A 127498-nucleotide genomic window follows, 5' to 3' on the forward strand; every position below is an offset into this window, starting at 1 on the left:
CCTTGAAAATGGATAGTCTCAGATCTAACAGTAGCCAACTTGTGCACATATACCAATCAGGATATCAAATATACCCGTGGCATAAGATAACTGGACAGAATCAAAGATGACAATGCTGATTTATAAATTGAATGATCAGTTATAGTTGTTTTAATATATCGGGGGCTCTTTCATGAGGGACTGAATAGAGTGAATAGATTGCAAGTTCTGCACATTCCCGTAAAATGTTGTATGTTGCCTAGATTGAAGAATGATCTGAATTATTGAATTTAGGTGCATGCTGAATGTTTAGCAATATTCACTGCTGTTCTCTGCCTATTTAGCCTAATGCTAATGAGGTAGTTATGAGGTGAACTTTCACACACATAATATGGAGAATATTTAATTCTGATTAAGAAGATGATTGTTGTGGAACAATGTGAAAGTATTCTTGCCTAAAGAAACGTAATTAAAAGATTTAAACAAAACATTAGATCATGAAGCAGTCTCCAGACAGGAGTTGAGAATAATAATCCACTTACAGTTGTGGTTGGTGTTTCTTCAGGCATTCTTTTTGTCAGATGCATAATCAGCTCTTATGCCTCCTCAAGTTAACGTGTTTTACGTACTTCATGTACCTCTGTGATCTGCTTCTATCAAAAGAGATGCAAACGGGATGCAGATGGGTAGCTGTGGACATGAACCATTGGAGAGACCTACCACTTCCACCTCAACTCCTGATTTATATTCAGTTTGCTCAACAAATTGTAGTGTCTGGTTGAAATGGACAATTTACTTACCTTGAGTAATGTCTTTTGTGGTAGAAGTTCTATCTAGCTGCATATTGCTCATCTTTTGAATTTCCTCAAATGACAGACTGGATCTGGAGATTTGTCTTTTTTGAGTGGATGGCCTCCTGGTCGCCACGATTACATCAACCACCTAAGGATGGAAATCAAAACCATCAACTGTTGACGCTCAATCTCCACGCATGGAAGTGTAAGTTTTGCAGGCTCAAATTCAAGACTTGGTCCTGCTGCTGTGACAGGAGTTCCCAAGAGTCCTGAAGGGGCAACCTGGTCAATGGACAAAAGCCCATGGCCAGAAGTTCTAGATACCATACTTTCCTGCCCATTCCGGGGCAGGTAGGTGACTTGGACCCAGTCTTTCCGATCTTTTTTAGTGCCCTAGGCAGGAGTGGTAGGAGCAAATGGAATACAGGAGCCCTGAGCTCCACTTAAGACAGAAGACATCTCTGAGGGAGTACTGCCTTGTGAACTCCAATGCGCAAAGGTATGGACACTGAGCTATCTCTGTGGCAGCTAATGGGTCATGCTAGGGTTCTCTCCATTGCTAGAAGAATCCCTGCATCATTTTCAAACATAGCTGCCATTTGTGATCCGCTAGACAACTACAGCTGAGTTCATCTTCCCTGGCATTTAAAAATCCTGCCAGTAGCTAGATGGTCAGGGGAATGCCCTGAGCCTCTAAAGCACTCCCAGAGACGGAGAGACTCCTGGATCAGGACCAAAACCCCATTCTGCCCTATCTGTTGCAAATACATCTGCTGACTGTGTTGTTCGTGAGAACTTGTACCCCTTGCCCCAGTGATGGTTGGAAGGAAGCCTTCAATGCAAAGTGTATTATTCACAACTCTAGCAAGGTGGATGTCTAACAAATGGCCTACCCAACTCTGTGACAATGCAGCTGTCATGACCATTAGCTCTGGGTGGGTTTGGTGGAAGGATCTGCAGCTGTTCCAATTGTGGTCGAGCAGTCACCACTGCATGTCTTTAGCAATCTCCTCTGATGCCTCGAAGGACTCTGATAAATCCCCTTGGGGGTGAGCCCACTAAGGCCTCAGATCCCACTGAGGAGCCTGCCTATGCCACCTAACCTGGCCGAGCCTGATGCAGCAGACCAAGAAGCCTCAGATTCTCTCTCACTGAGACCCGGATCAAGGGTTGAAACATAGGAATCATAGCCTGAATGTCCTGAACTCGTGGTGGTGGGTAAAGGCTCAGAAAAGCAGAGTTTCCACAATGTCTCAAATGAAGGGAAGGTATTTTGAAGGCGGCAAGTGTTACTTCGGCACATGCGTCGAAAAGCCCAGTGATATCAACAGATTGTCTGTCATGTGCAGGGGGCTTACGACTGCTTGAGTCAAGCCTGCCTTCATTAGCCAGTCATTGAGGTACGGGAAGACAGGTATTTCCAACCTTTGCAGATGACTCTGCATCCCTCCCCCTTCTCCCGTCACCTTTCTGAACACCTGAGGGGCAACGGAAAGTCCAAAGGGAGCACGGTTAAATGAATGTGCTCTTGCCCTACCTGGAACCACAAGGAGCATTTCTAGGGCTGAAGGGTCGGAATGTGGAAATGCATGTCTTGCAAATTCAATGCCACCATCCTGTCTCAAGGATCCAGGACAGACAGAACCTGGGCCAATGTGAGCATTTTTAAATTGCCCTTCCAGAGGAAGAAGTTCAAAGTAAGCAGATTGATGACAGGAAAGAGACTGCTATTCTATTTTTCGGCAGCAGAAAGTAGTTGGCATATCAGCTGGTCATGATTTCTAACACCAGCACCCCTTCTATTACTCTCTTGGACAACAAAACCTGAACTTCTCCACGGAGTTTGTACAAATGGTCCTCCAGGAGTTGTTGCTCTGCAGGGGGCGTATCCAGGGGATGGGACAGCTAGGGTAGGGAATAACTATGTTTTAAGATCTAGAGCACTCATTGGTCGGTTATGATGCTCCTTCACTTGAGGAGGTAAATGGTGATATGGCCCCCCATCGGGCAATCGTGAGCTGAAGAGGATAATCTAAAGTAGTTTTGCGGCTGCTGAAAAAGAGGTCTGTGGTCTGCGTTGAAAGTTGTCCTTGTGTATTGTTGGCTTGCTCCCTGTCTCTTTCCTGAAAGACCTGAGAGGCCTGTTGTTGTTGAGGCACTGACTGATGTTGCCTCTGCTGGTATCCCTACCAAAGCCTTGAAAGAGACAATACTGTTGGGGAGTCTATCGAACAGGTAGAGCTAGGGCCAGAGAGCAAACAGTAGCTTTCCCTCCTAATACCCTACAGCCATCGCAGGGCATGTTCTTAAGAGACTGCTGTACATCGGAGGAAAAGGCTGTGGAGCGAACCTAGGCATGGCGTCGAAACACCACGCTGGTTCTGACTACCCTACCCAGACAGTTGGTCATGTCCAAGCCTGAGCAAATTTATAATTTTGCTGCATTTTGGCAATCTGTAATTAACCATAGGTGAGTAGGCCTTATGTTATCTGGGACAGCAGGCAAGATATATGCCACCATGTCCCATAATGCATGCGTATATCTCCCCAGGAGACAAGAAGCGTTGATGGATCAGAGGGCAAGGCATTTTGAAAATGTGTCCATCCGTTTTGACTTCTAGCCAGAGGGGGTAGTGGGGAATGCATTTGGGTTCAGGCAGATTGTGGATGCGGCACTACCAAGCTCACTGGGGCTGGGTGCTGGAGTAGGAAATCAGGATCCCAAGAGCAGCTCGATGTCACCTTGCCAATTATCTACTCACTGGGGATGGAGTAAGAGCCTGTCTTTACTCAGGTGCCCATCAGTACATCAGCCTGGGCCTCATTAAAGTAGTAGAGTTTCCTGACTAGTTTGTCCAGGGTTGAGGCCTTCCATAAGGATATGAGTCTTAACTTCTATCACTGGTATAGAGAGATCCAGTACATTTTCTACCCTCTTAATAACTGTCACGAAGGAAGTGGACTATTCCACTGCAAAGGCTAGGCTTGGGGGAAGAAAGGCCAATATCTCTGCAAAATGGATAAGGCTCTGGCATCATATGGGTCATGAAAAGGGTTGCCATCATTATAAGGATCATCAGTATGTTCCTCTACATCACATTGTCATCACCATGATAAGGCTAATTTTCTGAGTCCGAAGGAGACTGTTGTGGGCTTGGTTGTGTTTCGGAGTTTGACAGAACTATGGGCTACTTTCACGGGGTTGGTGTCATCGATACTGGCACCAGTGGTTCAGACTGGTGGCATTGGTTGTGACGCTGATAGCTGTGTTGGATGTTGCACCAAGCTCGAGGATGGGACCGGCCTCGAATCAAGACAGTGGTGCAGTAAGCTGGGACAGATCCACTGGAAGTTACCTGACTAGAGGTCGACTCCGTCTGTTGGGGCTCAAATCACACTGGAGGGACCCAGTGAGGCACTGAAAATGACGTCCAAGGCTTGGTTTAGCTTGTGGAGCTGTTGAGGCATTGTTGATCCCCTGGGAAGATTGGGACAAATCAGAATCAATGCTGGAGTTGGTTCCAAAGTGATGGACCCACTTCTCTGTCTCCAGGTACCTGGAGCGTGGCATGATTCTGAGGTGTCATACCATGAAGAATCATGCTTGGACACCAATTGCTTCTTTGACTTTTTTGACTTAAACAAACTTTGTGACTTTATAATGAGTAGTCAAGGGAAAATACTCGGGAGCGGGAGTTCACTTGCACCCTAGATTTCAACCAGAATTGTTTCTTTCACTGCTAGAGGAGATTGGAGTGTTTTGCTTTTCTTTTGCGGATTGTCCTGTGATTTATTTTTGCTCTGTACTGGGACCACATCAAGTCATGTTTGTCTTCAAGACACCACAGACAAACATAATGGTTGTTGGTCACCAACATCTGTCAACCACAGCTGCAACACGGTTTAAACCTTGTAGTCTTAGTGGGAGACATGTCTGCACACTGATAAGTCTTTGATGGTAAAGTCTGTCAGAGATGACAGGATTCAAGAAGCTGTGGAAAGAAAACATCTAATTTCAGTTTGTGGAGGAGGCGCAGATATAGCTGCCGCAGAATGCCATCTATCAACACAGGAGGGAATCATCTCCGGATCCAGTCTTGCAGCTGGGGAAATTCACAAGGTAAGGAATCTTCAGTTGTGCTGTCTCCAATAACCTTATCCTGTTTCTTTTTAATTTGGACGCAATTTTTTAAAATGTAACTCATCAACAGGGGCCAATTCCCTGAGGCACTAGGGGAAAGGAAATGCGTCAAGTTAGTTTCTACTCCTTAGTCACTGCCTTCGTGCACCCCTGAGATTGCAAGATGTAAAGGAAAAAGAACACTTTAGTCGGGTAATAACAGCATTGAGGAGGTGTGTTGATTAATGGAGCTCATCAGACACTAAACCCTTCAAGACTGAAAACACAGGCAGTATATACACAAATCTCCATGGTCAAAGGTCATCTGGCTCCCCTCAACAGGAGGCCTGTTCAGACAAGATTTTTTTACAGCTTAACAGGTACGCAATATATTTTAAACAAGGCCTCCTGCAATTAGAAATTGGTCCAGCTTAAAACAAATGATAGTAAGTAAAATACTTAACAATTCAGCTTTGTACATTGATAAATGGTGAGCATTGTGCATGGATAGCAAATATCTTAAAGGAGAAACGGCTATTTTTGCATTCTTCCAGGGTCAGCTTTGCTGAAATGTGCCCTGCACAGATAGCCTTGGTGTTGAAGAGATAAGCATTGGTCAGGTAGTCATCTGCACACATTTTATTTGTGTTTTCTCATCATGGGCACTGTCATGTTTTTCATTTACCTTCCACAAAGGGCACTGTTGAACGTATGAAATGGCAAGTGGCTACCCCTGATTGATATACATGGTCAGGCCTGGAGCAGTAGTAAAGTGCATGGATCAGTCTCGATTAGAGCAGGCAAACTCCTGAGTCCCTCTCAGTCCTGCATTGCATTGGCTTGTGGAAGCAATCCAAAGGCAGTAGACGGGGCAGAAGGTCCATCCCTGCCATGCTGCTTGAACTCAAGGGTTTGTTGATGATTTTGTGCTCGGAAAGAGAATTAGTTCTTAATGCTATGTCCACTCATCACGGCCCAACCTTAACCCATGATCACCTACAAATTAAATACTAGGGCGATAGAAGGCTAAACTGATTCCTATTCAAAAGTTTTGCTTCCTCCAAAATACAGCCAACCGTACATACACAGGGACTAATTTAATGCTGCTAGCAGGAGGTTTGTGCAACAAGATTTAATTTCTCTCAATGAATTTCTCCCATTAAAGTCCAGTTTTTGTTTAAGAGTGACCATTCAGCAGAACATCTAGCGCATAAAGGAACAGCTCCTTTTTTCTTTAATTGGGTCATGCTGTATACACAACTGCATCATTATGAAGTGGTTTTCTAGCATATGGCGTCCACTTGACGCCTTTAGCATGAATAACCAGACTGGAAACTAGTTATTAGTTGCAGTCCCATCACAACAGTAGTTAAGCAACATAGTTACCTAGCTAGGAGAAGTCCTTGCTTCCCCGTTTTCTTGCTTCCTCTTGTTTCGCCGCCTCCCCTGTCTCTAGAGACCGAGGGTGGTGGGAATGGTGACCTCACCTATCTTCTCTGGCATCTCCACATACCTGACAGACATGGGTGTAACAAAGGCCCCCCGTGTAGAGAGCTATTCGGGCTCTCTCATACTATGTTGCACTTTGTCATCCTGGACGGGGAGGGGGCTCTGCCCCCAGGGTATAAATAAAAGAGCGTGCTGCTGCTCATGGCTCAAATATAGCAGCAGAGTGGTGTGCTGGTATTTATGCGGCTATTCTGCCCAGTATATGAGGCCTAACTCTCGAGGGCCTGCGCACCTCAACCAGCCACTCAACATTCACCCAAGATGCACCTGCACCTGGGGGTGCCACGCCACACCCCCTGTCTCCACAGAGGTGTGTGCGCTGTGCTGACCCTGCCTCCAGCAAGGCTGAGGTATGTTGGCGATATTGGGCCCACCCAACCTCTATGTGGCTGCATCCTCCTGAAGCACACCAACCGTGTTTCAGCACTACTCAGACCGGGCCCACCTTGTGTGGCGTCCGTGGATCAGGCAGCCCTGCCCTCAGTGCTGTGCCTCTCCTCTGTAGCAAAGTGGTGGTGAGGCGGGCGTGCCAAGTACATCACGCCTCCCCACAGCTGACACGATATGGCATGCACCCCAAGTGACTGCCTTCAGCCTCAAGGACCACAGGACTGCCCTCTGTGGTGCCTGCAAAGACAACAACCTTACCGTTTCACACACAGGTCAACGAAGATAAAGAGACTGTCATACAAGGAGAAATACAGGACACTGCCCAGGGTATAAGCACACAAGACAGCAAAGTCCACAGGAAACAGGTCAGAGCACGTGCACACCCAAGGAGAAAAAAAAAAATAAGAGAGAAAAAAGGACAAAACATTGTCAAGGAAAGGCACATAACAATGAGCTCCTTGCCTCAGCATGACAAACCACACCCGTACCCAACCCAAGGGGCCCACTCATCAATCACTGCATTACCCGCGTACAGCCAACTGGCAGACCCTGCCATAGCTGTGCCACATTGGTGCCACCACACGCTCCGCAGGCTAAGACATTACTTTTGCGCCACAAGGGAGACAGATGGCACCATCCAAAGGTCCCTCATGATGCATTTTGGGGGTGATGAGATCTACAAGCTGTTTGAGACATTGTCAAACATCGGCAATGATGATGACTTTGACGCTGCAGGGGCTGCCCTCAACCAGTACTTCGATCCCCAGCTCAACCCAGATTACGAGCAATTCCAACTCCTCCAGGCAAAGCAGAAAGAAACGGAGTCAGTTCTACGCATGGCTGCGAAACCTCGCGATCACCTGCACCGGCCTCAATCAGCATCAAGAACTTCTGGCCCAGATCATCCAGGGGTGCCGCACCAACCTGCTGCGCAAGCTCATCCTGTGGCAGCTGGGCATTTCACTGGACGAAATCCCGATCTTGGCCCAGTCGCCTGAGCTCTCCAACAGCCGCTTGGAACAGGGCCGCTGCCATAGGACAGCCCTCCTCGGTGCCAGGAACAACAAAACAGGGCATGGTGAAAGAATAACAAGTCAATGTCCTTCAGGGGCACCAGAACCCCCCACACCTGCCTCATTCAGAGAAACCAGACAACAAAGGCTGTGGGGACTGCGGCGTCAAACATAAGACACCTGGGGTCTGCCTGGCGAAAGGAAAGAACTGCTGTAGGTGTGGTAAAGTGGACCACTTTGCCAAGGTCTGTCGAGGGGGGTGACCCAGGCCCGGGGCTGCACCAGCCAGAAGGGCAGCCATAAGGCAGATGGCGTCACGCGATGGCGCCGGAGCATCAGCTGCGAAGACCTACTCCGGAGGCTCCCAGTATGAAGTCAAAGAAGAAGAAATCTTTGTCATTTCTTTTGTGGGAAGGCCAGAGCAGAAGTGACAACCGCCACCCATGTGCACCATGAACATCAATGGCGCACCGGTAACAGCGCTCATTGACACTAGCACCTCTGTGAATGTCATAGACACCGAACAGTATGTCAAGCTGTCGCCCGGACCTTCTCTCATACCCTGCAACACCAAGATCTACATGTATGGAGGCCAAGACTCATTGCCTCTCTGAGGGGGCAATCTAAGTGACCGCCCCCAGCACAAACCACTTGACGAAAACAAAGTTCCATGTTGTAGAGGGAAAGAAAGGAACTCTGCAGGGGTGCCACATTGCGGAGGACCTCAAGCTTGTGCTCTTCACATGGCAAATCCATGACTTGCACGCTAAGGCCGTGCTGGAAGAATTCCCGCAACTCTTCAAGGGACTGGGCAAACTGAAGGGGAAACAATTCCAGCTTCACGTTGACCCCACGGTGAGACAAAGGCGAGTGCTGTTTCACCTGAGACCCCTGGTGGAGCGAGAGCTACAGACCCTAGAAGAGCAGGGAGTTATCGAGAAAGTTACAGGCCTAACCTCATGGGTGTCACCCTTCGTGACTGCCCCAAAACCAAAGCAACCGAGCACCATCCGCCTGTACGCGGACATGTGACTGCCCAACAGTGCCATCAAACGGGAGCAGAACATCACCCCCACCATGGACGACATCCTCATGGACTCAACAGAGCCCAATGGTTCTCCAAGCTGGATCTAAACTCTGGTTATCATCAGCTGGAATTGGCACCAGAGAGACGCAACATCACGACGTTCTCCACGCATGTGGGGCTCCAGCGCTACAAGCGGCTCAGCTTTGGGGCCTCTTCAGCCGCCAGAGTATTCCAGAATGTGATCCGCAAAACGTTGTCATGCCTGGTGAGCGTTCTTAACCTCAGCAATGACATTCTCATCTTCTCTGAAACCCTTGAGGATCACCATTGATGCCTGCAAGAGATACTCCAACAGCTCTCTGAGGCCAGCCTCACCCTGCACAAAAAGAAATGCGCCTTCTACCACACTTCTGTTGACTTCTGCAGTTACACATTCTCTTGGGAGGGGCTGCAAGTCGATTCCAGAAAGGTGGATGCCATAAGGAGGGCACCCATCCTGCAAAACTCCACTGAGGTAAGAAGCTTTCTGGTAGTGGCAATGTACTGCGGGAGGTTCATCCCCAGGCTTGCCACCATGGCTGAACCCCTCTAGCAGCTCACACGGAACAAGTTGGAAAAGGGCCCGAGGCTGACAAAGCCTTCCATGCCATCAAAGAGGAGCTACTGGACAAAGTTGCAATGGCTTACTTCAACCCTCAGAAAAGGACCAAAGTGGTAGCCGATGCCAGCCCCATCATCCTACTCCAGGAGCAACAGACCCAGGAATGGGCACCTGTGGCTATGCGAGCAGGGCCCTCTCAGCAACAGAGAACCGGTACGCCCAGATTGACAGGGAGGCTCTCGCAATTTGATGGGCATGCCAGCATTTCCACTTGTACCTGTGTCTGAAAGAGTTCCGAGTAGTGACAGACCACAAACCTCTGGTCTCCCTCTTTGCTGGCACAGCCCGACTCGCTCCCCAAGAATCAAGCGCTGGGCTGTACTCCTCCAACCATACCAGTTCCGGGTCATCTACTGAGCTAGGGTCAATAACCCTGCTGATTACCTATTGCGACACCCCACACAGCAATCACTATGTGAGTCTGACGATGGGGGAAGAAGTGCAGTGGAGAGCTTCTTGAGCATGGTGGTCCAGGTGGCATGCCCCATGGTTTTGACAGTACCTGAGGCTGCAGAGGCCACTGGTGGGGATGCCATCATATGTAAGGCCAAGGAAACACTGGCAACCCAATAGTGGAAGTGCCTTCTGGATGGGGCCAAGTCACTTGACCCTGAGCAACACATGTCCATGCAGCTGATGTGGAGGGTGAGGAGTGAATTGATGGAAAGCAGTGCTGGCCTCCTACTGTGAAGGCAGAGGATAGTAATGCAGCAGTGTCTGTGGGACCGGGTGGTCAAGCTGGCTCACCAGGGAGCAGCAAAAACCAAGGCTGGCCTCCGGAGCAAAGTGTGGTTACCAGGGATGGATGCTCTGGTTGACAAGCGAGTGAGAAGATGTCAGTTCTGCACAATCACCACCTGAGACCAGCGCCCTGCCCCTGTGATAACTGAGCTGCCCAGCACTCGGCCCTGGTCCTGGTCCTGGCTGAGCATGGACTTTGGGAGTTTGCCTGATGCGCGGCTAACAGCAGTGATGGCTAACTCTTGCACCTGGTTCCCTGTGGTAGAACTGGTTACGTCCAAGGCGTTTGAACATGTCCAGCCAGTGCTGGAGAAAACGTTTGGCCTGGTTGGCCTCCGTGACGTGGTCCTGACTAACAACAGCCTACTCCTTCACAGGCAGAAATTTCAAGAGTACCTGACCACACTCTCCATACGACATCGCTGGATCACCCCACGTTGACCCCCAGGCACACAGGAACATTCAACGTGCTGCAGCGCCACGGAATCCTAGCTATTATTTACACTGAATAGTGGATTCTGCGCTAGAGGACGATGGATCGAAGAGACCTAGGTTTGAGGGGATGTCATCAGTGAGTAATGTGAGCATCAACAATAATCAACACAATCCCTGATATTAAAACTCACTCACTAACCACACCAGTTTATTAATAAGAATTATAAAATTAATTTCCCTAGATTAACAATGCTAATGTCACGAAAATAACTCTCAAACATAAATGAAAAGCATATAGGATCAATAGCGGTTTATTAAAGCGTCTTATGTATCTCAATTTGATTAAGACAACCAAACAAATTATCTCCAAAAGAATCACACTTGTTAATAATACAAAAACCGGTAATAATGGCAAAGTATAAATTAGTTCACCATTCAAATAATCTCAAAATATGTCATGAGCATTTCAAATTATTTCCCTCACTAATCACAAATTAGCATCAACATGTTGGGCTTCATGTGAAAAGAAATTAGTAACACAAATTTAGAAAAACTCTTTAACTCAATTAATAAACATATTATCAGTGTGCAGCGATTTAATCATTAATTACAGCTGGCACCTGAAAGGCAAAAGAGACAAGTTATACAAAACAATGACATACTTTACTAACAATAACAGCAAATAGCTTGCTTCAGCCAGGGGACACCATCAGTTATGTCATCAGAAGATTTGGGCCCAACGGCAGCTAAACCCATTCAGCCAATAAGACTCGAACCATCAGAGTCTCTAGCATGGAATCTCTGCTCCTCTCTAACATGGAACCTCTCTCTCTAACCTGGAATCTCTCCCTTCTTCTGCCCACCATCAGTTGTTATACTAAATTCTAATAAGCTTATGATTGGTCAATCTATGGGGTGGTTACGCTTCAGCCAACCAACAACTAATTTGATAACCTAAAATACAACAATTCTACAATAACTAAAACATTTTTCTTCAATAGTAGTGTTTCCTCTTCTGTCTCGTCTGTATCTCCATTGTTTCATCGCCTCTCAAACGCCTCATCCCAGGAAGAATCTTTTATTGTTTCTCTTTACTTCCATCCTCAAGGAAAGACCAAGTATTAGCAACATTCTCGAACAATGGGACATTTCAACTTATGCAATGCTTGGTTAAAACATGTCCTTGTAAGACATAATGCAGCAACCCACTAGGGGTAGCTGGGGACACATCTACTCCAAATTGGAAAACACTTTTATGTAAGCTTTGAATCATGGAAAATAACCATCAAATTTAGCTAGAGTTTTGCTCAGTTAGGAACAGAAAACAAACATTAACAATCATTTTCAAAAGTTACTTGTTTTACACGTTAATTCATTACACATCTTAGTTACGCAAATCATTAATAACATATTAGAAAATTCACACTCTCACAAATGTTTCCTGAGAACACTCAATCTCACCCTATGGATAGAAGTGGGCCAAGGAAAGGACACTGAGTGGGGTCTTCACAGGTTCCTGCAGGCATACAGGTAGACACCCCACAGCATGACAGGCTGTGCCTCCGCAGCCCTGCTATTCCAGCAGCCCCCACATGACGGCATCCTGGCTGATGAATATTGGCAGCTAGCGACCATAGACGTTGCGGTGACCCAAGAGAAAAGGCAGCAAACCAACCCTAAAGCCATTGAGAAACTGTGAGCAAGATGCCCTGACCTACAGATAAGGGATCGTGTCTTCCTGAAAGACCGCCATCCAGGGTGGAGTTTTAGGACCCCAAATGAACTGGACATCTGGAAGTAGATAGGATGGACGGAATTAAGATAACCACCCACAGGAATGGAAAATACATCACTCGCAACGTCTCTTAGTTCAAGCAAGTGGTGCTGATGGACAGTGGTGATGTTGTAGATCCCTCCAGGAAGTGGGAAGAGGACTCTGCTGGCACATGCCTTCCCCAACATGGCAGAGATGAATCCCAGTTGGAGGATGGCAGAGGTGCCCTACAGGAATCACGAATATCCGGACCCTCAGAACCACACAACGGGTACCCTGAAGAGTTGGCCAGTCAAAGTGAAAAGTACAACCTCTGCCCCAACCCGACTACCAGTCGGCGGCTGTGAGACTTTGGGCCATATGTACGAACACATTTTCCCATAGACACAGAATGGGTAAAACCCTTTGCTACATCTGGCCCTTTGTGTGTTAATTTCACAGAATGTATTATTGTGCTGGTCATTCTACTCTATCTCTCTCTCTCCTATAATTTCTCCTCCTTCGTTTGTTTACCGAAGTATGGGCTGTAATTATTTTTTTAACTAAAACAGGGGAGTGATGTAGAGAGCCGTTCGGGTTCTCCCATACAATGTTGCACTTTGCCATCCTGGAGGCTGGGCTCGGCCCCCCCCAAGTTATAAATAATAAAGCGTGCGGACGCTCCTGACTCAACAATAGCAGTGGAGTGGTGTGCTGTTATTTATGCGGCTTTCCTGTGCAGCATATGAGGCCTAACTCTCGTAGGCATGCGCACCTCGACAACCTGCAGCCCACACGATGCGGGATGGCCCCAGGCTCACCCATACTGGAGGGGGGACCCCTACTGATGTGAGCGTGGGGGCCCCCTAAAGCATATCTTGCAAGGGCGTCATCATGTTTTCTTCGACACAGACGGGAGAACGTGGGGAGTGCTCTGCCTGCACTGGTCCTCTTCTCCCGTCAACGTTTGTCTACAGAGACCCACGGGAAGAGGAAGCCAGGTGACAAGCTGGTATCTCAGAGCTGCTGACCGCATTGGACTGGTCCTCGATTCCCATTGTGAGAGTTAAGAGCATGCTTTGGTCTGGGAATGGATGGCAGTGCGCAGAGGGTGGGCGGAAGTTGATCAAATCATTTTTTTCAGTTTGAGGATGGTGAAGTTCCCAGAGGGAGGTGGGGAGTGCTGGCAAAAGGGCAAGCGTTTTTTTGTGCAAATTTGTTTGAAATGGGAAAAGAGGCAGGATTGTATATGCATCAGATGATGTGGGTGGGTGGCAAGGGGTCAAGTATTTATTTTTCAATTTGGTGGTGGTCATTTGTTTAGGGTGAATGAGGTGGATGGAAGAAGGGCATTTTTTTAACCTTTATTTTTTTTATACATGTTATATAGACGCTATATAGCCCCATTACTCTTCCCCTGGATATATATTGTAAATAGAGGCAGGTGATTTAGGGGAGTTAGCGGGAGTAACCCAACATTAAAGTACGAATACAAAAATGTGACTAACCGGGATGTTTTTCCCGTGGGTTTCTGAGTGACATCGTAGATAACTTGAGCTTTGCTCTCCTTGTCTATTTGACTGTCATCCAAAACCCCTTGTTGAATAACACCCCAGTTACATCTGTACTTCCATATGTCATTGACAGCATTTCCTGTCCCACCACTAGATGGAACACTGCTCACAAGACATAGGAGTGAACAATTCATAGTACAAAAGCCTGCAGTCTGGGAAAACGTTTAGCAACACACGTGAAACTCTTCTGTTTTATTAAGGAAATCCCAAAGTAATTTGTATACCGCTCATTTCAAAGCTGTCTTCACAAGAAATCATCTTGAACAATTCTGAAATAGCCTTTGGTTTCATAACATACCTTTAATTAGAGTTTTGAAACGATGACGCTGAGTAAACGTCACGTAACACTGGATGTCTTTATGATGTGTCACTTCTGAATGGAAAATGAAACACGTGAGAATTACAAAGGGTGACTTGCAGTATAACTGTGAAACAAACCCAGCAACATTTCTGAACTGTGACGCTGCAATTTCAATTACCAGCCTGCTGTATGCCCCAACATGTAATGATTTTCAGATCTGAAGTCTGGCTTTGATAAATACAAAAGGGTCCGTTTTGCTCATTTCATAACATAATACAGTGAATTGCCCATCATAGGCAATGTAATTTGCCCCTTTTACCCTTTACCTGGATCTCTGAAGCCAGATTTATTATGTGGCCAGGAGGACCTGTGGGTTGCTACCAGCTGGACAGAACAGGTGAGTGTCTATTCCAACCTGAAAGTCAAAAGGCTCAAGCCCAGCATTAAACCATCCAAAACCAATAAAAACGAGCACCATGAAGTTATATAACTGTGAAACCTGTGGCTATTTGTTAAATAACCAATGAAGCTGGCAGATGATCGAAGGATCAGACTAGGACGAAATAAAGTCCCGGGCTACAATATAAATGCAACACATTATCACATAGTGATTCACATTTCTACGTTGTACACTGTAGGGTAGTTCTTCAACTGCACGTTTTTAGAAACATTTATGACAAAAGGTACATTCTTAGGCACACCTGACAAGTCCAATTGGCCAGAATCAGAAAGGATTTGACAGGCAATGCTTCAATGTGGGGTTCTTCCCCCAGGACCTTTTATCGAACAGATGTGAAATATAGCATATTTTCTTAAGCACACTGGACCAGTAACAATAATTGGGATAAAATGTAAATACATCTTTATTAGGGTATTTATGGACTATTACCCACTTTTTAGGGAAACTCGTTACGAATGGTGCATTTAAAACCACACTAGTACGTTAAACCTGGTTAAAGCTGGATAGGATTTCAAGACCATTTGATAATGGTGTGTTACCAAGTGTTCTTCTAGTAACAAAGGTGGACAGTGGTTTATTGGTTAGGCTTCCTTGGACAATAACATAGGTCAAAGCTTTAAATAATTCGGGATGTAAGAATTCAAAAATGTGCATGTCCAGTTGCCGAAAATCAGAACTTTTTAGCTACGAGCACTTGCTAGAGGTTTCTCATGTTTCCTAACAAAACAGGTGTGGCCAGTTCTGATACTTCTTTGCTCTGGTTATCCTAGGCCGGCCATAAACGGTTATGGAGAAGGAAATGTCATTGTGTAGAGTGCACCCTGCCACAGAACAACAGTAGATGTCGGGGAGTGCGGCCTGGACTTTGCATACAAGTAGGAGTAAGTCAGGGTGGTTCAGGGTGGGCTGGGCAGGTGGGACACTTCTGGTGGGTGAGCAGGAAGGGCAAGCAAAGTGGACAGGGCCACTCACAGACTTTCAGCATGTTGAGAAGGTTTTTGTACCAGTGCATAGTAGGCTCAGAATTTCTGTGTAGTTGGGCGGGGGACAGGTGCTGAGTTTCACCAGTTCCCCAGGACCAACTACGCACTTTGTATAGCCATCTGTAGTTTGTAAAAAATAATATAAAGTTGCAAACCATGAGTAACTTTGTGCACTTTTATATTTGATGTAAATGAACAGGTTACTTACCTTCAGCAACACTCTGGTGGACACTGTAGCTAACAGCAGATTTATCACCATGTGAATACCCTAGGTGCCAGACTGGATCTGGTTATTTTTTCAGCATTGCTTCTGCCTGCAGGTAGGTAGTCATGTGGTTTTGCACTGGGTTCACCTTGCCCCAAGAAGTGATGCTCTAGCCACATATATGTGCCACCACTACAAGCTGAGATCAGTTTCTATCTAAACTGTGTCCATGCCTTTGGACATTGAGATTATTAACTGGGCAGATGTGATAGTGAGCAGATCTCTAAACTGGGATCTTTTAAGGGATGGTGAAAAAAGTCCATCTCACAGAACAGGGAGGAGGGAGGACGGTGAAGAATATGCTCTTAGATAAGGTATTTACCAGAAAGACTGTTACTGAAGGCAAATAACTTGTTATTCGGATGGATACATTGCAGGAAAGGACCACATCAAGGTCATCTCTGTTAAGATCTACTTCTCTTTTGCCAAGAAGCGGCCACCAGAGGGCCTGAGGACTCATTTGACCAGAGCCAAGGCTTCAACAACTGCTTTCTTTTGCAGAGTGCCTGTTTGGACATCTATCAGGCTGCAGTGTAGGAGCCACGAAGCACTACTGCTCTTGTAGCCACGTCTAGCGTGAAGGCCATTCCCCTTTAGGGTCCTGCAGGATTTTCTTGTTTGAGCCATCCCACACACCCACCACTTTGGAAGGTACTAATCTAGTGTCTGTCCACAAGGTGAGGAATCTGCGGTTAGAAGTATCCATCAGAAACAACCATAATAGTGAGATACCTACGTGCACATTAAATTTTTTTTATGAAAGATAAGATATTTAGAAGCACGTTTGGCCAAAACTTCAAAGGCATTACAATTGGGGTTAAGACGGCTGTAAAATGGAGTTAATTTTGATTAAAAAATGTTTGTAATTTAGTACATCCCAAGATCAGTGCAACTGATCATGAATATATTTGTGAGAACCCAAAAAAGACCAATCAGAGTCAACTCTTCAGTGACCACCAAAGACAGTTTCATTTATACCACTCAGTGCAACACAGTGCCAAATATTAGCACGTAGCTAGCCCATATCATTGGCACAATTGAGGTCCGAGCATCAACACATGATTTCCCAGTTATTATTAATGTTTACAGTATTTCCACCTTTGAGTGTTCACCCATTTTTAATGGGCATTCCTGATCACCCCTCTAACACACACCTAGGTTTACCCACTGGTGTTCAGTATCCAAAAACATACGTGTGTGTCTGTGTGTACTTTGCAGAGACTTGAGTGTATTATACACATGCATTTCACATACTCCTGCATGAACACACACTTTTGTAAACTCTATTTTAGAGGCTTAGGTAAGGCCCAAGATTGCAAGAAAATACGACCCCCAGTACTGTGACGGAGTCTCAAAAAGTCGCAAGAAAAGTATAAAAGACAGGCATTAAGGCATGGTTTTTGGTGGTGTGTAGTCGTTCGTAACTGTTTTGAGTACTAGATGTGTCACTTTTGCAATGGCACTTCAGATTTGCAGGTATCACTAACAGATTACGCTATTCTAAGTGTTGCACAGCGGATATTACACAACACAACCCCAGCTAATAGGAAGATTGCCATAGCACGCTCTCCTTGAATGTACAGTAATCATGTACACTTTGTTCACGGTACCCAGCTGGACCAGTTCAGGTGATTACGTGTCTTCTGACTCGCTTCAAGTTTCATAACCTCTGCGATTAATCTGAAAGGAACTAAATCTAAGTGGGAAATTCAACAATGTCATACATAGGACTAAAATGAACCTCATGGATAATTTGATCATGAAAAGTTCTTTGGAATGTATTGTTTATTCATACTCACTACAGTGATATGACTCTTTCATTTGTGCACTGTTGCGTTTGTTCTCAATTTGTTGAGAACACCACAACAAAAATAATTTGGTAAATGATGGCAGAATAAAACCTAACAGGTTTGTTGAGAAGTGGCGAGGAAGAAAATGTTACTTGCTTGTAAAAAATGGTTCCCCCATCACCTGATCTTCATCACCATTCACAGCTAGAGCTCGCCGCTGAGTCCAAGAGGAGGGTAGGAGAAATCAGGGGTTAATAAAACAGATTACTCATAACAGTCTATCCTATCAGTATCCCATGGCTTCATAATGAATACCATGATGTTTCAAAAATAAGTGCATTGACTTTCGGTGTGGTACCAGAATATCATATGCCTAAATATCGCTAACAAAAATATTGCCCTATTGGACTTACAAATAGAAAATGTAAACCTAATGGAGCAATATTTTTATGAACACAGCACTAGTTTTATGAACGATATTTAGGCCACAGTATTTTGTCAGAAGATATTTAAGCAACAATATTCTAACACGAAACTTTAAGCTTTGGGTAGTTCTATACCTGGGATATTCACTCTTGAGCATCTTAAGATCTTAAAAAGATGTGTGAGGCCTTTCGTTGCCTCGAAAGACAGCCCTGAAGTGCAGAAACAAAGCAGAGAGAAGACCTCAAAATTACCTTCTATCCACGTCTCTGATATTTCAAGCTTTTGACAACCTAAAACATAAGTGATTTTGCTGTTACGCCCCCCCCCCCCACCAAACCTACATCGTCCATCTAAGCAGTATTTGTGAGGGCGGATTTTGAGAAGTTCTTCAAGACCTGATTTGCGAAAAAGATGGCGCCCAGGAGGTAATGAGGAAATTAGTGGTAAAAAGAAAATTCCTTGTCCTCAAGAGAAGTACAGCATAACGGGTAGAGCAGTGCTTAATTTGTAAATAAAAACGTGCCGGTGCGCAAAGCCCTCCTCTTAAACATGCGGCTGTCGCAATTACATGTGAGAGCACAGAATTTTGATGCAGCGTAATCCTTAAACCATCTCGGGCCTCTTCAATCCATTTAAAGCCACTCCTTGCCCCTTCAGCTCACTCTTGCAGCTTTCTGCTTTCTCCCATCGTGACGCTTTTTCTTTTTTCTCTTCCTCCGTCTTTCCCATAAGTGTCTTTTGCTCACAGCAAATGCTTGAGGCAGAAGAATAAGCGCCGGCCCTCAAAAATAAGTGCCGGTTCTCAGCACCGAACAAGCACAAATTAAGCACTGGGGTAGAGGCAAGGGACTTGAGTTTTGGAAAGCCAGTGGTACTGTTGAATGGGTCTGAGGGGTTAGAATGCCGACCAGTCTGCGCATGTGCTCAGGCTCTCAAAACTGCTGCCCTAAAGTGGTATGAACGACTCCAACACCACGAATGACGTTCCTGGGTTAGAAGGAGGAGGTTATTGGCATAAAACACGAGGTTACCAATATTGCTCCGTGCTTCCCCCTGCAAGCGCAGGACCACTTGGGTGTAATCTACTGAGAGGCACTGAAGCAGGAGTATGCTTGTAGCTCTCTTGGGACTGATATGGCAAATGCAAGATTATTTCTACGAGGGTGGTCACCTTTTGAGCTTACAAGAAGTTGTGGGAACTCGGCTAAATAATAACAAAAAAACAGAGAGCCATCGACCCCTCGCCATCCGAGCAACAGGCAACCTAACTTTAGGATTTACTCACTCGTATCGGAAATCCTCGATTTAAAGCAGCGCTGTCCTGATTATAAAGAAACAGAACTCTGTATTCTTACAACAACTGTGTTTGGAATCTGGATCTATTTATAAACTTAAGGATCACAAATGCCTTTATTACAGTTTGTCAGGCGCGAAGGGGATGGCCCTACGTACCAACTGAAAATTGGCTGCTTGCCAGAATCTTACAGTTACAGGTTGCCAGGAAATGAATTATGAAATTTCAGTCTAGCACGCCACCCTCGGGCGCTTCCCTGATAGCAAAAAGGTAAACATTTCTTCAGAAATCGGGTATCGCGAGCCTTGGCAGCTACGACTTCTTGGCGCGCAACTGAAGTGTGTGCCTTATTTAGTTTCTGTGCCAAGTACAGTGGCGTGACAAACGCCGGTGAAGGGGGGGCGAGTTCCAGTGCACAATGCACGAGCGGCAGGCCCCTGCATGGATCCAAGGGGGAGGGGTGCTCTAAAGGTTCTCTGCAGGGGGACCCCTTTAAGTTTCGTTACGCCACTGGCCAAGGGAGGAGGAGCACCAGTTGGTGTTTCACTGGAAACTTGTATTTTAAACCGCGCCTTGTTTTCTGCGTTTGTTTCACAACTGTTCCTTGAAGTCGAACACATTAAAAATGTCATGTTTATGAGGAAGAGTCTAAATAGCGAAGAGGACTTTTGGGTCCTGCCCACAGTGAGTTGATGGCCCCGACTGGGCCGCGGCAGCAGTAATGACAGGGCACCATACTGGGGTAGATTAACCCTTGGCGCCAAGCCGCGGCCTTTTCATGTACTTGCTCCCTCCCCAGTTGGACGGTCAAAGAAGTTCACAAAAAGGACCTATAAGGCAAACAGCAAAGCAAGTGGTTTAATGGGACTCTACAGAAACCTTCGGCAGCGACACAAGAAAATATCACAAACTGAGTGTGAGGTCAGGGTACGGAGAAAGGGCAGAATGACAGGCAAATGATATAACTCGCTCAAGAACTGAGCAGCCGAAGCTCTTCAAATCATTTTCAGAGCTGGCAAACGGAATCAATTCCCAGACTTCTCCCGTGGCTGACCATACTGCTGGTTTTCCACGTAAATCTCAACTCATGTTCCATACCTCTCCAGTCTCATAACTATTTCTCTCAGTAATGTAGCAAGGATGCCATGGGCCCTGGGGCAAGCAAGGCAAAAATTCCCTTTGGCAGCTGTTGGGGGTAGTAAAATAGAGTATTGTCAGGGTTTAATGGGTCCCACCGGACTTTAGGCCCAGGCACCACTGCTCCTGCTGCACCAATGGTAGCTACGTCCCTGATTTCCCTCTGGACCTTGGGATCTTTGGAAATGGGTACCCATGGAAAAACTCACATAATATATCTTCCTCTACCCAAAGGGACTAATAAAGTCCTCAGAGTTGTGTGGCAAGGCAATAGGGAGGAAGTGAAAAATCCTCAAGGGGAGGATTGTTCGCCAGTGGGGAATACTTTGGCATAATTACCTGCACCACAGGAACTGTACTGCAGAGGTAACTTCAGTTGATGATTCTCCATCTATGAGGAATTCTCCACCGGGGCCTCTACTATTGGCTCCACAAACTGGAGGATTTTCCATTACCACCAAACTAAACTGTAAATGACGCTCTTAGTTTAGAAAAGATCGACCACTGATGAGTCTCAATCATCTGTTGGCTAAAAGATGTGCTATAAAGCAGTTTGGATCTGCCCGGTCATACAGCCCTTTTTGTGAAGTGGAGGGGTAGCAAATCAAGTCTAATCCTATGTTTGCCTTGTTGGGTATCCTTGATGACGTGTTAGAAATGGGGTTTCTGGTTTGCTGGGGTATGCATCTAAGCAAGGCAGAAGCCACCACTCTAGTCTGGGTTAGCCCCAGAGACCATGTGTAAAGCATTTGTGCAACACACTCATGCCAGTGACTCAATAAATAAATCACAAAACAGACTACAAACGAGATCAAATACAAATATGTTCTTATATTTTGTGTATATATATATATATATATATATATATATATATATATATATATATATATATCAATCACCAAAACAACATGAATCATAAATATTGTGCATATTATGCGATTAATGAATAGTACTCGTTATCTTGGCTAGGCAAGAATAAAAATGTCATACATCACAATCAGGGCATGAAAAGCAGAAGGTAGGTTATAGCAGTCATCACATGAATCACCATGTATCATTATACCAACAGTGACATACGTCATAAATCATTGGTACTTTATGTATGAACCCTTATAACATCATAAGTCCCCATAATGACGTGAAGCATAATACCTGTGCAACCATACAAGTATTTCAACCCTAATTGGTGTCCTGAACAGTGCCAGCATAAACAGACCTACAGTATCCTGTAATGCTACATGTAGTGGTCCAAAACATGAACCCCCAAAAAGGATCCTAAACATATACAAGCCAGCATCCCTATGTTTTTCCTACTGGTAGTAGGGGAATTTATGCATCCTGTGTTGGACACAGCGGAACCCACATACATGTTACTTACCCATATACTTAGTTCCCATGATGGCAACTTTCCGAGGCGGTCAGGCCACCTTTACTGGTGAAGTGCCGAGAGTGCCTCTGGGTATGCTTCCACACCCCCCCCAACCCTGGCGAGAGAGATACAAGATGTATAACTAGTGGGGAGATGCTGCTGATGCCCCCACGTGCAGCTCAGAGAGTGGGCACTGCCTGGGATCACCTGGGGCGGCTTTGACAAGTCAGAGGGAGCCACAATACATGGGGAAACTCCAGATGGCCCCGGGCGCTTCTGATGCAAAGTGCACACAGACAGGATCCCAAACATCGCGCTCTTCCTCTTGGGGTCCTGTCGCATGGTTTCTGTCCCAATCCCGTTCTGCCAAAAGTGCAATGGGCCTTGACACAAGAGAAAAGGTGGGGCGCACCAGCTTTTAAAAAACAATTCAGCAAGGCGATTCGGTTGGGTGCAGCTGGTGTGGCGATGATGTCGCTGAGGTTCGTGCTGGTCTTGGTGCCCCAGCCAATGGTAGGTAGGGGGTTGGCAGTCATCGGGGTGCTAGCACTGGCTTTTATCCATGTGAGGCTGGTGCCTGAAGTTAGAGGGTGACCCTGGGTCCCCAGGCTGCACAGAGCAGTATAACAGCCCCTGCCATGATGCTAGCACCCTTTCAAGTGTAACACATCCCCATTCAACCCAGCCCTGGCTCCAAACTTCAGGTGGGGGTATATCAGCCTAGTGTGTGAGGCAGGGGCACAGTCTATACTGATGTAAGTGCGTCCCACCCTCCTCTCTCCCATCCCAGAAAGACTATCAGTATGCAGTTGGATACAGATGCTTCTCCTGTCAAACCTAGCCTGCCTGTGCTGTGGCTGTCTGGACAGTGTTCACCAAGTGTAGCTGCCACTCTGCCCTAGACATGAATTGATGTCAGGCTGCAAAACTCTAGAGTTATAAGAACAGGGAGATGCCCATCTTCTAAAAGTGGTATTTCAAAAATAGTAATGTAAAATCCAACTACACCAGTAAGCAGGATTTTTCACTACCATTCTAAACATACCAAACATTCCCACCCTACTCCTTTCAGATCAGAAATGACCACTTTTATAAAGAAATTCACCATGCTATCCTACAAGCGGAGCAGCCATCACAGTAGTGAAAAATGAAATAGGCTGTTTGTCACTACTAGGACATGTAACACATAAAAGTATATTCTACCTTTTACATACACAGCGTCTTGCCCATAGGGTTATCTAGGGCCTACATTAGGGGTGACTTAGAGAGTTTGGCCTTGGCAATTAGTTGGAATTGCCAAGTCAATGTAGCAGCAAACTGCACACCCAGACACACTCAGGCCCTGCAGTGGAAGGCCTGAAACAAGTTTGAAAGGCTACTTCTGTGGGTGGCGCAATCAGTGCTGCAGGCCACTAGTAGCATTTAATTTACAAGCCCTGGGTATATAGTGTAACACTTTGCAAGGGACTTACAGGTAAATTAAAAATGCCAAACAGGTCTAAGCCAATCATACCAAGTTTTAGGGGAGAGAGCACATGCACTTTAGCAGTGATTAGCAGTGGTAAAGTGCCCAAAGTCCTAAAGCCAACAAAAAGAGGATAAGAAAAGTAGGAGGAGAAAGGCAAAAAGTTTTGGGATACCTGGGCGGAAAGGGCCATTTCCAACAATATGGGTGGCCCTGAGTGGAAAGGACACTAGTGGGGCTGGAGACACTCCTGGCCAAGACAGACATTGCCAAACACTTGAGGTTCCCCACTGCACTCCCTCTGGCAGCCTGGAGGAAAGGTATTGACTGGTGCGCAAAGCTGGATGAGACGCTTTATGAGGCACTTGGAAACCCCCGTGAGTATTAAAGAGCTTGGGGCAAATGATGGGCCTATCATGGGTTGGGAAAACATGGCTGAGTAGAGTACTAATGGCCACGCCGGGCACGGCAACTGGTGGTTGGGCCAGGGTGGTGGATCTGTTAAGAAGACTCTATAACTACTGTGTTGAATTGTGAGAGCAATTTTTTGGGGTAAAAGTCAATAAAATTGTTCTTAAAAAAAGATGGGCTGTACAGAGCTCTGTAAACTATGTGGCAAGGTTTAGGCTTAATCAAAAATCTAAGCTAGAACAGATTATTAGCAGATTAAAAGCATGTGGTCCCCAGCTGAACAAAATCTTCCCTGCTTCTTTGTCTAGGAAACCATTAAGAATCACGAATGAACAGCCAGGTAAAAAGGTCCTTGTGAACATCATCTGAGTTTCATCAGGGTGTTACAATTGACTCTTCTGTGTGGTTAATGCTGCCCTCAGGACAAGTGCCAAACTGGCACACAACATAAGCCAACATAGCAACTAAGGCGATTAAATTCGCTTTTCCTGGATTTCTACATTTCCTCTGCGAGAACGATTTTCCTTTTTATCACAAAAAAAACAATCACATTTGCTGGATAACACCCTCGGGTGTGGTTTGTGATGAAGCAGAAAATGAAGGTTTTGATTTATTAACGCTTAAACGTAGTGCTGAAATAATCATGTGTGACTTTAACTGAACTAATAAAGATTGTACGGGGACGAAATGTGCCCTCAGAGTAGTTTGCCAACGTTTATACGCGTGTTTTATATAACGTGGTGTATTAGGATTGCACTAATCCGACATAATCATAAACGTGTGCTATGATTTGCTTGTTTGAAATGTTTTAGCTTAACATTACTTTAGCGGAGGCTTTGGCCTAGTTGCCTGGTCTCACGGTTTAGATGCTCGTATTTTTCCACTGTGCTAATAAACGTGTATTTCTGCTTGAAGCTGTACTTTTCCACAGAAACTGTTCACATGCTTATCTTAAAGTTAGTGCCAGCCTGGCATATTTTCTCTTTAATTCAAGGTCAACTTGCAGGTGCGGACAATGGAGGCTCTGAAAGTGAGCTAATTGGGAGACAATGTTGCAACTTGCGTACCCATCTCCAAGGATAATGTATGCTTAAGTGAAAGCTTGAGAACTGTTGTTTTTGATTGGTCAATTTGAAGCTAACCTATGAACCCTCCAATGGAGACCCTACTGGATTTGAACTGTTGTCTATAAAAACCCAGGTGCACGAGAAGAAGGTAGCCATTACGCGCTATGATTGCCATTGCGCTATTATCTCTCCTTCATCGAACATCCCGCCATTTTGACTTCGTAGCTATTATGGCCCACTTTGCTGCGACGCCATTTTGAAAGAGACTTTGATGCTTTCTCTAATCGAGAGAAAGAGACTTTGACGATTCTTGCCCTAGAGACTAACTTTGATCCCTTTGCATGAAGTAGTAGTTTTACCTTGCCGCTGTGAGGCAATTGCCCCGTCCACCCCTGCCCCTTTGCCCCGTCCCATGCTGATCAAGAAACGGTACCCATGATGATCGAAGAACGGTACCTGTGAGACGAAGACTTCCTTGTATGCTGATCGTAATTGGTAAATATGAAAAGAAATTGTAAGATTGCATTGTGTTTCTTTTAGGTAACCAACTGCTGATTTTTGGTAAGATCCCTAGCTAAGAGTTTTTCTAAATTAATGTTGCTAAATTGTTTTTGCATGAAGTCCCACATGCCGATGCTAATTTGAGATTAGACGAGGATTCCATATGTCGCACGATGCAATTTGAGATCTTGCTATGCTGACTAAATGTATGCCATTAGTTCATTACAGATTATCGTATTAGTGATTTGCATTGCCATTATCGAATGCCTTGTGATTCAAATGCTTCATAGATTGCACTTGTTTCGACGTTATGGACAGCTATTAATGTTCATATATGTTTATCATTTGGTGTTGAGACACATTTATATTGTGCTAGCTTTGTTAATATAGGGGAATAAAATTCACTAACTTTGCAATAAACTGGTGTGGTTATTCCTGGCTGAGAGGTCAGGTTCGCCGAAATGTATTCTGGACTAATTGTTAAGTGTTATGTTGATCAAGGTGTTGCTTATGTTCGTTATTGATTATTGATTTTTGATGAGACCGATCGATTAAGAGTACAAAGAGTTCCCACTAAGTCAAAAGATTCATCGGCCTAAAGAGCGTCCGAACACAGGTAAATTATTACTACGGACCGCTCTATCAGTAGATGGTAGCAGAGGATGGTTTCGTCTTTTGGGACCTTGTACTCTTAAAGTACATGGTGTTGAATTAACGGTTACGCATCTTGAGACCCCATTCGAGAAGTTGAATTAGATTTTTTGGATAAAACGGATTGACAAGATGATGATGGGCTAGGTCCACCGTGACTTTCCCGGGATCTCGGAGCTTGCGAATGGAGAGAACGGAGGTGTGGAATCAGCGCTGGCGGTACTAGTGATGGTATGAGTGAAGTTAGGGTTTTGCGCTTGCACAGCTTATTGCCGCAGGGTGTGTGAAAAGGTTGCGAGGATTTTTTTTTTAGAAGATAGCGGAGGTGCGACTCCGAGTGTAGAAGTAGAGAAGTCGTCGAACTTCATAGGGATAGCGGAGGTGCGGCTCCGAGTGTGAGAGTAGGGAAGTCGTCGAACTTCATGTGCGTGTGGCGCTTTGTGCATAAAAAGGTCCACGTGGTTGTTGTTGTTGAGACGGGCCCTGCGAGGTCAAGAGACTCCGGAGTATGTTGATCCATGTTGTGGTCTGGGCGGTTTAGTAGGTTGATCGGGCGTGGTCAACAAGTCGGTACGTGTGTTAGGGAGCGAAAGAAACTTCGACTTCGGGCTTTGACAAGATTCTAAGTGCACTAGAACAGATCATTGACAAGTTGAGAGTAGGTCTGCGGGTCAGATTTGCTTGCGAATGTGGGGACTGAGAAAGACGGAATAGCGGCTGAGGCTAGTGGAAGGTCCCGAGGCTAGTGAAAGGTCCCTAAGGTCCTGAAGCGATTGTGGTACCCTTCCTGTAGTAAACCGACAGATCTGTTTTATTTTTTTGGTAGCTCGCAATATATGCAAGAAGTTGTTACGAGAGGAGGTGAGTGAAGGAAGACTAGCCGCGAGGCTTTGTCAGCCGCAGTGTGTGTGAGTGTGACGTCACTAGGAGCCGCGCTGGGATAGGTTGGTTGTAGAGAAGGGTCGCGCACGGATTGGACGCAGTCCGTGGGACTCGTGTGGAAGGGGAAAGGCAGGTGAAGAGTATTCCGGGAATTAAAGTCACCTATTGAATACAAATTTTGTGGAATTAAAGTCACCTATTGATTACAAATTTTGTGGAATTAAAGTCACCTATTGATTACAAACTTTGTGAAATAAAAGACGAGAAAATGAAATTCTTTAAAGCATTCAGGAGTGCGATGAAGGGGGAGTCTTACATTAAAGCGAGCGTAGGAGAGGAGACGCCACCCGAGGGTACACCAGCTTACATTGTAATGGAAGAGAAGGGGGTAGCTCCGTGCCTTTGGCTAAAGCAATGGCACAAACTAACAGAGAAACATGGGAGCGTAGCGTTCCCGATATATGGGACATTCAATATAAAGATTCTAGAGAATTTGAGATTCACGATGTACGACAAGAAGGTGCCTCCAAGGCCAGCACAGTTTGAGGCTCTAGCAATTTGGGAACTAATGGCCAGACAGCAACAGCAAAAGAAGTTCGAGACCAGAATGAGGAAGGTAGAAAAGACACTAGCGGACGCTAGGTGGGATAATGCACAGAAGGTGTGGAGGTCAGATGTATTGCAGGGGATAAAATTGTTCCCCGCAATTACTAAGGAAGGAGAGGAGACAGGTAAGAAAGCCACCTGTAAGACAGACAGGAAGTGTTCCAGGGACAGAGAGGACGAGGAAAAGTTGAGAAGAGGAGTTAGAGGATGAGGAGTTGATAATGCAATTGCTGAACGACCGTCCACCACCTTATGCGGAGAATGGACAAGGTCCAAGTACCAGTTCTGCCCCTCCGGCACCGGTACAGAACAGTGAAACCCAGAGTTCAGGAGCATCATCGGGATCCAAGGACCCGAGTCTGCTGTTCACCCCGCAGGTACCGCAGGTTAGGAGAATATATCCAGATGTGCCCGTGTTAAAACCAGCAGAAAATTATCAGTCGCAGGTCCCAAGGTATTACAGCAGCGATAATTGTACGGGAATGATTTTAGACCCAGCCGCAATGGGAGGACAGAATGGTTACAACCCAACAATGGCACAAGCTGAGTCAACTCAGTTTTTGATGCCTCAAAAGCAGATGCAGGGAGGAAACGCACATGCTCAAATGACGGGGAGCCAGATGGGCATGCCGGCAATGATGACCCATGGTGTGGGAATGAACATGCCTCAGAACATGGGAAATGGACAGAACCCAGATGCGATATCACTACCCATTACTGTAGGTCCACCGGTACCTCTGTATAGTCAGCCTAACTTGGGTCTGAGCAGTCAGGGATCAATGCTGCAGAATGGGACAGAAAGGAGGTGCATAGAAAACACCCCAGGGATAACTCCGATGGCGGCTCAGCCAACTGGGTCTGGGTCCTTGATGGAGTTTAGTCCTATATGTGCTCAGTCAACACTGGTGAGGTCGAGCCCCCCACTGATAATACCCCTAACATCGAACACTGAAAAGTTGCCGCAACCATCGATGGCAGTCGATGTGAACGCTACACTGATGGGGGTGAATGCGCAACAGCTGACACAGTGGTTCAACAGTCTGAATTCCACACAAAATTCAGCTAGTGGGAAAGGAGAAGACTATATGAATAGGGTCAGGTTGAACATGGAAGCACAAGAATTGGTGGAAGGGACCATGGGTGTGAACAGGTTAGAGTCCTACACGGAAGAAGAGCTGAGGTATCTATGTCCCAGGATTACGAAGGAAGTGAACAAGGTACATAAGAGTCTGCAAGAAGCAGCTGACAGAAACGGGGTTGACATAGACAAGATGAAACACTTAAGCAGAAGCTACAGGTTAGATTTTGGGACCACAGATTTTGAACACATGAGGTCAGCAGGCATGAAGACACACCTTAGAGAATTGCTGCAGAGTGCACAAGTGTGGAGGTGCTTAGACAAGTGGGAAAGCAGATGGGTAAAGAGGAAGGAAAAGAGGAGGGACAGTGCTACAGAGCACAATGAGAAAAGACCGCAGAGTAGTGATACAGTAACAATGTTACCAATGAGGGAGACAGCAGGGGGAAAATTAGTACATGTACCATGGCACAGAAGCGACATTCAGTCCTTTACGGACGATTTTCCCAAACTGAGAGAGAAGCCAATTGAATGGTACCAACAGACTGACAGGTTTGTGAAGCTTGCAAAATGTCTCTGGGAAGATCTGAACACTCTCTTTGAGATTGTGGTTCCGGCAGATTTGTGGGAGGATTGCAAAAGAGCTGTAGGTTGGCCGACAAGTGAACCAGAGAGAGACAGGGAGACAGGTGCACCATCACCTATGGTGATGAGCTTGTACTATAAGGTGATTGAGCATTTGAAGACGAAGGTACCCGCGAAGAATGTGGATTGGCAGAAGATTGATCGAACTGCCCAAGAGGCTAAAGAATCGATTCATAGTTACTATGAAAGGTTGTTGAAGGCGTTCAAGAATTACAGTGGCACGGAAACAATTGAGGCGAAGGACATGCTCCATTTTGTGTTCAGATTTGTGGAAGGGCTGAGGCCAGAGATAAGTCAGATGATAAAGTCACATTTGATTTGTTGGCAATCGAAACCGATTGATGAGGTGTTGAATTATGCGAAATACTGTAGCGACGAAATCGAGGTGAAACAGAAAAGGTTGAAAGAGAAGGTGATGATGATGCAGCTTAAAGCAGCTCAGACAGGTTTGCAGGGTTTGCAAGGGATGCAAGGGTTCCAACAGCAGGTACCGCAACCGCAGTTGCAGTTGCAGGGAAACATGGCGTTTCAGCCACAGGCCAGAGGCAGAGGTAGAGGTAGAGGAGGTTTTGTGAATAATGGTCCGGATTTGAACACTGTTGTGACGGGTGTGCAGGCAATGAAGAAGGTGATGCCGTGTCACGTGTGCGGAATTGTAGGTCATTGGAAACGCGAGTGCCCGATGGTGGTGCAGGAAGGTGCGGGTGCAGGTGCAGGTGCAGGTGTTGGTCAGCAAAACAATGATGTCAATGCATTTCAGACAATGAGGGGACCGAAAATGAGAGGTCCAAGCCCAAATTTTCAGACCGTAAATCAATTACAGGGATTGCAACCTATGCAGCCGCAGCAGATGCAGATGCCTCGTATGCAGATGACGCAAATGCAGCCAATGCAACAGCAGTTACCTATGGTACCTAATCAGCAAATGCAAATACCATTGGCACCAATGAGTCCGCAGCAAGTGATGGTTCCTCCACAGGTCTCGGGTCAGGTAATGAGCACAAATGGCACCGTACAACAGTTCCCATTACACAGTGAGAGTGGAATAAACAACGTATGGGAGAGTGAAAGTTCAGGAGAAGAAGGAGATTGTGTGCTTGCGGCATCCTTGGAAGTTGATCAAAGGGGTCCGTACGTAGAGGGAAGAGTAATGGGGCATCGTGTCTCATTCTTGGTTGACACGGGAGCCACACGTTCAACAGTTAAAAGCAGTGAAGTACCAAATTTGCCACTCTCAGGGAGGACAGTTCAAGTGGTGGGAGTAGCAAACAGACATCTGACGAACCCAATAACAGATCCGGTACCAGTCAGCATCGGTAACTATCAAGGGGTACATCAGTTTGTGGTATGTGACTCAAGCCCGATAGCACTGTTAGGGAGAGACCTATTGTGCAAATTGGGTTGCTCGATAATGTGTTCGAACGAAGGAATAACAATACAGACGAGCAGTGATGGGGAAGAAGAGGACAGTGTAGAGGGGGATGAGATGGAAACTGTAGATGAAGAGTATCCTCTGATTTGTCTTTTCCCGATGATAACTGAAGAAGATATCCCAGCCGAATTACGGGAGACAGTCGGAAAGGAAGTGTGGGACATGACAGGGAAAGAGGTGGGATTGATGAAAGGAATGGAACCAGTGAAAGTGGCTGTAAAGCCCAATGCAATCTTTCCCCAGACCCCACAATACCACATGCCACAAGATACCCTCATGAAAGTTGCTCAACTTATTGACGAATTTGTAAAACAGGGGGTACTGAAAGAAGTGTTAAGCAGTCCATGTAATTCACCAATAATGGGACTAATAAAGCCGAGTGGAAAGGTCCGACTCGTGCAGGACTTGAGGAAAATAAATGACGTCATAGTCAAGTGCTGCCCTGTCGTACCGAATCCAGCTGTGATAATGTTTCAAATTCCTTGCGATGCCGAGTGGTTCTCAGTCATCGATTTGTCACAAGCATTCTTTTCTGTGCCTCTTCATGAGGACAGCCAATTCCTCTTTTGTTTCAAATTCTTAGACAGAGTATACAGTTGGTGTCGAATTCTTCAAGGGTTTTCTGAGTCACCGTCGATATTCAATCAGATTCTAAAGAAAGATCTGGAAGCATTAGAATTGCCATTCGAGTCAACCCTAGTACAGTACATTGATGATTTACTGGTTGCATCAAAGACAGAAAGTGGCTGCACAGCCGATACCATTGCTCTGTTGAATCATTTGGGAAGGAATGGACATAAAGTGTCCCCCTCCAAGTTGCAGTTCTGTCAGAAGAAAGTGAAATACTTGGGTCACCAGATAGAGAAAGGGTCACGGAGAATAATGAAGGAAAGAATAAGAAGCGTACTACAAATGAGTCCACCAAAGACAAGGAGGGAGGTGAGGAAGTTTTTGGGAATGGTGGGATACTGTCGCCAGTGGATCCCCAACTTCTCGACTCTAGCGAAGCCTCTACTGAAACTGACCCAGAAGGATGCCTTGGATCAAATTGAACTGAAAGGAGATGAGATGGATGCTTTTGTTGAATTGAAAGAGTGCATGTGCAGGGCTCCAGCTTTAGGTATGCCTGATTACACGAAGCCTTTCACATTGTTTTGTCATGAACGTGATGCATGTTCTTTGTCTGTCTTGACTCAAGCCCATGGTGGCGTAAACAGACCAGTAGCGTATTTTTCAGCTACTTTGGATCCGGTTGCAGCAGCACTCCCAGGGTGTTTGCGCGCCGTAGCAGCAGTTGGTATCAGCCTCACTCAGAGTGAAGGAATAGTGATGGGACACCCAGTAACAGTCATGGTCCCTCACTCAGTTGAGATACTTTTGACCCGCTCCCGAACGCAGCACATGACTGGAGCAAGACTCACAAGGTATGAAACGATTATTCTGGGCTCACCGAATGTGCAGCTGAAAAGGTGCACTACGTTGAATCCAGCAACCTTGCTTCCTGGAGAAAATGCCGAAATTGAGAACGCTGAAGACGTCCAGCATGACTGCCTTCAGGTGACTGAATTTTGCACAAAACCTCGACCGGACATCAAGGATACTAAGCTTGATGAAAATGACCAAATTATTTTTGTTGATGGTTCATGTCTAAGAGACGGGATGGGGATTTTGAAAGCAGGATATGCTGTATGCACTGGAACAGGGGTCTTGGAAGCGGGATGGCTTCAAGGAGTCTATTCTGCCCAAGTAGCAGAACTTGTAGCCCTTACCAGAGCATGTCAACTGTCTGCATTGATGAAAGTCACCATTTACACAGATAGTCAATACGGGTTTGGGATTGTGCATGACTTTGGACAACTATGGTCACAGAGAGGGTTCCTGACTTCTTCTGGATCCCCAGTGAAGAACGGGGAGAGGATAAGGGAATTGTTACATGCCATTCAAGTACCAGCTGAAGTTGCAGTGGTAAAGTGTAGTGCTCATACAAAAGGACAGGACTATGTGTCTCTGGGAAATGCATATGCGGATCAAGTCGCAAGATTTTGTGCCTTGAACTGTATATTATTGAGAGACGAATGGAACTCAATAAGTGAGCCAGAACTCGAACCAGCTGAAGCATTTGCCTTGAAGGTCGTAGATACAAAAGATGAACTAAAAGCATTACAAAATAATGTCAGGGAGGATGAAAGAGATTCCTGGATTAAATCACAATGTATAAAGAGACAAGACGAGTTATGGGTTTCACATGAGGGAAAGTTTGTTTTGCCAAATAGTCTCTTATCACAGCTTGCGCGGTTCTATCATGGGCAAGCTCACCTAGGGAGAGATGCCATGATAAGATTGTTCAAAACTGATTGGTTTAACCCCAGATTTCGTCAAGCTGCAGAAGCAGTTTGCCATCGATGTGTCACTTGCCAGCAGATGAACCCAGGAAAGGGAACAGTTGTGAACGCGAGTCACATTGGTAGGGCAAGCGGGCCTTTTAGTCGAATGCAGATGGACTTCATTGAGATGCCTGTGCATGGGGGTCTGAAATATGTGTTGGTGATCGTGTGCATTTTTAGTCACTGGATTGAGGCATACCCCACACGTAGAAATGACAGCCTTACAGTTGCCAAGCTATTGTTGAGAGAGTAGATACCACGTTTCGGATTCCCGATCTCTTTAGAATCAGATAGGGGAAGTCACTTCAATAACGAGGTGATAAAGTTACTTTGCGAAGCGCTGAACATTGAGCAAAAGCTGCACTGTAGCTATCGCCCTGAAGCCTCAGGACTGGTGGAGCAGATGAATGGTACGCTGAAATCGAGAATGGCAAAAATATGTGCATCGACAAATTTGAAATGGCCTGACGCATTGCCCTTAGCGCTAATGTCAATGAGAAACACTCCTGATAGAAAGACTGGATTGTCTCCGCATGAAATTCTCATGGGCAGGGCTATGAGACTTCCTGCAGTTCCCGCAAACATGCTTTTGAATATTACAGATGATATGGTGTTAGACTACTGCAAAGGACTGGCTGACGTGGTTCGCTCTTTCTCTCACCAGGTGGAAGCGACCATCTTGCCACCGATCCAAGGTCCAGGACACGCACTGAAAGCAGGTGACTGGGTCGTGGTAAACAAGCACGTGAGAAAATCGTGTCTGGAACCCCGTTGGAAAGGCCCTTTCCAAGTGATCCTGACGACAACTACCGCTGTGAAGTGTGCGGGGGTTCCCAACTGGATTCACGCCAGTCACACAAAGAAGGTGTTGTGTCCCACAGATGAGGAAGTTGAAGCGCTGAAACTACCAGTGCCTGATAAAACAGTGCTGAGTGCTGAGACAGAACAGAACCGAACTGAAAGCGAACAGGCAGAAATTGGAGAAAAGGAGATATTCTCTGAAGACGAAGACACCAACTCACTTGGGAAAGACCAAGGAGAAAGTTCAGACAGCGACGAAGCAGAAGCTGAAGGTGACAAGGAACCTGAAGCAGCTGAGGGTAGCAAAAAGCCTGAAGCAGCGGAAGGTGACAAGGAGCCTGAAGCAGCTGAAAGTGATAAAGAGCCTGAAGAAAGTAACGGTGACGAAGGGCTCGAAAAAGGTGAAAAAGCAGGAGAGCCTGATCAGAGGAGGGCTTTCCCAGAAGCAGACGATACAGAAAAAGAAAAAGAGAACGTGATTGATTCCCCAGAAGGAGGGAACGAGGCAGAACAGAACGAAAAGGTTCAAGCTTCCACAGAAAAGATTGCAGGTCCATCAAATGGACACGGTGCAAAGAGAAGACTAAGTATCTCACCAATAAAAGAAAGGGGTAAAGAAAGGTTGGGCGACGGAGGAAGGCCAAAAGTGAAAGAGAAAAGAAAGGAAGTGATTGTCGTGGAACAATCGTCAAGTGAGGAAAAAGACTTGACAAAAGAGGAAAGTGCCAGCGAGGCAGAGTCGAAAAGAGAAGCAAAATTAAAAAGGAAAAGGATACCGAACAGAAGGTATTCCGGTCCTGAATGGGCATATGCAGTCAATGATGATTGGACTGACGAGTTTGTATCTCTAAGCATCGAGAACGAAGAAGAAGAAGAGATACCAATAGAAAAGAAAAGTTTCATAGACTCTGTCGATTGAAAGAGTAATAAATGATATTGCTCGCTACAATCTAACGTGAAAGAAACAACCAGCTGAGACATTGCTAAACCGGATGAGACACTTGCTAAACAGATAAAGACTGAGTTATTGCCGAATTGAGACAAATGCTGCTAACCGATAAGTGACTGGCCTTTTGAAGAAGACGGCGTGAACATTGCGCTCGTTCAGCTCTGTAACTGAATCGCTAAATAGTTTCTTTTATAGGTGCTTCTAGCTCTCTGATTCTATACAGATCATGACTAGGTAGGCTACGCAAAATAATAGAAAGAAATATTGTAAATATGTGTGTATAGGCTTGGTAATTACATGTGTAATAATAATAATGGCAATTGTGTTTGGAATGCATGGAAAGGGTGAAAGTGAGAATATCGAGGCTTCTACTATTGCTCCTGTTACTGCCACTGAACTAACACCATTGAAAAGACTAGCATTGGATGAGAGGCTCTTGCACGATAAGAAAGAGCTTTCGTATAACGTTTTCTATCGCTTGCTAACAGAGTATGTTGAAACTATGGATGCGAAAGATTGTTATGTGTGTACACAGATACCGACATCAGTAAAGGAAGGGGTAACTTATCACCACATGCCTCTTACATATGGGATTACATGTAGTATAGTAATGTCTAGGTTTTATGGTCAAACCAACATACAGTATTTTTACTCGAATTATGATGTTACCTTTGCTTATGTTCCTATAATAGCACAGCTAAGCCAGATTGCTAAAGATTGGGATGCTAAAATAATGAGGGAATTTTTCGAGCCAATGCAACCTTTTGAAACGGCTCATGCTCATAAGGAGAACCTTACTTGCTCAGTCTCTGCTGTAGAAATAAGCTTTTTAGATCGCACAGATGATAGAAGGGCACAAATGAAGGCGAAATTAGAAAAAGAGCTACATAAGAGGACTTCAGTAGATAATTATGATTTTGCTGCTATAAAGACACAAGGGAAAATAGCTTTAGATGCTTGGCATGTAGGGAAATTTTGTATATATCGAGGAGAATCTTATTATGACAAAATTTTTGTAGGAGCGAGTGAATGCAAACATACGTTTATTTTTAAGGCCAAATGGACATTCATGATGAACGGACTTGACCCTGTCATTCCAGGTGTATATTACATTTGTGGGTATAATGCCTATTATCGTCTTCCAAAGGGATGGTGGGGGGAGATGTTATTTGGGTATAGTGTTCCCAAAGGTTTATCAACTGGATGACGTATCGATGATTCAAAAGACATCTGGATCCCATCGTATCCAGAAGAGAGAGACCGCAGCTGCTGTGGTAGGTGATATATTTGGAGCCATGATTCCTTCATTGGGAGTTGTGTTGAATTCCATCAAAATAAGAAAGTTGTCTACTATAGTGGATAACATGCTGACAAAGTTTTCAGGTGCTATAATCCTGATAGATGCTGAACTTGCAGCGGAAAGAGCCATGACTCTTCAAAATAGGCTTGCTTTAGACATTCTTTTAGCAAAGGATGGAGGCGTTTGCAAAATGATTGGTGCCCGACACTGTTGTACCTATATACCTGATAATAGTGTGAAAATTAAAACTATGCTTGCTAATCTAACAAAAGAAAGTGCAGATTTGAAGGAATTGAAAGAACCAGGAGTGTGGGAGAAGGTTGGAAAGGGACTTCCTTCAGTGGGACATTGGATTGGGGGAATTTGGAATGGAATATTATTGAAAATAATAGAAGGAATATTAATAGTAATAATTTGTGTGTTTGGAATTTGGGGAATAAAAAGGGGAATAATAATGATTATGGAAAGAATTAAAAGAAGAAAAGAAGAGAAAATTATGAAAAGAATGGCAGAAGAATACAAAGCGCAAACTAGGGGAACTAAAAGGAAAAGGGAACTGACAGAATTTTAATGGAATAAAATTTGTGGGCATGATTTGTGTGATGACAAGTAGTCATCAGAGGAGGGATTGATGAAGCAGAAAATGAAGGTTTTGATTTATTAACGCTTAAACGTAGTGCTGAAATAATCATGTGTGACTTTAACCGAACTAATAAAGATTGTACGGGGACGAAATGTGCCCTCAGAGTAGTTTGCCAACGTTTATACGCGTGTTTTATATAACGTGGTGTATTAGGATTGCACTAATCCGACATAATCATAAACGTGTGCTATGATTTGCTTGTTTGAAATGTTTTAGCTTAACATTACTTTAGCGGAGGCTTTGGCCTAGTTGCCTGGTCTCACGGTTTAGATGCTCGTATTTTTCCACTGTGCTAATAAACGTGTATTTCTGCTTGAAGCTGTACTTTTCCACAGAAACTGTTCACATGCTTATCTTAAAGTTAGTGCCAGCCTGGCATATTTTCTCTTTAATTCAAGGTCGACTTGCAGGTGCGGACAATGGAGGCTCTGAAAGTGAGCTAATTGGGAGACAATGTTGCAACTTGCGTACCCATCTCCAAGGATAATGTATGCTTAAGTGAAAGCTTGAGAACTGTTGTTTTTGATTGGTCAATTTGAAGCTAACCTATGAACCCTCCAATGGAGACCCTACTGGATTTGAACTGTTGTCTATAAAAACCCAGGTGCACGAGAAGAAGGTAGCCATTACGCGCTATGATTGCCATTGCGCTATTATCTCTCCTTCATCGAACATCCCGCCATTTTGACTTCGTAGCTATTATGGCCCACTTTGCTGCGACGCCATTTTGAAAGAGACTTTGATGCTTTCTCTAATCGAGAGAAAGAGACTTTGATGATTCTTGCCCTAGAGACTAACTTTGATCCCTTTGCATGAAGTAGTAGTTTTACCTTGCCGCTGTGAGGCAATTGCCCCGTCCACCCCTGCCCCTTTGCCCCGTCCCATGCTGATCAAGAAACGGTACCCATGATGATCGAAGAACGGTACCTGTGAGACGAAGACTTCCTTGTATGCTGATCGTAATTGGTAAATATGAAAAGAAATTGTAAGATTGCATTGTGTTTCTTTTAGGTAACCAACTGCTGATTTTTGGTAAGATCCCTAGCTAAGAGTTTTTCTAAATTAATGTTGCTAAATTGTTTTTGCATGAAGTCCCACATGCCGATGCTAATTTGAGATTAGACGAGGATTCCATATGTCGCACGATGCAATTTGAGATCTTGCTATGCTGACTAAATGTATGCCATTAGTTCATTACAGATTATCGTATTAGTGATTTGCATTGCCATTATCGAATGCCTCGTGATTCAAATGCTTCATAGATTGCACTTGTTTCGACGTTATGGACAGCTATTAATGTTCATATATGTTTATCATTTGGTGTTGAGACACATTTATATTGTGCTAGCTTTGTTAATATAGGGGAATAAAATTCACTAACTTTGCAATAAACTGGTGTGGTTATTCCTGGCTGAGAGGTCAGGTTCGCCGAAATGTATTCTGGACTAATTGTTAAGTGTTATGTTGATCAAGGTGTTGCTTATGTTCGTTATTGATTATTGATTTTTGATTTTTGATGAGACCGATCGATTAAGAGTACAAAGAGTTCCCACTAAGTCAAAAGATTCATCGGCCTAAAGAGCGTCCGAACACAGGTAAATTATTACTACGGACCGCTCTATCATTTGCACCACATAAACGGTTGCAGAATTAAAACTAATATAGATTGCACTTTCATCAAAAGCAGGGCTTAAATATAAACACTAAGGCCAACTTAGAAGCAAGCGATTAAAAAAGCTTGAGACAGAACACTGTAAAAAACAGACTCGGAGAGGCGAGGGGGTGCTTCCAAGAGGTAGGAGGGGAGCAACGGCTGCAGCTCCTCCATTTTATAATGCCTTGTGGGCGAAGATCGTGTGACACCGCGAAATAATGAAGAGATTGAACCTATGGAATGAGAGTAAGTGACTGGGGCCATTGGTACAGTGTGCAAAAGAGTGTGAATCGTCTCTTGGCTTTAAGTGAAGAATCTGAGCATGTCCCACAGGTGAGTTTTTAATCTGTTAATTTCCAAAGTGGCTTCTCAGATGCGTCCCTTCTCGTTGCAAAGCTGTGGTGGCAGTTTCAGGCTCCAGCACTAACCAAACTGTAGGTGCTTGACACGAAATCAAATCTCATAATCAATGTGTATATAGCACCGATGCAAGGCATTCAAACAGATGTTCTCCTGGGACCAGTGGTCTTCCTGCCGAGAAAGATCTGCCATCCTCTTGGAATATCGCAGCTAGGATACTTAGGCCCATCTTTATACTTTTTTACCGCAGCATTTGCGTCATTTTTTGACTCAAAATCGGCGCAAATTTACAAAATACAATTGTATTTTGTAAGTTAGCGCCGCTTTTGCGTCAAAAATGACGCAAATGCGGCGCAAAAAAATATATAAATCAGGGCCTTAGAGTTGATTTAGAGTTGCATGTTACTGAAAACCTTTGAAACCTAAACATAACCGGGGCGACGGAAAAGTTCAAAGGGGCATAACTATGGCAGGAAAGTCAAAATCAGATGCCACCGCTATTAATCCAGCCATTCCTGACAAATTTAACGTTAGGACCGAACTATCTAATATTTGCAAACCTTTCTTCAAAAATCTGGATATTTTACTGTAGGATTTTCGACGAGTCATATCCATGCAAATAAAAGACCTTGATAAAAGAGTCCGAGCTGTATCAGACACTCAGGTAACCTTCTCTAGACTTCTTCTTAGTCTACTTCCCAAATCAAAGTGCTCCCCCGCCTGTGTTTTCAGTTTCGATTTCTAATAATGCTAGCCAGCCTACGCTTAACTCCTCAGTATGCCTAGATATCCAACAAAATACTGTAAACCTCGATCAAGTGCCTTGCACCTCAGAACACCATCAGACACCGAACAGTAAAAGCTATGAACCTGATAACAGCGGGCGACTGGACCGATTACACTTACCTCCTGAGTGTACATCTCTTTACTGTCATAGAAGGTGTTCTTCCTGTGAGCAAGGACTTATATGAAGATGGGCGAGGTCTAAAAGTTAAAGTTGCCCACTGGTGTAGGAGCAAATCAGGCTGGCCATCTGATTTATAGTAGTTAGAACTAATGCTCTATTTGTGGTACTGTGAGTGAGCAGTTAGGCTTATCAGAGGGTTGTGCAAAACATTTGTTGTACTCACAGAGGCAACAGAGGAGACACACACTCGAAGAATAAATCTGAGACAATTTAGAAAACTAACAATTCTTTTTATATATATTTCAAACCCAAGAACTTCGTAAACAGGTAAGTAGACCTTTAAGCATAAATACTTTGCAGTTTCATAAATAGACTCTTGGGACAATTTTCACAGTTCTCTCAATGTTATCTTGTGGAGGAAAACAATGTTCAGCAAACACAAGGTTAATTAGACTTACAAAGCCAATCTCAGGAAGTTAAGGTAAGTACTGGGCACTGATCAGAACCACATCAACAGGTCACTCTGGGTGGCACTGGGGCGGCCGGGTGCAGAGGTGCAGTTGTAGTAAGGCGTCAGGTGCCCAATGGTTTCCTAGCGGAGTTTGGTCTTCGTGAAGACAGGTTTCAGCCTCTGGCTAGGAAGCTAGTCAGGGACAACAAGCAGGTAGGTAGTAGACTTGGGGTGCTCGGGAGCATAGCTGCAGCCTTGGTCCTCTTCTGCTGTGCCAAGGGGCGACGGTTGCAGGGGCTTTCACATCCAGAAGCACTCACAGTCAGGAGATCCTATGTGTTGAGGCTGCAGGCGTTGTGTGGGAGTCTGGCATGGGTGGACCCAGGGTGGACTCGAGCTTTTAGGAGCCCGGGGGATGTCATTGGCACCGGTGACCCAGCTTGAATGGGGTCAGGGGTCACAGGTGCAGTGGTTGCTGTCGGATTTTCTCTCTCCACAAGCCCGTGGTAGAGGGGGCCTGCATGCCAAGGCTGCAGGTGTCTCAGGGAGAGTCCAAGATGGGTGAGACCACACTGGACTCGGTCTCTGGACATCTGGGAACCTACGTTGGTACTGACTGGCTTCATCTCTGGTCTTCAACGTCAGGTGCAGGTGTCACTTCTGGTGTTGGGTATCCGGGGTTCTAGCAGCTGCAAAGTCTTTTTGTTTTTAAGTTTTCCTGTTGCAGGGCAAGTCCGGTTCCCACGGGAGACTTGAGTCTTTGTTTGAAGGCTGGACGAGTTGGCTTCTTGTGCAGGATCCTTTGAGGTCAGAAGGCAGGCCAGAGGGTCTGGGTCCAGGTCAGTTGCCTCTTCTTTTTCTCTTCTGTGGGTGCAACTCTTCTTTGTTCGGGTCTTCTTAGGTTGTTGAAATCTGAGTTCTATGTTTCAGAGGTGCCACCTAAATACTCAATTTAGGGGCATTACAGGGAGTGCCAGGTGGTAGCCAATGAGCTGACCACCTTGATGGTGACTACACCCTTCTTATGACCACTTCCACTGGGAAGTGGGAAAACCCTAGTGGTCTAATTCCTTCTGAGCAAGATGGAGGAATTCGAAAAGTAGTGTTAACTTCAGCTTGTCCACCTTAGGAGTGGGACTGGCATGAAGGGGGCACTCCTCCTAATTCACCTAATTTACACGCCTGTGATGCCATCAAAAGTGGGGTCAGGACATGGGTGCTGGTCATCTCCACCATTTGGAGAGACCTGGGTCACATTATAAAGGCGGAAAGACCTTTAAAGTTCCCCACCCTGGAATGTCCATCCTCCTTGGGAGAGGAAATCACACCTCTGCCCAGAGCAGCCCTTTGTCTCAGGCCCTCAACAGCACTGGCTCTCACCTTGGGGGGCCAGAAACGTGTCTGTGGTAGGTAAACCGTTCAGAACCTGTCAGTCAGAACACTAGTAGCTGATAGGTTTTGAGGGGGCACCTCTAAGGTGCCCCCTGTGTGCATTTATTAATAAATCTATCACTGTAATCAGTGAAGGTTTATTATTCTGAGATGTTTGATACCAAACATCCCAGGATTCAGAGAAGCCATAATGTAGCTGGGGAATTCATAGTGACCAGTGTCCAGCACATGCATTTAAAATGGCTTCTCTGTTCACTTACTATGTCTATGAATCAACAAAGACATAGTAGGGGCATATTTGCTCAGGCATATATGGCCTCACGTGTAATATAATGCACCTTGCCTTAGGGCTGTAAGGCCTGCTAGAGGGATGACTTACATATATTGCATTCAGTTTTAGGGGACATGGCACACAGGCTGTGTGTCATGTTGTGTTTTCAATTTTGGGACCACCTTGTCACGCATCCTGCAATGGCACTCAACATAAGGTTGATGCTGGGTCTTTCAGAGTGGCACAAGTTGTGCTGCAGCTCTGAGGGGCCCTCTTCAGTACCCATGCCCTAGGTACAAGGGGTACCATTTACTAGAGACTTATAGGGGTCTGAGGAGCCAAGTCACTTGGGGATTAAGTGACCAGGTGTCTTGTTTTAGGGAAGGACCTCTGGCACTGGGGACCTGGTTAGCGGGAACCCAGTGCACTTCAGTTGAAGTTGCATCTAAAAACCAGGCAAAAAGTGTGTGTGGGGTGGGGACTGCAACCAGAACCCAGCTCCCTATAGTAGGTATTCATAAGAAGCTGGATAATGTGGATTGGCTGCAAATTGTTAAAAGTTATGTTGTATGTTGCCAAGAGACTTGGGCCCTAGAAAAATGCTATATTGACTGCATTCAATTGTTCTATGTTGCAGCTACATCTTCTATATCTGGTTGACCCAATGGGGGCTAAGGAATGCACATTTCATTGAATCTTAGTAATGTGAAAAGTTGAAGCGGTGTTGTGTACTTCTTGTTTCCAAATCTTACATCTACCACTTTATCGTTCTCCAGCTGTCCTGTTAATCGAATATTATTCTAATTTTTTCATGAGTCTATCTGCTGAAACAATCTTTGAATTAGAGTTCTTTATTTAAGTCTATACTGAAAGGAGTATCGACAGGGTGGCCATTATCTGGATGGGGGATTTCAACATCGCTAAATGCCCCCTAATGGGAAACAGTGTATGTGTGCTTACTGATTGGCAAGGGGAAAACACACCACATTTTATGCATGTTCATTATAGTGATGCATTAAACCAGCTTATTGTTAAACATAATTAGCTCTTCAACTCAGATTTCCATAAAGAGCATGTGCTGCAGCCTCCAACTCTCAAAGGCAAAGGCAGTGGTTCTCCAACACGGCCTCCTTAATTTCAGATTCGAACATACTACTTCCAGCATCAGTGATCATAACCCAGTTTCAGTCTGTCTAAACTGCCCCCTTATTAAGACCCAAAAGTCTGGCTGTACACCTAAATTGTAAGTTTGCCAAAACAATGGGATACACATTACATGGTAAAATCTAGATCACAATAAATGTTTTGAGGACTTAATTGCTGGAAAAAAGAAGAGATGATGTGGTGTTGTCTATCAGATGAGGCTAAGCCATGAGAAATTTTAGAAAGTTTTGACAGTCTCTGCAAAACGGTGTCCAGTATGATGGTTGTTAAGAACATGCACATAGAACCTACTACTTGTAGATGAGCTGCACTATTGCTTCCAACAAAAACCTTAAATTGGCTACCAAGATGTTACCTCAGAATATTTAGGCCAACAGATGAGCCAGGCAATTTATACAATGACTGTAGAAGAGAAGAGAAGTGAAATAAGAGATAAGGCCTGGGAGGATTTACAGGCAGCCTCAGTACTTACAGGGCCTTCTGGGAAGTTCTTAACCGGCCTTTTTTCTCCAAAGATAAGCATCACAAAATAGAATGTCACATGCCCTCAGAAGTTTGGGCATCCCAATATTTAAGGACTTTTGACAAAAACATTTAACTCATCCTTTCCTAGATGTATCTATCACTGCTCTGAAGAGTGCAGTTTCTTTCTAACTAGCTCAATTAATGTAAGTGACATAGCCATGGCTATCACAAAGACTCCTGCTGATAAGGCACCTGGCCCTAATGTGGTTCCTATAGATGTCTTTAGAAAGAATCCAATATTTTGGGCCCCCCTACTAACAAATGTGTTCCGAGCTGGAATCAGAAATGTAATTCCAAGTTCCTGGAAGAAATCCACTATTGTTCCAATTTTCAGTAGTAGTGATAGAAGCCAACCAACATGTTACCGCCCGATCTTTCTTTTGGATTTTTCTGTAAGGGCCTTAGGGAGGGTGATCCTTCAAAAACTGGAAGATTGGGTGAAGGAAAAAAAGTTCTTCCCTGAAATGCAATGGCTTTCGCTCAGGTGTGGATACAGCAGAATAATCCCTGAACATGCTCCTGCTAACTGGGAAGTACGTCAAAGCCAAGCAAGATTCCTTACACGTGGTATTCATGGACCTCTCCAGTGCTTTTGATTTAGTGAATAGCGGTAAGCTATTGCTTATGATGAGTGAATCATTAATTGAATTGAAAACTCCTTGATAGAACTCCTCAAACGCCCTCAAGTACTAAATGACTAAGATGTAGAATGTACCCCCTTTTTTAGTCAATTCCAGAGGTTAGACAGGGCTGTGTCCTGGTCCCTTTTTATTTTCTCATTTATATTTTATATTAATTCTCTTCACAAAGTGCTGATAGTTAGAGGGAAAGATTCCCCTATGGTTAAAAGTCAACCTGTGCCCATCCTACTTTATGTGGACTAAGTAGTGCTCATCTCCCGCACAACTAACGGGTTACAGTTATCACTTGATTCCTTTAATGAATTTACGGGGGACCTCAGATTAAACGTTAACTATCAGAAATCATATATAATCATGACTTGTGAGCCAAAAAGAACACGATCACGAATGTACAATATAGGTGAGACCCCCATTACAAAGGTTCAGAATTTCAACTATCTTGGTATTGTGTTGGAGGCTAAACTAAAGTGGGATAAACTTTTAACTCAGAGAGCTCATAAATTCAGAGGAGCAGTGGATGCAGGTTTTTTTAATTTGCCAGGAAACTTGATCATTAGCCTTTTAAAGAACTAATTTCATTGTACAAAAACCAAATGTCTTTCTTTGGGTACATATGGAACAGGTGTTTGTGGCTATACTGATTTAGGGTGTTAAAACATAGAGAACACATTTTTAAGTAGATTATTACCAACTCCTAAGAGTACTGAAAGCTTTACTGCTCATACAGAAGTTGGTCTCCCTTATATTGTAAAGATATGATAAAGACTGTGTCCCTTTATTATGGTTAAAGTAATGGCATTCCTCCAGACCGAATGCTACCCGGCAAGTTTTTGAAGACTGTTAAACTAGACCATATGGATTATATCGCCTGGTTAGTTTATGTTAAAATAACTTTTATACAGCTTGGAGTTCCTAATCTCTTTCATTTCCCAAATTAAATAGATGATAATTCAAAGGCTCAGGTAAAATACCTTTTTTATAAACATAGAAAACATATCTGAACCACCAAAATTCAGACGATGGAGATCATGACTACAGAAGGGATAGAACCCTATTTACTGTGGATACTTAACCCTGAACACAGATCTTATCTGATTCGGTTCAGGTTATGCACAGTTCATTTTTTGGCTTTTTCTCAGCAGGGCACTTGGTTTTCCACCTTGCCCTGCTGCCCCTGCGATAATTTAGCTCAGCAATCTCTTGTAGTTATTACTCTACACCTAGAATTTAATTTTAACGCCCCATATTGCACATGAATAACCTCAGATCCTTGAGATTAAGTCTTCAAGTTTTACAGCACCTTTGTTCGCAGCTTACATGCCATGCAGTCATAAGTTATGTTCAGCAAGCATTGAGGATAAGTGAAGAAATGAACATATATGCTATATTAGCTTTTCAGCCCCTAATATAGGTTTCTTTTATATTGTATTTATTGAAGATTTTAAAGTGAGTATTGCGGAAAATCATGTTTAAATTGACATTATATTTATATTATATTTTTCTGTTTTGAAATTGAGATTGAAATCTCTAAGTGAAAACCATTTTAGGCTGAATGGTCAATATTTTACGCATCTTTTGCATATTATAATGTACTTTTTTCTTATATATTTATCCTGTGTTTTATTACTGATGTGTTTGTCTTTTTTAATGATATACTGCCGAATAAAGGTATTTTTGACTGGCGGATTTAATGACCTGAATTTGGATAGTAGGTCCTATCCCATGAATTACTCCATGTGCAACACAAAGGGCTTTTAAGGATATTATCCCTGCAACTGCTAACTGGTGAAGAGCTCTGATATAAATTTGATGGGGGAAGGCCATCTGAATTATACTACTATAGATTTAACACTCCCCCCAGAAACTACAGGATCTCCAATTCCCATCCAACTCTAAATCAGGCCATAGTTTGAGAAGGACAACATTAAGATGTTCAAAAGAGAGACATTTTAGGATCAGAAAGGATGACTAATTTTAATTCCACTTTGAAATGCATTGGGTAGAACTGAAGGTTTGGAAAAGCAGAAAAAGAAAAAGATAATAAAAAGGATACTTCTGAGTTTCAAAATGTGAGTTGTCTTTGTAAATTTGCAGTCAAGAAGTACGCTTTCGTTTCATGACTGTGAATCAACTTCTTGTTTTGCCATTGCTAGAGACATACATATATTGAATATAGATAGCTCTCCCAGGCACTTTATCAGCTTAACTGAGTTTGGGCTTTAATCTGACTTCGGGATTCATAAAATCCAACATGTTTTCGATTTCTGCTGGGTATCTTTTTAGTTTGGGGCTGTTATTGTTTTTAAATTACTAGAATAGGATCTGTGGCAGAAGGTTACTCAATGTTTCACTTTTGTCGTGTTCAGGAACCTATTTTGCTGTGATCGAGGTGAGAGAGGACTCAATTTTCAAGCCTTTAAGTGGAGAAATACAGCTGCTTCTGCATAAAGCCATTTGTTTTTGTCATGGAGGCAATTCTCTTAAAAGCACATGCTCAAGTGGATGCATGTTATTCCCTTGTGATTTTTTTACTAGCACATTAAAAAATTTATATTCCTTCTATTTTATCTGATATCAACAGAATTGTGCTCGATCACCTCATTTCAACTTTTCATGAATAACTGTGGTGTAGTTTGCTAGTGGATAAATAATCTTCATGCTGATTCCTCCCCTTAAGACTATCCTTTCAAGTGGGAGACTACACTAGAAATGTTATTCTACAAGATTATCTCTCCATCGCAAGGACCCAGTTCACCCGACGTGATGATATGGGTATATAATAGATGCCAACCCGCACGCTGATTTCCACCTCTCAGTGTGGTGTGCAGAAAGGAATTTAGTGACCATCAACAGCAGTGCCAATAATAGCACATAATATGTTTGCTTATCTTGGGATCTTGTTATATGTGGTACTGACTCAATAGAAGAAGAGGGGCTGTGGTGAGGAATCTGTAGGAATATTATGAATCCAACAAAAATACCATTTTTGAAAGTAAGTAACTTTTTTCCTAATGGATACGTCTTCCTGAAGATTGCTCACTTTATGTATGAGTTCAAACGCAATAGCCACAGGGAGGTGGGAATGAGTAGTGCTGATTAACCACGAAAGTCAAGCAGCAAAGCCCTGGCAAACTATCTGTCACTGCTTGATTGGGCTGTGAGAAAATACTGTTTGACAAACTTAAACGGAGATGACAACTGGAACACCTGTACTAAGAGCAGCGGAAGCAGCCCTAGACCTACAGAAGTGGGCACACACGTCCTCTAGGGGTCTTTCTTTGACAAGGTGTAGTAGATCTTGATGTATTGAATGGCCCACTGTGAAAAGGTGCGTTTGGTCACTGTCTTGCCTTTCTTGGTCAAGAAGTGCTGACAAAGAGCCGGCCATCCACTCTGTCCTCCCGAGTGCAGTCATTGCAGTTGGAGACTGCACAGCTGGTTACCAGTCTCTGCAACCATTCCTCCTTCTTGGTGAGATGAGGATGAGGGAAGAAGGATGGCAGGATGATAGAATAAACAATATTCAACTCTCTGAGGGGAAGTCACTGCTACCAATAACACTGTCTATAACCTAAGTATTGTAACAGAACAACTACACATCAACTCGAAAAAAATGGTATTAAAAGTCAACCCAAGAACAGAGGAGCAATGAACAGAGTAGGAGGCAGCAAGTAAAGGAAAGTTTTCAAAAACGTGCCACAAATGTTAGCCTGAATAAAAATGGCTGATCGTGGAGACACACGATAGCCTGAAGGACAGCCAGGTAACCATTGATTACAGCCAGTTTTAGCCCCTGCTGTGCAAGGGGCAGGTCAAAATGCAGGACATTAGAAAGGCATGATTTAAAGTGGTTCAAACATTCTGACTCACACCACTGCACATTTTTCATCCAGGGATCTACATAAATTAATTCTGTAGCAGGTTCTCTGGCAGCCAAAATGACTCCAACTTCATCAAGGGGCAAAAGGAGAAGGGGGCAAAAGGAAAAGAGACTGTCATCAGCTCTTGCAAGTGCAGTCATTTTTCCTACCTGAACCAAAGGCTTGCATTTTTCAGATGCCAAGAGAGGCCCACAAGCCAAGAAAAGAGGTATCTGTGACCACAGTAGTCTGCGCTTGTGAATGGCTGAACGGATGACGCACCTCGACACTGGAGTGATCCATCCACTGATGCAGGTCCGAAGGGGATTGACAGGAATGTCTGCACTTGTGCTGAGAGGATCCCTTGCTGTTGGAGCTAGTGCTGTCGCAGGCACCACAGGAGGGCCCTAATCAGCTGTCTGGTGTGTGGAACCAATAGGAGGACCAACACCATGAGGCCAAGCAAGCACAAGACCCGCAGGAAGAGGAAACCTGTTTGCGGCAGACACTTAGTAATCATCCTTGGAATGTACATGATCTCCTGAGGAGGAAAGATTTGCATGGGAGTTGTATCCAGCAACACACATATGAAGGTAAACCTCAGCATTGGAGTGAGGTGGGATTTTGTACATTGATGCTAAACCTGAAATAATTTTGAAGAGCAATCGTGTACCAAGGATGTTCCTTGACCAGCGCAAGTGAACGTGCCTTCACCAGCGTAGCAAACAATTATGGATATAAACGTTCTGCAGACTGTTTCAGTGACACTCCCACAACTGCCAGCATTATTGTGAAAACAAAAGATGCAGTCATTAGCCCTAATGGCAAGACTGCAAACTGAGAGTGAAGGACTCCAGAGTGAACCTTGGGTAATGCCTGTAAGTGGTGAGAACTGAAAGACGGAACAAGGCGTACTGGGGTTCCAAGGACACCACCCAAACCCCTGCATTCAAGGCCAGTAAGACTTGGCTCAGAAACAACACCTTGAACTTGGCCTGCTGAATGAAGACATTTATAAGGTGGAGATGTAGAATGGGTCTCAGACTGTGTCCTTCTGGAACCAACAAATAAAACAAGTAGAGGACTGTGACCCTATGTTCCAGAGGCACCACATCTAAGGCACCTTTGTCCAGCAGGAAATTAACTTTTGCTTCTAGCAACAAGGTGTATTCCGGAACGCACATTCTTGCCAAAGAAGGGCAGTCAATAGAGATGTTCAGGAAGGGTAGAGCACAGGCCTTGTGGACCAGCTGGATAAACCAGCATCTGTCATGATGGTCCCCTAATTGGAGGAAATCTGGGCGACCCGGTACTCCACTGGAAGAAGATGGCATGGGTGTGAGAGGAACAGATGTTTTGAGTCGGCAAAGCCATTGGAGACTGGATATGCTGCTGTTGCTGGTGACAGCAATCATAAGATTCACTCATCCAGTGAGGTGTTGGGCTGGTATAGAGGTTTGCCTATGCATGGATTAATGACCTCTAGAATAGGCCAAGTACTGTTAGTACTGGTAATAAAATTGGCTTACTGGTGAGGCCAAATCCAGATAGCGAGCCACAGTTCTGCTATTCTTGAAGTGTTTCGGGAAGAAGTCCACTTTCTCTCTGAAAGCTGACTCACAATCAAAGGAATGTCAATTTGAGTGGATTGAACATCTCTTGAAAATATATTGAGGATATATCAAGGCATGGCAGAAAAGTCTGAAGTCAGTGTCCATGGACTGGCTAAGATACCATCGAAATACAAGGCACAGTTCAGGATCCGCTTTAAAATATTCAAGTCATCAATGACCAAATGGAAAAAAATCTTCATGTGTTCCAGTAGGCTTACAAACACTGGTATTGCCAATTCCACAAAGAATGTGCATAGCCACCTAACATGCATTACAGACATACAGAGTGAGACCGCCTGAAGCAAAACACCTTCAGTTACTTGGTATTCAGCTATATACACTTTCTCTCTATAGGGGTCATAGGGAAGGCATTGGAATTTAGTCTGGTGGTTGAAGCCCAAAACACCACACTCTGGCAATGGGTTTGAGTACAAGAACCTGGAGCAACCAAGAACAAGTCTATGGCATATGGCATTTTGTCTCTTGAATTTAGGGACTGAGAATGGCTTGTCCAAGGCTGCCAGGACAGGCTCAATTAGTGCCTTGTTAAATGGAACCAAGGTCTTTGGACTGCAAAAGTAGGTTGCAAGATGTCTGTTTGTTAGACATTGGTTTCCCATAAGGCAAAGTCAGTCCTAGAGCATCTGCAATCTTATGCATTTATATAACAATTGTCCTGTGGGACTCATTCAAAAGGTGTATCTTCCGATGTGTCATAGAATGAACCCAGAGTTAATCAGACTTATTTGTTGGACAAACATTGATTACAACGACAAAATACAGGACTGATATAGTGTGCATCTTGTAATGTTTTGACTCCAATCAAGTGTAACAATCAACAAAATAAGTGATCATAATGCAGCCAAAGCAGTGCTCCAATGGTGATTATATATCCAAAGAACATAGATAAAAGACATTGTACAATTAGAAATGGTCGCATGCGTTGATTGATAAAATGTATAACAAGGTTTTCATTTGTCAATGTGGAATCCCTTACAGTTAAATTACACATAGCAACCATGAGGGAGGGTTTGTTGACATTTCGACCCTGTGTGACTGTTAGGGTCTCTTCAGGATGTAGTCATTTACTCACTCACACTTGAGAATTGCCATAGGGAGTGAGATTAGCTCCACCACGTTCTTATTGAAGAATAAATTGAAATGACAGTTTGGGCAATTTTGCCTCGATAGTGGCAATGGTTCGATCTGTATGGGACCAGCTTTGCCACATTGGTATAAAGAAGATTGGTACTGGTTCTTAAAGATTATGCCCTGGCACTGAAACATTTGACTGGGATAGGCCTGGTAGTCAGATGACTAAGTCCTGAAGAGACCCTCACCATCAAATAGGGTCAAGACATTGACAAACCCTCTCCCTTTGTTACTGCGTGTAATTTAACTTTAAAGCACTCGTTGAGGTGGAGGAAAGGCCATGAACAGTAGTGCCACAAATAGCGCCTGTAAAATAAGTTTTTGGGAAGGAGTCAGTTGTGATTTTGTCTCAGTGATCCAGACCTTCAGCGATGCCAGGAGCTTTGCAAATGGTGATCTATGACTGACTGAGGTGAACTGGTCTTCAGAGGCCAGTGTTTGAGCTAGGGGAAAACTGGTATCCAAAATCTTTGAAGATGGGCAGCGGCAACCGCCATCATTTTTGTGAACGCCTGAGGGGCGCTGGTAAGGCCGCAGTGGAATATTGCAAACTGAAAATGGTTCTGGCTGACCTGGAACTGCAGGTGTCCCAGGACGGGCACATGAAAGGACATGTCCTGCAGGTCCAAAGCTGCTATCCAGTTGCCCAGATCCAGGCAGCAAGACCTTGGGTCAGTGTGAGCATTTTGAATTTATCCTTCCAAACAAAGGCATTCAGAGAGCAAGGGCAAGCCCTTTTATTGACAGGCTTTATACTGTGAAGGAGGGACTCAATTAATCTAATAAACTGGATAAACTGGCCCTACCATCTTAAACAGAAGGATAAAGTATTTATACCACATTGAACCTTATAATTTATTTCATGGTGTATACATTGTATGATGCTATTTCATCCCGCTGCCTAACATTACAGTAAGAGGCATGCTCTTCCATTTGTCTGAACTGATGCAGTAAAGTTTAAATTATTTTGTACTTGCAGTTGCTGCTTTGATGCTTACATTGCATGTAAGTTACAATACATGTAATATCAAATATAGTCTCCTTTCTCAGTGAATAGCCTTAATTGATAGTATCTTGGGTTAATTCCTCAGTTGTTCACAGTTAAAGAAGCTAATTTTGAAGGGTCGATTCTGTGACAGCATACGCAAGCGCATGTGTCTTGCTTGTGTGACACTATTGTTAAAAAACACGAACTTGGAGCCCCCCTGTTGCTGGCTTGCACGCACCCTTTTTTACACTCTGGTAATTGGTCACTGCAGCTTTTGCACCTTTCTGTGGAGGAGGGACCAAGCACTCTTGCAAAGCAAAATTGTTTCTTTCTTATGTAATTTCCGAAATTATGCTTTAACACATAATTGTGCTGTACAGGCCTATCCACCCCACTCCAATCAAATCAGCTCCACTCCAATCCACCCCACCTCACTGACATCAATTTACCCACTCCACTCAGTCCAATACACCCCAATATAATCCACCTCAATTCACACCAATCCAATCCACAACACTCCAGTCCCCCCCACAATCCATCCCACCCCAATTCAAACAACCCGATCCAAACCACTCACCCCAGTCCAATCCATTTCAACCCACCATACTCCAATCCCCCCAACCAACCCCAATCCAATTAATCCCACACCAATCCACCCTAATCCAATCTGCCCCACTCCAATCCACCACAATCCAGTCCTATCAGCTCCACTCTAGTCTGCCACCATCAAATCGGAAACAATCCAGCCTGCTCCACTCATTCCACTCCAATCCACCTCACCCCACACAATCCAGTCCTCCCTACTCCAATGCAATCCACCCACTCCAGTACAATCCACCTTACTGCAATCCATTCCACCAACTCAATCCAATCCTCCCCAAACCAGTCCACCTCAATCCAATCCAAAACAATCCACCCAACTTCAATCCAGTGCAATCCAATCAACCCCACTCAAATCTAATCCACTTTACCTCACCTCAATCCAATCCACCCCACTCCAATCCACTCGAAATCCCCCCAATCCCCAATCTAAACCACTCCATTCCAACCCACTTCAATCCATCCACTTCAATTCAGCCCATTTCATTCCAACCCATCCTACCACATTTGAGTCCAGCCCACCCCGTTCCAATCCACCCCACTAAATCCAAAGTACCACATTCCAATCCAGTGCAATCCAACCCACTCCACTCCAAGCCATTCCACCCCATTCCAATAAATCTACCCCATTCCAGTCCAATCCACAGCATCCCAATCCACCCCACTCCAGTTCAATCCACCCGTCCCACTCCAATCCACCATAATCTACTCCATACCAATCTGGTCCACTCCAATCCACCCCACCCAAATCCAATCCACCCCACCTCAATTTAATCAACCCCACTCCAATTCACCCCACCCCGCCCCAATCCAATCCACTCCACACCACCCAACCCACCACATTCCAATCTTATCCACCCCATCCATCCCACCCAATCCAATCCACTCCATCCAATCCACCTCACTCAATCTAATCCACCTGACTCCAATTTAATCCACCCCTATCCAATCCAATCCACCCTACTCCACTCCAATACAACCCACCCCATTCCAATCCGTCCCACTCCAGTCCATCACACTCCAATCCAATCCATCCCTCTCCAATCCACCCACTCCACTCCACTTTAATCCAATCCACCCCACTCCAATCTAATCCACCCCACTCTGATCCAATCCACCCAATGTAATCCATCCCACTAATCCAATCCACCCCACTCCAGTCCACTCCACTCCAAGCCACCCTTCCCATCTCAATCCAATCCTATCCAATTCACTCCATCCCAGTTCAATCAACCCCTCTCAATCTAATCCATCCAATCCAACCCACTACAGTCCACACCACCCCAATCTAAACCACCCCATTTCAATCCACCCACCCCACTCCAATCCAATGCACTCCGTGCAATCCTCCCCATCTAATCCGCCCCACAGCAATCCCCCCACTTTTTCCACTCAAAACCACTGCAGTCCAGTCCACCCACTCTATTCCAATCCATCCCACTCCACTCAATCCACCCCACTCTACCCCAATCCAATTCACCCCAACCCAATCCAGCCCACCCCAGTTCAGTCCACCTCATTCCATTAAATCCAATCCACCACACTCCAATCCACTACACTCGATCCAATCCACCCCACCCACTCCAATCCACCCTACTCCAATCCAATCCAGCCAATCAAATCCACTCCAGTCTAATGCAATCCACTCCTATTCAGTCCAATCCACCCCACTCAATCCACCCCAATCCAACCTAATATAATCCACACCACTCTACTCCAATTCACCCCACGCCAAATGACCCCACTCCAAACCACTCCAATCCACCCTACCCCAATCCTCACACCCAGTCCAATCACTCCAATCCACTCCACTTACTCAACCCAATCCAATCCACCCACCCGAATCCAGTCTAATCAATTCCACTCCAATCCATTCTACCCAATCCAATATACCCCAGTCAATACAATCCTTACCACCCCAGTTCAGTCCACCCCCCTCCACTCAATTCGATCCATTCCACTCCACTCAAATTCACCCCACTCCAATCCAATGCTACCCAATCCACCCACCCTACTCCAATGAACCTCAGCCCACCCCACTTCAATCCAATCTACCCCGTTTCAAACCACCTACCGCATTTCAATCCACAACACTCCAATCCACTCCAATCCAATCCACCCCATCTAGTCTACCCACTCCAATCCACCCCACTCTACCCCAATCCAATCCACTCCACTCCAATCCAATCCACCCTACAAACTCAGTCCACTCCAACCCACTCCACGCTGTTCCACCCCACTCCCCCAACTCCAGTCTATGCAATGCACTCTCTGCAAAAAGAACCAATCAACTCTATTCCCTTCTACGACACTACTCCCCCTACTCCACTCTGCTCTGCGATACTCTACTCCAACAAATCCGCTCTATGACGTTCCATGACACTAACCTTTAGTCTTGCTGATCAGCAGCCACACTGGTGTACAACATGGCTAAAAAACATTGCCAAATCCAATAGCTCTTGAATAGGTGAGACCTATTGGCTTGCCATTAGGAATGTTACGGAACTGAACAAAACTAACCATACATTTTTCCTTCCAAAATGCTCCCTTTTCCCCATATAAATATATGCCCTGCACTTTAAGATCTGTATTGAAAATGAGGCAAGTTTTTTTCATGGAAATAACTAACAATCTCATCTCTGCAGCGTTTAGGATAAATTACACTCTTTAAGTGCTGGTAAGAGTACAATGGTAACTACAGCACATTCTTACAATACTAAAATTCCTGCTATCTCATTCCCCCTGATGAGGAATCAAGCCATCACATAAAACTTCAACTCTCATTTTCAATTAGACAACTCAAAAATTCTGAGGTTGTTCCCGGAAAGATCTTCTGGACTCCTCTGACTGCTCGATGTCACTATAATATATGTATTGTCTAGTTTTAATTTCAAGCTCCTCTTTTCTCTCTCCTCTCTTTCCTCTGACTTCTTTTAGCTTCTTGGTCATTTTATACAGACAGCCTGCAACTGGGGCACACAGGGCTATAATCAATATAGGCCTCAAGATGACTCCAATAAGTCCCAATCCTAAGCTTCTAAACCACTTTCCAACAGTTACAAATCCACTATTAATCGCTTCCCAGGCACCTGTCTCTTCTTAGTCCTTCAGGTTCCTTTTCTATCCTGTTATGTTTGAAATATTCTTCCTCGAGTCCTTACGGTTCTCAGGAATATAGGTGCAGCACTGATGAACTTGCAACATTTTACATATTCCTCCCTCTTTTGCAAGAAGACTGCCAAACCAAGACGATTTTCTAAAGTCATTGCCCTTGGGGTAACCTTTTCTGGGTCTACTAACAAAATGCGCCTGCAGTGTCTATAAAAAGATTATCTGCAAAAGTTGATTACTTTCTTATGTTGTGACCATTCAGGATAACACATACTGATGGAATTAATGCACCAAAGCTATCCCCTACTTCTTCTGAAGCACTGGCACCTCTCTTGACTCTGATGTTTGACTTCTTATCCCACACTGGATCATTGAAGTGATCCACATGATAAACCTTTGGAAAGCCTACTCCTAGATAAGCATACCAATCTCTCAGCAGTTTGTGATGGGCATTTTTCCCACAAATAAACACCTGGTATGGCAGGGTCTTGTCCAGCTAACATGAAAGTCCACGCACGTTTAAACAAAAACACATATCTACATTCACTAGTGCCTAATAAAATTGTGTCAGTCTTTGATTTAGGTCTATATACACATAAATTCCCTACATGATGCCAATAAATCCCTAAGAATACGTGGTTCCAGCATTCCCTTTCCTAATTTAGTAATGCCATTCTCTTTTCCACATTAGGTTTCATAACTCTTTTTCTGTCTTCAACTTGTTCAATGAATTCCTTTTTTACTGGGGCCAAAATACGGGTCAGGTTGTTTCTGTGGGAAAATACTATACCAAATGTCAAGGCTGGTTCAAAGAAACCTTCAACTGTGTCAATGCTTTTTCGCCTTTACAATGCTAATTATGTGTTTCATTATGGGGTCCATTAGGAAAACTAAATCATAATTAGAGTAATAATATTGATAATTCTCTTGCTTATAAAAATGTGTTTATAACAGGCTACAGGAAAATCCATTTGTCATGGGGATACTAGAATACGTTATTACTTCACAAACTAATGAAGGCAACTGTGTTGTACATAGGAGTCTCTAACTTCCACAAGTTCTACATATTCATAGAGTAACTTATGAAATAGATGTAGGAAGCAGGCTCTGTTTATAGTATATCAAAATGAGATATAGGGGGTCATTCCGACCCTGGCGGTCATGGACCACGGAAGCACCGCCAACAGGCTGGCGGTGCTTCCAGGGCCATTCTGACCGCGGCGGTAAAGCCGCGGTCAGAAAAGGGGAACCGGCGGTTTCCCGCCGGTGCGCCGCCATGGGGATTCCGACCCCCTTACCGCCAGCCTGTTTCTGGTGGTTTTCACCGCCAGAAACAGGATGGCGGGAACGGGTGTCGTGGGGCCCCCTAACAGGGCCCCATAAAGATTTTCACTGTCTGCTTTGCAGACAGTGAAAATCGCGACGGGTGCCACTGCACCCGTCGCACCCCTGCAACTCCGCTGGCTTCCTTGTTGCAGGGTCTTTCCCGCTGGGCCGGCGGGCGCCCTTTTGGCGGTCACCCGCCGGCCCAGCGGGAAAGCCAGAATGGCATCCGCGGCCTTCTGACCGCAGAACGGCCATTTGGCGGTTCCCGTTTGGCTGGCGGCGCCCGCCGCCAGCCAAACTTAGAATGAGGGCCATAGTGTGCACAGAGTCCAGGGGTTCCCCAGAGGCTTAACAGAGGCTAAAGTAGATAATACTATTGCTCTCTTTTGTGGTAGTGTGGTCAAGCAGTTAGGCTTATCAGAGGGTAGTGCAAACACAGAGAATAGAAGAAGCACTCACTCAATGACTTACCTCCAGACCAATGGCTTTGATATAGCAAAAATACATTTTCCTAATTTATGATTCAAGTTGCAGGCAAGTACTTCAATAGTTTCATATTTCACACATATATCAATAGCACTTTGTTTGAAATTGATAAGTTTGACAGTTTTTGAAATATTGTCAATTATCTGTTTTAAAAGTTGACAATGCAATTTTCAGAAGCAGTTCCTGAGGGGAAGAAAAGTTAGATCTATTTGCAGGTAAGTACAACACTTACAGTTCCAGTCTCCAGGGGTTAGGAAGTCCATAGGTTAGGATTCAAGTTAAACCCACACACCCACCACCAGCAACGCTGGGCCGGCCGGGTGCAAAGGTCAAAGTGTAGGCAAAATTAACATGGGCTCCTATGGAGACTGGGGGCACTCAGATCAGATCTGCAGGCAGGTAAGTACCCACGTCTTCGGAGGGCAGACCTGGGGGGTTTAGAGGAGCACTGGGCGGGGGGCACAAGTAGGCCCCAAAAATACACTCTCATCGGTGCTGGGGTGGCCGGGTGCAGGGTGCAAACAAGGTGTTGGGACTTCAATGATTCTCTATGAGGGGGCCACGGGGGACACTCAAAGGATGCAAGCGAGGTCCAGGAGGTCATCGCGGGCAAACCACAGGCTTGACAAGGAGGAGAGCCGCCTGCTGAATGTTGCTGCACCAGAGGTCGGGTTCTCCAAGGCCTGGGGGCTGCAGATGCAGTGTGTCTTTGGGCATCAGATATCTTCGTCTGGAGCTTTCGTGGTCAGGGGGGGTCCTCGGGATTCCCTCTCCTAGCGTCATCGTGGAGGGGTGGAGAGGTCAACTCAGGGTGGGCACTTGCTCAGAATCGCATCTCTAGCTGGTTGGGCAACCTGGACACGGGCCGTGGGCGTCGGGTGCAGAGTGGTCAGGACTCATGCATTCAGAGTGGGGATGGAGTCCTTGGTTGTTGTTTCTTCTTTAAACAGGGCTGCTGTCCACGGGAGTTCTTGGTCCTTTTGGGTGCAGGGCAGACCTCTGGAACTTGGCAGAGGTCGCTGGTCCCTCTGGATGATTCGCTGTTCTTGTGCAGGTTCTTTGAAGCAGGAGACAGGTCGGAAGGGCTGGGGCCAAGTCAGTTGTCGTCTTCCTTCTTCTCAGCTTAGCAATCCTTCTTCTTGACAGGTTGCCAGGAATCTGGTGAGTTGGGTTCAGGGGGGCCCTTAAGTCCTGGATTTAGGTGCGTTTCAGGGGTCGGAGGGCAGTAGCTAATGGCTACTGTCCCTGAGGATGGCAACACCCTTCTTGTGTCCACTCCCCTTGGGGAGGGGGACACAAACCTAACCCTATTGGTCCCTGCCCTACAAACGAAGATGGAGGATTCTGCAGGGAGGGGGTCGCTTTAGCTCTGGACACCTTATGGGTGATCCCAGCTGAAATGTCACTCCTTGTTTTCCCCTAAGTTTCCCACAGACTTGCAGCCAAAAGTGGGGCTTTGTCCAGGGGCAGGCATCTCCACTATCTGGAGTGCCCTGGGTCACTGTAACCCGAAGCTTGAGGCTTTGAGGCTCACTGCCAGGTGTTACAGTTCCTGCAGGGGGGGGGTGTGAAGCACCTCCACCCAGGACAGGCTTTGTTTCCGACCACGGAGAGCACAAAGACTCTCACCCCATGTGGTCAGACACTTGTCTGAAAGTGGCAGACTGGCACAGACCGGTCAGTGCTGCACTAGCAGTTTTGCTAACATACAGGGGGCATCTCTAAGATGCCCTCTGGGTGATTTTTCAATAAATCCCACACTGGCATCAGTGGGGGTTTATTGTGCTGAGATGTTTGATATCACATTTCCCAGTATTAAGTGAAGCCATTATGGAGCTGTGGATTTCGCAATGACAAACTCCCAGACCATAAACTCAATATGGCTACACTGCACTTACAATGTCTAAGAATGGACTTAAACACTGTAAGGGCATAGTGCTCATGCAGCTATGCTCTCACCTGTGGTATAGTGTTCTCTGCCTTAGGGCTGTAAAGCTTGATAGAGGGGTGACTTGCGTATGCCACACGCAGTGGTTAGTGGGCTTGGTACCCTGAGAGGGGTGTCATGTCAACTTTGCCTTTTTCTCCCCACCAGCACTCAAAAGCTGCAAGGCCAGTGTAAATGTGCTTGGTGAGAGGTCCCCCAGGGGGGCATAATACATGCTACAGCCATTGGGAACTGTTTAAAATTTCTTTACCTACTATAAGGCTCGAAATACTCAGAGCAATTGTTGATCCGACTTTCTCTGAACTAATAGATGTGGGTAAACTCAATCCAATCAATTACAATATAATCATGATAACTGTTACAAATAATAAATCCTACACATATGTGCCTAAGCTCACTCTTTTTGTTTTCAGTGGGATACATGAGTTCTCTCATTTCAGACCAAAAATCCTTCGATGAAGTGGCTTCAATATACCATTGTCTATTTTTAGTCCTTTTTTTATTTGTAAGCAAAGCAAATATCAAAAATAGTATTTTTCAAAAAGTTCAAATTATTCACAAAAAGATCCTTGATCTTTGAGAAAGTTAATTATGTTTTTTCTATTAGCAAATGTTCAAAAAGCTTCTAATAAAAATACAAATGTCTCTAATAAATGCACAGCTCGTAATCACTAATAATCACTTCCAAAATGTAATGTCTTTGTTCATCAAGCGATATTGAGATTTCAAAGTTCAGTTCTACTGCAGTCACAAACTCAAGAATATTGAACTAGATTCAAATTGTTAAAGCAAAAGGTTGCAAACTCCTTCTCCCATTCTTTGGCAACAAAATACATCCATTCGGGTGCTAAGTATTTTCAACTAGGTAGTGCTCTTCTCTTTGATCACTGAATTACCCCGAGCATTACTGTCACTTTGACTCGATTCTTCCATTTCTCCAGCAATCGTTGGTGGCACTTGTACAGCTGGCACTGTTTGTTCACTTGGACAATTGTCTCTTAGTAAAGCTTTTCTCAACACATCATTTGGTCCTTCGTCAGCATCTGAGCTCTCATGAGTCAACTGATTCTGTCTCAACACTTCTGTACTGACCACTGTTGTCAACTCACTTAGACCCCCTCAGACCGTAATTGTGCTGTAGAAGCCACTTGTTCAGATCCAACAGCTTGACTAACCTGATCCCTCTCACTCATTGTAACCGACCATTGGGCGCAGTTGCTGTATTATCTTGGGGACCTGGAACTTTGCAAGTGTAGCTTGCATGCACCCAATTAAGAAGACCAGTGCCCTTCACAGCTAGGGAAGTGACCAAAACTACCTGAGCGTGCCCCTTGCAACATGGTTTCAAGTAGAATTTCCTTACATGTTTCTTCACAATGACCCAGTTTCCTGACATAGAACATGGCAGAGCTCCTGCTGCGGCTGAACTGTAGCTTCTACAAACTGATGATACACAGAATGAACCACGCCAGCTAGGCCTTAGCAATAATCCAGTACCAAGTCATCTGTAATGTTCACAGGTGCATTCGCAGGTACCGCTGGCAATCTCATGGTCTTCCCCATGATAATTTCATGAAGCGGCAAGCCAGTCTTTTTGTCAGGTGTACTTCACATACTTATCAGAACAAGAGGCAATGCATCTGGCCATTTCGAAGTAGTGGATGCACAAACCTTTGCCAATCTAGACTTCAGGGTACCATTGACTTGCTCCACCAATCCAGGTGGGTCAAATCTGTAACCACAATGTAGTCTTTGCTCAGCTTGTAATGTTGCACATAATAATTTCAGGAACTCACTGTTGAAGTGTGACCCTCGGTCTGACTCTAAAGAAGTCGGGAAGCGGAATCTAGGAATCAACTAACTAACCAACTAAGTAGCTTTGCTACTGTTAGACTGTTATTTCTCCTAATCAGATATGCTTTAATCCAACAAGAGAAAATGCACCCTGTGACTAAGATGTATCTCAGTCCATTGCACATGGGTAGCTCTATAAAATCCAACTGTATTCTGTTCTGAACTACCTACGTGACTTAGTGTGACTACTGTGCATTTTCTCACATTCATCTGCTGGCATGTCACACATCTGTGACACACAGCTTCTGCAATCAATCTGAATATGCAGTTAAAGCATGTCTGTTTAAAAGTTCTGCTCATTGCATCTCGACCTATATGGGCTGGTGATAGTATCTAGCCATGGGGGATAAACTATTTGGCAACCCAGCTCTTTCATCACTTGAAACCCATAAATTATCCTCATTTCTTTTGACGCATCCTGCTCTAACCCTACTCTGCTGTTCTTCCTCTGTCACTTCTTCCTGCAATCACTTAACTTTCTTCTATGAATCAACAGCAGTTAACAAGAATTTTTGACCAGTCTCATCATTTGTCTCCTTGTTCCACTCTCCATTTAAGGAAGTGCAGCTTAGGGTGAAATATCTTGCCACTTTGCCTACATACGTATTTGCCAAAGTTACATAACTAGGGGATTTTCTTTGAGCAGCCTTTTCCCAACAGCAATTTTCACTGGCAATTGTAATGCAGTCAGCAAATTATAGATGTTGTCTCCATTTCTAATTAGTGATCCAGAAGAAGTGATAAAGCCTCTCCAGGACCAGACCTGTCCAAATCATGAACAATACCAAACTCATACTGACTATCAGTGAAAATTGTCACTTTAGCTGGTCACAAACACAGCATGGCATTGCAAGAGTAACTAATAGCTACCTGGGGAGAAAAGACTCCTTGAAGCCAGAAGGCTTTGATCATACCTGAGGCTGTGCATATAGCATGACCAGCTCTCACACTGCACCACTTTTATCTCTTAAACAGGAGCCATCAACAAACATAATATAGTAATTTTCAGTTAGGGGAATGTCTTGGATATGAGGTCTTGGCTTGGTGCATAGTTCAGTAACATTGAGACAGTCACGCTCAACTTATCAATACAATCATTAACATTTTCAACAGGGGCAGGCAATATTTTCAATTTGATATTTAGTCCAGCTAGGAAGACTTGCTCAGAGAGAGTCAAATGTGCACTGGTGAGATACTATGTATCGGTCCAAATTAACCTTATCTTCATGGAGAGAGGTACAAAAACACTCAGGGGATGACCCATAAAAGTGTCTTTGCACTGTTCAATGCTGGTGCTTAGGGTAGCAACTGTCTTTAAACAACTAGGAAAATCTGGAAGCCCCAGAGTTGCAGAAAATAAGCAACTGGCTTGTTTGCACCTCCGTGCGACTGAGTCAAAACTGAGAGAGCACATCCTTCCCTCTCACACCAATATAAAGACAAACATTTGTTATAATCTGTGATTCCCCGAGTGGGGTATGATAGAGATTTTCTCTCGGCTCTGTGAAAGCATGTTTGCAGTTGTCATCCAATGGTACCGGATGAGGCACATCTTTGTGAGTTACTCTCTGTAAAGGCTTGGCCAAAAAGGAAAAGTTTGGAGTTCACTGATGACAGTAGCCATCCATTCCCAAGAACATTCTGACTTCCTTCTGAGTGGTAGGGGGGATTCACTTTCAAAATTGCTGAGATTCTTTCTTGCGACACCTTCCTTGTATCTTTCTCAATGTGGTGACCTACGCACAGAACCTCTCTCTTACAATACTGTAATTTTGTCAGGGAAACTTTATGTCCATTTTCTCCTAAGTGTTTCAAGAAGGCAATAGTATCTCTCTACAGGCTTCTTGAGTGTTTGGTGCCGCAAGCGGGATATCAAACTACTGTACTAAGACTGAATGATAAAGTAGTTTAAGTGATGCCAGATTCTTTTTTAAGATCTGGTTAAAAATCTATGGACTCTCGATATACCCTTGTGGAACCCGGCATCATGACAAACCACGACGGCCAAACTGAAATGTGAAGAGAAACTGACACTCTACATTGAAAGGTATGGAGAAAAACACTTGGCAAAGATCAATCAATGTGAACGTTTCTGCTCCACTTGGAATAAAATCACTGCTGTATTTGATACCACAGGACAACAGGGGAAAACTATTTCATTCACTTTTCTGAGGTCCTGGACTATGAAGTATTTTCCATTGGGCTTCCCCATAATGGGAGAGTTACATGGACTTCCCATTATCATCTTTAGAATTCCCTGTTCAACTAGTTTATCAGGGGTGTAATTCCTGCAATCGTCTCTGTTGACATGTTATACGAGGGGAATCTTCGGATGCACTGCATTAGGCTTTACAGTTATTTTTTATAAGTACAACTCCTTTAATCAGTCCTATCTTCATTCCTGAAAAATCCCAACTTCAGGTGATACAGCGTCTTTTAAATCTTCGGGCAACTCATTACATGTCAGCATTGTGTACAGTGGGACACTTGGATACTGTCTCACAATTTTAGATGGTATCTCTTCATTGTTTGTATGTATTCCAATTCCTCAGGGTTTGCAGCTAATGGAACTGTTTAGCTTACACAACAGGTCACATCCTAACAAGCTTACAGGACTTGAATTACATACCACAAATTGGTGCTCATCTTCAATTTAACCTTTTTTTAAAGGGACTGATTCTGTTACTGGGTTAGACAATTGTTTATTTGCGACTCCTACAACCTGAATTGTTTTCCTGAAAGGGGCAAATTTGCTGCTTCAGATATTGTGACAGTGGAGCATATATTACCAGTGCCAATCAGGAATGACACATTGTGACCCATTACATCAGCATCTAAATGTGGACCCCATTGATCTACTTCTAAAGAAGCCCCTAGCATGCAGTATTGATCATCTTAATAATCCAAATTAATGATTTCTGAAAAATCCCCTTCATCACTCAAATTAATCAAAGGGTACTGTGTTGTCAATGAATCTGAATCTACATTTACAATCTGATTTAGATTCTGCTGGGACATAACTGTCCGATGCTGAGCCATTGAAGCTTGTGGTATCTGTATCTGCTGTCCTTGGGGTACATTTACATTCTGCACTTGGGGTCTCTCTGAATCTGAACTTGATTATTATCTTGTGGCTGCATGAGATTTCCATTTTGAACCTGATTAGCATTCACATTAAGAGGACACTCCCTCTTCCAATGTCCCAAACTGCAGCAAGCAATTTCTGTGATTAGTTCTTTTCAACGTCTGGGCACAACAACTCCACTTTGGTCTACCTGAACACAACATCCTCTGACTCTAGGTTGAAAAACATTAGTTCCTTGCTGTTGTGCTTCTTGCATACTACCAGTTCACCACCATCTGTGGACTCTGCCTACCCTACTGTGCATCTTCCAATTGCATAACCATGACAACCTCTTTTAATGTCCTCTGCTTCAATTTCAAATCATCACTGCAGTATTTTGTGTACTGCAGTATTTCAATTGGTTTGTTCTGCCAACAAATCAAATGATCATTTCACTTATCTCAGGCTTCAATCCTTGCACCAATCTTAACTCAAAATGACCAATATCTTTAGCTCCCATAGTTTATGTACCGCTGTAATGTTTAAGTGCCTACAACAAACTTTCATAATAGGAATAAATCGATGCTTTTGTCTCCCAAGCCATCCTGTCAATTTTTACAAAATTAATGTCCTTTAAAGACACTTTGGCCCTCATTATAACAATGGCGGTAAAAGCCGCCTACCGCCGCGTGACAGCCACCAAAATACAGTCACCGCAGCTACCATCCATCTGCCATATTATGATCACTGCCGGACTTCCGCCACAAGAAGGCTGGAAATCCGGCAGTGATCATACTGGCGGACGGTGGTAAGCTGGCACTGCTACCACCAGCACCGCCACACCAGTAGAACGCCGCCAGCCGTATCATGACCTGTGATACGGCCTGGCGGTGTTCTGCTGGCAGGATGCTGCCGGCGGTAGCAGTGCCCCTTCCTGTTCCCTGCCGGAAGACTTCCTCGACCAAGGTAAGTCAGGCTTCCAACAGGGGAGGGGGGTGAGAGGGTGGGAGGTGTTGTGTGTGTGTCTGAGTGTGCATGAATGTGTGAGTGTGTGTGAATGCATCTGTGTGTGTTGTGTTGTTTGTGTGATTGTTTGCATGTGAGTGAATGCGTGTAAGAATGGTGAAGTGAGTGCGTGTCTGCATGTCAGTGTGATCATTGTAAGAATGTGTGCAAGCATGTCTGGAAGTATGCATGTATGAATGCGTGTATGCCAGTGTGAGTGATTGGGTGCATACGTGGTGTGTGTCTGCTTGTAGGGGGATGGAGAGTGAGTGTGAGGATCGGATGGGGTGGGAGGGGTGTGTGTGAGGTTCGGAGGGTGTGGGGGGTGAGTACGACGATCAGAGTGGGTGGAGGGGTGAGGATCAGAGGGGGTGGGGGTGAGTATGAGGATCGGAAGGGGTGGGGGTGTGTGTGTGAGAATCGGAAGGGTTGGGGGAGTTTGGATGGAGTGGAGGTGGGGGGTGTCAGGTGTGTGTTGGGGGGTGGGGGAGCTGCCTGACAGTGACAGGGAAGGAATGACCCCCTTTGCCTTTCAAAAAGCCAATTACCTTGTAATACTTTTTCATCACCTCCTTAGACTGCGCACCTGTTACTGGATCTCTTGGAGGTTCACTTTCTGGCCAATCAGCAAAGACTCTGGCATTCAGTCCACAAGTCACTTGGAACCACAATGTCAAACGACATATTTAATTCTTCCCACAAGCTTTTTGAAAGTTTTACAAGCCTTTCAGTCTGCTTATACCATTCCACTGGCTTCTCTCTCAATTTCGGGCAATCATTTGTGAATTACAATTTATCACTTCTATTCCAAGGTACATGAACATATCCTCCACCTGGTAATTCTCTCATGGGAAGCATTTTCACATTTGCCTCAGCTTGATTTGCACCTCCCAGAGGCACATCTCGTTTCACCTTTTTCTGATTTCTTTTCTTTGCCCATCTACCTTCCCACTTATCTACTGCACCCCATTTCTGGATGTACATGATTAATTCCCTAATATGTAATTTCATTCCAGGAGGTTTCATGTTTAATATATCCTTATTACTAAATTCTAATCTGTAACATCTCTTTGAGGGTGTGGATTTCTCCAAATCCACATCATATTTCTCAGTTACTTCACCTAACCTTTCATAAGCCTGTCCTGCACGTTGAGTAATGTCTTTGCATACAAACCCCAGTTTGTCCTCTATTTAAGTATCTAATTGTGCACTGTCTAAAGTTCCCCGTATCATCTAAATTAATTCTAATTTCAATACGGACATATTCAGGGATCTAACTCTCTCAGATGTTTCTTCTGTTTTCCCCTTGCAACTTGTTGTGCTTATTGCACCTTCAGGACTCACATTTTTTAGCCAGTCATTTAATTGCTGTGCAGTGAAACCTCTCAAACTCACTGGAGTATTCTGTAACATTTCTGCTGTAGACTGAAACAAGTTCATTTGATTTGGGGTGTTCGCTATGGACATGTTTTCTTGAGGGTTAAAAGGTAGTCTTCCTTGTAGGGTACTGCAATTAACATGTGCATCTGCTCTGATCTGGGTACAAACTATGGTGAACATCTCTGAGGAAACCTTAGCTCAGGAGTAAATCCTGTCTGACTTGTCATTGAAGTTGGATCTGAAATCTGTGTAGGGGTTAATGGTCTCAGAAGAGAAACTAGTTTCGCCATTGCTGAATCATTTGAATATATCAGTATCTGCACACTGTTTGGTGACATTCCTTGGTAAATAATAGGTGTATCAGGAACAGTTTGGATATTTAATGAGACATACCTGGAACATACAAAGGAACAACTAGACCTATATTTACTGGAACTGTTAAAGACCAATATAAGTTGTCTGGTTCGGGGGAATTGTCATTGCTACACTTTATCCTGACACAGTGGAACTGAAAATTTGTCCTGTCTGAGTCTGGGTAACATTTGGTATGGGTGGAATTGGATTAAAATGTTGCACTGACAAAGTAAAGTCAACATTTTATACTGGCTGATTCATTCACATAAGGTGTCTCTAATGAATGGTTCATGTAAGAATTTACATCTGATTCACATTTGGGTTCTGTACAGACTGAAGTGTGTCATAGCTTTGAACTGGTTGTTTCACTTGTTTGCAGGTGAACCTGGCACTATCTGATTCCGGGTTTGTGCTACTGGAGCAGTCGACACATTAGAGGTTGCATCTTGTGCAGCATCAGTTGTTGTTCTTATTCCTACAGCTTGATATGGAGGCAGACAATGTAACCAGATCTGATTTATAAATTCACCGCCCAAATCACTCTCATAAGTCTCGGTCTTTTTCTTTTCAGTACTTGTTGCCTGTTCTGTTTTTCCTGATTTAGTGCTTTCTTCTCCTTCACTACAGTAGAGATAACTGGATACAATCTAGTTCCTTCAATAGGTTCTGCTCTCCAAGCGTTACGCTCCTCATCCCATCTTGCCTCAGCAATTGTCTTTAGTGCTTTCAGCATTCTATTCTCATAGTTGGTTTTCAACTTCTGACTCGATGTGTTCCCAGATATTAAGTGCTTCAAATTGAACAAGTCTCTGAGGCAGTTTCATCTCATACAATACAATCCTCAGGTTCCATAGTGGGGAAATGCTAATGTACCATCTTTCTCTGTAATTTTGCACTATTGTTCAGGCCACAATCATGCATGAAGACATTTTTCAGATGCTACATAGTAACCTGGAGTACCTTCAGGTGGGTTGCCATATCTTTTCTCACTGGAATAAATACATTTACTCTCAATGCATATTTCAGTGCTTTAAAGAACTTCATTTTAAATCAAATTCAATAACTTTTCGTTCAAATCAAGAAGTGATTTCAGTCCCACAATCCTCTTCTTGAATGTTCCCAACAAATAGCAATGCAGCACTGACCACCAACACCAGCGTGGCTTCACACCAAATAACCTATACCAGTGCGGCACAAGATGACGTCAATTTCACTCCCCACAGCAACTGACCTTCTTTTACAATTTCCTGAACACTCACGCAAATCTCAGGCAAATATTGCGAGCAAAAACCAACATCATGTCTGCTCACTACAGGATAGGGTAACCAAACACTTCAAAGCAGTACAGAGATACACTTTCTGACTATGGCAGTCCCAATTATACGCAAAGGAATCTTGACCTGCAAATCTCACTCTGGTTGATACAGATCCTCCATGTGCACTCAGGATTCACTTAGTATCAACCAAACCCACACTCACTAAAGGAAAACTACTGGCACTGTTGATGACGTCTCACGTCAAGCACCTCACTGCAGACAATAAATTAACCAAGTATCTTCTACAATTATGCTTTATCCCGCAATATTAGACCACGACATCCCTATCAACAACTGCAACTTAGCATTAAGTGCCACAACCACACAAGTGCCAAGACTCCGTACAATACTTCACAACATCACTCTTTACCGCAATCTTCAAGCCAAAGCAATGCAAGCACAACCCTATTAATACTTACACATCCACTTCTGTGAGAAACGATGCTGGAACTTCACTAATCTTCGGAACAGACCACGGGGCAGAACTTGGGGTGGACACATTTTTAATGGGCAGGTCGCATGGCGATAATCCTACCTCCCTAACACTATCCCTGACTATAGTGTCTCCCTCCCCCTGAGAGAAACTATAGTCTGCTACCAGATCTGGGGTAGCATTTGTCTTCACAGTATATATGCTAGGACAAGGTCTATGGATCTTTTCATCCAGTATGTAAGGGTGTGGAGACACCTGGCATAAAACTCAAAAAATACAAGGGTTTTATTACAAATTAATGCTCAGAGTTACATAAATGATTTTCAAAACAAGACTGCAAAGATACAGGACCTCCTAAAGAAGTTCAGATGAACTAACATTAAAAACACTAAACACTCAATAACGGCAACACATAAGAGCAATACAAAAATCTGAAAAGAATGAAACATGCGTTGCATAGTTGTTCTAAGCCTGCATTCTTTAATAACCTTGACAAAGGGAAACCCTACAAATTAGCAAACCCATTTAACATGTGTTTGGGCAAGCACATGTGGGCAAAAAGCACAAAAAGAATTTGGAAAAAGGAAATATGGGGAATTAAGAGATGAACTAAGGTTGACAAAAAGTAGGTAAAGGGGGAGTGTCAGCATTTCAGAAGTTCGATGAAGAGTCTTCCTCTTCTGGTCAGGGAAAAAATCTCTTTAAGTCTCAACAAGGCATTTGAAAGGGGTAAAATATAGAGAAGGCTATACCTGTCAGAGTCCAAGGGGTTTAGCAAGCAATCAGAAGTGGGGGAGATCTCAAGGAAGAATCTGCTCCAAGTATAGTTCAGGAACAGTATATTGAAGTTCATGGGGCAAGCTGATTTTTCCATTGAGCTCTTCATATGACACAAAAGATGGAAATATCTAATGGTAAATAGTCATACTATTTAGACTGCAAAATTAGAGAGAATTCTCAGGATCCTTATGTGAACAGCTTCCTTCCGTACTCTTCCATGGGAATTTGAAACTTTCTATATAGATATTTATTCCACAGTTCCTGAATGTTTGGGACTCATGGTTTACATCATTAGCCTGCTATGCATAAAACAACAGTATCTCTATACATCTGAAAGAAAGTTCACATTAGCACGAATGACCAAACATTTTATGCACAATCTTGAAGCATAGCTTGCAGGCCTTCTTTAGGATAATGCAAGTAAATTAAAACAGCACATTCATTAATGCATTTAATTTACCTTTAACATCTCTAAACCTTAAATTCATTATTATTATACTATTAGACTTGCTCACATTAAAACAGATTTAAAGCGAAAACTCTGTTAACCCTCTTATATCTCTATGACATATCACTGCATTCTCTACATTTGCATGTTACATTTAAAATACTTTTTTCATGAAATCAAATATTGTTTTAATGCATTGTTAGTTTACATCATGAACTATAACGTAATGATGATTACATTTTTTAAACATGAAATTAAAATGCTATACCACATGGGTTTCAACTGCTAACCTACAGTGAATGCAAGTTAAATGGCTTTTCAGTGCACCACTTGACAACTAAACTATTAACACTTTGGTTAACATAAGGCATAAACTGTCACCAACAGATGATCACTGTGACATGAGGGACAATCCTAAAATGTCTGCTATATCAACTCAACAAGCACAACTCGAGGTAACACTGACAATTGCGTCTCTCTGCGGCTTGTGTTAGCATGAAGTTCGTCTCATAATGGCAAGCAAGGATCTATCACTCCTACAACATCACAGGCATATTTGAACTTACAAAATACTCAGAAAAGGTTTTCACTTTCTGCATTTTCTCACATTCAAATCAGCAAATCTTAGAGAATCATCTTTTGAATTCCTGTTACATCTATTCATTAGTTCTGTTCAGGTAGGTGACTGCCTATTCCCACAACACTTTTAAAGTCAACACTCTTCTCCTGTTTTCATAGAAGTATCTGATTCCTTCGTTTTGGGGTTGCCAACTTTCCTAAATATCCATCCTGATGATGACACCCTAAAGTGAGCATTGTGCTGTTAAAACCTGGAGAAATATATGTTCCTGCCTGCATTGCTCTAATGGAGGAGTCAGTTGGAATGGGGATTGGCATCAACTCATTTACTCACGATAAATAGTCACTGTTGGACCTGACCCTTTTTCAGGGTTATCCCCAAACCTTTTGCCTTCTTTCTCCTATTTTTTCTGACTCTGTTTTTGTTGGCTTCAGAAGTCTGGGCACTTTACCACTGCCCATCGTTCTAAAGTGCATATGCTCCCTGTGTAAATTGTATTGGTGATCAGTTTCCCCATGATTGGTATATCTGATTTGTGTGCTCAGGGCCTGTAAATCAAATGCTACTAGTAGACCTGCAGCAGCATGTGCCACCCACATGAGTAGCCCTGTAAACATGCCTCAGATCTGCCACTGCAGTGTCTGTGTGTGCTGTTTTAAACTGTCATTTTGACCTGGCAAGTGCACCCACTTGCCAGGCCCAAACCTTCCCTTTTATTACCTGTAAGTTACCACTAAGGTAGGCCCAAGATAGCCCCAATGGCAGGGTATAGGGTATTTAAAGGTACTACATGTTATGGTGTGGTTTAAATGTCCTGATAGTAAAGTCCTGCTAATTTGGATTTTCACTATTGTAAGGACTATCTCTCCCATTGGGTAACATGAGGATTGCCTTGAAATATCTTCTAAGTGTTATTTCCCATTTGGGATTCATAGGGATGTGGAGCTTGGGATCTCTGAATTCACAATTTAAAAATAAAACTTTTGATGAAGTTGGTTTTTGAATTGTAAGTTTGAAAATGCCTCTTTTAGAAAGTGGGCAATTTCTTGCATAACCATTCTGTGCCTCTGCCTATCTGTGGAATACAAGTTTGGGTCAGGATGACATAAGGACTGTTTCTGAATTCACTCTAGACAGTCACACAAAGGGAGCTGATGGGTCTTCCTGAACTAGAGTGGTGGGAAGGGCTGACACTTGCAACTGATTATGGGCTGTGCCTGCCCTCACACAAAGCAGTTTCCAACCACCTGGAGTATGTCTGGGGCCAGGGCGGGAGAAAGGCAGGGTCTTGTGCACTACAAAGACATCGCTTGTAAATTTGTCTACTTCAAAGACAGAAATGGGTATAAGTACTAGACCTCTGACACCACAGATTTAGAGCACCTCTGGACTGGGGATGTTCTGCAAGGAATAAGAGCTGGATGTACTAGGAGGGACTGTCACTCTGCCTGTTGCTTTGCTTGCCTGCTGCTTATGTCCTGGGATTGAAAGGACTGGACTTGGCTTTCTACATCCTGCTTTTTAAGGGCTTGAACTGAGCTTGCCTCCTGTTACGAAGTCTCATGGACATCAAAGACTTCATCTTTCAGTGTCTGCGCCCTTCTGCTAAGAGCCCTGACTTACCAAGTGGTGCCAACTCCTGTCCCTGAGCCCTTGGAAGTGTAAGCTGGTTACCTGAAGGAGAAAAGCTACGCACTGATGCACCTCAGCTGAAAAGTCAACGCAGCACTTGTCCTGCAGCTGGAGAATCAACGCAGAACTTGTCTCACCAAGGCTCCTTCAACACAGCGCGTCTGTACTTTGAATGCATTGACCCTGGGTGCCAATTTCTCATCGACCTTGCACCGCAGGAAGGTACCGAGGCTGCATGTCTGTAAATCAACGCATCGTCTTTTCAGCGAGGAAAGAATACACGGATCACCTCCCTGCCAATAAGGAGCCAACACATCGCCTGATCTGCGAGTAAAGAATTGACACATCATCTCCTCTGCGCAGTCAGGAGCTAACACATTGCTTTGCTTTTTCGGCGCCTCACCTCCCCTGCCGCCCCCATCGTCTTTGTTTTTGATGCATCCAGGTACTTTGTGCTAAAAATATATAATCATTGATTCCTCTGGACTAAGACTCATTTAAACCTTTAAAAAGTGATATCTTTACTTGTGTATGTTGGATTTTTGTCATTTTGGTCTTGTTTTACTCAGATGGATATTGGCTATTTGTTAAACCCGGATTTGTGGTGTTTTCACTGTGTGACTGTGTGTGTGTGTGTGTACAGACAGTTGAGACCCTACAGGTGATTGGCCGTGCTTTAGAAACAAATGATTGAATGATACTTTACACATTGCCTCTGGGATAAGCCTGACTGCTCATGTCAAGCTACCAAGGGGGTGAGCAGGGGTTATCTTAGCTGTGTGACTCCCTTACCCCGACTAGAGTGAGGGTCCCTACTTGGACAGCCTGCAAATCACTGCTAACTAGAGACCCGTTTTCTAACATGGAGTCAGAAGAATACATTTTATTTTAGCTCTGAACTTATTTTACAGATCCTTCATGATAGCCAGTATAGACAAGGGAATTATGCAGCACAATGTCAAATGTTGTGTCACACAATGGTGCTTTTAGTGTCATTCTTTGAACTCTTTATTTTGTTGACTTTACTTAGTTTTAAATAGTTTTGTTTTGAAGCTTAGTCAGTCAGTCAAAACATCTTTATTTGGGCGAATTGCAGCCTTAAAAGCACACAATATATACTAAGTTAATATCGAGACAATCATACCCCATCATAAGAATGATATAAAATAGACCGAAAAGGGCATGGCACCAGCCTTGATGTGGAAAACATTACAGACAGCAGCTATGGATCTCAGGTAAAATATAACTGTCCTTTGTGTTGACCTGAGAACTGCTTTTAAAATCCATCAATCTTCATGATTGCTCTTGAGTACACTTCTGCCGTGCAGGAGAAAAACTATAGTAAAAACACAATAGGCATCTGGAAACAACTGGTCACTACCACACCACATTCGCCAGATTATGATGCACAGAAAATGAAGCCAAAGAATGTTTTATCTTTATCCCGGCCACTAAAATATGCTTCACGCCCGAGTCCTTGCTATGTCTCTAAGAGATACTCCTGGAGTCCTTATTCCCAAACAATTGATGAAGGTGGGACGAGGAATGGGGAAAAGCTGCCTCTATGCTGGTGTCTGCCACACAAACATTCCTGTGACTCGAAGACTGTGATTTATCCTGTCCTCTGGAAGGAGGGCAGCTACAATGATGAATGTGATATGCAAAACAAATAACATGAAGTGATTAGTTTATTGCAGCAGATACATTACAAATAGTGCACACTATGTGCCTCCTCAAATTTTATAGGAAGATCACATTTCTCAAATCTCAGAAAGCTGTAGGGTCTGATTAGGACACAAACACATAACTTGCAGGTTACATCCGGAGCTTTGCAGAAGGCACATTAACCCTCCAAGATAATGCATATTTAGTTAAACCACAGCCCGGCAGAATATACACGTATATATAGCACGTGTATTGGCCTTCAAAGCTACATTGGCCGCATAACATCCTTATGTCCTCATTTGGAAATCTTCAGGAGAAGGATAAAATCATACTTATTGCAAGGGACAGGCTGTCTGCAATGAACATGGTGTCTCTGTTTAAAAGAAGCAATATTAACAAATTAAAAAATGTTTGTTAGAAATGGGGTTTTTGGTTGGCAGTCAGGTTGCCCTCTGTCCAAGCAAGAACCCTCACTCTAGTCAGGGTAAGTCACACACAATCCAAGATTATTCTGTGCCCACCCTCTGGTAGCTTGGCACGAGCAGTCAGGCTTAACTTAGAAGGCAATGTGTAAAGTATTTGTGCAATAAATCATACAATAACACAATATAGCACCACAAAAATACACCACACAGTGTTTAGAAAAATATGTAATATTTATCAGGATAATTGTAGGTCAAAACGAATAAAGATGCCAGGTGAAATTGTAGAGATATCACTGAAAAGTGATATAAAGTGTCTTAAGTCTTTAAAAAGCAAACAAAGGCCCGTATTTATACTTTTTTTGCGCCGCATTTGCGTAGTTTTTTGACGCAAAAACGGCGCAAACTTGCAAAATACCATTGTATTTTGTAGGTTTTCGCCGTTTTGCGTCAAAAAGCGGCGCAAATGCGGCGCTAAAAAAAGTATAAATACGGGCCAAAGTCTCTTTCAAGCACAAAGTACCTGGTTTATGGTGGAAAATCTCCGCAAAGGGCCGCAGAAGAAGAGATGCGTGGAAAAATTGTGTGTGCGTCGATTTCTCCTCTGCACACACGGACTTGCGTCGTTATTTTTCATGCGGGGAAGTCCTGCGTCGTTTTCCGGACAGTCTCTTTCTGTGGGTCGCGGGGATTACCAGATGTCCCGGGTCTGTGTGTGGATTCTCCTGCTTGTTTTCCGGCTGCGCGTCGTTCCGCAGGGCTGTGCGACGAAGTTTCGCTCTCACGGCAGGCGTCGCGTCGATTCACCCTCTGGAAGTCAGGCGGCGTTGTCCTTGCGAGGCCGTGCGTCGAAGTTCCGGCCAACCTGAAGGCGTCGCGTCGGTCAGCATCAGTGTGCGGCGTTTTTCTTGCCGCGGAACAAGCTGTGCGTCGAAATTTTAGGCGCATGAAGAGTCCAAATGAAAAAGAGAAGGATTTTTGGTCCTGAGACTTCAGGGAACAGGAGGCAAGCTCTATCCAAGCCCTTGGAGAGCACTTTTACAGCCAGACAAGAGTTCAGCAAGGCAGCAGGGCAACAGCAAGGCAGCAGTCCTTTGTAGAAAGCAGACAGGTGAGTCCTTTAGGCAGCCAGGCAGTTCTTCTTGGCAGGATGCAGGTTCTGGTTCAGATTTCTTCTCCAGCAAGTGTTTGATGAGGTAGGGTAGAGGCCCTGTTTTATACCCAAATGTGCCTTTGAAGTGGGGGAGACTTCAAAGAGTGGCTAAGAAGTGCACCAGGTCACCTGTCAGTTCAATTCTGTCTGCCAGGGTCCCAGTAGGGGGTGTGGCAGTCCTTTGTGTGAGAGCAGGCCCTCCACCCTCCCAGCCCAGGAAGACCCATTCAAAATGCAGATGTATGCAAGTGAGGCTGAGTACCCTGTGTTTGGGGTGAGTCTGAGTGAATGCACAAGGAGCTGTCAACTAAGCCCAGCCAGACGTGGATTGTAAGGCACAGAAAGATTTAAGTGCAAAGAAATGCTCACTTTCTAAAAGTGGCATTTCTAGAATAGTAATATTAAATCCAACTTCACCAGTCAACAGGATTTGGTATTACCATTCTGGCCATACTAAATATGACCTTCCTACTCCTTTCATATCAACAGCTACCACTCCAATACTGTATGAGGGCAGCCCCAATGTTAGCCTATGAAGGGAGCAGGCCTCACAGTAGTGCAAAAACGAATTTAGGAGTTTTACACTACCAGGACATGTAAACTACACAGGTACATATCCTGCCTTTCACCCACACAGCACCCTGCTCTAGGGGTTACCTATGGCAACATTAGAGGTGACTTATATGTGGAGAAAGGGGAGGTTTAGTCTTGGCAAGTACTTTTAAATGCCAAGTCGAGGTGACAGTGAAACTGCACCCAGAGGCCTTGCAATGGCAGACCTGAGACAAGGTAAAGGGGCTACTTAAGTGGGTGGCACAACCAGTGCTGCAGGCCCACTAGTAGCATTTAATCTACAGGCCCTAGGCACATATAGTGCACCTTACTAGGGACTTATAAGTAAATTAAATAGTCCAATCAGGTATGATCCAAGGTTACCATGTTTAAAGGGAGCGAGCATATGCACTTTAGCACTGGTCAGCAGTGATAAAGTGCGCAGGGTCCAAAAGCCAGCAAAACAGTGTCCAAAACGTGGAGGGAGCCAGGCAAAACGTTAGGGGTGACCACCCTAAGGCTGTCAGGACTAACAATGTTGTAATATAACTTTACTTTGTCAATAACCAGAGCAAATCTGGTGTTCACTTAACACCAGTCAATACAATAAAACATGTGGAAACGTTCTTGCATGTCATTATTGTAGACGTGGCAGCCTTAGTGTGGCCTTCCATCCAACATTTTGCCTTTCTCCTCCATTTTTCTGACTTTGTTTCTGAAGGTATTAATACTAAAGTGCTTGTGCCCTCCCCTTTAAACATGGAAATAGTGGCTTATCTGCAACTTGCATATTTAATTTACTCATAAGTCCCTGCTAAACTTCACTGCATGTGACCAGGGCCTATAAATTAAATGCTACTAATGGGCCTGCAGCACTCATTGTGCCACCCACTTAAGCAGCTCTTTAATCATGCCTCAGGCCTGTGTGAAATGTTACACTGCCATGTTGACATGGTAAAATACACTTTTTTGCCAGGCCCAAAGCTTCCTTTTTAAAACACATAAGTCACACTTAGGGTAGGTCAGGTTAGCCCAGATGGAAGGGTGTTATGTATCTTAAACACAGGACATACACTTTTAAGTTTTATGTCTTGGCAATGAAATTCTTTTAAATTTGATTTTAATTACTGCAAGGCTTGTCTCTCCCATAGAATAACATTGGAGTTGCCTTACTGCATTCTATAAGTGTAATTTTCAAACACAAAGAGATAATTCCTTCAAGATTTGTGTCTCTGGGAATCACAATTCAAAATCATAACTTATGGTGAAGTCGGATTTTAAATTGCAATATTGAAAATGTCACTTTTAGAAAGTTGCATTTTCATGCCTAAGCCATTTGGTGTCTGTGGCCTCTCTCTTGTCACATGACTAGGTGTAGTTGGCAGTTGGGCTTTGTGTATTCCTCCGAAACAGCCACACACAATAGGAGATTAGATGTCACTGGATGGGCCATCTAGGGCACAATGGGAGGGAGGTGCTGACCACAGCCTTACTTAAAGCTGAATAGGCTGTACCCTCTCCACAAACAAAGGGCTTAACAACCCTGGGCTGTCACTCCAGCCAGCTTGGAGCCAGGGTAGAGGAGGCAGGGAATTCCTTGCACTTCAAACCCACTGTCTAGAAGTTTTTCCCAGCTTCCAGGACCAGGGCACCAAGGTATAAATATTGGCACACAGACACCACAACTTGAGTACACTTCTGGACCTGTTGATACTCGGCCAGGAAGGAGTGGTGTGCAGTTGAAGGACTGCCACTCTCCTGTTCTGCACTTTGCTGGACTCCTGCTTGCTAAGCTGACCTGCTGCCTGGTGCCTTCTTGCCTGGGTGAGAAGGACTGGACCTGCATCTCTTGAATTCAGAGTGACTAAAAGGGCTATTTGGCTGGCCTCCTAATCTGAAGACTTAGGGACATAAAAGACTTCTGATCTACCCTGCTTTTCCAGCTGAACTTTGCAATCTGTGAGTCTACCATGTTAAGTGGTGCTACCCTAGTCCTGGACCCTTGGATGTGGGCCTCAGGTGCTTGCCAGCAGAACTGACACATGCTGTCTGGTGAGCAGTGCATCCGCGAGCAGAAGCAACGCATCTCCTTAGCTGTGTGGCACATCCTGGAGTAGAACCGACGCACTGCTGTGTGGATTGGAACCTGTCGTGAAAGACTTACATTTACTGTCACATCCCGCATCATGGGTTTGATGCATCGTCTTCAGAACCTCTGCTGTGCGAAGCTTCCCTGGAGCAGTTCCTCCATCTGTTGTCAACAGCAGTCTCAACACCGCCACCTAAAGCTCCGCACCACAGCTTCACTGTTTATTGGAACGTCGCTCTGCCGCAAGTGTGCAATGCATCCCCAACACTGGCCTTGGTATTGAAAGTTCTGTAGACGGGATCCTTGATGTCAATGCGACAGGATCTCGCACCAAAGCCTTGCCGCATCTCAGAACCAACGCATCACCTTGGCTGTGTGACGCTTCTTCGACGCGCATCCATGCAATGCTCCGCAACCAAGAATTAAGGTGCTTTGTTGAATGGGTCTAACTGGGTCCTTGTCGCCGGCCAACACTCTGATAGTCGGCCTGAACTTGTGACTTTGTCCCGGTCCAGCGCAACCAGATTTTCCCAACAGTGCTTCTTGCTTCTTGGCGCTAGTTTTATTTAAAACTTTAATATTCAATATCTCCGGTTCTAACACTAATTGGATTTTTGTTGTTTTGGTCTTATTTTATGTGTTAAAATCTACTCTATTTTCCTAACGCAGTTGTGGGCTCTTTTAGTGGTGTGTTTTCACTGTGTTACAGTTTGAGGTGTTGCACAAATACTTTACACATTGCCTCTAAATTAAGCCTGATTGCTCTGTGCCAAGCTACCAGGGGAAGAGCACAGGTTAATTTGGGGTTTCCTTGTGTCTTACACTGACAAGATGTGTGGTTGCTGCTTGACCAGGGTTCACATCCCAGTCAAACAACAACTCGGCTTCTTACAGTTTTTAATTTTGGTCTACATTTGTAGTAACCATGGCCTATTTGGTTGCGTTAACACAATTAGCAGAAAATTAGCCTTACTACGAGTTGCCTGACAATCTCTAAATGAGAGATTGAAAGATACTGAATACACATATATTTCTGTAACTTGCTTGTTAACCTTCCTTGTAATGTTACCACTAGATTCTCTTGGACAGTAGGTATAGACAGTAAGATAGACTGTCAGTGATCCTACTATGGTAAACTGTGGGCAAACTGAATGTTAAAATATTAATGTTTGTGTAGTCAACAAAGAAATACATTTTTGTGTGGTGACATATCAACCTCTAGTAAGGCAAATAAATGAAAATTCGATTAAACGCTGCCACAAAACCTTTGAAACAAGAGTCATGCATAAACACAAGTAACAAGAATTGGAAAAGCCAATACATCCAGCATGGGCTACAAAACTTTTGAGTTTGTCAACCCCTATTTTGTTTTGCTATTTTACTTTTTTAAACGTTATTGTTGGAGGGGGTGCCAGGCCTGTGCCAATATCTATAAATAAATGGCTAAAGGCAAAAATATTTTGATCACATATTGTCAAAGTAGTTCCTGGCACTGTAGGGAGCTATTTTGTGTGTGGCTTTGGTCTTGTTAAACAGCTTAATCCCATCACTCATAGGGAAGGTAGCCAATGGCTGAAGTGGTCTGACCCATGGCCCCTTTGTGCGCAGGCAGAGGAAAATGTGAAAGACACAACAGCCGAGCAATGACTGAAGAGGGCTAGCTGAAAACTCCAAAGCCTGAAAAAAAACTATATATGTATATATATTCAGAGAAAAAAAGAAAGGTTACAGTTAGGTTGACGTTTTACCCATACAAAATCATAGAAATTCAGCAGGCATAGTTATACTTATTCTTAAGAAACTACAACTCTTTGCTCAAAGTTACTTTCTGGCACGAGTTATAGTTTCTTACACTAAGTTTAACTATAATGATAACTTCTGAATTTCTATGGTTTTGTATGGGCAAAATATCAACTTAACTATAAGGTCCCAGTAACCTTTGTTTTTTCAGTGAAGTTATCAGGTCTTTGTAATGCACACATTAATATTTCTATCAGGTTGTGGACAGTCAGTCAGGGTCTTGCTTTTCCCATGGATTCAAGGAGGATCCGCGGAGGATTTGAGGATCCAGGGATCAGCCGAAAAAAAGGGCAATATTTAGTCCATATGGGGTCCCTACTCTTCCATGTGTCCTATGGGGTCAGGGTACCTGTATCAAGACCCCTTATATGTTTTCTAACTGATTTTCCTACCCCCAAGCAATGTGAGAAACAAAATGGCGGCCAAACCTTTTCTGTCAGGTTGCGGCCAGCCAATCACAGCCTTGTTTTAACTCCGAATTCACGGAGGCTCCACGGGGGATCCCCAACCCTATATATAGAAAAATTTGGTTTTCCTTTAGTAACTAGAAAACTACTGAAAGGATTTACACCAAATTACAAAAAGGGAGTGTGACGGGGCGTCTTCCTCCGAAGCCGCCCCTCGGTACCCCAGGGGCACATCTCAGCGTGCGGAAGGCCCCGGGGAGCCTTCCGGTGACCACCGTCCTGACCCGGAAGCTCTTCTGGGTGCTGCTGGCGGGCCAGAGAGGACAGAGCTGTGGGGCTTTTTAAAGGCCCCAACCATGGTACGAGAGGGAGACGATCGGAAGCAGAAGAGGGATCCCGAAGACCCGCAGATGCCATCCCAGAGAAACGCGACCAGCTGGCGTCTCGGAAAGCAGGGAACCAGGAGGAAGCCCACGCTGAATCCGGCCATGCTCTGGAGAGCGTGGCCACACCAGGTACGGCAGGGGGAAGATACTAGGGGGGAGGGGAGGGGTTGGGAACGGTGGATTTGCTGGTTGGGCTCGGTTTCATTTTGGTATGTTTATTTTCTCCCCAATTACAACGGGTTTGATTTCTTTATTTAGTTTTTTTTTCTGTGACTGAGGGGATCTGGAGCTGAGTCTTGCAACAACACAGCCAGCAACCATAGACACCCGTGTTTTGCTCCTGGAGCCTCCAAACAGTTTTTTTCCTTTATGACGGCCCATATTGTAAAAACCACCCCGAACTCGATCATAGCGGCAGGAAGTCGGTTAAAGTAGTGGTTTATTTTATTTATTTTTTTGTATTATATGGGACAACTCAGGTTCAGTTAGGTGGTACTATTGAGTAGGAGGAAGAAAACATTTCAGTGTCGAACTTAAAACTACAAGACAAGATATATATATATATATATATATATATATATATATATATATATATATATATATATATATATATATATATATATATATATATATTGCCACTACAGAGTCTGCTAGAACACGTAGAAAAAACAGATAAAGAGAACAAATAACCCATTTAGCCAACAGGAGAAATAGAGAGAAGACTGAGAGTAAAAGGGAAAAAAGAGAAAGGAAGGAAGGAAACAGTGAGAAGAACTAAAGGAAAGGCAGAAGAAAAGCAGGGAAAGGAGATACTAGTAACGGAAGAAAAAAAAGGAGAGAAAGAAGAAAAAGGAATAGGATAAGGAAAGAGCCTATTCAGACAAACGAAGGAAGAAAGGGAACAAAAGGGGGGGGGCTAAAAAAGGGAAAAGAAGGGAGAACTACATACCCACTACCTGTGTTCTTCTTTCCTTTACATGCTCCTCCTGAGTGGACCCTGGGGAACAAAAGACAGATGTGAAGAAAACGTGTGAAGGCCCAGATAAAGAAGGAAACAAACAAAAGGCCATCAAAGACAATCCAAAAGACAGACATTGTCATATGTTCAATCAATAAAACTCTTTCTGACTATACATTCACCTCCCTTCATTTTCTGACGCCTCTCACAGGGAGCTTTCTGGACCAAGAGCTAGCTGTCTGCCATATCTGGTGTAAATCCGTCCAGCGGTTCGGGCTGTAGTTGTGTTCCAAATCCCTATGGAAATTAACATGGGGGAAACGTGTTTGGGGACCCCCCTTTTTCTCAGCCTCCGCTCGACTGATCACCCCGAAACTTTCCAGACCGCAGCTGAAGAGAGTGTTAAAAAGGGTTTTGTAACTTGCCTATATCTTTGGCACCACTTGACAAATCTTCACAACATTTTTCAAAACAAAATCAAAAGTCACATCAGCTGCTGTCTGGAAAGTTTTGGGGTGATCCGTTAAGCGGGGGCCAAGAAAAAAAGAGGGGGTAAAAAAGGTCAGCTTCCCATGTTAATTCTCATAGGGAATTTGAACAGCGATAGCACATTAAACCACTGGACAGAATTACACCACATTTGGCAGAAAGGTAGCTCTTGGTCAAGAAAGATCTGTTTTGTTGTTTGGTGCAAATTTGAGTGGTTTCTGAGAAATTAAAGAAAATATTTGTATGTATAGGGATGCAAAGGCTCCATGAACCCTCCCAATATCGTACTGAGATCTGATTGCTGCCAACACTTCAACAAGGAAGCTTTGCAACCACGTTGGGACTCAGCTTCAGCCTCGTCTCAGAAAAAAAGATAAAAAAAGAACATAAAGGGCCAGGGTAGATACAACCACCAGAGCAAAAAAGCATTTGTTTAAAAAAATGTTGGCAGAAGCTGTGGCGGATCCTCACCACAGAAATTCACCAGTTATAATTGGAGTTATCTCAAGTAACTATAACACGTGCCCCAAGGAACTAGAACTCACGCCCTCACCATGCACTGCTAATTACCCCACATAATACATCACTCATGACATCTCTGATAACATCATTGATAATATCAATGTAACATTTGCAGTAAAATTATTTAGCAGAAAACTGTGCAATGCGAGGGCGTGAGTTAAAGTTACCTTAGGACCTTTGGGTTTTTAGGTGAATTTCAGTTTTTTAAATTCTATTTACTAACTATAATGTCCCTGTAACCTTTGTTTTTTTCAGTGTATATATATATATATATATATATATATATATATATATATATATATACACACACACACACACACACACACATCACCTACTGGTGGTTGCCAATAGGTATTTATATTTAGGACCACGTCTCCATAGAAAAAGCGTTTTTTGACTTGCCTATAATCTTTGATGCCGTTTGACAAATCATCACGAAATTTCCCCAAAAATTGTTCCTGAGAATCTTGTTGTTCATGGGAAGTTTTGGGGTGATCCGTCAAGCTGGAGCTGAGGAAACTGAGGGGACAAAAGAAGTACATTTCCCATGTTAATTCCCATAGGAGCTTTGAACACAACTACAGCCAGAACCACTGGACGGAGTTACACCAAATTTGGCATAATGGTAGCTTTTGGTCCACGTATTTCTCTTTTTGTTATTTGGTGTAAATCCATTCAGTAGTTTAATAGAAATTAAAGGAAAACTAAGTGTGTATATCTAAAAGCGTGAAGGCTTTGCTAATCCTCCGACAGCCTAGCAGCCATCTTGGGACTCTGCTTCATCGGAGTCCTTGGAAAAAAAGATAAAAAGTAAGAAAATGGGCCACGGTAAGGGGACCTTGACCCCTTAGCTCTGGAGCTAGGGTCACCTCAGGGGAAAAAAGTGCTTTTTGTTAAAAATCTTTACTGTGAATTTGCGACGGGGTTGCGAATCCACGGGGAGAAGCGCAGTCTCTCACACTTCTTTTAATAAAGCCCCTGGGTGGGCCAGGTCACACGAGCATATAAAAAATAAAGGAGACGTGCACGGGGCCCCCTATTAGGGCTTATTTATGCCCCAGGGACTGTCATCTCCCCGGGGCTTATATTTATTAGTATGTTAAGCGCCTACCCCCGTAGACCCGGGGACCGACACCTTCCCGGGACCGCATGTGTCATTTATACAGGGGGACCCTCTCCCCCCCCCCCCCTACAGCCCCAGGGTCCGACACCTCTGCGGGGATGAAATAATATGATAAAGGGGGTCTGTTACAGACTTCTGGCCATGGGGACCACCACCTACTAAGGGCAATTGATTACCAATAATAGGGGGCTGCGGGGTTCCCCCCCAGCCCTGGGGACAACCACCTCCCCAGGACAGTTGACTGAAAATAAGTTGGGGCTGCACGCCTCCCCTCTTCTCCACAGCCCCGGGGACTGCCACCTGCCCAGGTCTGAACTAAAATAATGAAGGGGGTCCGTCACGGACCCCTGGCTCCGGGGACCACCACCTCCCCTGGGCTGTTTAAGGATGGAGGGGGCCCTGAGGCCCCTCCTTGTCGAGCCAATAATGGTCCTGGGGACCACCACCTCCTCAGGGCCAGCTCCTGCTATGTCCTGGGGGGCCACCCCCCGGGACATAACTTTTGCTCTGACTTGGTGAGAGCTTTGACAGCTACCGCCAAGTCAGAGCAAGCACAAGTCCACTCGCAGCAAGCGACACCTGTCAAGCTTGCTGAGAGTGGAAGTTTCCTTTGTTTCCCGGCCTGCAGACATGTATTCAGGGAAACAGAGGAAACAATAGCTCTCACAGGCAGGGAGCTGGATATTTAGCAGCCTCCTGTCTGTGACAGCAATGCCGGCTCCAGCAGGAGGCAGGGTCTGGCTGGGACCAAGGGGGCCTTGAGGCTCCTCCTACAGTCCATTGGAGACTGGTTGCCTTGGAGGGCACTCTGGAGAGACAACCTGGCCCTGGGAGATGGGGTCCCTGGGGCCGAAATCAGCCTATGGAGTGAGCCGCGCAGCTCCCTCCCCCTAAAAAAAAAAATGTTTTATAAGGCCAGGCCCCGGGGATGGGGTCCCGGGGACCGAAACTGGCCATGGGTGGAGGTCCTCACACCCCTCCATCTCCGTTGAATGAAGTCCGGGCCCTGTGGGACAGGGTCCCCGGGGCTGAGACCAAACAGGGGAGTGCAGCTGTGCAGCTCCCCACCCTCCACATTGGCCATTCACCCATTGAGGTAGCACTTACTAACTAACCAGTAGAAAGTGCTCCAGCTGGACAGACCTTTTGTACACAACTGTGGACTCTTATTGCATAAACAAGCAGGTGAGCATGATGCTCATTTTACAGAAATTAAGCCTCAACAGGAAGCACATACAAATCTAAACGCAGCAGGTGCCCCAGTTGAAGCTCCACTTCTGGAAAGGACAAATGCTCCTAACTCCTGGGCTTGGTGAAGGCAAAGCAAATTTGTCGACTCTGTGTTTCCATTTTGAAAAATTATCTCAAATCCTTTGCAGAGATGAATGCAGCTTTCATCTATTGTAGTGCAATCAGACACCCTCACACCTACATAGACCCTCTCACACCCACTCTCACACCCAGACACCCTCACAGCCACTCTCACACCCAGAGACACCTTCTCACACCTATTCTCACACCCAGAGAGATAAGCTCTGCGGCCTTTTGTCGTACGCAGCATGGGGTTGGGTGATTAGGGGGGTTGACCGCAGAGACTGGCCATGCGCATCGGTGGTTGGATTAAAATATTGTAATGAAAATTACTTTACGTTTTAAAAAACCATAGCAATTCACTTAAAAAACAAAACAAGGGGTTACAGGGACATAATAGTTAGGTTCCGAATTTACTCACACAAAACCAGAGAAATTCAACAGTTATAGTTATGGTTATCTAAAGTAACTATAACTCGCGCCTTAAGGTAACTATAACTCACACCTTCGCCATGCACTGCTAATTACCCCAGATATTACATCACCTTTTATAACATTATTGATAATATCACTGTAACATTTGCAGTAACATTATTAATGAGAAAACTGTGCATGATATATATCACACAACACTAGTACCGGAGTCCCGAGGCTCAATTCAGTGGCGGGCCAAGCGTGAACCCAGAAATCCACATACATAATGCATCAAATCCTCAAAATTGAAAGGAAATACTCGGACACGTTCGTAATTGCATATTGTTAGAAATGGGGTCTCTAGTTGGCAGTCGGTTTGCACCCTGTCCAAGTAGGGACCCTCACTCTAGTCAGGATAAGGGAGATAACCGCTCAGATAACCCCTGCTCACCCCCTTAGTAGCTTGGCACAAGCAGTCAGGCTTATCTCAGAAGTAATGTGTAAAGCATTTGCACATAACACACAGTAATACGTGAAAACACTACAAAAGGACGCCACACCAGTTTTAGAAAAATAGCCAATATTTATCTTTACAAAACAAGAACAAATGCAATAAAAATCCAACATACAGTAATAAAAATATGAATTCTGCAAGATTTACTCAGAAATGCAGTTCCTTGAAGTCGATAACTCCACCTGGGGCTATCACGGCGTTGTGATAAGCAAAACCAACAGTTCAGGCCGGCCGGAGCTTTGTGGGCCAGCTGCGGTGTCGGGAAGACCTGCAAACAGTACCTTGGATTCGCAGGGCGTCGTGATCTTTGCAGTGAGCTACAAAGAGCGGCGTCTCAGGGTCAGTTCTGGAGTCGTGCAGGAGTCGTCGGGCCCTTGAGGTCACACGCGTTGCAGATCAAAATCCAGGCTGATGAAGTCAGGTGCGCCGGCGTGGATGGCATCAGGGCTGTGGTGCGAAGCGGGACGATGGGACATGTGGTGCCCACAGGTCACGTTGCAGGCAGCAGCTCGGTGATGGTGTCCAGCGGCGTTGGTGAGACCAGGGCTGCAGTGTTTAGCGGGGCAGTGCGACGTGCGGTGTCCACAGGTCACGGTGCAGGCAGCGGCGCCGGCGCTGCTGAAGCACTGTTGTCGGTAGGTCAAAGCCAGCGGTGCGAGACGGGACGGTGCTTCGTGACCCTTAGGAGCGGTGTCTACAGGCCACGGTGCAGGCAGGATGCCTGGTGACGACACAGGAGTCGATGGTGCTGGCGTCGGAAGACCGCGGCTGCGGGGAGGGACGGGACGGTGCTTTGTGTACCTCACGAGCCGTGTCCACAGGCCACGGTACAGGCAGCGGTGCCGGTGTTAGCAGGAGCGGCGGGGATGCCCAGGCTGCGGTGTGAGCAGGCGATGCCGGAGTGTGGGGCCCACAGGTCGCGGTGCGAGCAGTGGCTCAGTGAAGTCGTCCGATGGCGGCATCGGAGAGACCAGGGTCGTGGTGCAAAGCCGGGCAATGCGACTCCGTGTGGCGTCAGCAGGTCACAGTGCAGGCTAGTGGCGTCGTTGGCGGCGTCGCAGTGGTTTCTCCTCTTGAAAGCACAAACACACAGTTCCCAGTGCTGCAGGTCAAGGAAACTGAAGTCTTTGGTGACCCTGAGACTTCCAACAGGATGCAAGCTCTACTCTAAGAGAATTTTCTCAAGCAGGACACACAGCAAAGTTCACCCTTTGCACTCTTTTCAGGCAGAAGCAGCAACTGCAGGCCAGTCCAGCAAAGCAACACAGCAAAGGGACAGTACTCCTCCTTCAGCTCTTCAGCTCTTCTCCTGGGCAGAGGTTCCTCTGTATTCTAGAAAGATTCTAAAAGTCTGGGGTTTTGGGTCTTCTTCTTATACCCAGTTCTGGCTTTGAAGTTGGCAAACTTCAAAGCAAAGTCTCAAATATTTGCAAGATCCTTCCTTGTCCAGGCCAGGCCCCAGACACTCACCAGGGGGTCGGAGACGGCATTGTGTGAGGGCAGGCACAGTCCTTTCAGGTGTGAGTGACCACTCCTCCCCTCCCCTCCAGCACAGATGGCTAATCAAGATATGCAGGCTACACCCCAGCCCCCTTTGTGTCACTGTCTAGAGGAAAGGTGTGAACAACCCAACTGTCAAACTGACCCAGACGGGGAATCCACAAAAAGGCAGAGTCACAGAATGGTTTAAGCAAGAAAATGCTTCTTTCTAAAAGTGGTATTTTCAAACAGACAATTTAAAAACCAACTTCACTAAAAGATGTATTTTTAAATTGTGAGTTCAGAGACCCTAAACTCCACATTTGTATCTGCTCTCAAAGGGAATCTGTGCTTTAAGGATATTTACAGGCAGCCCCCATGTTAAACTATGAGAGAGATAGGCCTTGCACAGTGAAAACCAAATTTGGCAGTATTTCACCGTTAGGACATATAAAACACACTGCACCCTGCTCCTGGGGCTACCTAGGGCCTACCTTAGGGGTGCCGGACATGTAGTAGAAGGGAAGGTTTAGGCCTGGCAAGTGGGTACACTTGCCAAGTCGAATTGGCAGTTTAAAACTGCACACACAGACACTGCAGTGGCAGGTCTGAGACATGTTTACGGGGCTACTAATGTGTGTGGCACAACCAGTGCTGCAGGCCCACTAGTAGCATTTGATTTACAGGCCCTGGGCACCTCTAGTGCACTTTACTAGGGACTTACCAGTAAAACAAATATGCCAATCATGGATAAACAAATCAACAGTATATTTTACACAGAGAGCATATGCACTATAGCACTGGTTAGCGGTGGTAAAGTGCCCAGAGTCCTAAAGCCAACAAAAACAGGTCAGAAGAAATGGGAGGAAGGAGGCAAAAAGACTGCGGATGACCCTGCAAAAAGGGCCATTTCCAACACATAGGTTTTCTATTAAAATGATGCCTCCTCTCAACTTGTTTCAGCCGTAGCCTTGATCACGTATGGGACAGCGGTTTAATTTGCATTTTAAATACCATCTATAGTACAGACATAAACGACGGACTAACACACACATTTTCCTACAATACATAGAAAGGTGGCCGCCATTTTAGAATGTAAAATCATACTTATTTTAATCCTTCAATATTTACAATTTTATACTAAGCGTGTCCCAATCTGTGAGATTGATGGATACCTGCTCGTCCCACCCATAAACAGATTCGCTTAGCTGGGTGCAAAGCAAGTGCCCATCTCCGTCCCCTGTACCTGTCTGTACACTTGATTATCAAACAGGAAAAAGTTATTTTTGAGACAATAGCTGATCATGTCAGAAATCATTTCGGTATGTAACAGATATGATATTGAGCTAGCTCTCATGTAGTGTCTAACGGCTGTTAGCCCTAGGTCATGTTGAATGCATGTACAGGGAGTGCAGAATTATTAGGCAAGTTGTATTTTTGAGGATTAATTTTATTATTGAACAACAACCATGTTCTCAATGAACCCAAAAAACTCATTAATATCAAAGCTGAATATTTTTGGAAGTAGTTTTTAGTTTGTTTTTAGTTTTAGCTATGTTAGGGGGATATCTGTGTGTGCAGGTGACTATTACTGTGCATAATTATTAGGCAACTTAACAAAAAACAAATATATACCCATTTCAATTATTTATTATTACCAGTGAAACCAATATAACATCTCAACATTCACAAATATACATTTCTGACATTCAAAAACAAAACAAAAACAAATCAGTGACCAATATAGCCACCTTTCTTTGCAAGGACACTCAAAAGCCTGCCATCCATGGATTCTGTCAGTGTTTTGATCTGTTCACCATCAACATTGCGTGCAGCAGCAACCACAGCCTCCCAGACACTGTTCAGAGAGGTGTACTGTTTTCCCTCCTTGTAAATCTCACATTTGATGATGGACCACAGGTTCTCAATGGGGTTCAGATCAGGTGAACAAGGAGGCCATGTCATTAGATTTCCTTCTTTTATACCCTTTCTTGCCAGCCACGCTGTGGAGTACTTGGACGCGTGTGATGGAGCATTGTCCTGCATGAAAATCATGTTTTTCTTGAAGGATGCAGACTTCTTCCTGTACCACTGCTTGAAGAAGGTGTCTTCCAGGAACTGGCAGTAGGACTGGGAGTTGAGCTTGACTCCATCCTCAACCCGAAAAGGCCCCACAAGCTCATCTTTGATGATACCAGCCCAAACCAGTACTCCACCTCCACCTTGCTGGCGTCTGAGTCGGACTGGAGCTCTCTGCCCTTTACCAATCCAGCCACGGGCCCATCCATCTGGCCCATCAAGACTCACTCTCATTTCATCAGTCCATAAAACCTTAGAAAATCAGTCTTGAGATATTTCTTGGCCCAGTCTTGACGTTTCAGCTTGTGTATCTTGTTCAGTGGTGGTCGTCTTTCAGTTTTTCTTACCTTGGCCATGTCTCTGAGTATTGCACACCTTGTGCTTTTGGGCACTCCAGTGATGTTGCAGCTCTGAAATATGGCCAAACTGGTGGCAAGTGGCATCGTGGCAGCTGCACGCTTGACTTTTCTCAGTTCATGGGCAGTTATTTTGCGCCTTGGTTTTTCCACACGCTTCTTGCGACCCTGTTGACTATTTTGAATGAAACGCTTGATTGTTCGATGATCACGCTTCAGAAGCTTTGCAATTTTAAGAGTGCTGCATCCCTCTGCAAGATATCTCACTATATTTGACTTTTCTGAGCCTGTCAAGTCCTTCTTTTGACCCATTTTGCCAAAGGAAAGGAAGTTGCCTAATAATTATGCACACCTGATATAGGGTGTTGATGTCATTAGACCACACCCCTTCTCATTACAGAGATGCACATCACCTAATATGCTTAATTGGTAGTAGGCTTTCGAGCCTATACAGCTTGGAGTAAGACAACATGCATAAAGAGGATGATGTGGTCAAAATACTCATTTGCCTAATAATTCTGCACTCCCTGTATAGAGACTCATACCTTCCATTGTTAGGAGCAAATAATCATCCTCCCATTGAAGACCATCAATCAATTTCAAGAAATATGTCGTATTCTTAATGTATGACGGACGGCCCTCAACAAATGGTCTGAGAAAATAATCTATATATCTTGAGATATTCTCAAGTAAAGAACCCATAGCGGAGACGATAGGTCTTCCCGGAAGAGTTTTCTTATTTTTGTATAGCTTCAGTAGAAGGTACAATATAGGAATTACAGGATGATCACATTTCAAAAAACAGTATTCCTCCCAATTCAATAAATCTCTTTCTCTCCAATCAGACAATAACTCATAATAGAGGACATTAGCTAACTTCACATCAGACATCTTAGCTTGTGTATAGCATTTGGAATCTTTTAGTTGTCTTTCCCCTTCTATTAAATATTGACTTTTGTCTAAAATCACTACATTCTCTCCTTTATCGGATTGACGAATCACTATATTGGAGTCATTTTTCAACCTTTGTAAAGCCACTTTCTGAGAATCAGAAAGGTTGTCAAGCTTTCTATTCCTCGGTTCATATCTGATTTTTTTCAATTGTTCAATGACATCCCTCTCAAAAACCTCTATGGCCTCACACTGTACCGCTGGTACAAACGTCCATTTTGATCTGAATAGAGTTAGACATGGTATATCTGTCTCAATTTCTAAACCAACCAAATTCAAAACTGGATCATCATGGGCTTCAATATCATCATGTAAAATAGATAATGTGTGTAACAATTCTATATCAGAGATACATAATCTACTGACCTCACACTTATCTAATACATGTGGTTCTTCTGTCACTCTCATCTGGTACCATTTTTTCAACTTCAATTTCCTGACAAAATGGAAAAGGTCAATCCTAGTCTGTACATAATCTAAATCATTAGTAGGACAAAACGATAGGCCTAATGCCAAAAGTCCTCTTTCTTCGTCAGTTAATACCCTACTAGATACATTTACCACAGTCATTGTGTTACTTTCCGGGCCCTTGTTGTTACACCCACTGGCCTGAGATCTTCTTTTCCTTCCTCGTATCTTCCCTGCACGATTCCTCTTCCTCTGCCACTCATTCCTCGACCCTTGCCTCTCTGGGGGAATGATTCTTTCCTTTGGTCTGTCCTTCCTTGATTCAGGAGGCGAAATTGTTTTTAAAAAAAATTGACCTGTTGACATTTTTATCAACCCCAGACCCTTTTTCCAGAATAGAATGCAACCTCTTCCAGTTCTCTTGTATTTCCACAAATATTGGTCTCAGCCATTACATCTGTTGGTTTCTTCTCACTCTCTGTGTACATATAATCATATTTCCGATGAAACATTAGGATCCTTCCTGACTGGTAATCCTTAAAGTCCCGAATAAATTTCTGTTGTTTTTGGATATAATGTCCTCCTCAAATTTTGCCAGTTTCTTCTCTAAATTACTTTTAAATTCCTCCAATATATCCTCTGACACCAATGTCGGTATCTTTGTAGTTATCTTGTCTATTTCTTCCAAGATGTAGGTTCTATCTTTAGATGCATACTTAATTAATATCCTCATCATATTAAGTGAACTTTTCTTTGCATTTTCCGCCCATTCTTCCAGCATATCTGGTTCAGGATCTTCATAAATTGGAATAGATTTGTAAACCTCTAGGCACCCTTTCCACATCAATATACTGCTGTAAAGATTCAATTTCCCACCATTTCGAGAGTTCCTTCAATTATAATTTTTCCAATTTCTCATATAACACTTGTAAGTTAAGTGCGAGTCCCGCACTTGATGCTCCTTGGTTTCCCCCCGACTTTCTACTGACTGGACTCCTTACGTTGAACCTCTAATGAGGAAGACATTGTAACAGACTATACTCGTATTCACACCGCAGTACTCCAAATGTGAGCACTTAGCCCTTATGGCCCACTCCAACACAAGCCTCCTCATGAATTAAAAAACTGATAGCCTGCCCCAAAAATGGTCAATATTATCATCAAACAAGTCATACAGTAGATAATGCCGTAGAGTCCAAACCCTGTCACTTTCTTGAAAACATATGGAGCTGCAATCCTCGCCGAGGGAAAATATACTTGGCTCTCTTAAACCACATGTAATAGCATAAAAATCTCACAACGATGTTAATAGTTGTATATCATATCCATGCAGCAAGATATTTTGTTTCACTCATAACAAACTTGCCATGTGTAATCCTACCTCAGCGCTCGACTTATTTCTTGCAAGTTCTTCGTGACTCTTGAAGGTATGCTATTCCACTTTCATTTTGTGCATTTTTCATAACCTCCATAGTTCAAATTCTTTCGTTGTTCGTGAAACACTTCATAGTTTCACAACCACTCCAACTACAGAACTTTAGCTTGCACATCCCAGGATTCACTCCTTTTAAGGTAGCCACTCCAAACGTGCTTATTTTTCTCACATCGGCGTGTTAATGGTAAACACATGGTCTGAACTTCACAAGGCTGCCGTAGATACAATTCGGTCGGCTCAGTTTTGAATCGTACTTTCCATTCCATGAAGATAATACTACTCGTGGGAGCCTCAGTAATGACTAAATATCACACAACACTGGTACCGGAGTCCCCAGGCTGAACTTAGTGGTGGTCCGAGCGTAGACCCGGAAATCCACATACAAAATGCACCAAATCCTCAAAATTGAAAGGAAGTACTCGGACACGTTTGTAATTGCATATGTTTTCTAATAAAACAATGCCTCCTCCCAACGCGTTTCAGCTGTAGCCTTGATCACGTATGGGACGGCTGTTTAATTTGCATATTAAATACCATCTATAGAACAAACATAAATGACGGACTAACACACACATATTCCTACAATACAAAGAAAAGCGGCCGCCATCTTAGAATGTCAAAACATACTTGTTCTAATCCTTCAGTACTTACATTTTTATACTGAGCGTGTTCCATTCTGTGAGAACGATACATATATAGAAAACTTTATACAGCAGACGGACTGTATATATAAATATATGTATATATACTTCAACAAAACCAATGTTGAAGACGCCCTTTCTATGGACTGGGGCTCATTCAGCAGGCATCACCGCAGCAACTATATTCTCCGTTCCCACCAAATTACCAATCTCCGGAAGGAAAAACAAGCCACACCAGTGGATTCACTTAATCAGTCTTTACTGACAGCGCTTAGGGAAACACAATACGTTTCAACCGTTCTCTGGTCTTCATCACATGGCATGTAGTTTTGTACCACCCATTTTCAAAGGACTATAATGGCGACAGACAGAAACAAAAAACTTTGCTCAGCAACAATATAATGTGTTCAAAAGAAAAGCTTCCAAAATGGAAAAATGAACAGATTCAATACAATTGTGCATAAAACAAAACGAATGTTCTATTCCTGACTAACATCATTAATTGTGATACTGGCACCACACTTAGGCCCTCATTACCACCCTGGCAGTTGGTGATAAAGTGGCGGTAATACCGCCAACAGGCTGGCGGTAAATTCCACCAAATTATGATGATGGTGGAAAGAGCTTAGACAGCCACTTTACCACACCGACCGCCAAGGTGGAAACGACAGGCACTATGGCAGTAGCCGCCTACAGCCAGGGGAAAGACAATGTTCCGCCCACTGTATTAAGACACAGGAAACCGCCACCTTTTCCGGGGCGGTACCAACGACATCAAAACTTTGGCGGAAACACTGCACAGAAGGAAAACGACTCACCTGTGGAGACTCAGGAAAGAACCACCCCGCCATTGAGCCCAAACTGCAAATATTCCCAATGCTGTTCTACGTCCTGCTCCACCACGAACACCAACGACGGCGAAGGTGACCACTGTGAGCACAGCCACCTAGCCCACAGGGGAGGTGGGGAGGAAAACGAGCACAACACACACCCCACACACACCATACATACAACTAGATGCAGTAATAAAACATATATACCCCGTACCCCTCTGGAAAAATGCAAAGACAACACGAACAGATAAAAGTGAGTGTAATAAGATAAATAAAGTAGTAATATGTGCATCCAATCTGAAAGTATATACATATTTACAAAACAAGGGACACTGCCCAGTCCTCAATGTTCGTGGGCCACAGGGCCACATCACAAAGTCCAAGGCCCCACTTGATTCCTGCAACAACACGGAGAGAACACTGCAGGGGCATCAGTACAAAAATAGGCACAGGGGGACACCTCAGCCGGCAGATGGAACAACACCACTGGTCCTGGAGGGGGCAACATGCCCTGTGCTCAGTCCTGTGGAGTGCAAGGCCACAGTCTCTCAAGTGGGTGACTTGCCCACATGCTCTGGAGAGGGCAACATGCCCGGTGCTCGGTCTTGGGGAGTGCATGGCCACAGTCTCTCAAGTGGGTGACTTGCCCACATGCTTTGGAGGGGGCAACATGACCTGTGCTCGGACCTGGGGAGTGCAAGGCCACAGTCTCTCCAGTGTGTGACTTGCCCACTGGATCTGGAGGGGTCAACATGCCCTGTGATCTACATCCTAGGGAGGATGGGTGAGTGGATGGCTTCTCCACTGGTTCTGGTGGGGGCATCATGCCCTGTGAACTTCATCTTGGGGAGGATGGGGTGAGTGGATGGCTTCTCCACTGGTTCTGGAAGGGGTGCCCTGTGATCTGCATCCTCGGGAGGAAGGGGTGAGTGGATAGCTTCTCTACTGGTTCTGGAGAGGGCATCGTGCCCTGTGATCTTCATCCTGGGGAGGATGGGGTGAGTGGATGGCTTCTCCACTGGTTCTGGAGAGGGCATCGTGCCCTGTGATCTTCATCCTGGGGAGGATGGGGTGAGTGGATGGCTTCTCTACTGGTTCTGGAGGGGGCATTGTGCCCTGTGATCTTCATCCTGGGGAGGATGGGGTGAGTGGATGGCTTCTCCACTGGTTCTGGAGGGGGCATCGTGCCCTGTGATGCAGGACTTGGGGAGTGCAAGGTCACAGTCTCTCAGCTGGGTGTCAGTCCCACAGGATTTGCAGGGGCAGCCCACACAACAGCCCATGGACGCAGGACTACACACTGTCCACCGGCGGTGATGGCTGCTCAGTGGTGTTGCTGCTGCTGGTGGTGGTTTTGGGGGGAAGCTCCTGCCCATCCCCTGCAGCCTCGGATGGCTGCCCACTGCTGGTGGTGGTGCTGGTGTTGCTGATGCAGGTTGTGGGGGGAAGCTCCTGCCCATCCCCTGCAGCCTTGGACGGCTGCCTGCTGCTGGTGGTGGTGCTGGTGCTACTGCTGCTGCTGGTGGTTGTGGGGGGAAGCTCCTGCCCATCCCCTGCAGCCTTGGATGGCTGCACCACCATGGTTGGTGGTGGGGGCTCTGACTGAGTCCCAGCACCAGGCCCCTTGCCCTTTCTGCCTGCAGGTGCAGGCCCCTTGCCCTTCCTAGCAGCAGTTGGTGATGGCTCCTTGCTCCTCTTGGCAGCAGCTGGGGATGGCTCCTTGCTCCTCTTGGAAGCAGCTGGGGGTGGCACTTTTACCTTCACGGTAGCAGCTGGGGATAGCACCTTGACCTTCACGGTAGCAGCTGTGGGTGGAACCTTGACTTTCCTGGCAACACGTAGGGCAGGCACTCTTTCCATGTGGCTGCCTGGTGCCCGGGATCCCTTCCCACCACGAGTTGCTGGGGACACTACTGGGCCCATGGACTGGATGGCTGAGCTGCTTGCCTGGGTTTTACACACCCTGGCCAGACGTGAAGGATGGGGTAGGGAAGAGGTCAATGGTAGAGAGGAAAAGCTTCTTAGAGACATTGGGGCGGGAAGAGGGAGAAGGTCTGGGAGTGGAGGAAGAGGGACTGGTTGTAGGAGGTGTCTCTCTGCTGTGTTTGGGTGCAGGTGCATGGGCTGGATGCTGTTGTGAGGTGGATGGCTGTTGGGTGTCTGAGTGCTTGCGTTTGTGTGGTTTGGGAGGAGGGGGCACAGACACAGTGGGAGAGGACACAGGGGACGTGTGCATGGATGTGGGGGTGGTGACTGCCAGTGAGGTGTGTACTGATAGGTGTGCAGGTGATGGAGGTAGTGGATGAGGATGTAGTGCATGCAGGTGTGAGTGGAGACATTACTGGAAGGGAGGAAGAGGATGATGAGGAGGGGGACACAGTGGAGGCAGTGGATGTTGGTATGTCTGCATCTGGATGGTGTTTCTGCGAGTGCCTGTGGGATGATGTGTGGTGCGTGTGTTTGCCTGAACCACTCCTGTGTGTTGTCCTGGGTGCATGCTGGTCTGCCTGTGTGCTTGGGATAGGTTGGGGTTGAGGGGAATGGGATTGGGTAGAGGAAGTTGGAGGGGGGAGGCTAGAAACAGAACAATGGCTGCCATCAGGGAGGAGGCCAGAGCCTGGATTGATCTCCGTTGGCCCGCCATGCTAGAGTGAATGCCCTTCAGGAATGCATTTGTTTGTTGCAAATGGGCTGCCAGCCCCTGGATGGCATTCACAATGGTTGACTGCCCAACAGAGATGGATCACAGGAGGTCAATAGCCTCCTCACTCAGGCCAGCAGGGCTAACTGGGGCAGAGGTGCCTGGGGCAAAGGAGATGCCTACCCCCCTGGGTGAATGGGCACAGGCAACTCGCTGAGGGGCTGCTGGGAGGGTGGTGCTGGTATGGGGGGTGGTGGCTGCACCTGTAGCTGGGGTGGGGACAGAGGTGTCTGCCACCACCAGGGAGCTTCCATCGGAGGAGGTATCCGTGTCCGAACTGTCCCCTCCAGTCAGCCGTGGTGCTCCCCTCGCCCTCCGCCCCACTGGTGCCCTCACTGTCGGTGTTTGTGTAATGCAGCTCCCTCCGTTGCCGGTTCCTCTGCTCCTCTGCCAGAGGATGTTAATGCACAGAAGGACAGGATGACAAAAATAAACTGGGGTGGAAGAGACAAAGGATACACTTGGTCAGTGGCTGCACCAACACCACAGTTGGTGTACACAGCACCCTCACACACAGGGAACAGCCCTATGCACTATGCAATGCACTACCAGTAACAATGCTAGTCACCAGGGCATGAGGAGGGACACATACCACCCACTGCATCATACCTGGGACCCACACACCCCTGCCCAGTAGTGTATGACTACTAGCTAGGTTGGAAGAATATCACATCAGAACCCTGCCCAACATGGAACCTACACTGCAATGTCAGCCCTGGCCTGGGGCACCCACAGACACACTTCCCCCATCAGGATACCACCCCACCAGGCATAAGTAGTAATGATGGGCACTGTACTCACCCCCTTGTTGCTGCTGTGATGCCCCCAAGCGCCCATCCAGCTCCGGATAGGCCACCACCAGTATGCAGGCCATCAGGGGGGTCAGGGTTCAGCGGGCATCTGTTCCTTGTTGGTAGGCCATCCCCAGCTGGGCCTCCGCCGTCTTCCGTGCCCAGAGTCTCAGGTTCTCCCACCGTTTCTGACAGTGGGTGCTCCGCCTGCCGTAGACCTCCAGGGTCCGCACGGCCTTGGCGATGGTACGCAATATAACCTTCTTTTGATAGGCACTGACCTGCAGAGGAAATATACACAGGGAAAGGTATTATTTAGACCATCCTGCCTGTTACTCTCATTGCCCACCATAGCCCTCCCATCCCCTTACGCACAGACATGGCCCAGCATACATGCTGCACGCTGCCTAGGGCCCATCCACCAACCCCCCCCAACATGAGGCCTTCACATACACCACTCCATGCATTCATGCCCCATGCATCGTGCTCACAGTGTACTCACCTGTTGGTCTGGAGGCCCATCCACCAGTCGCTCCAACTCCGCCGAGGTGAAGGCAGGGGCCCTTTCCCCAGTCACATGGGCCATGGTAGGTTCCAGACACAGGTCACAGCAGCACATGCAGTGTAGGTACTCTCCTGTCGAAGGTCAGGTAGCAAGTAAGTGAACAGCTAGAAAATGGCAGTGACGTCTGCGGCGGTGCATACCGTCACCACCAGCGTACATCACCATTGGCCACTCTACCCAATGATAACCAATAACCAATGAGGAGTTGCACAGCGGTTCCCGACCGCCTCCCGCAACGGCGCACAGCGTCAGAGGAATTACCTCACTTCCACCTGTCCCTCTATACAGGACAGGAGGACGCCATTTTGGGGGTGGGGGGGAGACCATGGATCATAACTGCGTCACAGATCACAATTGTAAATTCATGACATATGCCACTAATACATAAAAATCACATCATGCATTGAACTGTAGTGGCTACAATGTGCAGATTATGACTGGATCCTCACTCTTTTGCCCCATAGATTGCAACCACTGCGGATGAATAGGAGATGAAGAAATCCGCCCATGTACAGACACCTAGTGGACTTGGCAACAATGGAGGACAGGCACATTATCCTCCACATTATGCTCACCTACAGACTTGACAGGGCCATAATCACGGAGCTGTGTGCCCAACTGGAGCCTGACCTGATATCTGCTATCCGTCACCCCACTGGTATCCCTCCTCTTGTGCAAGTGCTATCAGAGCTCCATTTCTTGTCAACTGGTTCTTTCCAAGTGACGGTGGGCTTGGCAGCAGGAATGTCACAGCCAATGTTCTCAATAGTGTTGACCAGAGTGTTGTCTGCCCTGATTAAACACATGTGAGCTACATTGTTTTCCCCCAAGTGGAGGATTTGGCCACAGTTAAGGCTGACTTTTATGCAATGGGACTTTTCCCCAACATCATTGGGGCGATTGATGGAACGCATATTGCATTTGTCCCCCTCCCACCCCCCCACCGCCCCGGCAAAATGAACAGGTCTTCAGAAATCGAAAACGTTTTCATACGTTGAATGTGCAGATGGTGTGTTTGGGGGACCACTACATATCCCATGTCAGTGCTAAGTATCCAGGCTCAGTGCATGATCCTTTTATCCTGAGGAATAGCAGCATCCCAAATGTGATAGCCCTACCACAGAGGCACAGGGTGTGGCTATTAGGTGAGGCATGGTTCCCACCCAGTGGATGTAGGTGTATGGGTATGGTTTGGGCCATATGGCATAGTGTGTGGCTAACAGTTGTTTCTCGATATTTGCAGGTGACTCTGGTTACCCCAACCTCTCATATCTACTGACCCCTGTGAGGAATGGGAGGACAAGGGCAGAGGAACATTACAATGAGGCACATGAGCGAACATGAAGGACAATAGAACATACCTTTGGCCTCCTGAATGCCAGTTTTCAGTGCCTCCATCTAACTGGTGGATCCCTGTGCTACTCACCCAAAAAGGTCTGCCAGATAATCGTGGCATGCTGCATGTTGCACAAGCTAGCCTTGAGACGCCATGTGCCTTTCTGCAGGAGGAGGCTGGAGATGGTGGTGTGGCAACTATGGGCCCTGTGGACAGTGAAGATGAGGAGGCAGAGGATGAGGACAACAGAACTTCAGTGATATGTCAATACTTCCAATGACACACAGGTAGGACAGTGTAACTTCTCATTTCATTGAAAGTTTTGTGTTTGACATTGTCACTGGCAGGCTGTGAATTCCCACTTCTATGCCCACTCACTGTACCTTTGGCAACTCTTCTTGCAGATGTTGGTGCCCCACTATCGCTCCTGGTGTGTTCACTGCAGCCAACTACAGGTCTTTCCTATGTATACATTACTGTACAGTTGAATTGCAATGTTTAAACCTTGTTAAACAAATACATACTTAAATCATTTGACATACTCCATACTTGTATTTTTTCAAAGTGTGTTTATTGCAGTGCTCTGAAGAAAAGCGGGAAATGCAATGGACTGGGGTGATGATGGAGGGAAGTCAGGGTAGAGTCCAGTCTATTGGTAGCATAGGTGCATTGTCCAAGGGGGCATAGGAAGGGGAACAAAGAGAATTCAAGGTGGATAGGGTGACAGAGTGGGGCACAAGGGTGACAATCAGGAGAGTCTTATTTTCTGGAGGGGGACTTGGCAACAGTCTCTGGCTTCTGCCTGGATCTCAGGGAACGTTTGCGGGGTGGGTCTCCTTCTGCAGGGGGAGGGATGCTGGTGGCCTGTTGGTCCTGTGGCGGGGCCTACTGTCCTCTAGCGGCAGCGGAGGTGGAGGGCTGTTCAGTAGTCTGGCTAGTGGCAGGGGCCCGCTGGTGTGACTTTCTCCCTCATAATGTTGGCCATGTCCGTCAGCACCCCTGCAATGGAGACCAGGGTGGTGTTAATGGACTTCAAGTCCTCCCTGATCCCCTGGTACTGTCCCTCCTTCAGCCGCATTTTCTCCTGCAACTTGTCCAGGATCTGGCCCAGCGTATCCTGGGAATGTTGGTATGCTTCCAGGATCACAGTGAGTGCCTCCTGGAGAGTCGGTTCCCTGTGCCTGTCCTCCCCCTGGCACAAAGCAGTCCTCCTAGCTTCTCTGTTGTCCTGTGCCTCTGTCCCCTGAACCGTGTGCCCACTGCCACTGACCCCAGGTTCCTCATTGTCTTGGGTTTGTGGTGTGCCCTGGGGTCCCTGTAGTGGTGGACACACTTCTGAATGACGTGTCCTGGTGACAGAGGTATGGGCACGCTGGGTGGGTGTTGTGGTGGTGTTTCCTGAGGGGGGTGCTCCGTGGTGGTGTGTGACTGTGCCTGGGTAACCAACTGTCTGGAGGTCCCTGATGGGTCAGGTTGGTCATCCAGATACAGGCGAGCAGAGTCGCTGTCATCACTGTGGACCTCTTCTGTGGGGGGACTTGATGTTGCTGGCACCTTTTCTCTGGTGGCATTGGCTGGGATACCTGTGGGGATGTATATGCAGTGTTATTATTTCTGTGAGTGACATATTGTGCATGGGTATGTTGCCCTCTATGGTTGTTATTGCCCTGGCAGCTTTTCCTTGTGTGAGTTGTTATGTGGTGGGCCAGATGATTCTCTAGTGTGCATGCTTTAGTGATAGGTGTCCATGCAGGGCTGTGAGTGGTCTCCATGCATTGGTGGTGCATGCTGGGCGTGGCATTGGGATGAGTGGGTTATGATGGTGGGGTGTGTGGGAGGTGGTGGAGTGATGGGAGTGAGAGTGGGGTCGGGGTATGTGATGGCATGCAGGTAGGGGGGTGATAATAGTAGAGAGTTGAGGTACCAGAGTCCAGTCCTTCTCCTACTCCGGCCAGGCCCTCAGGATGCATGATTGCCAAGACTTGTTCCTCCCATGTTGTTAGTTGTGGGGAAGGAGGTGAGGGTCCACCGCCAGTCCTCTGTACTGTGAGCTGGTGTCTTGCTGCCATGGAACGCACCTTCCCCGTAGGTCGTTCCACCTCTTCCTGATGTCATCCCTTGTTCTGTGGTGCTGTCCCACGGCGTTGACCTTGTCTGCGATCCTCTGCCATAGCTCCATCTTCCTAGCAATGGATATCTGCTGCACCTGTAATCCAAATAGCTGTGGCTCTACCCGGATGAGTTCCTCCACCATGACCCTTAGCTTCTCCTCAGAAAATCTGGGGTGTTGTTGTGGTGCCATGGGTGTAGTGTGAGCGGTGTGGGTGTGCAGGATGATGTGTTGGGGTGTGTGATGTAAGGTGTGTGGGTGGTGTATAGGTGATGGTGGTATGTGGCTCTGGTTGTGTGAGTGCTCTTTCTGTCTCTCTCTGTTGGCAATTGTTTGTAATGGTAAAGGGTTGTGGGTACTGTGGGTGTGTGTTTTATAGTGGTGTGGGGGCAGTCTTTGTATGTGTGTCAGGTGTGTGTAGTTTGAATTGTCCAATGTGGTATTGGTTTTTTTTGTGTGTGTATTTTGAGTGCGGTGGTATGTACCGCCAATGGTTTACCGCCATTGAATGTCCGCCGTGGTGATTCGTGGGTCATAATGTTGTGGGCGTTGTTCTGTTGGCGTAACGGTGTAGGTTTGGATACCGACAGTTTATCACTGGCCTTTGGTGTGACGGACTTGTGTGTGTGGCTGAATAGTGACAGATTGGTGTGTGTGTGTCATAAAATGGTGAACGGATATCTTCCGCTGCAGTGGTATGTTGGCGGCAATCAGCATGGCAGTAAGTGGGATTTACCACCAATGTCATAATGAGGGCCTTAATATGCAGTCACTATACAGTGAGATCTTGCTACGCAAAGTCAGTTTACTCAATGCAAGTCGTATGGCTTGGATACGTGATAAATTGTTATGTGTTACCAAAATATAACAAATGATTTCCCACATCCTTAATAGTCAAAATAACAGAATTGAAGATGATCATCAGCTAAAGTAGCCCAATCCAGTTACAATGTATATGACAGGGTGAGTGGCTCAAACAGTTAATCAGAACATACACAGTGCAGATATAATTAAAGGCTTCCAGTAGCCATGATTCCCCCTCAACCCACCATTTAAATACATTTTACAATGATTCCATATGTGACCAAATGTAGACATATTGTGGGCATCAAATGGTAAATATCAAAAGAAATACAATAAATATGCACAAATTTAAAGAAAAGAAAACTTATCCTTCTTGCAACATGCTCATATGAAATAATCTAGCAGGACATATCCATCATCAGATTCTCCCTGCTCACTGCTGTCTGCCATGTGTTCGCCCTACCAATGCTCACCCAGGGCCCAGTGCGGGATTCATCTGATGTGCGACTCTGTTTATGTCTGTGTGCCCCTGGCCTTCTAACTTCAGTGCCCTGTAGCCCCTGGCACACATCAATCATTCTATTCTCTGCTAAAATCTTATTAGTGAGCGCTTCCTTGGCTGTAATGCAGGGAAGACACTAGTGCATGCCAGGCACTCTCCCTAACTGCGTCGAACAGTGTGTGCCCCAGGAAAGTCGGGGCTGTGGCAAGGGAAGCCCTTTCAGCACAGAACCCGCGTTAACAGGATTGCCCCTTCACCGATGTGGCTTAGGAGGCTGCGGGTCCACTGTATACCTTCAGGAGATGCTGAGGTGCTGACAGTGTGAATCCTGCCTCCCCTTTACTCCCAAGGGAGCGGGATGTAACAGGGCACGCCAGTAACCTTCCAAGACAGGGAGGCCTGTAAGCACGGTACTCAGCCCCCGCTGTGTGGGGGTAGTGGGTTGGGCCAGCTGGATGCCCCTCTGCGCACATCATGCAGGTCCCACGGGCTCTCCCGTGGATTGGGACTCCTTGGGTCTGTGCGATGCCCAGCCCCCGCACCAAGAATTGCGTGGCGCAGGACACTAGCAGCCCCTGCTCTCTGCACGGGGAGCCCAGGGAGGGTTCCCTCTCCATTCCTTACAGTATGAGCACCTTCTTCCTTCTGGTGGCTTCTCTTTGGGGGCATTTTTCAGTACAGCTCGCAGGATGGGAAGGAGACCATCGGCTGTGGTCCGGTTCCTGAGGAGCCATTCAGTACCACACTTTCTATAGTAGGAGCCCAGGAACTCCTACACAGACCGTGGTGAGTCTGCCTCTACTATATTACCACTAACATAAGGTCAGGTGAACCTGCAACTATATCTGTCTACTGAAAGTCTTCCTCATTACTGCTACAATATAGGTTGTGATTTACAATGTCTGGATGTAGATGACGTCAGTGTAACAGGGATGACCACAATACTGGCAGGATGTGCACAATCGTGAAACCTTATTTGTTCATGGTAATCTTTTATGATGTATGGTGCTTCAAGTGTTCTGGCCTCCATACCAGGCACACTGTGTTACTCGCACTAAGTCGATGATTCATGTATGTTTTACTTCCTAGTCTACTGTCTTTCATGCCCTGATATTCTGATGCCTATTGATGTGGCTCTTTTTCACAGTAACAAGTAGTAATTTAAGATCTGCATAATATGCGCAACAGTTATGATTCATGCTATTTCGGTCTTTTGATATAACCAATATAAAAAGCATATTTTTTATATATTCCTGTGTGCAGTCTCTTTTGTGGTGTAGTTATTGTGTCACTAGTGTGTGTGTTTTCTACAAGCGCTTTATACATTGTCTCTGGGGATAAGACTGAGTGCTCTATGCCAAGCTACTGGGGGAGAGCACAGGTTATCTTTGGTTTGTAACTTACTTGCCCTAACTATAGTGCTGTTTTCTGCCTAACTGAGGCACATGCCCGAGCCAACTAAAATACCATTTCTAATACAGGGCTCCCAGATAACCTGCTCCTTTCACCAGATTGGCATAGCTGGAGGCAAAGCAGGTGCCCATCCATTTACCCTGTGTTTGTTTATATAGCACCTTGTCAAACAGAAAAATATTCTCAGTAAGACAGATGTTAAACATTTGCAACAGCATGTGAGTATGTGGCAGATAGTTCATTACCCAAGCCCGCAAAAAATATTTGCATGCTGCAAGGCCATCCTTGTTCTGAATGCCTGTGTAAAAGATTTCAACATCAAAACATGCCATGATGTAGGACTCCTCCCAGTCCAAATTTTGGATTTTAGTTACAAAATCTTTGGTGTCTCTCAGTAGGAAGTTACATTGATATTATGAAACGTGTTATCAAAGATGTCATAAGTGATGTAATATGTGGGGTAATTAGCAGTGCATGGCGAGGGCATGAGTTATAGTTACTTCAGCTAACCATAACTATAACTGCTGAATTTCTATGGTTTTGAGCGAGTGAATTCAGAACCTAACTATAATATTGCCATAACCTTTTGTTTTTTAAGTGAATTTCTATGTTTTTTTAATCCTATTTCCTAACTATAACATCCCTGTAACCTTTTTTAATGTTACGTAAAAGTAATTACTTTACATTAATCCAACTGGCCGCAGGGCCAACACCCTGTAACCATTCAACCCCGGTTCACGCATGGCCTTTGGCCATGTTTGGCGGGGATGGACCGCAGGGCTGCGGCCCACCCCTTTTACCCACCTATCCCCGTGCCATGCACATCTCCCGCAAGGACTGGCCTGCAGCCGGCCCTTCCACTAACCCCTATGACCACCCAACCCCACGTCACTCATGAAGTGCTTTTTTGTTTGGTGGAAATGTGATCATATTCCTGTGCATCATCAACATGTCTCCAAAATCGGGGGGAAACGTGCTAAGAGGTCCTTTTAGTAAGCTGTCCATCGTCCTGGAAAATGGCGGTAAGATGTTGTATACCACTAATGTATATGGGGTGGGGCCAAAAAAGCGGGGCTTCTAGCCCATTTTACATACTTGCCGTTTTTAAAAGGGAGAACACAATCTCTGGTCTCAGGAGTAGAAGACAAGAAAGAACCCACGCATCACAGTCACTACATGAGATATTGCGCTTGAAAGAAGAAAGGATGCAAACACATTCTTCAAGGTTTACAAATAACTTTTCAAGGAGAAAATACTGAAAAAAACCACTTCCTTTGCCTTAACCATGCGCAAGCAATTAGGATGATTAGTTCTTTACAGAAGTGGGGCTTCAACTTGGGCACCTGCTTTGTCGATATCTGCAATTGCTTCTCATTGAGGTTTAATTTCTGTGAAATAAGCATTTCATCTAACCCAACTGGAGTACTTTCTACTGGCTAATTAGTAAGTGCTACCTCATTGGGTAAATGTATAGTGCATTTCCTACAGTATAGCTGTGTAAAGGACGCTGAGGTAATGTCTCCAGTGACCGTGTGTGTCTGTAACTTTGCCAGTGTAATTGCTCCTCGAGTGTCTTCATCAGATAACTTTTTAAAGTGGAACTGCAGAGAAAACACACTTGGATAATTTGTAGTTTACAGAAGTAAGTGCATCTTTGTTTCCTCTACTTGAAGAATGCGGGACAGCGGGGGGAGCCTCAAGGCCCCTGTGGTTCCATCCGGCTCCCCGCCTCCAGTGGGAGCTGACGTTGCTCCAGCATGCAGAGAGCTGCTGTAAATGAAGCTCCCTGCGTGCAGGAGCAATACTTTCATCTCAATACTTGCGGGCAGGGAAAAAGATGTAAACTCTGCTTCTAGAAAGTGGTAGCAATTTGACTGCCCCAGCTTTCTGAAATGGAGTTAGTGTTTGCTTTTGTTTGGCTGGAGCTGTCACAACTCCTGCCAAGCAAAAACAAACAGCTGTCTCCCAAGGGTGGGCACCTCGGGAAATGGCAGGAGCCGACCATGGGGGATGGCGGTCCCTAGGGCCATTAATGGCTCCAGGAAAGGGGCCGCATGGTGCCCTCCTATCTTTAGCACACACCAGCCCTTCGGAGGTGGTGATCCCCGGGGCCAAATATGGCCCAGGATGGGGTAGGGGGCATGCTCCCACTCTGTTTGTACAAATGTAAATGGCCCCAGAGAGGTGGTGGTCCCCGAGGGGAAGTCAGTCAGGTCTCTGCATTAGATGGGGAGTATTTGCGAATTTGTCGCAACTCTAGATATACACATTTGGATTTCCTTTTATTTCTCAAAAAATACATAACAGATTTAAACCAAATAACAAAATGTGTGCTTTCTGAATCAAGAGCTATGTTACTGATAAATTTGGTATAATTCCCTCAAGCACTTCGGGCTGTAGTTGTGTTCAAAATCCCTATTGCAATTGACATGGGAAATGCACTTCTTTGATCCCCCCCCCTTTTTCTCGGCTCCCACTTGACGGATCACCCTGAAACTTTCCACATAAAAGACCCTAGATGACACTTTTTTCTGGAAAATTTCATGAAGATTCATCAAACGGCGCCAAAGATATAGTCAGGTAAAAAAAAGCTTTTTCTATGGAAACTAGGTCCTAATATGTATATATATATATATATATGTATATATGTATATATGTGTTCTTGGCTAACCCCAAAACAAACAACAGGTGTGTACATATCCTACTTTTGACAAAAAGTGTTGCAAAAGTGAGGGTCACTATCGTACTATCGTGATGCGGGCTGGACTTAACTATTGATTTTGCTTCATGCAAAAATAACCTTTAATCAGACATCAGGGTCATTTTCAAGCTCAGACTGTGCTTTTGGCATGGTGCCAGTTTCAAAGTTCTGCCCCTGCCCACTCAGACTGCTGACAATCTGCAGCTATCCCGGTAGCTTACAACTGTATGTAATGTCCCATTATTCAAAACTACTCTACAGTAAAGCCAATAATTTGTAACAAGTCTACCTTAGGAAAACAATGCACGACGTTATAACGTCACACCGCAATGTTTTGAGTTGTGCTGTATTTCTAAATCAGAGCACCACATTTCAAAACGTCTCACTTCAAGATTTTAAGTTGCTTTGTATTTGTTACCAATCTTGAAACTTAACATTTGTATGTGGGTACCACCTCCCAAATATTCCCAAACTAAAAATCATTATTTTGGAACATAGATCATTTGATATTGAACAGACCTAATATATTTGTTGTTAATTTTTTTTAAAAGGTTGACCACATGTGCATTTTAAAAATGGACAGGCTTGGATCTGGGTGATATGTTTAGATAATTTCACAACTACAACTAAATAATTCGCCTTTAAACCCTCGGTGCCCGGGACGAGGTGGTGATGTCCGCTGCCGTGGCGCTCAGGCACCAGGGACGTAACCACCTCGTCCTCACGTGGACCCTTGGGGGAGCGCTCCCCGCAAGGGCCTGGCACTCCCCCTCGCCTGGCCAGGGATGGAAGGGTAATTGCTTCCCCTTCCACCTTCGCCCCCTTGGCCCCCAGTGGCGTCTGATGACGTCAGCGTGGTATCGCTCGCTGGCCTCATCAGAGGCCTACCCCCCCAGCTGGAAACTCAGCATCCAGCACGGATTAGAGGAGAAATGCAAAAGCATTTCTCCTCTGATTACGTGGAGGGGGCGAGAGAGGCATGAAAGGAGAGGAAAGGCCTTTCCTCTCCTTTCATGTCTCTCTCTGCATTTCTGCTGGGATCGGGCAGCAGAAATGTCACTAGATACCAGGGAAATTGTTTGTTTTTTGTTTATTGTCATGAGGGGAGCGACCCCTCGGGCAAGGGTCGCTCCCTATGGGTGTAAATTAATTTGAGGCTATTTCTGCCCCCCCCACCTGGGGGCAGATCGGCCTATTATAATTAGGCCAGTCTGCCCCTAGACACCAAGGATATTTTTTTATGGCAGTTTCACATGAGGGGAGCGACACCTTAGGCAAGGGTCACTCCCCTGGGGGGCAAATTTGTTTTAGGCCATTCCTGCCTCCCTTGGGGGCGGATCAGTCTATTGAAATTAGGCCGTTCTGCTCTCGGGGGGGCAGAAACCACTTAGGCACCAAAGAAATTGGTGTGTGTGTGTGTTTTGTTTGGGGGAGAATCCCCTTGGGCAAGGGTCGCTCCCCATGAGGGCACATTAATGTTGGCCATATCTGCCACCCTTGGGGGCTGATCGGCCTTATTTTGGAAGGCCCATCTGCCCCCAAGGGGGGCAGAAAGGCCACGAGAGACCAGGGAAGATTTTTTTTCAAAATAAGAGGATGGGGGTATGGCCATACCCCCACCCCACATAAATGGGGCCAAAGTTGTTCTGCCTATGGAGCAATTACCCCCGATCCATACCCCGGGGGGGCAGAAAGTTTACTAGATGCCAGGGAATAAAAACAAAATATATAGGTGGTCATTCTGACCTCGGCGGTAAAAGGCGCCTACCGCCGGTCAGAAATCCTCCATAATCCCGCCGCGGTCGCGGAAACCCGCCACGGTCATTCTGACCCGCAGAAGGCAAACCTCCGAAAATCCGACCGCCACAACAGACCGCCAGACCAGCGGTCGGCGGAAAGGTGGAGGTGACCAAACCTCCACCGCCACGCCAACAGAAATACGCCCATGCCATTACGACCCACGAATCCACGCGGCGGTCATTCAAACGCGGTATTCCATTGGCGGGACACACCGGCGCGGTCAGAATACCCACCAACGAACAAAACTCACCCACATTGGACGATTTGAATCCCACACACCTGATACACATACACACACCACTCCCACACACACAATACAATATAAAACACCCACCCACATCACCCGCAAACCCCTACGCTTACAAAATCGTAAAGAAGGCAAGAGAGAGACACCAGCATCCAAAACATAACAGCCACAGCCACTCAACACCATCACCCACACACTATCCACACACAAAACAACACACACCACCACACTCAACTCACTTAAATACACATACTCCACCCCACACATCATACACACCACCCCATGGCACCCCAAAGACAACCCCGCTTCACAGACGAAGAACTCAGGGTTATGGTGGAGGAAATCGTTCGTGTAGAGCCCCAGCTGTTCGGCACACAGGTCCAATACACCAGCATTGCCCGGAGGACGGAGCTATGGCAGAGGATTGTCGACAGGGTGAACGCAGTGGGACAGCACCCCAGAAATCGGGAAGACATCAGGAAGCGATGGAACGACCTACGGGGGAAGGTGCGTTCCATGGTATCCAGGCACAACATCGCCGTGCAGAAGACTGGCGGAGGACCCCCACCTCAACCCCCACAATTCACATCATGGGAGGAGGAAGTCTTGAACATCCTGCATCCTGACGGCCTCGCAGGAGTCGGCGGAGGAATGGATACTGGTAAGTTGAAGCTTCAATACTGCTTCCCCCCCACCTGCATGCCAAATCAGACCCCAACCCTCACCCCCATCCTCGAACCCCACCCTCACCCCCACCCCCATCCTCACCCCCACCCTCACCCCCACCACCATCCTCACCCCCACCCTCACCCCCACCACCATCCTCACCCCCACCACCATCCTCACCCCCACCCCCAGCACACCTATTCCCCGCCAATGTCTCACCATCACAACCCACACATCCCAAAACCTAGGCCTGCATGCGTCCACTAAGCATGGACACCCATCACCAAAGCATGCCCAATGCATATACACATCCCCCCCACAAGCCACCCTCACCAAAGCCCCCACACACGAATGCCAGCACTTGGGGACACGGGAACCCACAGATACACCCATATGCCACACATTGAAACTATAACCATACCTCTATACCCCTGCAGGTCCCGACCGTCAACACACCGCGGCGGAGGGGCCAGAATTATCCACACCCCCCACCCAAGAGGCCGTCAGCGATGACAGCAGCTCTGTCGATCTGGACACCGATGACCAGCCCGGACCATCGGGGACCTCTGGACAGTCGGTTCCCCTCACACAGGCACAGGCCACTATAGACCCTAACCCCTCTGGGAACACCAGCACAGCTCCCACCCAGCGGGCCCATGCCTCTGTCTCCAGGGCGCGTCAATCTGCGGTGTGTCTACCACTACAGGGCACCCAGGATAACCCACCACCCCAACAACAACAGGGACCTGGGGGCAGTGGTAGTGGGCACACCGGCCAGGGGGCAGAGGCCCAGGGAAACAGGGCAACTCGGCGGGCAGCTGTGCGACAGGGGGGGGAGGAGAGGCCCAGGGAACCCACTCTCCACGAGGTCCTCACCACCATCATGGGAGCATACAACCGCTCCCAGGAGACGATGGCGACGGTACTGGCCCGGTTCCAGGAGATCCAGGTGCTGCAGGAGGAACACTATCGGGGGTACAGGGAGGACATCCGAGCCATCAACACCACCCTGGTTACCATGGTAGGGCTGCTGCAGGACCTCGTAAACAGCAGGGCGGACACTGAACAACACCCAAGGGCCCCTGCCACTAGCCGGGACCAAGAACAGCCATCCACCTCCGCCGGCGCTAGTGGACAGGAGGCCCCCGCACAGCAGCAGCCCACCAGACCCCCACCTCCTGCAGGAGAAGAACCACCCCGCAAGAGGGCCCTGAGATCTCGCAAGACAGAGTAGGATGTCAAGACCCCCGCCAGCAATGGATACCACCTGATGTCATCCCACTGTCCCACATTGTCACCCTGTCCATCCTCGAACTGCCCATGCTCCATCTCTCCACAGGCCTCTGGACAATGCACCTGTGTGACTGTTACTCTGGACTCTGCCATGGACATTCCTTCACCATAGCCCCCACCCACTTGAAACCACCCATCCCATTTTGAGCACTTAAATAAACACCTATTTTGCACCAAAATATCAGGAGTCTGGCTGTGATTTCAATAGATTGTAATTGACATGACAGTGCAAATATGTCCTTGTACATGGTGAAGTCAACAAACAGCTGCCACAAAGCTGTAGTCCATGGGGAAACGAAGCACAGGACTCGTAGTGGGGACCCCAGATCTGAAATAGGGAGGGAAAAGCCAAAACTCAGTCATCATACACTGGGGCAAATAGACAGGCAGCAGAGATGCTGCAGAGTAGTTAACTTTTACTAAATTATCTTTGAAATGTTACCTGTGTCCTATTGGAAGTACTGTTCAATGATTCTGTCCCTGTTGTCTGTTTCAGCCCCGTCGTCTTCCTCCTCGTCACTCTCCTCAGGTTCCACCGCTGCCACAACACCACCGTCTCGACCATCCTCCTGCAGGAAAGGCACCTGGCGGCGCAAAGCCAGGTTGTGAAGCATGCAGCAGGCCACGATGATGTGACACACCTTCTTAGGTGAGTACATTAGGGATCCCCCGGTCATATGCAGGCAGCGAAACCTGGCCTTTAGGAGGCCAAAGGTGCGTTCGATCACCCTCCTAGTACGCCCATGGGCCTCATTGTACCGTTCCTCTGCCCTGGTCCTGGGATTCCTTACTGGGGTCAGTAGCCACGACAGGTTGGGGTACCCAGAGTCCCCCACTAGCCATACACGGTGTCTCTGTAGCTGTTCCATCACGTAAGGGATGCTGCTATTCCGCATGATGTAGGCGTCATGCACTGACCCTGGGAATTTGGCATTTACATGCGAGATGTACTGGTCAGCCAAACACACCACCTGGATGTTCATTGAATGGTAACTTTTTCTGTTCCTGTACACCTGCTCCCTGTCTCTTGGGGGAACCAAAGCCACATGGGTCCCATCAATGGCACCAATTACGTTGGGAATATGTCCAAGGGCGTAGAAATCACCCTTCACTGTAGCCAGTTCGCCCACCTCAGGGAAAATAATGTAGTTCCTCACGGATTTCATCAGGGCAGACAACACTCTGGATAACACCTTTGAAAACATGGGCTGAGACATCCCAGAAGCAATTCCCACTGTTGTCTGAAATGACCCACTTGCCAAGAAATGGAGTACTGACATGACCTGCACCAGAGGGGGAATCCCTGTGGGTTGGCGGATGGGGGACATCAGGTCGGGCTCCAGCCGGGCACACAGTTCATGGATAGTGGCACGGTTAAGACGGTAGGTCAGGATAATGTGGCGTTCTTCCATTGTCGACAGGTCCACCAGCGGTCGGTACACGGGAGGATTCATCCGTCTCCTCGCCCAACCCAGCGGACGGTGCCTAGGAAGGACAACATGGAGCACACAGTCAGGCAACCCACAGGTACGTACTCACAGCTAGCACAGTATACGATTCTCTATGCAGTGAATGGCGTGTATGAGTGGCTATGCAAGGCCTAGGCCTGTGTGACGCAGTTGAAATTGAGCCATGTGGGCCCTGGAAATGGCGGCTGCCTGACCTGTGAAGTGTGACAATGGGATGTGAGGTCAATGCGCTGGCGTGGCACACCGCGGCGGGCGGCGGGCCAAGACCGCGGCGCGAAGCCGCATTGGTTAACATTGAAGCCTATGGGTTTCAGGAGCCAATGGCGAAGGGCGCCGGCGGTGGCGGGACGCACCGCCGCGGTACGCACCGCCGCGGACGTGACCGCCATTTTCTATCTACTTATCCACTTGCGACTTGAACTTTCACAGGAGAGGACCTATACTGCAAGTGTTGCTGTGACCTCGGTCTGGAAGGGACAATGGCTGCTGCGACTGGGGAAAGGGCCCCTGCCTTCACTGGAGAGGAGTTGGAGAAACTTGTGGATGGGGTCCTCCCCCAGTATGCGCAACTCTACGGTCCTCCAGACCAACAAGTGAGTTTAATTCTATCTAGATTTGGGGCCACTGGCTGGCTTGGGGGCCTGGCGGGGATGGGGTGCATGTTGGGGCTGGCGGGGGGCCTGGCGGGGATGGGGTGCATGTTGGGCATGGCGGGGGGCCTGGCGGGGGCCTGGCGGGGATGGGGGGCATGTTGGGCATGGCGGGGGGCCTGGCGGGGGCCTGGCGGGGATGGGGTGCATGTTGGGCATGGCGGGGGGCCTGGCGGGGGGCCTGGCGGGGATGGGGTGCATGTTGGGCATGGCGGGGGGCCTGGCGGGGGGCCTGGCGGGGATGGGGTGCATGTTGGGCATGGCGGGGGGCCTGGCGGGGATGGGGGGCATGTTGGGCATGGCGGGGGGCCTGGCGGGGGCCTGGCGGGGATGGGGTGCATGTTGGGCATGGCGGGGGGCCTGGCGGGGGCCTGGCGGGGATGGGGGGCATGTTGGGCATGGCGGGGGGCCTGGCGGGGGCCTGGCGGGGATGGGGGGCATGTTGGGCATGGCGGGGGGCCTGGCGGGGGGCCTGGCGGGGATGGGGGGCATGTTGGGCATGGCGGGGGGCCTGGCGGGGGGCCTGGCGGGGATGGGGTGCATGTTGGGGCTGGCGGGGGGCCTGGCGGGGGCCTGGCGGGGATGGGGGGCATGTTGGGGCTGGCGGGGGGCCTGGCGGGGATGGGGTGCATGTTGGGGCTGGCGGGGGGCCTGGCGGGGATGGGGGGCGTTGGGCCACTGGAAAGGAAAATGCTGAGTAACTTGAACGTGGTATTTCACCCTCCCTGTACGTGTCACATAGGTCCGCGCCCATGAGAAGATTGGGATTTGGCGTGCCATCGCCAAGGAAGTCCGGGGCCTGGGGGTCCACCATCGACGGGGCACCCACTGCCGCAAGAGGTGGGAGGACATCCGCCGCGGGACCAAGAAGACCGCCGAGTCTCTGCTGGGGATGGCCTCCCAACGTAGGCGGGGTGCCTGCCGTCAACTGAGCCCCCTGATGTTCCGGATCCTGGCGGTGGCCTACCCTGATTTGGATGGGCGCGTGAGGGCAGCACAGCAGACACAAGGGGGTGAGTAGAAGCATCATCTACTCTGTTGTCGTGCAGTGGAGGTGTCTGGGTGGGGGAGGAGGGCTGGGGGTCCCCCTAGGCCAGGGCGATATCTGTAGGCTGGGCACCCCCGTAAGCCCCTGTGTCCCCAGCCACCACCCTCAGTAGTGTGTCAGTACAGCCATCCCTGGGCCGTGTCATCCATGGGTGCAGTTGACAACTCTAGGCGTGTAGAGCATGTTCCACGGAATGCGTAGCGGACCCCAAGTGCGCAACTTAGTGCAGGGGGCATCTGTGTCTGTCATGTCCGCTAACTGTACCGGAGATCCATGTACTCAATATCCCTTTATTTCTCTCTCCCCCCCCCTTTTTGTTTCTCTTTCTGTGCTTGTGTGCATCAGCATCATCAGGCGGAGGAGAAGTGGCATCGGGGCAGGAGGGAGCTGCATCTCACATGGCCCAGGAGGGCCATGCCACAGAGTCAGACTGGACCAGTGAGACGGAGGGCGAGGGGAGCTCCACGACGGGGACGACTGGAGCCTGCAGCGACACGGACACGTCCTCGGAAGGGGGCTCCCTTGCGGGGGTGGCACCATCCGTGCCCCCCGCCATTACAGGTACAGCCGCCACCCAGCGCACCATCTCCGCCCTCCCAGCAGCCCCTCCGCGTTCGCCCCGTGCCCGCTCTGCCAGGAAGCCGGGCATCTCCTTCGCCCCAGGCACCTCAGGCCCTGCCCCTGTTACCCCCGCTGCCCTCAGTGAGGAGGTCATTGACCTCCTCCGAACGCTCATTGTTGGGCAGACTACCCTTTTGAATGCCATCCAGGGGGTGGAGAGGGAGGTTCATCGCAGCAATGCGTACCTGGAGGGCATTCATTCGGGTCAGGCTGCCCATCAGCGATCGTTCCAGGCTCTGGCCTCAGCACTGACGGCAGCCATTGTCCCTGTCTCCTGCCTGCCTCTACTAACTCCCTCCTCCCAGTCTCCTGTCCCTCTGCCTGTCCCACCCACACCATCAGACCAGCCTGCACACACCTCAACACCCAAGAGAAGCTCATCCAAACATAAGCACCACAGATCACGCAGACATTCACACACGCAACATTCCGATGCAGACATGCCAACAGTCACTACCACCTCTGTGACCCCCACCTCCTCGTCTCCCTCCTCCCTCCCTGTGACGTCTACACTCACACCTCCATTCACCTCACCATCAGCCAGTGTTTCCATCACCAGCACACCCTCCACTCCAGTCCGCACACGTGCAGTCACCACCCCCACTGCCATTTACACGTCCCCTGTGTCCTCTCCCACTGTGTCTGTCACCCCCTCTTCCACACCACACAAACGCAGCCACCCACCCACCCAACAGCCATCCACCTCACGACAGCCTATCCCTCCTGCACCAGCACCCAAAGACAGCAAACGTCACTCACCTACAACCACATCCTCTCCCTCCACTCCCATTCCCACTGTACCTACCACTCTCCATTGTCCCAAGAAGCTCTTCCTCGCCACTACTAACTTCTTTCCTGACCCTGAGCCCCCCCCTCCTTCTCGTCGGGGTAAGAAGAGCACCTCAGCCACCACCAGCCCTGCAGCCCCCTTGACAAGGGTGCAGGGGTATTGGAGCCCGCCAGCCCGCATGTCTGGATCTTCACCCAGCAGCAAGGGGACAGCCAGCCCACCCCCTGGGAAGAGGAGCAGAAGGCGGAAGGGGCGCCGCAGGAGCCCGCCTTCTACATCCCCCCCGGACACCACCCAGAGACAGTCACCAGCCACAGCTCCAAAGGGAGGCAAGGGCCACAGGCCGACGACTAAGGAGGGCAAGGGCAGCAAGTTGGAGAGGTCAGGCAGCAGGCCTGCTGCCCAGGAGGAGCCCACAACCCCCATAGCCGCTGCCCCGGGAGAGCCCACCACCCCCATAGCCGCTGCCCAGGGAGGACCCAGCCCAGCTGGCCAGGAGGGCCCCACCACCCACAGCCCAGGTGGGCAGTGAAGGAGCACCATCCCCGCTGCCCAGGAGGGCACCACCATGCAATTACCAGTTGGCCATAGACCGTCCGCCGTCTCAAGAACCGCTGAACTGGGCCCCGCCGTCTCAAGAACCGCTGAACTGGGCCCCGCCGTCTCAAGAACCGCTGACCTGGGCCCTTCAAGGCAAGAACCGCTGAACTGGGCCCCGCCGTCTCAAGCACCGCTGAACTGGGCCCCGCCGTCTCAAGAACCGCTGAACTGGGCCCCGCCGTCTCAAGCACCGCTGAACTGGGCCCCGCCGTCTCAAGAACCGCTGACCTGGGCCCTTCAAGGCAAGAACCGCTGAACTGGGCCCCGCCGTCTCAAGCACCGCTGAACTGGGCCCCGCCGTCTCAAGCACCGCTGAACTGGGCCCCGCCGTCTCAAGAACCGCTGACCTGGGCCCTTCAAGGCAAGAACCGCTGAACTGGGCCCCGCCGTCTCAAGAACCGCTGACCTGGGCCCTTCAAGGCAAGAACCGCTGAACTGGGCCCCGCCGTCTCAAGAACCGCTGAACTGGGCCCCGCCGTCTCAAGAACCGCTGACCTGGGCCCTTCAAGGCAAGAACCGCTGAACTGGGCCCCGCCGTCTCAAGCACCGCTGAACTGGGCCCCGCCGTCTCAAGAACCGCTGAACTGGGCCCCGCCGTCTCAAGCACCGCTGAACTGGGCCCCGCCGTCTCAAGAACCGCTGACCTGGGCCCTTCAAGGCAAGAACCGCTGAACTGGGCCCCGCCGTCTCAAGCACCGCTGAACTGGGCCCCGCCGTCTCAAGCACCGCTGAACTGGGCCCCGCCGTCTCAAGAACCGCTGACCTGGGCCCTTCAAGGCAAGAACCGCTGAACTGGGCCCCGCCGTCTCAAGCACCGCTGAACTGGGCCCCGCCGTCTCAAGAACCGCTGAACTGGGCCCCGCCGTCTCAAGAACCGCTGAACTGGGCCCCGCCGTCTCAAGAACCGCAGAACTGGGCCCCGCCGTCTCAAGAACCGCTGAACTGGGCCCCGCCGTCTCAAGAACCGCAGAACTGGGCCCCGCCGTCTCAAGAACCGCTGAACTGGGCCCCGCCGTCTCAAGAACCGCTGAACTGGGCCCCGCCGTCTCAAGAACCGCTGAACTGGGCCCCGCCGTCTCAAGCACCGCTGAACTGGGCCCCGCCGTCTCAAGAACCGCTGACCTGGGCCCTTCAAGGCAAGAACCGCTGAACTGGGCCCCGCCGTCTCAAGCACCGCTGAACTGGGCCCCGCCGTCTCAAGCACCGCTGAACTGGGCCCCGCCGTCTCAAGAACCGCTGACCTGGGCCCTTCAAGGCAAGAACCGCTGAACTGGGCCCCGCCGTCTCAAGCACCGCTGAACTGGGCCCCGCCGTCTCAAGAACCGCTGAACTGGGCCCCGCCGTCTCAAGAACCGCTGAACTGGGCCCCGCCGTCTCAAGAACCGCAGAACTGGGCCCCGCCGTCTCAAGAACCGCTGAACTGGGCCCCGCCGTCTCAAGAACCGCAGAACTGGGCCCCGCCGTCTCAAGAACCGCTGAACTGGGCCCCGCCGTCTCAAGAACCGCTGAACTGGGCCCCGCCGTCTCAAGAACCGCTGAACTGGGCCCCGCCGTCTCAAGAACCGCTGAACTGGGCCCCGCCGTCTCAAGAACCGCTGACCTGGGCCCTTCAAGGCAAGAACCGCTGAACTGGGCCCCGCCGTCTCAAGCACCGCTGAACTGGGCCCCGCCGTCTCAAGAACCGCTGAACTGGGCCCCGCCGTCTCAAGAACCGCTGAACTGGGCCCTTCAAGGCAAGAACCGCTGGCCCTTTGGCAGACGTGGCAGGGCAGGATCTATCTCGCGCAGGGCTGCAGGATGTCCTCTGGCCAACTTGCCTCCTCCAGTGGCAGTGGGGTCTGTTATGGACTGTTTGGACTGTGGCTTTGCTCTCCCCAGGATGGCCCAGTGGGCGGCCCACCCACTGTATGGACTGTATGGACTGTGGCTTTGCTCTCCCCAGGATGGCCCAGTGGGCAGGCCACCCACTGTATGGACTGTATGGACTGTGGCTTTGCTCTCCCCAGGATGGCCCAGTGGGCAGGCCACCCACTGTATGGACTGTATGGACTGTGGCTTTGCTCTCCCCAGGATGGCCCAGTGGGCAGGCCACCCACTGTATGGACTGTTTGGACTGTGGCTTTGCTCTCCCCAGGATGGCCCAGTGGGCAGGCCACCCACTGTATGGCCTGTTTGGACTGTGGCTTTGCTCTCCCCAGGATGGCCCAGTGGGCAGGCCACCCACTGTATGGACTGTATGGACTGTGGCTTTGCTCTCCCCAGGATGGGCCAGTGGTGATGGAGTCCCCTCGTGGATCTGGCGTCGTGTACTCAAGTGGCTGAGGTGCCCCCCCTTCCCTTCCCCCTGAGGTGCCTGTCCTATTTTCTTTCTGATGCCCCTGCAGTGTTCTCTCCGTGGAGTTCTTGTCGTGGGACTGGGCCTTGCCCCTTTGCACAGGACCCCTGTGATCCACGGACAGTGGTTGGACTACATTTAGTAGCTGTATATATTTTGTACATAGTTTTTTTCAATATATCTGGCCGTTTATGATCTCTTCTTTTGGTCTTTGCATTATTTCGGAGGGGGGTGGTTTGTGGGTTGTGACAGTGATCTGTGGGAATGCATTGATGTGTGTGTTGTAGTGGGTGTGGGTGGGTGGGTGTGTGCCGGTAATCTTTTCCCTCCCCTGTGTCGTAGGTGCAGTACTCACCGATGTCTTCCGCGCCGCCGGGCGTGCTCCTGGTATATGAGGAGGAATAGGAGTGCGGGGATGACCTGCAACTCTGGCTCCATACTGCCGGAATCTCCCGTGGAGTGCGTAGAGGTGAGCGTTTTCCCGTTCGTAGTCTGTTTCCGCCGTGTTCTTATCGGCGGTGCTCCCGCCCCGGAAAAGGTGGCAGATTGGTGGGTCGTAATAGGGTGGGCGGTACTTTGTCTGCCGCCGGGCTGTTGGCGGGAACCGCCGCGCTGTTTGTTTGTACCGCTGTGGCGGTCGGAGTGTTAAGTTGGCGGGCTGTGTTGGCGGGTCCCGCCAGGGTCAGAATGCCATTTTTAATACCGCCGGTCTGTTCGCGGTCCGACCGCCGCCTCTCCGCCGACCGCCAGGGTCAGAATGAGGGCCATAGTGTGGTGGTGGCTACCAACCAGTATGGGCCTGGTTATGCCCCCACCCCAACTGAAGGGGATAACTGTCTTTCAGCTCTCCCCCGCACACTAAAACATCTTATCCCACAGCAAGCAAGATGACATTTGATTATTTTGGGTTTTGGTTTTACATTTGGACCATCAGAACTTGGCTAACTCTCAAAATTGCCCCACTTGGAACGGTGAGGGGTGCACTTTTTGGGCTTTGGGATACTGCCATGTAGAAAAATCCACAAGACCTAGACACATCTGAAAACTAAACATCTGGGTGAGTCCAGGGTGGTGTGCTTCACATGCACCCGCACCATTTTCTTAACCACAGTGCCCTGCAAACCTCCAACTTTGCTGGAAGTCACACATTTTTCCCACATTTTCGTGATAGAACCTTCCGGAATCTGCAGTAATCCACAAAATTCCTACCAACCAGCATTGTCGCATCTATACCGATAAAAATTCTGCGCCACTTGCCAGCCTAAAAGTGGTTTTTTTCAAACTACCCTTTTGGACCCGCTTTGGTTACCCCTTAATTCCGACATGTTTTTGGCTCTTCCCTGTCACATGAACTTGGCCCACCTACACAAGTGAGGTATAATTTTCACTGGGAGACTGAGAGGAACGTTTGGTGGTAGGAAATTTGTCCCGGTGCGGTGATCACACATAGAAATGTGGGAAAATGTGTTTTTTTAGTTAAATTTGAGGCTTGCTGAGGATTCTTGGTGAGAAAACACTGGGGGATCCACGCAAGTCAGACCTCCCTGGATTTCCTCAGGTGTCTAGTTTTCAGAAATGTTTGGGTTTGGTAGGTTTCCCTATATGGCTGCTCAGCCCACGACCAAGAATGCAGGTTCCCCCATCCCCTGCAAAAACAGGTAGTTTAATATTTGATAATTTTTATGAGTCCACATAGTGTTTTGGGGCATTTCCTTTTGCGGGCACTAGGCCTACCCACATAAGTGAGGTACCATTTTTATTGGGAGACTTGGGGGAACGCTGGGTGGAAGGAAATTTGTGGCTCCTCTCAGATTCCAGAACTTTCTGTCACCGAAATGTGAGGAAAAAGTGTGTTTCGGCCAAATTTTGCGGTTTGCAAAGGATTCTGGGTAACAAAACCTGGTGAGAGCCCCACAAGTCACCCCATCCTGGATTCCCCTAGGTATCTAGTTTTCAAAAATGCACAGGTTTGGTAGGTTTCCCTTGGTGCTGGCTGAGATAGAAGCCAAAATCCACAGCTTGGCACTTTGCAAAAAACTGTTCTGTTTTCTTTGGGAAAATGTGATGTGTCCATGTTGTGTTTTGGGGCATTTCCTGTTGTGGGCACAAGCCTACCCACACAAGTGAGGTACCATTTTTATTGGGAGACTTGGGGGAACGCTGGGTAGAAGGAAATGTGTGGCTCCTCTCAGATTCCAAAACCTTCTGTCACCAAATTGTGAGAAAAAGGTGCTTTTTTGGCCAAATTTTGACTTTTACAAAGGGTTCTGGGTAACAGAACCTGGTGAGAGCCCCACAAGTCACTCTATCTTGGACTCCCCTAGGTGTCTATTTTAAAAAAAAGGTTTGATAGGTTCTCTTAGGTGCCGGCTGAGCTAGAGGCCAAAATACACAGCTTGGCACTTTCCAAAAAAACACATCAGTTTTCTTTGGGAAAATGTGATGTGTCCACGTTGTGTTTTGGGGCATTTCCTGTTGTGGGCACTAGGTCTACCCACACAAGTGAGGTACCATTTTTATAGGGAGACTTGGGGAATGCTGGGTGGAAGGACATTTGTGGCTCCTCTTAGATCCTAGAACTATCTGTCACTGAAATGTGGGGGAAAAGTGTTTTTTTGGTCAAATTTTGAGGTTTGCAAAGGATTTTGGGTAACAGAACCTGGTGAGAGCCCCACAAGTCACCCCATCCTGGATTCCCCTAGGTGTCTAGTTTTCACAAATTCATAGGTTTGGTAGGCTTTCCTAGGTGTCCGCTGAGCTAGAGATCAAAATTCACAGCTAGGCACTTTCCAAAAAACAAGTCAGTTTTGAATGTTAAAATGTGATGTGTCCATGTTGCGTTTCCTGTAGGAGGTGCTAGGCCTACCCACACATGTGAGGTACAATTTTTATCAGGACACTTGGGGGAACACAGAATAGTAGACCAAGTATTATTGCCCCCTGTCTTTCTCTACTTTTTTTCCTTCCAAATGTAAGACATTGTGTAAAAAAGACATCTATTTAAGAAATGCCCTGTAATTCACATACTAGTATATGGACCCCAGAATTCAGAGATGTGCAAATAACCACTGCTTCTCAACACCTTATCTTTTGCCCATTTTGGAAACACAAAGGTTTTCTTGATAGCTATTTTTCACTCTTTATATTTCACCAAATGAATTGCTGTATACCCAGTATAGAATAAAAATCCATAGCAAGGTGCAGCTCATTTATTGGCTCTGGGTACCTAGGGTTCTTGATGAACCTACAAGCCCTACATATCCCCAGAACCAGAAGAGTCCAGGCGTAACAGTATATTGCTTTAAACAATCTGACATCCCAGTAGGAAGTTACAGAGTAAAACGTGAAGTAAAATGGCTGTTTTTTACCTCGATTTCAATATTTTTTTAATTCAGCTGTTATTTTTTTGTAGGAAAACCTTGTAAGATCTACACAAATGACCCCTTGATGAATTCAGAATGTTGTCTACTTTTCAGAGATGTTTAGCTTTCCGGGATCCAGCAAAGGTTTCACACCCATTTCTGTCACTAACTGGAAGGAGGACAAAAGCACAAAAAATTGTAAAAATGGGGTATGTCCCAGTAAAATGCCAAAATTGCGTTCAAAATTCTATTTCAGGGCCGGAGGCTTCGGATTATGCTTCTCTTTCTAAGCTTTATTATTCACAGCAGCCAATCAAAAGAGAGTATCACAAAAACAAAACATATCCCAACATTCAATGTATCACGTCATTATCATAGAGACTGTACACCTATATAACCATACGAGGATAATGAACTTCGTCTTTCTTTGCTGCTGCTGCTTTGCGGTTGAGCTCGCGCCCGGCATTTCATGTTGGCACCTCATAGTGGAGCGGGAGCATTCTACGAGGCTTCGCCCATAGATATTTTTGGTCCTTCGGGACCCAGAGTACCGGCTATTTTTTAAAGGCGTGCGCGCGCGCACGCACACGCGCGCAACTGTTCCTGCTTGTTTCCCCCATTACCTTTCCTTTCAAAGGTTTTGGCGGGCTTTACGAGCAGAACGATCGCGCGCTAGAGGCATTCTGTCTCTCCCTCGTTCCTCTGTACAGCGTTTTGATCCCTGAGCCGTGTACTCTCCCAAATTAGATTCCTTTAAGGTATTTGAGCTCCCTGACGCCCTGGGACCTTCTGATAGGCCCAGGGTTTGAAAATTTTGCATAGGCTCTCCCTAGAGTGCTGCAGGCTGCTCCCTCCACGTTTTACAATCATATTGGTGCCCTTTAGCCTGCTGGGGTTTTGCACTCCCCCTGACTGTAGTCTTGGACTACCCTTGATTTCAGTTACTCAGAATGACTACTATAATATGGCCCACTCATTTTCATATGAGGAGAAGGAATATTTTGGGGAAGACGCCCATCTTTTGAAAAAATTTGGTGGGTGCCCTAGACAATAGCATTCAGCTATCTGTGAATAAGGCTCTGGCAAAAGACTTGGGACCCCTTACACAACATTTTGAGAGCTACGCTCGCCAGAAGGGATGGTTTCCTCCCATTACACCTGCCGAAGATGCCCAAAAAGACCAACCCTCTACCACTAAGGGCAAATCTAAAGCCAAAAAATGGGCTCATTCAGAACTTTTCGATAAGTTAACTGCCTCCATCCAGAACTAACATGTCTATAGCTCTTCCAAGTTACAGGAAGCTCAGGATTCAGACCAGTCATCTGATCAATCCTCCTTGAAGATCTCTTCAGACTCCGAATCTGACTCTGCTCGGAGCGAGCACCCTGGACCTAGTAAACGCAAGAGGTCAGACAAGGCTAAGAACCCTGCTCCTAAGGCTCCCCGAGTTCTTACCTTTAATCCAGAAGACACTGTCCACCCTCGATCCTACAACTGGACCCCTCCCCCTGAAGTATCTCTTTGCATGCAGGAACACATTAGAACTAGCTTCGACAAGTAGGTCAGGGCAAGACTTCAAGCGGAATGCCCTAGACCGGATTTGGATGGTAAGGTCACTGACACTCCTGATATTGACCCCACTATGGTTACATTTATGAAAAAGTAGGCAAAGGACCCCAAGAACGGTCTGGACCGAGCTTGGAGATCTTGTCAAGACAAACTTCTTGACCTCTCGGGCCCCCTAGCATGGAACTAGCATATGTATCTAAAGAATCGAACACCCCCATTGACCCTGATATTCTCGTGGGTTGGGCTCAACGATCTATTTGCCTCCTGGGTAATGCTAACATTGCGATCTCAACAGAAAGAAGACGCTCTATTTTGAAGTGCATTGATCCCCAGCTCAATGAACTGGCATCCTCTGAAGCAGGTCCGGTAGCCCAAGGTCTCCTCTTCGGTGCACCTTTCATTAAAGATTTATCTAAATTTGCAGCTACCTTTAATTCTATGGACAAGGCACAATTATCTCTAAAAAAGGTTTTCAGAGAGACTCTTTTTCGGAGGGCCGGACATATGCAGGGTTGCTCGTCAGGCTGTTCCTACTATCAAGGCCCCAGACGTGAATCCTCCACCCGTGGTCGGGGGTACTACAGAGACCAACAAGCGGATGCCACCTTCTACCTCTCGCGCCCCCATGGAGGGAGAACCCGCTTCCGCAAGAACTTCTACAAAGGACAAGGGTCCTCCCAAGATGCCTCGACTTCAGGTGAGACTCATTCCTTTCTCAGAAGTAATTCTTGGTGGCAGGGTCCAGAAATGTCTTTTAGAATGGAAGAATTTAACCAGGGACCCTTGGGATTGGAGACCAACCAGGGTTTCAAGCTGGAGTTTTATAAATCCCCTGTCCAAGGTTTTCGCCCTCCCCCTCCCCATTTTTCCCGTCTCGACCACGAGGTAATAAGCTCAGAGATTCGTTCTCTCCTCCAAAAAGGAGCTATTTGCCTTTCAAATCCCCACCCAAGAGGGTTTATCAGCCCCATCTTCCTTGTAGACAAGAAAGGTGGCGGTTCAAGATTGGTTCTAAATCTCAAAGACTTCAATGCCTGGATAGTCTACAGGCATTTCAAAATGGAGGGAATTCATCATCCTGCAAGAAGGAGATAGGATGGTTCGCCTAGATTTAAAGGACGCATACCTAAGCATTCCTATTTTTCCTCCCCATCGACGTTTTCTTCAATTTTTTTGGGATGAACCAATGCTTCGAGTTTTAGGTTCTCCCCTTTGGTCTTTGATCCGCTCCTTGGTGCTTTACCAAGGTGATGAGACCAGTACTGGGGGCCCTGCGCGGCCGGGGAGTTCGCCTGATTGTCTATCTCGACGATCTGATAATTATGGCCCAAGATCCAATAGTCCTTCAAAATCACTTGACTTGGACAATCAACCTTCTTCAGAATCTGGGTTTCTTGATCAATCAACCCAAATCTTGCCTCCTTCCCTCTCAACAGATGGAATTCTTTGGATTCCAAATAGACTCCGTGAAAACCCTTTTGATTCTCCCTCCCCAGAAGATTTGCAATATAAAGAAAGAGTTGCGTCTTCTTTTATCCAAACAGAGAGTGTCCTTGAGGAGCTTTGCCTGGATAGTAGGTCTTTTATCCTCCTCGATTCAGGATATTTTCCTGGGTCCCCTTCACTAAAGGGCCCTTCAGCGCCTCAAGATTTTACACCTTCAGAAAGGCCTCTTTTACTTAGACAAGGTTCCTCTATCATTGGAGGCCCAATCAGAGATATTGTGGTGGCTGAATCATATGGAAGCCTGGAATGACCGGGCAATATTCGGCTCCTCGCCGGATGTAGTTCTGGAGTCGGACGCCAGCAGATGGGGTTGGGGAGCTCGTTGCGGTTCTCTGACCACGGGAGAACGTTGGTCAGAGGAGGAACTTCAACTCCACATCAACTGTCTGGAACTGCTTGCCAGTTCCTTTGCGATACGAAGTCTGTCGCCCCTGAAGTCGGATTGTTGCATTCTTTTGAGAATGGACAACATATCTGCGGTCAGGTATGTGAACAAACTGGGTGGTACGAGGTCTCAGATTCTTGCTCAGGTTTCCAAAGAGTTTTGACAATTCTGTCTTCAGCACCACATCTCTGTAATTGCGGAACATCTTCCGGGAGTGAACAACACTGTGGCAGACTGTAACTCCAGATTCCTGCGGGACGGCAGCGACTGGAGACTCCTTCCAGAGTGTTTCTACATCTACACCAGTTGTGGGGTCTGTTTTCCATAGACCTGTTCGCCTTGAGACTGAACTGTAATCTCCCCCTATTTTACAGTTGGAGACCAGATCCGGAAGCAGCGGTCATGGATGCCTTCCTGCAGGACTGGTCCCTTCATCTTGGATTATGCCTTTCCCCGTTCAGCATGATCCCTCGAGTTCTGTCCCAGGTTCGCCGCCAGGGAGTGGGAATCTCCCTGGTGGCTCCCTTTTGGAGAGCGCAGGCCTGGTTTCCCCTAGTTCTGGAGTTATTGTGCGATTTTCCCCTTCTGATTCCACTGCAATACAATCTGTTGCTGTCGGGCAAGTTACAACTGGTAGCGTGGAAACTTTCCGGAGACAATGGCTCATGCCAGGCATCTCTGAACAAGCTTCAAACTTCATCCATCAGGTATGGTCATCCAGTACACATAAAAGCTATTCCTCCGCCTGGAAGCGATCGGTTCATTGGTGTGCGGAACGGGATTCAGATCCCTTTGAAGCGGATGTCAATCTCGTAGTTAATTTTCTAGCTTCCCTTGCAGCTTCAGGCCTAGCTTACAGATCTGCTAATAATTATAGATCTTCTATTTCGGCGGGTCACATTCCAGTCTCAGGTAAACCGATTGGTGAACACTTTGTAGTTTGCAAATTGATGAGAGGTATTTGTCTTGCCAAACCTCCTCTTCCTCGTTACTCGTCTCTTTGGGATGTTAACATAGTTCTTTCGTTTATTTCTTCTTGGCCCGATAATAGATTTTTGTCACGTAAACAACTTTCGGCCAAGCTCACATTACTTCTGTGTCTAATATCTTGTAAAAGAGTATCGGATGTTAGAGCTCTGGATCTAGCTGGAAGGATGTTTTCTCCCTCCAGAGTTTCCTTTGCTATTTTCAGACGCGTATCTCCTCAGTTTCCTATCCAGCCTTTCCTCATAACCCCAAACTTTGTGCAGTTCAGTGCTTAAAAGCTTATGAGGCGGCTACAAAGAGATCAGGAGAGACCCTGTAGGCCAACTTTTGATTGCTCTTCAAAAGCCTTTCAACCCTGTCTCGTCGGCTATTTTAGCAAGATGGATTAGATGGATTCTGGCTGAAGCTGGTATTGGAGTCTCCATCTTTGGAGCTCATTCTGTTCGCGGAACTATGGCTTCGAAATCATTCTCCTTGGGAGTTATGTTAGAAGATATTATGAGAGCAGCGGACTGGTCTGCTGAGTCGACATTCAAGACATTCTATTACAAACCCATTTCAGATATAGCATCAGTGGTGGTAAGTCAGCTTTGAACTAGCATAATCCGAAGCCTCCGGTCCTGAAATAGAATAAAAAAAATTCTAGCTGATGCGTCAAGAATTTTTAATTCTATTAAGGACAAGGGGGCGAGGATTATCCCACCCGGATTACAGGAATAAACTATAATTTAAGAGTTGAGTATTTCAATCTTTTTATATTTATAGTCCTGTTTATTGCATTCCCTCCCATTGCATATGTTTGGCTATGATATTGATTGCTATGATATTGCGGTAGCCTATGACTGGTTGTTTCTTTTTTCTTAGGTTTTGACCAGAAACAATGATGTTGTGGACACTTGCTGGATTTCTGAGACGTTTCTCTCCTGGATTTTGTTCTTTGTTAGCCTCCTGGTCCTTTGGATTTACCATTTTGGATCCTTTCCTTTATAGACTTTTTCTTGTTGACTTTATTGGTTCAGCATTCGCAAAAAAAGAGGAAGTTCATTATCCTCGTATGGTTATATAGGTGTACAGTCTCTATGATAATGACTTGATACATTGAATGTTGGGATATGTTTTGTTTTTGTG

At 46.4% G+C, this 127498-nt stretch overlaps 1 long non-coding RNA gene across 2 annotated transcripts; it reads right to left on the reverse strand.

The window, feature by feature from the left end:
* Positions 1–10979: 10979 nt before the first annotated feature.
* Positions 10980–93140, reverse strand: LOC138300593 (uncharacterized). 2 transcript variants are annotated; one of them, XR_011204965.1, is made up of 4 exons: positions 92591–93140; positions 82977–83093; positions 81555–81602; positions 10980–14369 (listed from the first exon to the last, which is right to left on the reverse strand). It is a non-coding gene; the product is annotated as an uncharacterized lncRNA (long non-coding RNA). The 2 variants fall into 2 exon arrangements; XR_011204966.1 differs by lacking the exon at positions 10980–14369 and adding an exon at positions 68950–73770.
* Positions 93141–127498: the final 34358 nt, after the last annotated feature.

The sequence above is a fragment of the Pleurodeles waltl genome, chromosome 6 (genome assembly GCF_031143425.1).
Source record: "Pleurodeles waltl isolate 20211129_DDA chromosome 6, aPleWal1.hap1.20221129, whole genome shotgun sequence".
NCBI lineage: Eukaryota > Metazoa > Chordata > Amphibia > Caudata > Salamandridae > Pleurodeles > Pleurodeles waltl.